Below are 131,211 nucleotides of genomic sequence, written 5' to 3' on the forward strand. Positions count from 1 at the left end.
ATGAGTTGGTTCGTGCCCAAAATTAAAACTTAACCTATCATACCTCAATAAATCATGCATAAGGCATCACACGAAATTACAGCTCAACCGGATTTTAAAACAGAACATGATTACACAAACAAGTAATTGTAGAAATAAATCATAAAGTATTAATTAATTTATATTATGACGTGAATTTCCTAAATTTCCAGTTCATATGTGAAATTAAAGTTACAAAAGAACTTATTGTAGAAATTTCAGCTCAATTAGTCCTCAGTTTAAGTTTCAACATATGAGGATTATTTTGTAAAATCTTGTTCATTTGAGAGTAAAAAGGCTAAAAACAGACTTTGGGAACTTAAAAAAGGCAATTTGAAATAAGTTTCCTCAAATCTAAACCCTATTGATTGATCATTTTCTCGAGGGATCGATTCTTATAGCAGAGATCATATTTTCATTCAATAGTTAAGGGATCGGTCTTTCCCTCAAGAGTTTGATCTTTTAACTGGTATAATTAATTGAGATTGATCATACATAATTGGGACATCAATTCAACTCATTATTTCTATATCTAAGGATCATACATTAACATACTCGAGACATCAAAAACATTCCAATTCATTCATGCTTCATAGATCAAAATCAACAAACAATCATACTTTAAAAATAAAATAAAAATACATATTAGGTCATAATGGTCAATTTTAGGCATTTCGATCACTTTGGAGTTATGAGATTTTCTTATTACTCTTGAGAATTGGCTTAGGATCTTGTATTTTTAAAACATGTCCTTTAACAAAAAAAAAAAGAGAAAGATATTGGAGTAAGGGGAGCATTTTCCAAGAAATTGGGAAAAATGTTTTTAAAAAGGTTTGTTATATAAAAAAATTGAGAGTGCTGAATAATTGATTTGATGATTTTGATATACCAAAATATGAAATCATCTTAAGGTCAATTACACTAATAGTCATTAATGTTTGTATAAGTTTTCATTTTTCTTACTTAAATACAAAAGTAACAAATTGGTAACTAACGAGACGATGTCATGACTAACGATTGCTGATGTGGCATGACACACCAAAATGACATTGTTTTGGTGCGATTGTTTTGATGCCTAAAATGACGTCGTTTTAGACGCTAAATTTTTGGGGTATATAGATTTTGCCACTGAAATTTTAAATATATTTCTTTTTTACCACTACACTTTCTGGTCGCCACCGACAACCAAGCATCGTCTTTTACTGGTCATATGTCACGACAAGGTCAGTTCCAAAATATTCGTATTTCACTCCTATTTATTCTCCTAGGATTGAGTTTCCTTAAAACTCACTCAAAATCGACAGAAATCCATGTAAATGTTTAATGTATTAATACTCTGATCTCTTTCAATAACCGCCAGATGAGGTTATTTTGAGGGATGATATTCGTCTTCTTGAAATAATGTCTTTTCACTGTTCATGTTTTTGAACAAACACCCCAAATCTCATAAATCTAATAAAGTCTTTAAACATTTAAAATATGGTAGCTTTTTGTGTTTAAATTTATCGTTTTTGAGTGGATTTCATAGAAAACTAATCATATGAGAAGAATGACGAGTTAAATGTGAACATTTTGATACCAATTTTTCCGTGATGACGAGCGATGATTAGTTGTTGGTGGCGCTCGAAAAATGTAGTGTTAAAAAAATTGTTTAAAAGTTCAATAACAAAATCGATACACCTCTAAAGTTTAGTTTCTAAAACGACGTTGTTTAAGGCACCAGAATAGATGCACCAAAACGACATCGTTTTGGTGTGGCATATCACGCCAACAACCATTAGCCTTCATCTCGTTAGTGACTTAACAACGAAGTGACATAATTAAATGTAAAACTAAAGTTCAATGTTATAGTTGACAAAATTAAAAGTTCAGTGATATAAACGAGTTAACGGATAAATTTAAGTGGTATCTTAAGTAGTTTTCCTTCTAATTAATTAAAAATCAGTTATCCTTTAATTAAAAAACATGCCGTATCATATCATATCTTCATGTGTTATACATGACAATTAGACCTGTGATGAATTTTAACTGACCCGAAACTTTTTTTGATCTAAAACAGCAAGTGTTTTATAATTTGATTTAAAAGATAAAATTGATGATTAAATCTGATTTGAACCGGAATCCGAAAATGTCAAATTATATGGAATGGTGATAAGATTATGGTCTTTATGCTGTTTTTGTAGCATTGACGATATCTACTTTGGTTTGAGTTAGTGTCCTTATTATTCTTATTGTGGAGGAATTTTTTTTAAACAAATATATATTATCGTCCTTGAAATTTTATAAATTAATTATTCTTACAATCGTAAAAGTTTACTCCAACATAAAAATTTACGTGTATCCATGATCCAAATGCTCTGTTTCGCTTGAGGAGTAAGTATTAATTTTATGAATAATATTCTTTGTCCTACAATTAAAAATTGCCAAGTCAATTCCTAGCCATAGGTGTCCTTGTAGAAAAATGAACTTGGACTATGAAATGAATAAAATAAATAACAAATAAAAAATAATTTTTTATTATCATGATTTTGCATTGTCTTAATAAACGTCTGTATACGTGTAATTGATATTTTATTTTAAATAATTTACTTTTAGATTTTTAATTAATTTATAATTATACGTTGAGTCCTTTAAAATTTAAAAAAATTATAAATTAAATCAATAATGCTCATTATTAGTAGAACTTAACGGTGCTCGTCGAGCATCGTAGAATTTTCCTTTTAAATAACCTAATTAATCTTCTTGACTCCTCAGTATATATACATCCTCCATCAGGGTTGATTCTGACTATTTTTTTGCTTGGGGTGAAATAAAAGAAATGGACTCATAATTTTAAAAATTATAAAAAAAATATATAGTATAAAATTGATATTAATTTTTTATTAAAATAAATAAATAGTAATTAATTATCATCTCAAAAATGTCAAAAAATATTAAAGCACACAAAAATTTATAGAAAAACATTGTCTTTGAGTATTTTTTGATACAAAATCATAGTGTTAACATTAATATTTTCCAACATATTTTTTCCATTACATAAGATAGCTAGCCCATTAAACATTTCTTGTGACATTGTTAACCTTAAGTAATTTTCAACAATTTCAGCTTAGATAAGCTTCTCTTAATTTATTATGAGAAAAAAATAATCTCTAACTTATGAGAAAAAATAATCTTTAACTTAGAAAAACCCTTTTATTTTAGAAAAAAAAAATCCAACTTTATCAACATCCGACAAATTATCATGAGAAAAAATAATCTTAAAATTATTACAATATTCTCTTAATTTATTATCATCAAGTGACTTCAATCTTATAAAATCAATTAAAAATCCAAAAAAAGTTTCAAAAATCTTTAACTAACGTTTTTGTTTTTAAATTTAAAAAGGTAAAATTAAAAAATGATTAATAAAAATTGAAAAAAAAATGAACAGTTATAATAAATTTCAAAAAATTTATAATCAAATCGAATTCTGCAAAGAAATGAACAATCATAATAAATTTCCAAAATGAAATGAACGGTTATTCGTACAATAACTAACGTTTTTATTTTAAATTTAAAAATGGTTAATAAAAATTAAAAAATAATTAACGTCTATTGGACTTTCCAAAAAAATTATTATAATTGACATTTATTGCATTTAATTTAAGAAAAAAATTAATAAATTTGTGGGGCCCTATCTAACTGGTGAAACCTTTCTTTATGCATTGAAAAATAAAATTTTTATGGGCCCTGGGCGGGCGCCCCTTCTGCCCCGGCCCAGGGCCGGCCCTGTCCTCCATCCCTTTTTCTCTCATCGTGCTACCAGTATTACTACTGCACTTGATATTATTCACCTTATATCAAGCAGTGTCCCTTCCAAAAACACGAGAAAACACTTCATGATGCCTGGGACTACAAGGGTCGCCTTGTCCAGCGTTCCAAGTCCGGTGGTTGAACCAGCGCCGGCATGATTCTAGGTCTTTTATTATCCTCTCTTCAATTATATTTTTTGGAAAACAGTTTCTCAAAATCATATTTAAGTGTTTAAATGATGTTGTGTAAACTATTTTTCACTAATTAATAAATTTTATTTGTGTATATGACAGGTGTTGAAGCATGTGAGAGGCTAACAACGTTAGGTATCGCTGTTAATTTGGTGACTTATTTAACGGGCACCATGCATTAGGCAGTGCTACCTCAGCCACCACCGTGACCAACTTCCTTGGCACATCTTTCATGCTCTGTCTTCTCGGTGGTTTTGTCGCCGACACGTTCCTCGGCAGGTTTGGTCCATGCTCCACCTCCCATGCGCTGCTCTCACTCAAGTTACTAACAATTTTCCTCTTGTTCAATAAATTCACAGGTATCTCACAATTGGAATCTTTGCCACAGTTCAAGCAACTGCAAGATTCATCTCCTTTGTCATCTTAATTGAAAATAACATATACTTAATTTTCTTTTTGATTCTGTTGTCAAGCAGGGCGTCACCATTTTGACAATCTCGACAGTCATTCCAAGCCTAAGGCCTCCAAAATGTAGCAGGGACAGCAACACTACATGCACCCCAGCTACCAGCAAACAACTCAATGTTCTCTACTTAGCCCTTTACCTGACTGCCCTTGGCACCGGCGATCCCAAATCGAGCGTCTCAGGGTTCGGCTCTGACCAGTTCGATGACTCGGACCCAGAAGAGAGATCCCGAATGACAAACTTCTTCAACTGGTTCTTTTTCTTCATAAAAATAGGTTCACTTGGCTCAGTCACCATTTTGGTATACATACAGGATAACTTAGGGCGTGAATGGGGCTACGGATTGTGTGCATGTGCTATTGTGATATGGTTGGTGGTGTTTCTATCGGGTACAAGGCTTTACCGTTTCAAGAAACTGGTTGGGAGCCCATTGACACAAATCGCCGCAGTGTTTGTAGCTGCCTGCAAAAAAAGGAGTTCGGGATTTCCATCTGATTCATCCTTGTTTTTCGACATTGCGATGTAGCTGAGGGATTCAATAAGAAGAAGAAGAAACACAAGTTGCCCCACAGCAAGGAGTTTCGGTCAGTGTTCTTATTTAACAACCAATCTGCTTTCCACGAGTAAATAACGGATGATTCGATACATGCAAAAAAAAGTAAGAAGGCATCACGGATTTAAACTGTGGTTACGATCGTGTTTTCTGTTATATTGCGTTTATCATGATTGTGGCAATAGCGTATGTTATATAGTCAAATTCTTAGATGGCATCTTTTTCCAGTGGACCTCGATAAATGCATGCAACCAAAGAGTAAAGTTATTGAATCGGTAACACCTCACTGTTTTTTGCCTTTGTTCTCTCTTGCTTTTGGGTACATCAGTTTCATTTCATGTCCTGAGTTCTTGTTTGGTTTTCCTTTTCTTATTGCCAATTTGCAACCGAAAGTTTTCCCTTTAGAAATAAAGACAACTTGTGTTAGCAAACAGAGATTTGGTTTCCTCTAGTCTGGACCATAAAATATATGTGTGGTTAAGGTAGAAACGAGACCACATGCCACATTGCCAGCAGGGACTTGTGCAGATTGCTGGTTATTTTGTTAACCAGCTTTAAACTGTGTGCAGATTCTTGGACAGGGCGGCGATCAAGAATCCATCTCGTCCTGAGCCAATAAATAAGTGGAATTTAGCTACGTTAACAGATGTGGAAGAAGTGAAACTGGTGCTAAGGATGCTACCTATTTGGGCAAGCACCATCATATTCTGGACCGTCTATGCCCAGATGACGACATTCTCAGTGTCTCAGGCCACCACCATGGACTGTCACATCGGAAAATTCCAAATCCCACCAGCATCGCTCACAGTTTTCTTCGTGGCCAGCATTCTCTTAACCGTCCCAGTTTACGACAGGCTTATCGTTCCCGTTTCAAGAAAAGTTGTGAAAACCCCACAGGGTTTAACCCCATTGCAAAGGATCGCTGTTGGTTTAGTTTTATCCATTATTGCAATGATAGCTGCAGCACTGACAGAAATAAAACGACTGAGAACGGCAAACTCACATGGTCTCACAGATAGCCCTACGTCTCAAATCCCATTAAGCGTCTTCTGGCTGGTGCCTCAGTTTTTGTTTGTGGGTGCAGGGGAGGCCTTCACATATATAGGGCAGCTTGACTTTTTCCTAAGGGAATGCCCTAAAGGGATGAAAACGATTAGTACTGGTTTGTTTTTTAGTACCCTTTCATTAGGATTCTTCGTTAGTTCTTTGTTGGTCATTATAGTTCACAAGGTTACCGGGAACAAGAAACCATGGCTACCAGACAATCTGAACCAAGGGAGACTCTAGAAATTCTATTGGCTTTTGATGATTTTGAGTTGATTCAATCTGGCAATTTACTTGGTTTTTTCTAAATGGTATGTTTACAAAGACAAGAGGCTTGCAGATGAAGGGGTTGAATTAGAAGAAGATGAACCTACCTTCCATTAAAAGAAGGGTAAATTATAAATGGGTAAATTATAAATTTGGTAACTAAATTTTACTCTTCATCCTATTTCACTCATTATACTTTAAATCTTTTCAATTTTCTCACGGAACTTAATATATTGAGTTTTTTTTGTCACTCAGCATTTAAATAGTTAACGGCGTTAAAATGAAATGTTATATAGATGCAAAACAACGTCGTTTTGGTCAAATTTATTTTTCAAAATGGTGTCTTTTTTAACGCCGTAACTATTTAACAACGGAGTGATCAAAATAAAAAGAGAGTAAAGTTCAATGACAAAAAAACCCAATGCATTAAGTTTAGTAAGTAAATTAAAAACTTTTAAAGTTCAGTGTGCAAAATATGAGAGAGTAAAGTTCAGTGATGAAATTTATAATTTACCTATTATAAATTTAATAACTAAAATTTATTTTCTCCTATTTTACTTATTGTACTTTTAATTTTTTTAATTAACTCACTCAACTTTATACATTTGTCTTTTTTGATCACTCCACTATTAAGTTTTAACGGCGTTATTACGTGGATTAAATAAACACCATAAATGAGTTTATGTGCTGAATAAAGAAGTGAAGTGATCTAATCTATTTTTTTTTCACAAATCAATTTCCATGTGAGTGTTGGAGAAGAGCTTTTTTCACTTCCATTATTAAGAACCAAGACAACCTAATTTTACCAGAAAAACAGCAGCAACAGCAAAACAAAGACACCAAAACCCCAAGATTTAGCTCAAAGTTTGAATTTTTCTCTACCAAAATTGCAATCTCACCCCGTTTCAAACTATGTAGAATTTGACATCTATAAATTATAGGGTTTAAAGGACCTTAATGATTCCCATGTAGAATTTGATGATCGTTGGATCTTTAACAAATTCAACTAAAGATTTTCTTCAAACAAAATGATAAAAGAGGAGAGAGTATCCAATGTAACATGCTTGTTAGTGTTGAAGAATCAAGCAACCCCATGATCATATTTGCCAAAACCACCACATTTTGTTATGGATTGAGCTGTTGTGTTACTGATTGTCTGAGAATATGTGGATGACTTGGTTTGCAAACAGAGCTTTGGGATGCAAAGCTGGGGTTATCCATCTATTCGGTTGGATCCGCATTATGGGATTCCAGCAGTGGACCTTTTCTGATCCTCTTACGGTCTGATCGCATCGATCCATCAAGGAGGGTAAGCAATTTCCTGAATCCATTTACTGTATGCCGAGCCATAAGGCTAACTTCTTGATTGCTTCTGTTTTTACTTCCATCAGAAATGCAACTAAAGAACTGACTGGTGAGTCTGAAACTGCTTTGAACAACTTCATGAACTTTGAAATCCCATCTTGGGTTCATTGAAACACAAAGCACACTTGGAGCTTCTGTCATAATTTTACAACTCACTTCAATATGGACTAATAAGAAAGGAATGCATCTGAAGCTAGCTGATATCTCTAAATCAATGAATAGGCTTAAAGATGATTCCTAGTTACACTGATATCGGATTAAACAATACATATATGTTAAAAATCTGAACAAGTTTCGAACATTCACTTGAATATCATCTAAAAGTTTTTCTTCCAACATAATTGAGTCTTGACAGTCTGCTTCTCACCGGTTTGCACCAGCTCTCTCCATTAGCCATCTTAGCTCGCATTTTCTTGTACTCCCTTGATCTTAAAACTCCCTCAAGAATGTTTATATCTTCACTAATTTCATGTCTAGAAAGAGATGCCAGACCCGGAAGTATGTCCTTTGAAAATCCTTCAGTCTCCTTCCTCTTCTCAACTTAGTACCAAAGTCTTTTGTCAGCCCATCGCTCCATTCAAACGGCTTCGATGATACAGAAAAATCAACAGCACTGTTTTCTGCCTGTTTCAAAGTCATTAACTCAAATGAATCATAGGAACATTGTGATTGCTCCTTGTCCTCATTCTCTAGCTCATTGGATGCTGTCTGGGTTGAAGATTTCTGATAGCAAGCTGAGTTCTTAAGAGAGATAAGTGATTCAGCTGCTATTTGGATAAAATTATCCACTTCAGCTGATTTGACTATGTTATCGTAACATTCGTGTTTTATTCCATTACTACCAGAAGATGTTTGATCCTGCTCACCTGATAGAGTTTCTGCAACTTTAGATCTCCCATGGGTTCCTGAAAACTGATCAGAATCAACAAGATTGAATTATAAGGTTGAATTCCAGATTCTATAATCCTCACAGGATTAGAATCATCATCGGAAATGCAGCTCGACTTCCCTGAAGGAGAAGACCCATTGGGATGTACATCTTCAACGGTAATTTGGATTTTATCAGAACATAACACATTGTCCCCTTCTCCAGTCTTCTCACAACCTGACAGTATAGCAACTACACATTTAGCGCCCATAACGTGAACATGACCATTTTGTGGTTTAAGAATCAACGCATCCTCTCCATTCTTTAAGTTTCCATCGTGCTGCCACTGTCCTCTCCATTCCTTGAACTGTTAACAAAACTTTTGACTTAACTTTTCTTCCCCAGTCTTGATTATTGGAACTCAAGTGACGAACCAGTATGGCATCATCTGAGTGACAAGACAAATCATCAAGCTGAACTTCATTAAGGTCCACACATCCCACTCCACGTGAAGCCAGCTGCTGCTTTCCGGTCAAAAGTTTTTCATGCGACATATTTTCATTGTGTTTCAATCCTGCAAATGGGACAAATGAAGATAAGATAAATACAAAACATGTTCTTTAACTGAACAAGAAACAAGAATAGAATCCCTATGAAAATGCAGCTTCTAATGGTAAAGCAAATTACCAGTACTTTGAACAGAATAGCTCCGCTCTTGCGAGTTGCTATCTCCAACAAAGGAGCTAGTCATTGCTATCTCATGAGATAAATCATTTTCATGCATCCTGAAGAGATTGGATCAGAAATTATTGAAACTTGTGAATCGTGGTTTCTTCCAGAATAAGTAACTTCAGCAGCATCAAAAGATGAATGTTTTTCATCCTCATTTGTGGTCTGCTTAGTAGATTCTTCCAAATCAATGGCAATTCTAGAGCAGGCATTAGTTTTCTTGTCATACCCACTTCTGTCTTTATCTTCCTTTTTTCCTTTGGCCACTCCAAGGCTTAGAGAAAGCCTCAACTCCAGTGGATCTGAGAAATGATCACCATGGAGAGAATTTACATCCATGTGTTCCTTTAAGTGATCCCCAACCTTTACCCTTTGGAAGATTATTATCCCCAGGAGTCATAAACTGATCAGGTGTAAGTTGAAGATTGAAAGGCCTTGGCTGAAATTTATAGCTATTGCCCTGCCAACCGTCCGATAACTCCAGACTAGAAGACACTCTCGAGTCCAGCTGGACAAAATCTCACAGAGAAAAGGTATTAGATCAATTAACTCATCCTGTACAAAAGAACAGAAACTTTCCAGAAGATGAAAGTCATGATACTGCATGCAAAAGAAAAGAACTTTCAAGTAGATTTTTCTTATGATAAAATAAGTTTCACCAAATCTTCATGATTACACCACATCATATTTCTAACCTTAAAAAGCTTTAAGATTTATGGCATTTTTTTCACAACACTCAAGGAAGAGGAAAACTGATAAGTGAACCAAAAACTACTCAAGCATCCATGAAGTTCAACTTTTTTTCTTTATTGGATGGTTGGAATTCTATTCCAAAAGCCAAAAGCGGCAGGAAGAAACCTCCTACAGTAAGTAATTTATGGGTAAAGCCTAACGAATTTAACTAACATGTCTTATGCCCTGCTGTATACAAAAAGATAGATTTACAACATTGTTCGAAAGATTACGAACAACACAAAAACAACCTTTTAAAGCAGCAACAATATTAGAGGACAACTTCTAACATCTCAGATAGTAGCTTCAATTACCATGTGAACTGAATTTGTTGGGAGTCCAGTTTCTTGAGGAAATGATTGTGCATTTGATTTCCATGAATTGTACGTTTCAAGCTCCAGGGATGTCTGATGATCCCTCATTAGAGTTTTCTGAACACTATATAAACGATGGAGCTCATGAACCTGAAAACAGACATCTAGAGTATAAGCATCGAGAGTAGGGATAGATATATGCAACAAATTTGGGCATCCATGGCCTCACATTCCGCCTTATCATAAAAACAATGAGTTGAAATATAATTTTAAATCACAATAACTCATTTCATTTGAAAGGAACAAAACCGGCAAGAACAAAATTTTCAAGCCAAAACCTTCCTCACAAAGGCGGCTAAAGACGACCTATGAAAGGGAAATTATTCATAGGCAATGAATCCAAAGCATCTCTTATGTCATTTTTTAACATAAATATATGGAAAACTACATGCAAAGAGTCACAAAGGATATCCTTGTACCTGTTTTTTGAACGATTTCCTGATCAAGCATTGTCTGCTTGAAAATATCTTTAGGCGAATCAGTGGCTGGTGGCATTGAATTCATATCAAAATCTTCTGCTAACATTTTTTACTCATAAAAATTGAACAAATACATCAATTGATATCAGATCTGGCATCCTCAAATAACTAAGTCTTGAAATGATGTTTTACACAGTCCTTTGCTCTCCATCTCTGCAGTTTCCATTGAGAAAGTATGATTATAAGATAGTGCAGTACCACTAATAATAATCAACAAGGATGTGAAATTGCGAAACCGACTGCCATTAAGTAAGCCAACTTTGGGAAGATGCCTTCCGCGACATCAAACACGTGTCTAGAAATTCCTGTTTTAATAACTACGAGATATGCGTTGAAAAAGTTTCATCAATTTCATGGCATGCAAATAGGTCAACTCCTTGCTGACAATTATTTCCATTTGAAACAACAAATTTAAATAGAAATACCAAATTGATAATATTCACTGCAAGATGTTTACGGTAATTCTACTATCTACTTGCATACTTTTGCCATAGAACAGTTTAAAACATCATTAATATTTCGAACGTGTAAACTTGCTGAATCGGTATGAATTGTAATAAGTAGCCAGATAGTATTATTCATTATGATGAAAAATACAGATGATTTGGTCCTACGAAGCAAAGAGTCTGAAGGCACAGTGAAAGATCTGAACATATAAATCAAAGAATATATAACTAAATATAGCATCACAAATAAAGATTGCATTTTCTCAACAATTTCGGATTGAACAGTACTGTATGTAGGACATGTTATCTCATAATATGGTGTAAAGGAATCCCCCAGAATGATAACGTTTAACGTTGAAATGATATATTCTAATAGATAAAATATAAGGTTCAACTAAACTTCATCCATAAGATAACTTTTCCTAGGAAAAAGATAAAAGGAAGGATGCTACGAGGTATTTAAATTGCAGCTGCGGTCGTGTTTATTGTGATTGCGGTCGCAGTTATGAAATAACGGTTACAACGAAACCTTTACCGCTATATAACGTCCGCTATTCGGATTGCGTACTGCTATTTAAATCCCTGACTCTGAGAGTTTAATACACGATTAGATAAGAGCCATTGAACTCAGGTAGCTTAAGGGATGTGCAGGGAAAAAGTTCTTTCATTCCTTCATCTAGAAAAAAATATTTTTTCCCTTATCTGGCGCGTGATTACACCATGGAGATGAATGATAGTAAAATTAAAGGGAAAGTTTTAGCAGAAGCCATGGAAACCACATTGTCTTCAGTTTTTATAAGCATAGAGAAAAGAGAGAAAATCACTGATTATAAATACATAGAAACAGAATCAACCCAGCAAACAGAACTTCAAGTCAAAATCCAATAATTGTAAGCACATCAACATTTACGAAAACAAATTCAACATAAAAATGCAACCCATGAAGCATTAAACAAAGAAGGCATAAAAAACAAAATGTGAAGGGAGAAAGAAACAAAATGTGAAGACATAAAAAACAAAAGAAACAACCGAACCCCAAAATGTAAAGGGAGAAAGAACTCACCAGGAACAAATAAACTATAAAAGCATTCCACCATGGGATACATACAAATAAAATAAAAATCTAAACTTTGCACTTGTTTCTCCCCCCAAATAATCTAACTGTATAAACCAGATCACGTTGAAGATGATATTAAAAACAAAAGAATCCCAAGAGAAGATGTATTAGACAAAAGAGATGAAAACAAATAGATTATCACTTTGGGTTTGGAGATAAGACAAGAAAAACAAAGAGGAGAGAAAGGAATTTAATGGATGGAATGGAACTGTTAGTGAAGATTTTTATGTTTTGGTTTTTGGCACTCTCTTTCTGTTCCTCAACGAGGAGAGAAAGCTGATTAGTGGTTTGTGTGGACATCATTCTTTTTCTACTATTTCTATTCACTTTCTTTCTATATTTTCTCTCTCATATTCTTCGGATTCTTTTCCTTTTGCTTATATTATTATTATTAAACCTCTCGGACGCTTTTCATTTTTGTTATTGAATTTTTAAAATTTATATTGCACTCGTTAAATTTTATTGGTTTTTATTATGTTAATATCGTTAGTCGTTGTTAAAGATGACTATTTAACTCGAAATCATATCAAATTTTGATCTGATTTGATTTGTTTCAAAAAAGAAATTAAGTTCGGATCGAGTTCGAGTAGATGGTAAAAAACTTCGACATAACTCGAGGGCAATAGTATAATTTTTTTAAACAAATATATGGATTATTTTATATTGGGTCGGGTTTGTAATTAAAAATTTAGGTAGAGTTGAAATCAGATGAGGGATATATATTTTTCAGATCGAATCAGACCGAGTGAAGTATATATTTTTCAGGTTAGATCGGATTCAAGTGAAGTGCATATAATTTTTGGATCGAATCGAGTTAACCAAAAAACCCGAATCCTTTACCATCCCTAATTGTTATTAAAAAAATATGGAAGTTACACGTTAAATTCTTCTTTCCATAGAAAACCCTAATTTTCTAAATTAGAAACTATTGTAAAAGCCCAAAATTTTGATGAATTGATTGGTTACCGATCATCCCAATGGTAAAAATGTTACATTTGGCTAAAAGATTAACATATCTTATTTTCAAGTTTTAATTTTTACTATTTATTAGATCATCGCCTCTTGTCATTTCTATCACAATTTTCCTCATCATCTTCTTCTCTTCTTCCCCCTTTGATTTAAACTTGTTAGATAACCTTCTAACCTCTTCAAATCCTAATCAAAACTAAAAAGTTAAAATTTTTAATCCACCATTATGAACCGTCAAATCAATTTACAATCGAACTATATTAATCTTATGGCTAAAGGAAGACCGTTGATCAATCCCAACGACCACTCCGTTCATAAAAAAATTGGTCTTTTATGGTGATTACAAATTTAAAACCTTAAGATTGTTTTAGGAAAGAAAACGTGATTGGTGCCTTCATAAGTGACTTATAACTTGTATCTTCCTTCGTGTTGGTACATCTGAACAACTAACGACGGTGAATAGAAATTTTGAAACGTCAACTTCATCTCTTTTATTGTGATGTATGGACCATGAATGAATACTCTCTACATTTCGAAACCTATAGCTTTAATAAATAATATCATCCTTTATCCACTATCTTAGCATTTTTCAATTCATTAATGGTTTGTTACATTGGACAAGGCATAACCCTACAATCCCTATCATTTTGAATAGTGAATATCATATTAACTTACTTCCATAAGACTTTGTACCCCAAAAATCTAAAGATTCACTTTCAAAGCAATAGAGATTTGTGGAAGAACTTGAACCTCTAGTAGGTTAAACAATATAATTTTGGGGCAAAATAAATTATCTTGAAACTATGACATCTAATAAATACCGATACCAACATCCACAAACCCTTCTCTTATTGTGATTACACCAAAACAGAGGAATCTCCCAGATCTTTAACTTACACAACATATGGAGTTTATTCATCAATCACAAAATTACACCAAATTAACTATATCCCTGTAATGCTCTTATTCGGTTTCTCAAAGATTGGATATAAATTTCTAAGATTCAAACTTCTGGTATGCAAAAAATTTCTAGAGGTCAACACGGTAATCAAGTGAAAGTTTTGTGATTTCAGATTGTGTGTGCCAACTAGGGTATTTGCAATTCCTCATAATCATCCACAACAACCTGCTTCATAAATTTCAAGTTGGTCAATCCCATTTATCCAACATAATTTTGGGTTAGGCGAATAAGAAAGTGTGATTGGTTCGTATTACCTCATATCTCTTGCCATGGTAAGTGTACTCAACATGTAATTGCTTAGGTTCCCCAGGGCAAGGGTCGCAGAAGCCCATAATGCCCGACTTCTTTATTCCACCATGAAGCTGCATCAAAACATAAACTCTAGTCATGTTAATGGAATCCATCAACTGTTGATTTTTCAGATGCATATATGCAGAAATTCTCGAAACATAGGGAATTATCACAGCGAAACTGGTGACATAAGATCATAGAGTCGACAAATCGTATCTAACAGAAACAAACCTTAAGCTGCCCTGAATCGTTAACGAGGAAATTAAGAGGTAATGTTACATCCAACACTTGCAAGGCTAATTCATCGTCTGTTTCCGTGAGTTCATCCCCTTTCTTTAAAGCTTTACGACTTCCATAAATTGCCTTATTAATGACTAGTCCACCTGTTTCCTGTTGCTTATTTCTTTTCCTGTTGGCCACATTCTCCAACAACTGCTGAGCTTTTGAGGCTGTTTTCCTAGCCTCTCGTACCTTTATACACATCAAGTAAAATATATTCTCAAATTGTTTGAACAAGACAACTCAAATGCTTATAAAAGTAGGTGCAACGTCAATGTTTAATCTCAAAATTATTAAAGGTCATCACCTCTCTGGTGAAACATTAAGAAATTCATTCACCAAAGCATGACTTTGAAAATTAGGGCGAAATACTACATGGAAATAAAATCTCGGGTGAGATTTTTTGTGTGTGTGTGTGTGTGTGCGCCTTGAGTGCATCTAGTGCCCTTGACAACACTGGAAATAAAACATAAGCACAACAGCAGAGGATTTCAAGCATCTTGATGAAGTACCAAAGAGGCTAAAGGGCATATAAAATAAGGAACACCTAACACATTCGTGTAAACATACCTCGCTGGCAGTCCTTTCCATATTCTCTAAGGTCTTCTGCTTTTCCCTCTTAAGGTAATATGGTTTAAAAAAATATTTCTGCACGTGTATATAAAAAGGTAGCCATTTACATATAAATAAATACAATTATAAACAGAAAAGGAAAATGTAGACACATCCATTTTATCCTATGCAGATGATATTTAGCTTGAACTGGGTACAAAATAACTTAAGTAATAGGTTTTGTTTAAAGAACTAAAGAGTATGAATGCAGCTAACATCCAAAAAATCCAGTTTAATTTATCTAACCTGAAATGGGAAGAGGTTACCTTGAGTATAAAGTAAATTGATGTTGGAACTATGAAAGCACCGGTAGCTAATGCATAATTAAAATGACTGGAAAGCAAAACCTGCATATAACACACATAAGCAACAGATTAAATGCAGGAACTGTAATCAATATGAGAGACCAATATCTATTTAAAAATTCCCAACAGGAAAAAAATAAATTCCTAAATGTCTTCCTGCATTAAGTATACAATTTCTTTTCCTAACACCATGCTTACAGGCAAACATCATATAGCTAACGGTTATTACACTTCAATACATGGATCTAAAAGTTCAACCGTATGCACTTTTTTGGTGTATAACACAGATATGATTTCCCAGTGACAATTATGATATATTCAAGTGTATACCATTCAAATCTAATTCAACATGAAGAAAACTAAATGCCATATGCACTTGTAATGTATCTTTTAGTTTCTACAAAAAGTTGGGATAATTCTACTGTGCGGTGGTCTAACCTAAGGCTAATTTGCGACAGAATTTAACCTAAAATGCTACCGTATCCAACCTAAAAAGTTATACAATTGGTAATAATTTTGGTCGAGAATGTTACATTGCGGCGGGTTTTAACCTAAAATTTTACATGTCTACTGAAAATAGTTACACAATTGGTAATAATTTCAGGTACAACCGAGAATGACTTGACAATACCTTTTTAGGTTACAACAGGAATAGTTATGCAATTTATATGATTTGTTATGGAGAACGTAATATTTTCGGTTTCAACCTAAAATGTTACCCAGATTACTCAAAAAAGTTATGCTCTTGGCAACTTTTTCGGTTACTACAGAATTCTGCCATTTTTTAGCCTTATATTAGCCGATTGTATTTTAGACTCATCCCAAAAGTTGACAACCGGAGAGTTTTCTAAATTATAATATCATGATAAGTTTTACAGTGTGTTTCATGGTGCACTTTTCAAACATTCCATTTCTGAGAACTGACAATTATGCAAGGATAGACAATTTTATCCTATATCAAATTCTACACAAGCATGAATCCCGTTCTTGTCAAAACTCCTAAAAATAAGCAGTAGAACAAGGAAGTACCACACGTCAAAATGTCAAATGAAAAAACAAAACATATATAAAAGGCAAATCCATGCCTAAAATATAAATAACCTTGGAAACAAGTCAGAGATTATGATATTCTTACAGGAATAATTAACTTTTGGCTTCCACGGTGCAATTCAAATCTCCAAAAGATACCCTGGGCAACAAAAGAAAAGATTCAAAGGCCCATTTTATTTTTACCCTATGTGACAATATCACCATCTTCATACATAAAAACATAACCTAAACATGTCAATATAACACGATAGGGACAACAAAATGGTAACCCTTGGTTGGTTGCAGGAGCACAACATTCCAAATAGCTATATTTACGAATAAATGAGATTTTAGCAAAATATGGCGTTACTTGTGCAAAACACATGTAATTACCCGAATTCCAATTGTATAAAGCATGTGAACAGTACTAAAATCTGACACTTTCCTCCCACCACCAACTTCAACCTCAAGAGCAGTGCTGGAAAAGAAAAAATAGTAGTCAGTGCAGACCATAAGCTTAGTAGCCACTGTTCAAGCTAACCAAAAATAGTTACTCAATTTAAGAAGTAAATTTGATATTTTGATTTCTTCCAAGGTGCCACAGCTACATGAGAGCACTAAACAACCTCATACAAAGAGTAGAGAAACATTCCATCCTAAACATTGCACAAGATTTTTATCTAAAAAGGTACAATATCTTTCATTTATCAGCATAAACAGCAAAGAAGAATAAACATTAACTTGCCTCACTTATTCATCATCCATATTGGTTATGCAAACATACCTTCCAAATCTGCCTACAATACGACCTTGAGATTTTGAGGAAAAACGACGGGTATAACGAGCAGAGACCCCAAAAGAATGTGTGCCAAACTGCAGTTCTCAACATGAACGAAAGTATTAAAAAAACAAGTGGCATCATGCTGGCAAAAAGAAATAAACAAAACGTAAGGTTTTGAATAGAAGGTGTTGAAAGAAAGGCAAGAATGCTGCTTTACAAGTACAGTACAATGATATGTATCAATAGAATTTGCTAAAGACATAATTTGTCTGATCTCCATAAGAGGCTGAAAAAGGCAAGAATGCTGCTTTACAAGTACAGTACAATGATATGTATCAATAGAATTCGCTAAAGACAGTTCATTTGTCTTATCTCCATAAGAGGCTGAAACAGCAAATTATAATAGCTGAATCAATCTGCCCACTGATTATAGCTCCAAATTCCATCAGCTTTTGCATAAAAATTCAAAGTTATATCCATTCAAACTCAAGCTCTAGTGCACAAATGGACCAAAGATCACAACATTTCACTAGAAATTCAGGGATGCTTATTGATTATTTTGAGCCAAAAGTGTAAAAAACTAATGTAGCTTTAAGGGTCTACCCTAGACCATGAACGGAACAAATTAAGTAATATAATTGCACAAGTCTTTTGGTGTATCAAAGGTAGGTTCTAAATCCATCAGGATATCATTTTTGTTAGTTATTCTGCCATAAATTTGGAAACTTAAATAGTGAAAATTGACTTACCTTCACATCTCCACCAGCAGACATATTTTCGTCTTTCATTTTCCATCCAACCCCAATAGATGATTCTGGACCTAGAACAAGTTCTATCTGTAGAAGTGATGAAGAGCAAAAACAAAGTGAGTGAGATTAGAAGCCTCAAACAGAGCAGAAAAAACTAAGAGTTAGCATTTCACAATGAAGAATGATCAACCAGATTAAATTAAAAATAAAAGTAGCATACATTTCCACTTGCTGTATTAGAGAGTTGCCGAGTCCAGGAATTTGAAAGATTAATCGAGCCATCATGTAAAGACTTTGCAATTGCCATTGTAGCGGTTGAGTGTAATGATAACTGACTGGAAGGGAAAAAAGGAGAGATGATATACAGAGTAAAACTACTAAATGAGTAAACAAACACAGGTAAACTCCAAATGCCTACCGTGTTGTCTGCACACCTATAAGACTACGTAAGCCAAGTGATCCTATAAGCTCTACGGAAGAATCTGAAGAAATCTGATGCCTAAATACACCCGAGGCAACCCCACCACCGGAATTTTCTTTGACTCCCAAATTTCCACCAATTGAAATAGTATTCCGTTTTGATAACTGAGACTGAACTTCACTAGTCATAGCCATTCTGAAATAGTAAGAAAAAAAAATACTCAACATGCTATATTAATGTAATGACAATATAAAGGGCTAACAAACATTCAACCAAATCAATCAAAATTAAGAATAACACAAAAACGGGGGCAATACCCTCCCATAATGCCATCACCGTCTAGATACTGAGGCAGAGACAAATTAGCAACAATTGTACCCGAAGGTAGAAAATGGGACATCTTTTGTTGTTCCTTCATGCGTCTTAACTTCTCGAGCTGTTCTTTTATCTCTTCCACTTTATTCAACTTCGGGCCAAGCTCTAATCCGGAATTTAAACCTTCCATACCATAAATATCGTATATTTGCCTCTTGTTTTCATCAGATAATATTTCATATGCTTCACATATCCTTTGGAAATTCTCCGTAGCAATTTCCTTCATCTAAAATAGAAAAACGAAGCTAATTCTTCAAGTAAAACTTCGAATTAAAAAGTTAATTTAAAAAAATATTTGTTGAATGAGAAAGACTTACATGAGGAGCTTGGTATTTATCAGGGTGATAAACTTGAGCCCATTGCCGATAAGCTCTTCGGATTTCTTCATCGGAGGCGTCCGGCGATAGGTGTAACAGTGCGTATAGTTCTCTATTTGGAGGTCCGCTGGCGTCGTCTTCCCTCATTTCCTTTTTCACTTTAATTTTGATGTCAGCAGATAGAAGCTTATTAGGGATCTATTCTATTTTAAATGATTATTATGGAGGTTTTAGGGGTTTTTGGATTATGGTAGGAGAAGCGGTGTGGGTGTGGGCTTTATAAATTGCGCACGCCGCAAGGTTTGCTCTTAGGTTTGGAAAATTTTACCCAACATCCTATTACCAATTAGGGTTGTATGTCGAAAATTCTAAAATATAATTTATTAATATTAATTAAAAAATTGTAGAAATTGATTGTGATTGAAAATTTTTATCAGTAATATATTTTTTTTAGGTTGAAATCGAAAATATTAAAATCTTAATAACATTTTTCGTTGTAACAAAAAATATTATACATTTGTATAATTTTTTTGGGTATAAATCTTAAATCTGCAACGCAACTTTTCGATTGCATAAAAAATATACAAATTTATATAACTTTTTAGATTGAAAAAAATAATATTTTAAGTTGAAAACTATCTTAAATTAAGTTATTGTATAGCAGAATTACCCTATATATGTTGGCAATTTTATGGAATAATATTTAATTTTCTAAGAGTAAATAACATTATTTTATTTCAAAGTAACAATTTTATTAATCACATAAGTTGGAGGGGTTGCCAGCTAAAATTATATTTGATCTACGTGGCCAAGATATCGGAAGGTTTTTCCACTCTACATTACTTTGAAGTTTTGAATGATCTAAAATTACAAGTTTGAGGACTAATTTTGAATAAGAGTCATAGTTTGAGGATGAATTTGGAATGTTAAAAAATTTGGGGACAACTTTAGAACGAGAGTCATAGTTTAGGGATGAAATGAATATATTCAAAAGTTTATGTACCAACTTAGAATAAGTCATAGTTTGAGGATGTATGTTGCAATTAACTCTATTTATTTTGACAATACTTTATATTTATCATATCACTTTGCCTAAATTCCTCCTTTCCCAACACTATAATAAATTATATGAACAATCGAGAAATGAGCAGATAGATATGAAGCACTTACTAGGTTTTGATTGACCCACCAGTGGCAATATGGCATACTCATGCTCATGAATCATCAACAAACAGGTACTATTAATAATCATACATAAGCTTTAACAAGAAACTAGGTTCCAAATATTAAGAATGTCGTTTCTTTGAAGGGTCAGATAACTTACAAGTGAAGGTAAATATAATTTATTAAACTCAAAAGAATATCTATTAAATAGAGAAGGAAAACAGTCTTGAACATGATATTGCCTCACATTATACAACAGTTTTGCTGTGAATTGAGCATCTCAGGAGATCTGCAACAGTAAATGTGCTTGTTAGCTATGAATGTTACAAAAGTTCTTACGTCAAAACAACAACCAAAAACAAAAGTCCAGAAATTTGGGGCACTCCAAATTCCTTAAGTATATATCGCAAACAGATGGTTGGTTAAGATTGTGGAAAACAGTAGAGCACTTACAGTTGGCCAAGATTGGATAAATCAAATTCAGGAGCAAGCTCTTGCACAATATCATTCGGAGGCTGACCGCACTCTTGCATTTTTTGCATGAGGTCAACAATCCTGGTAAAGTTATTAGGATCGTTTTCATAAACACCATTAAGCTCCTTTATCAGTTCATATTGATGGGAGTAACGTTCATATTCTTCTTTGCTCAAATTAGCTTTATTCTCTTCTAACCACTGCGGGTATCTTTCTCCAATTTCCTTCATAGGTTCATGAAGGATCTCCTTAGATAAAAGTTGTTGCATCATAGTCTCTACAATCGATTCCATGTCCTGGTCAAAACAAAGGAATAATATTCATCCCTTAGCATATGCTGCTAGTGAAACCTAAAAAATTTGATAACACATACAGGAACATTGATCAAATATATGATAGGACATGCTTAAGAATAAAAGTATGCCCTCGATTGTTTATAGTAATACATGTCCATATGTATGTATGTCTTTGGTATGTGCACATACATGCAAGAACGCATACAACAATCAGTAACTTACAATTCTATTACTAGATGACTCAATCGGATATATGACTCAAACAAATTTAGAACTTTCAGATGCAACTCAACTAGGATGTGTTAACATATGAAAACCTATCTATTTCGGGCATATGATGCCAGGCTTGCGAGCCCTGAGAAGTGTGATGAGCGCTAAAACACAATTACCTCCTTAAAGCCAACATTTTCCTTAGGCTTTTCCCACTGCCTCCTCTTGCAACAAATGGACAATCATTTATGCACCCAAAGCCCTCAGACTGAATATAATTATCAACAAAAGTTTCCCTTTTCTTTCAGGAAATGTTTTTAAGCAGGTGAGAGGTGGGTTCAGAGGGGGCTGGAGAAGGTTAGTTTCAAAGACTCATGAGCTTGAGGTACTTTATTTTGAGCAGATATAAAGGACATTACCGTACTCCTACATATGAAGGATATAATGTACATTTCTCAAATGCAAAGAACCCGTTCCATGCCCCCTCTCCACACCAACAATAGGAAGCAGTCTTGATTATCAACATACAACTGGACAACAGTATATCCAGAGCTGACAATTAATGTTCAAGCCAAGTAAATCTCACCCAAATAATTGAATTATGTTCTAATATATAATAGCAATAGTTGAACTCCAACTTCAGAAATAAGAATCAAGGATCAAGAATAATCCAATTCATTCTCAGGTTTTAAAGTTAATGAGCCAAATTTACAACTACAGCAAAAACCAAACTGAGGTATGCAATACCTACTACACTCTCTAAAATAGCAAACAATTACAAAGATAGATAAACAAAGCATTAAAAGGAACAAGATCACATTGAAGCAAATATACCTGAGACCCAGCAAGCTCCTCAAACTGCTTGACCCAATCCTCCATCATTGCATCTTTACCAAAATCATCTGCACCAGGTTTCGACATAGATTCCAATCCTTTTACAGTCTCTCTGGTCTGTTCTCTGAGTTTATCAAGAGCCTCAGTGACATGGGATTCCTTTAAAACCTTTTGCTTTCCCTTTTTCTTGCTCTTCAAGTCAGGCAATCCCATTCCTAACCCTTGAACCCCACTAGGTAAAGAACCAGATTCTTGCTTCTTTGCTTCACCATCTCCTCCACCTGACCTATTAACCAAATATAAAGCTAAACAAAACTAAACCTCGGGCAATGCACCAGAATATTATCCAAGACATCTAATAAAAAATCTAACTTTTGAGGGGAAGAAAAAGCTAGAAAGGGAATTTTTAGCTTGGGGCCAAAAATTTAAACCTAGAAACAAAGGGATATTGGGGGACAAAAATATAAAAATTCACAAGAGAAAGACGATACCTGTGAGGAGGAGAGGTGAGATTGAGATTCTGGAAATCATCCAAAGCACCTGAAATAATAATTGGAAAAAAAGGTCAATTCAGAAGTTTTAAGAAACTAAATTGGAAGGAAAAAAATAAACAGAGAGACTTTTAGATACAGAAACATACTATCAAGAAGTTGATCTAAATCATCAGAGTGCTCAGCCATTTTTGCTTTCAGAAACCTATACTTCTCTGTTTCGCTGTCTGTATATATATATATATATAGGTAATGTCAAAGTACTGATTTTTGTTTTGGTTTTTGGGGAATCTGGGTTGAGCTGAATTGGAAAATGGAAGAGCAATCAGGCGGTGCAACGGATATGGGCGGAGTGAGTATCAAGATCCAACGGTGGAGATTGTTCGAGGGATTGACTATTTTTGACAAATAATGTCTCAGTCACAGGCTGGACCTTTGGCTGCTCATTTCCCCGATTTCCCCGATATATCACCGTTTACCATTTTTTTTTATCAGACACCGTTTAGATTATATATTTTGATTTAACACCCATTGTAAAAAGACGCATCACTGCAGCGCGTTTAACATTGATTTGACACCACGTAGGGTAAGATGCGCCCCTTGAGGCGCGTCTTATGCTGACATGGGATACACGTGTGTATAGCGTAGCCCCTGGGGCGCGCTTTAGGCTACGTAGGGTATAGCACGGGGCAGAGGCCGCGCCTTACCTGTGAATCTGCCACGCGTCAGTAAGGCGCGCCGCATGATGCGCCTTAAGTATAATTACTCACCTATCCCGACATTTCACACCCTAATCCCTCCCTATAAATACCCTCATCCTGAATCACTTTCATCACACCAAATTCTCTCAAATTCTCTCAACTTCTCTCAAATACTCTTATAATCTTTGTCTAAGGTATATTTTATTATATTTTTAATATTTTTTATTTAAGTATTTAATTTATTTAATATTTTACTTAATTAATTTTTTTGCATATATAAAATGGAAGATGGTCTACTTCGCTTGGATCGAAATAATATATCTCGACACCTTGCTAATACGGTAATATTTTAACGTTTTAATTTAATTAAAATTATTAGTAATAATTTATTGATTTATTTAATGCATGACTATTAGATTAAGAATTAATTTTTGTAATTATTTAATTTTAGGAGAATGACCGTGTATTAGATCCTTTTATTGGGAATCTTAAGTTAGTGATACCTAGCTATGTCTTGCCGTATTTAGTAGAGGTTGGATTCGGTTACATAGGTAGATATCAGAGTCACTGTAAGATAGAACCAGACCTTATTTATGCTTTAGTAGAGCGGTGGAGTCCGGAGACCCACACATTCCATCTTCCATGCGAAGAGTGCACGATTACACTTGAGGATGTTTCTATGCACCTGGGGCTTCCGGTGGATGGAGATGTGATATCGGGGATCACGCAGGGTTCCTGGACTGCTTTGTGTCGGGATAATCTAGGACGTGTCCCGGAAAGTTTTAACGGTGGTCGGATACCGTTAAATTGGTTAGATGCCAATTTTCGAGAGTTGAGCGAGGACGCGTCAGATGATGAAGTTAAAATATATGCACGGGCATGCATACTGCAGCTGATAGGAGGGTTGTTGATGCCAGACAAATCGCGCAACCAAGTTCACTGTATGTGGTTGCGACATCTTGTCGACTTTCATCTAGTCGGATCACTTAGTTGGGGCTCAGCAGTTTTGGCTTTCCTGTACAGGGAGATGTGTCGAGCCACTGACTACAGGCGTAATGCTATCGGCGGATATCTCCTGCTGCTGCAGTCTTGGGCATGGTATCGATTGCCCTTTTTATGTCCCGTTGTGAAGAATTCATTCGTATTTCTGTTACTCTTGATGTAATTATAAAACTGATTTCATATATTAATCATTTTATACCGTGTATAATAATTTTGTTTCCTTTAATAAGTGGTCTACTGAAAAATCATCAGGAGCTACCTGATGATTTAGAAAAAATTAGGGTGCTAATTGATCAGAAGACTGTCACACATGTATGAATTTTAATGTTTAAAAATCGATTTTAGATTTTAGATTATAGTTATATAATTAGATTATTATTTTGATAAAAAATTATATATATTTGTTTTAGTTTGAATGAGTGTCATATTCTAATGATGATGTGAGGATGGTGATCCCACCTGAGTTGAGGGGCCCATCAGATGTTTGGATAGCGATGGTCTATTTGATCTGTTATGCGATCGTCGAGTGGCACTCTACTGATTGTGTGCTCCGACAATTTGGTTGTTTTCAACCAATTCCGGAAGTACCTCACAATATGGACGAGTTGCATAGCACAGATAGACGCGGCAAGACCGATACAGATTGACTGGTGAGGCATCATGAGTGGGTCGTGTTGTGGGAGAATCGACATCGGTGCCTTCCCCGTATGTTGATGACTTGACGGTTGGTGATGATTATTATGAGTGGTTCAACAGAAACGGGAAACTGTTTCTGCTTCCCGAGGATGCACAAGGGCGGACCTTTCCACGACGTCGACAAAGGCCTTCACCGATACAGCACCATCGTCCCCCGACTCGTGGACGGAGAGCAGGTGCTTCCGGTTCATCCTCAGCTGCACCAGCAGGACCTTCACAGCAGCCACCGTCTGCAGCGACTTACATACCACAGTCATATATGATACCGTCATCGCCTTTCCATTACCAGATGCTGCTACCGCCGCTGCTGCCTTCATCTAGTTTTATCCGTCGCCGCCACCTTCACAGAGGTTTATGACCCCTCCTGGAGACTATTATGAGTCTATGTTTGCAGATCCGACTTGGGGTTCATATGCTGGATATTTGGCGGTTCATCCTCATCACCCATGGCCGCAGCACAGACACATCCTGTACAGTTTTCACACTCAGCAATGTCTGGGTTTTATGAGTTTTCCCAGTTTTCGCAGGCCGGTGGGATAGTCAGTCATACACCTCCAGGGTCCTTATTTTATGGAGGTTCTTCATCGCCATCAGCTCCTCATCAACAAAATTTAGCTGCTCAGGACGAGGACGATAATGATGACAGCGAGGAGCCACAACCAGTGATTCGAAGAAATCCTCCTCGATACCGACAGCTACCGCCCTGCGGAACACATTCGCGTCGCAGGCATCGATAGATTTTATTTTTTTATTATATTTTATTTAGTACTTTTTATTGTAGTTGTTTATTGGACTTTTTTATTGTAATTTTTTATTATTTATCATTTAATACTTACTTTAATTCGTTAATATGGTTGGATATATTTTAATTTATTTTGTTAAATTTGTTGGACTTTTTGTTAATTTATTTTGCTTAATTTTGTTTATTACCATTTAATATTAGTTATTGTAATTTGGTTATCATTTACCATTTAATACTTATTGTATCGTTAATACCAATTATTCGTTAATATAACTCCAACGTCCAATCTCGTATAATTGTATTGTTTTTTTAATCTTCATCAACGGTTATCGAATAACATTAACTTGAAGTAAATGCAAATTAAAGTACAATAATTATTAATTGATAAACAACTACATCATTTCCTCATCAATTGTTACTTGATTACAACAAAAGTGGACATGTTTTTCTAGTGTGTCATGGTTTCTACAATGCCCACATCTTCTGTCTTGTCTAGATCTTTCTCGAATATCCATATCGCAATTAATTCGATTGGATTTTGGACGACCACGCTCCCTCAATAAAATCAGATTTGGTACAATCGGAAGCCAATCTTGAACCCCATCAGGGTCTTTGTCATTACCTATAGGGAAAACTCAAATTTGTATACCTTAAAAACTTCAGATAGTAGTATACGTGATCCACAAAATGGTTATAGTCTTGACGTGTATGCGAGCAAGCTGCTATCACATGAGAGCATGGATATTTCAGAGCTTGAAAAAACCTGCAGTCACACGTTCTATCCCTTAGATTTACTCTTAACGATACAACTTCAATCCCTTGAAGAGGTCGAGGCAACTCTGTGACACGAAACATTTCATGCCTTCTAGAGAAGCTTGTTACAAACATCCCATTTGATGCAACAATTTTTTTCTGTAGATCTGCAACTAATCTAGGGTGATAGACATGACCGCCTTGCATCCAGGTTTGAGTTTGTCCCCCGAGCTTCGCAAAAAGTGCCCCCAAACGAAAATATATAGTCTTTACCAAAGCCGCTACAGGTAAGGGACGTGCACCTTTAAGGTTGAATTGATTGCCTCTGCCAAGTTGGTCGTGTGTCCATATCGATATCCACCATCATATGCGTTCATCCACATTTCTTTATCAATGAGGCTGATGTAATCGTATCCTTCCTCGTTCTTCGCCTGTAATTCTTGAAGCATTGATTCAAACGTTCGAGGAAGAAGTTCATAATCTGATCAAAAAATGTATAACGTACTAACCATATCAAAAGGATCGAAAGAAAACAAACTACATCAGTTTCACTTACCCATGCGCACAAGTAATTGACGCTCATCATTCTTCTTGTATCTTCCATGGTAGTTCGCAGCAATGTGTCGGAGACAATACCTATGTTGTACAAAGGGTGGTTGCCACATTGAACCCAAAGGCTCCATTGCTGCTTTGATCTCAGCTCTACGATCTGAAATGACACATATTTTTTCCCTCGTGATAACATGTGCACATAAATTTCAGAGGAAAAAACCCCAAGAATTTGTATATTCTCCTTCGACAAGAGCAAAAGAAACTGGAAGAATGTTGCGATTGTCATCTTGGACAACTGCCAATAATAAAACTTGCTTGTATTTTCCATACAAGAAAGTCTCGTCGATCTGGACCACAGGTTTGCAGTATTTGACAACATTAACGCACTGTGGGTAATCCAAAAAACCCGGTAGAATTGACATCGATCGCGGATAACTCGATCATTATGGTATGCATAGGAGGTTTTGAAATCCACAATTGTCCCAGAATTCAACCTCCGTACCAGCCCAAACCAGCCTGGAAGTTCGTTGTAAGATGCATCCCATTCGCTATGAAGTTTGACAATGGCATTTTGTTTTGCCAACCAAGCTTTTTTATAGGAGACAGTGTACTCATACTGCGATTGTATAGCTGAAATCAACACAGCAACAGCTATATGAGAGCTTGCTTTTACCATGGGCATGATGGCTTGACATATCACTTCCGAGTCCAAGTTGGGATGATCTTAGTTGACCCCTCCAACACAGCATGTGTGAAGACCGTTATATACTGTTAGTTCCCATCTTTTGTTTTATCTCTTCCTCTTTGATACGCGAACCATCTAATTACATCCGTTTTCGCGTCGGGCACAGTAGCATACAGATTTTTCTGTCGTGGAGCGGACGACTCTCGATTGAACAGAATTACGGATATTATAATTTTTTATAGCCATCATTGCTTCTTCTTTACTTGAAAACTCCATGCCTAAATATAACTCATTATTATTTATTGATGAGTAATATCTATAGTCACCGAGATGAGGCATATCCGCAAATTCTGGCGCATACATTACACCATAATCAGCTTCATACATGTGTGCTGGAGGGTCAGTTTGTGCCACATTTGCTGAAACTTCATCCACATCATCATCATCATCGGAGTTGAATTACGGTGATTCTGGGTGAATGAATAGTCCAGTCTCAGCACCATCTGCACCAGGCTCACTAAGCGGTTCTTCTGGTGGAGATGATGGTTCCTCTATGCTCTCTACATTTAGGTCGAAGCGCCTACTACTTGCACGCCTTCCCCTTGAACTGGAAGGCATATCGACATTCAGATCGAAAAAGCTAGCAGTCAAATGCCTCCCCCTGGAGCTTGAAGCCATCGTGTCAAATGAAAACTGCACAGATTATTACGTTGATGGAATCTCCATATTAAGGTCAAAGGGATTTGCAGATGAATGTCTTCCCCTTGAACTGGACGCGATGTTGCCATACAGATTGTTCGTCGACCCACCTCGGTACATATTGTAAGGAGTTACGGATGAATGTCTCCTCATTATGGCATTAAAATCATTACACATTACAACATTAAAATCATTACACATTACTGTCGTCGGGCTGTCAACTTGATCAACTTGTTCAGCCAGCCCATAGTGGGAGCTTAATGATTGACCCCGAACAGCACACACTTGAACAAACTTTGCATACATCTCAATATCGTCGTCTGAATAATTACTTTGAGAATCAGTCATTATTTCAACATCATAATTGTTCGATAGTTCGAACGCTGTATAAGTTAATGGCAACAATGATGTTGGAAATCTGTACTGCAACGACGACATTCTTCTACTACTTCTAACATGAATCTTCCTTGAAATATTCGTTAACAGCTCCTCAAGAGTTATGCTTCTCTTCAATAATATTTTAACATGCTCAGTTGATACGAAAACAACGTCGGTTTCATCTTGTCTAATTTCACCATCATAATAAACAATAGTTGAAAGTCGCGCCATTCTTTGAGTTTAAAAGTGTGGCATTATTATATCTGCAAAAAAACAATTAAAACAAAACTGATTAAGTAAATAATATATAAACGAAAAATATAACACAATAAAATTTTTACACATAAACGTAAATAATTTAAATAATATAATTTTATATTATTATATGTACCGCAAAACTATTTCGACGTATGCTCCCGCTTTCTAATTTTACAAACACAGAAATTAATTGACAACAATTAGTATAATATTTTTCAAATAATCATAATAAACAATAAGTATAATAAAAAAATTATCACAAAATTACTTAATAACGAAAAATCGCACGAACTTCTGAATCAAATATGAAAAGATTGTCGGATTGTTGTATTAATTTTTTTATAACCGAGAGGAGATGTGAGGAGTTACCGGGGGAAAAGAGTATTTATAGCCATGAAAAGCTACAAGACACGGTACCTTCACAGCGCATTACATAATTATATTCGCGCCTAACATAATTGTGTTAAAGGTAAGGCGCGGTCCATACCCCGCGCTATACTCTATGTGGCCGAAAGCGAGCCCCAGGGGCCGCGCTATACACACGTGTATCCCATGTCAGCATAAGGCGTACCCCAAGGGGCATCAAATCAACGTTAAACGCGCTGCAGGGGGTGCGCCTTTCTACAAAGGGTGTTAGATCAAGAAATATAGTCTGAACGGTGCCTAATCGAGAAAAAAAATGGTGTACGATGATATATTGGGAAAATCGCCGCTCATTTATTCTTTCTTTATGCTTTTATATATATATATATTTGAATGAAGCTTTTATAATTTTAAGATAGAAGGAAAACAATATAATATTTCTCAAAAGAAATTAACAAGTAATAATATATTGTTAAGCTTAATTAATTATTATACACATTAATTATTTTTAATAATATAAAATTCAATTATTATGAATATTTTTTATACATATGTTTACTATGAATAGCATACTATACATTGAATATAACTTTAGTGTATCTTATTATCATAATTTTATTATATGCTAAAATTAAAATTTTATTTGATATCTACTCTTTTTGTTTATAGATATAAAATTTAGAGAAAAAAATTATATATAATTGATTTTGAAAAAATATTTTAAAATTTTCTATTTAATTTGCCTATCTTCATTATTTTTAATAATATAAAATAATAAGTAATTGTTATAAATAATTGTTTATTATATATATTAGATATTGATTGAAATCTTATATATTGGCCTTTAATAATACTATTATATATTATTGATCGTATATTTTTTATTGGGTGATTTAAAAAAGTTAATTCTTTATGATATAATATTATTTCATATTAATGAATTAATCAATGCATCGATGGTAGATAAATTATTACATGTATTTTTTTAGTAAACTACACGGTGACCATTCAACTATTATCTATTTTCATTTTGACCACATATACTTTTATTTAATCAATCAAATCATTAAACTATTTAAATATTTCAATCAAACTATTGGCCTATTAATATTTAACGAGGGGATGATGTGGTTGTTAAAATAATTTTTATAATTATTCTTTTAATCATCAATATTTACACATTCTATTAATTTAATAATTATTTCAATTTATTCAATAAATTTTTATGTTTTATTAATTTTTAATTTATTTAATTCAATTGATTTTTTTCTCTTATCATACGGTGACACATGTCATTATATCCAACATTATATATATACAACATATATGAAATTATGCCAGGAAAAGAAAGAAATATAAACAGTTTGGGGAAGCACTTGAATCATTGGACCAAATATAAAAAATTAATTCAAATTGGATAGATTTTAATATATATATACTTTAAACTGTAATTAGTATAAGGTTAAAAATAAAAATAAATTTAAGAATTATATTTAAAAACAAAATTTAATATTTTCTAAAGTTAATCATTCGATATTTATGTATGATAATTTACTATTTAATTGTTTATATGTGATAATTTGTAGTCGTATAAATATCAAATGATTAAATTTTTTAAACTATAATTTTAATTAAAATAAAAGATTAATAAATTTTAAATTATTTATTTAAAGGTTTTTTTAAAACAATAAATTATCACGTATAAATCGGAAACGTTAAAAATTAAACTTGATTTTAAAATTAAAAAAAAAACTTAATTTCATTTTTATTTTTAAATAAATTATATATATATATATATATATATATATTAAAATTTGTTATTTTGTAATTAATTTTATGGCTTGGTTAGGAGGTTTAGGTGCTTTTAAACTCTTTTTAGATGGCCTTAGCTCGAATCCTCCAAACTATTTTTATTTCTTTCTTTTCCAGGTGTAACTTAATACGAGTTCTATGTAAAATGTTAGAATCAAACTAACATATTTGTGGTTTGGCCCAGTGGTAATGTCGCTTATCTCCATTCAAGGGGACACAGATAAGTTCCCCCATGCTCAGTTTATGTTGTTTAATTTTCTTGACATGTCATCGTATGATTGGAAGAGAAATCATTTCGATGAAATATATTAAAATTAATATAAAAAATAATTAGATGGTGACATATGTCATTACCTGATTGGAGGATTAAATTTATTAAATAAATTAAAAGTAGTGTTAAATAATAGAATGTGTAAATATTGAGAACAAAAAAAAATTATACCATTGTTTTAACAGCTACATCATATCTTCCGTTAAATATTAATTGAAACATTTAAATAGTTGGTTGGTTTGATTGACTAAATCGAAACATCGGTGGTAAAAATGAAAATGGATAATAGTTGAGTGGTCACCCATGTAGTTTACCCTTCTTTTTTTATTATTAATCTTGATAAGTATAAGATAATATATATTCAAATATAACTCTTAACCATTTGACATTAAACGCTCTAACCTCCGGCATTCACGGTGCTTGAACCCAAGACTTCAAAGCATATCAACAATTCTTTTACTATCAAGGTGATTTAGTTCATGCTATTCCATGTATTTCATATACATGTCGTGCCTTCAATGCACAATGCTTCGTTGCTCATAATATCAGACGAAAGATTTATAATAAATCCTTGATTATTTCATAAATATTTGATATGATCTTTCAACAATATGCTGTTTATATTTAAGTATTTTTAATGACACGTGATTGAATTATAAGTTTAAATTAGATTATTATTCTTTTTATTGAATTTATTTATCAATTTATACTATATGCTTTTTGTTCAGAATTAGGAATCACTATTTATTTTTATGATTTTATAGATAAAAGTTTGCATGTTTAAGTTTATTAGATAATTTATTGGAATTTTTTAATCTCCTCCTACACTAATTAATATTTTATTATGCTTATTTCACGAGTTTCTAATTTATTTGATTAATATAATCAAAGAATAGAAATTGTTGTTATCCATGATTAAATGATGTGGTTATTCATTATAGTACGTAACTTCAGGGTATTGGGTTTCAAAATTCAATTTTGATAGCCAAATTTTAGTAGGATTCAAAATCGACATACTCAGATTGGTAAAAGTTATATTTTAGTCCATAAATTGAGGTGTAATTGTATAATTGAACGTCACATGCTTGTTATATGTGACATTTAGTCCTAAATTTGATATTTGGTGATTGTTTGAAGGCTTGATTGTTTGATTTAGTTCTGATTCGATTTGATAAAGTTCTGATAAATAACTATAGCATCTTCTGTTGGATTTCTAGTTAAACTAAGTTGGGGTGTTTCAAATCTTTGGTGTCTAGCTGGTGATTTTGATATCATAGTCAACATTGAAGAGAGCTCGAACCCTTTTAGAAAAAAAAATCAACTTTTAGTGGATATGGATGAACTCCAATACTGTATTGGTGATTTGAGCTTAAGGGATCATTTTTTTGCCCCTCCTCATACTTGAACTTAATATGCAAGTTGAAGGGATTTTATTAAGAAAGTTTGATCAAATTATGGTGAATGAGATATGACTAATTCTCGAATAAGAATAACCGAAAGCGTTGTTAATAACTCATTCTTTTTTGTTCAGATATATCGTTCATTTTGAGGCATACAAAAATTCAACTCTCCTAACTTTTTACAATTATTTCAACTCTCTTTGATTTAACGCTCAAGATTTTGTCAATGTCTTCTTCTTCAATGTTCTCTATCTTAGTCTATATGTTGAAACCCAAAATCGAATCTAAACCTTTTATTTGCTAGTGTGACGATATGTATAGATTCATTTGATGGCATGATTTGGAATTTAGGATTTAATACAAGATTTGGGGTTTAGGATATGGCACAATATTTTGAAGGGCAAAACTTTCGAGATAATGTTATGAAAGAAATTAATTCACGAGCTAATGCACTCCCAAGATTAATTGCTCAAATAGAGTGAAATCCACAGTGTTGGCCGTAGGTCGCCATTCCTTCCAGGCGACCTTGTAGGTCGCCATGCACTCCGGGCGACCTACCCTTGCTCAAACAGAGAGAATGAACGTGTTGCATGGCACATGCATGTCCCAACACATAGGTCGACATGCCCTCCGGGCGACCTTGTAGGTCGCCATGCACTCCGGACGACCTACCCTCACTCGGCTGCCCTCGGATTCCCTCGCATAGCTCGCTCGGCTGCCATCGCATAGCTCGTTCGGATGGCCTCGGATGCTGTCGGATAGCCTCGGTCGGATGGCCTCGGATGCCCAGCGTGTTGGGACGTGCATGGCACATGCTATCTCTTGTAGCTCGCCGAGAAGACATGGCGACCTAGTAGGTCGCCCGGAAGGCAAATAGGCAAAACTTTCGAGATAATGTTCTGGAAAAAATTAATTCACGAGATAAAGCACTCCCAAGATTAATTGCTCAAATAAGGTGAAATCCACAGTGTTGGCCGTAGGTCGCCATGCCTTCCGGGTGACCTACTAGGTCACCATGTCTTCCCGGCGAGCTACAAGAGATAGCATGTGCCATGCACGTCCCAACACGCTGGGCATCCGAGGCCATCCGACCGAGGCTATCCGAGAGCATCCGAGGCCATCCGAGCGAGCTATGCGAGGGCAGCCGAGCGAGCTATGCGAGGGAATCCGAGGGCAGCCGAGCGAGGGTAGGTCGCCCGGAGTGCATGCGACCTACAAGGTCTCCCGGAGGGCATGGCGACCTATGTGTTGGGACGTGCATGTGCCATGCAACACGTTCATTCTCTCTGTTTGAGAAATGGTAGGTCGCCCGGAGTGCATGGCGACCTACAAGGTCGTCCGGAGTGTATGGCGACCTTGTAGGTCGCCCGGAAGGCATGGCGACCTACAGCCAACACTGTGGATTTCACTCTATTTGAGCAATTAATCTTGGGAGTGCATTAGCTCGTGAATTAATTTCTTTCATAACATTATCTCGAAAGTTTTGCCAAATGAATTGTGGGTCAGCAGCAATGAAGATCAAGGAAAGATCACCAGCCAAAAGAAAGAATTCATGATTCATCCATGAATGAAAGAAATATTACAAACTACGACGAAAGAAAAAAAAGAAGAATGCAGGGGAAAATACATTGGAAGTATTCCTCCAAGTATTCGATTTTTATGCATCTGATACCACACTAAACTTATCATCTTCCAATGGAGCTGGCAAGTTTAGATCTATGAAATTGTTGTCAAATTTGCCTGAATTTGCAGCAGTGTTTGATGAAGAAGCTGAAGCGGGCAAATGAGATTTCTTGTGACCGCCAAGTGCTTGTCCCGACCCGAACACTCTGCAACAAAATGGGCACTCAAATCTCTTGCTGTCATTGCCGATAACGGCGGCAGCAACTTTGCCGGTTATTTTAGTTTCAGGACACACCCTTTTATGTTCATCCAATGTACCATAAGATCCAAATGCCTTGCTGCATTTCCCACATTGATGTTTCCCGTTGATCTTCTTCTTGCTTAACTCACTTTTCTTGTTGCTCAACTCGATGTGCTCCAATTCTTCCAACGACTCAACTGATTTTTGTGATTTCCGCTCCACATTGTTCCTTTTCCAAGCATCTCTTGACAGCAACACAAGGCACATAGCAACATGTTCTTCGAGGGAAGTATCGGAAACTGAACTCATCGCTTCCGGCTCGGTCGGTGGTGAGTCGATCAAACTGGGTAGACTCGACAGCTTAAGTTTCTTGATTCCGTCGGTTGTCGCATTATTATTAACAGTACCCATCTTGGGTTTTCTCTTGGATTGTCTTCGAGATGGGTTTCTTGATTCGGTCTCGCTCTCTCTGTCTTGGACGACGGACCCAGAATCAGGTGCAAATGAGAATCCAGGATCAGCAAACCTGAAACTCTTCTTGGGATTCTCTCTTAACCCATAAGCCAAAGACTCGGTTCCATTGCTTTTCTCTCGCTCTTCTCCTGATGAAGACGAAGAAGAAGAATCTGAGTCAGTACGGTTACTGAGTTTGCGGGGCAGTGGATGGTTTGCTAAGTGACCTTTCATGTGACCTCCTAAAGCTCTGCCATTGGAGAACCTTCGAGCACAGAGTTTGCATTTGTGCTTCTCCATTGTCACGAAACACAAGCAAAGATCAAAGCTTTATGTTTATCTCTCTCTCTAAATTCCTATCTTTCTTTGTAAAAAGCATGAGAAAGTGATGGAAAGAAAGATTTGGAGCTTCAAAAGGAGTATGTGACGAGAAAAAAAAAAACACTTAGGTTACATTTGGTTCGGAATGTAAGATTACCGATGAGAATAAAAAATTATCAGAGAATATGATTACTGAGAATATTGTATTTTGTGTTTGGTTGGTTTAGAAGGAATGTAAGATTACCGTCTTTGGTTAAATAAATAAAAGATTATTGGAATATATATTTAACCAAATTGTCCTTATTATATATTTATTTTTTTAAGAAGTTGAATTCTACTATAATATTACTATAATTAATTTATATATTTTCTTTAAAAATTTAAATTCATAAAATTTATATAATTTTTTTTACAAAATTTAAAAGATAAATAGGTTTAATAAAAGGGTAAAATTTTATTTTAACCTTAAATTTCATATAAATTTTAATTATAGATTTTTTTTGTAAATCTAAAATAGTTTAAGGATAAATTTGTAATTTAACCTTCGTAGAATTTTTATTATTCAACGACAGAAGAAGAATATTTTTGAAATATATTTTTTAAGGGTATTTTAGTCCAAAATGTCGGTAATCCAACAATACCTAAAAGAAGGGAGGTAATCACATTCTCAGTAATATACCCTAAAAAAATCCACTGTTGGTAATAAAAGATTACCGAGAATGAGATTACCAGCCAACCAAACGGGGGAACGAGTATTTCATTCCCCCGGTAATACAACATTCCTTGAACCAAACAGGGCTAGAGTGCGTTTGGTTCACGGAATGTAAGATTAACAGTGGAAATAAAAAATTACCAAGGAATATGATTACTGGGAATGTTGTATTTTGTGTTTGGTTGGTTTAGCATGAATGTAAGATTACCGTGTTTGGTTAAATGAATAAAAGATTATTGGAATGTATATTTGACCAAATTGTCCTTATTATATATTTATTTTTTTAACAAGTTGAATTCTACTATAATATCACTATAATTAATTTATATATTTTCTTTAAAAAATTTAGATTCATAAAATTTATATAATTTTTTTACAAAATTGAAAAGATAAAAAGGTTTAATGAAAGGATAAAATTTTATTTTAGCCCCTGAACTTCATATAAAATTTTAATTATAAACTTTTTTTTGTAAATCTAAAATAGTTTAAGGATAAATTTGTAATTTAACTTTCGTAGAATTTTTATTATTCAATGACAGAAGAATGATATTTTTGAAAGAATTTTTTAAAGGGCATTTTAGTCCAAAACGTCGGTAATCCAACAATATCTAAGGGAAGGGAGGTAATCACATTCCCGATAATAAACCCCAAAAAATTCACTGTTGGTAATAAAAGATTATTGGGAATGAGATTACCGGCCAACCAAACGGGGGAATGAGGATTTCATTCCCCCTGTAATACAACATTCCTTGAACCAAACGGGGCCTTACAACTCAACCCAACCCAAAATCATAATTTTTTATTTACTTAATGATCTATTAAAATAATGCAAATATTTTTTTTAATATTATAATAAAATATATAAATATTACCATTATATTTCTTTAGGTTTGGAAAATAATATCAAAATAAAAAAAATTTACTATCATGAGTGAGATTAAAAAAGTACGAGTAAATTGGCACTGGGGTAAAATATACAAATCATTACTCAACTATCTTATCTCTTTTATTTTGGTCACTCAGTTTTTAAAATTTTCAATTTAATCACTCAACTTTGAACATTGAATTTTTTTGATCACTACTTTTTTTTCTGTAACTTTATGGTGACATGACATTTTTATTAATTTTAAAACTGCTACATAGGTAATTGATAAATATTTTATTAATATTAAATTTTATATTTTTTCTCTGCCGTCTATTGTCGTGTTTGTTTTGCATGGGAGGGAGTTGGAAGATGAACGAGGCAAGCTATAGAGGTAGCTTCTGCTTGCTTGGGTGAAGCTCTAAAGAAGTGCAGGATGATGCGATCCTTTCTTTTCAAGTGGCCCGTAGTCCTTTTCTGTATTTAGGGTTGATAACCTATTATCAATTGCTAAAAAAATGTTGCTTTAGATGTTTATGTTAGTTTACTTGCTATGCGAAGTTCATATTCTTCTTATTGTAAGTTCCAAATTCTCTGCTTCTCTTTAACTTTTTGGTTTTAGATTTAAATTCTTTTGACAGTAATCAATAAATTGTTTTGTTGTGGGGTTAGCAAAGGTGCATTACAGTATGGTACCCATATTTCTATTAGTAGTTGATAATGTTGAAATGGATAAGTCGTTAATACATTCAACAGTTAATCTTGACTACAATGTTTAGCTATGTTTATTATGTATAAGGAGATAATTAGTGTTGATTTTCAAGATTAAAACTAAAATATGGATGGTTTCTCCCAGTAGTGGAATCAGATGGAATTAACTCATTCTGAGCTCTGATGCTACATTTTCATTTTAGCATAAGCTTTTCAGTACTTGATGTCCTGTACCATCATTTTACCTTAGAAAAGAATGCATTCTCATTTTTCATTGAAGTTTCACCAAACCAATCTCTTATGTTAGTTGAGTCTTCCTTTATGTCAGATGCTGTTCGTGAGAGATCATCAAATGGTTATTTGCTTATTGGAGCAAGTGGAGGACTGAATCAACAAAGAACAGGAGTAAGTTGAAACATGCAGTATGTTATATTTTTGGGTAAATATTCTAATGGAAAATCTTGTAATTTCACCAATTAAAAATGTAATTCATCTAAGTGCCAGCAAACTTTTATTGCTTTAATTGATTTGAACTAATTGAGTTCCGGTGTGCCTCTAAGACTCGGGCATCCTATAAAAATTATTATTTCCACTGATCACGGTGTGTTCTATTTCTTTGGAAATAATAATTTGCTTATGGTATGCAGATATCAGATGCTGTAGCTGTTGCACGGATCCTGAATGCAACCCTAGTGGTACCTGAATTGGATCATAATTCATACTGGAAGGATGATAGGTAAGTTGAACCAGCTTATTAGAATTTGAGCAAAATTGATAATTTCCTTCTCTTCAGTTACCTTGTTAAGTGTTCCTCTATCCTGATATGCAGCGACTTCGTTGACATTTTTGATGTCAACTGGTTCATTTCTTACCTTGCAAAAGATGTTACCATTGTCAAAAGAGTTCCTGACAAATTCATGCGATCAATGGAAAAACCTCCTTACACTATGCGTGTCCCAAGGAAATCCCCTCCTGAATATTATCTAGATCAAGTTCTGCCAATACTTCAAAGAAGATCAGTAAGATCACTTTCAGATACTATATCATAGATGCTATTTTGGTTGATTGTAGAAATAATTTCTATGATTGAACTTCATGTTTCTAGTTCGCTCCCTCAATTGTTTATATAAATCCATAAATTAAATGCAATTAATTCCATTTTTTTTGGCCTCTATAGATTGGAGTCGTGCAAATAGTTTATTTTAGTAGTAGTCAGTAGCAGATGTACTCTAAGTCTTATCTCATCTTAGCGTAATAGTCGTATCTTTTCTGAAGTAAAAATATAGGATTAATAGATAGGTTTTAGTCCTCGTAGGTATCTCTGTACTTTGCTTATTAATAGGCTTCTTTCTGTACGTTTTTAATCAGAAAATTAAGAGAACAGAAACAAATTTATCTTTACCAAAAGTTCTTATTTTCTACATAGTATCATATTAGGTTTTCGATATAAAAACCTACCTCAATGAATCCATCTTTCTCATCAGAAATCAGTTTCGGGTATGACCAAAATACCGTCATTAGTACCTCAGCAATACCTATCACCTGCTACAAGCTTAATGACCACGACTACCTTCTTTATCTGCACTTAGTTAGGATAAGATTTAGAGTAATACTAAACTAACAAGAGATAAATACAAAATAAACATTAATCTATAACTAATAATCCACAGGTCTACAATCTACACTCCCCTTCAATCTGACGAGTATATACTGTAGAGTCCTAGCTTGGATGCTATCTTATCCAAGCTATCTCTTGGTAGTGCCTTGGTAAGAACATCAGCTAAATGGTCTCTGGTAGGAACAAAAAATAAACATTAATCAATAACTATAATCCACAAGTCTACAATCTGCAAAATATTTTATTATATATTGTCTAGGATATCATGATTTTCATGTAGGAGTGCAGCAGTTAACACTGAAAATCTTGTACGTCCTGCAACTGATCACAGACTGGCCAGCAAATTGATGACGAGCTGCAAAAGTTGTGTTGCCGACTAATTATTAGGCCTGTAAACGAATTGAACACGTACTAACGGAGGTATGTTCATGTTCGTTCATTTAATAAATAAACGAACATAAACGAACACGAACATAAACGAATAAATTTTTTTATTCATGTTCGTTCATTAAATAATATAGCTTATTCATGTTCGTTTATTCAAATGATAAACGAATATAAACGAACACAAACGAACGGAAATAAATGAACATAAACGAACACAATAAACAAACAACATAAACACAAAAACAAACTTATTCAAACACAACAAATAAATGTAAAAAAAATAAACAACACAAATAACAACTTAAAATTCATTAATATAATCTGTAACTTTAGAGTTAATTTTTTTTAATACGATAAAAACATACATAAATCATAAATAAGTTATATGAACATAATAAAGTCTTAAAGTTAATTGTTCAACAAAACAATCTTCTTGAAATTCAAACAACTTCAATAATCTTTGTAGAACATTCAACTTGCCCTCTGTTCGAACATAAATGAACGAACATAAGCAATCATATAATCGAACGTTCACGAACGTAAATGAACGAACGATCCCTTTGTTCGTGTTCGTTCATTTAATTAAACAAACGTAAAATCTTGTTTATGTTCGCTCATTTAATAAATAAACGAACTTCACGTCGCACGGTTCATGAACAGTTCACTGAACGTTCAGTTCATTTACTCGCCTACTAATTATCATGCTTTAAGATTTACTGAACCTATTCAAGAACTTGGACAGAAACTTGTAACGAGAATGCGTGCAATGGCAAAACGTTTTATTGCATTCCATTTGAGGTTTGTTCCAAATTCTAGAAAAGGTAGAATTTAACTATTCAAAGTTATGAGCATATCAAAAGGAACTTTGAACAGTATCAGCTGACGAGATGTGCAGTATGATTCCTCGTACTTTAGAATTAGCACGATTACACTTGTTTTAAGGTCCCTTTACTTTCAGGTGGTTATCTCTATGACTTCAAGCCAGATAGGCCAGTGATAGTATAGAATGCCTTGCACTTAATTGCCAAATCCTTAAAATTTTGGAAATGCATCATAGTTTCAGTGAGATTATACATCCATTGTGCTATTAGGTTTGACTTTGTACCCAATTACTTTCTGCATCAACGACTCCGGCACTTCAAATCTGAGTGTTTATTCAATTACAGGACATTGGCGAATCTGCATATGCATAGAGAAGCATTCTGAAGTATGATTTTGAACTCTGTGAAGACCTATTTTCCCGATCGAACTCGTCTAATTACAGATTTGAACCGGATATGCTAGCTTTATCTGGTTGTTACTTTGGCGGTGGGGATAAGGAGAGGTACAAGCTTGGAGAGATACGAAAGCGATGGGAAACATTGACAGTGAGATATCGTCTTTTTTGACATATACTCTAGTTGTCTCTTTAATATACAGCTCAATGCATGATTTTAGAATGGGTTCTAATGTCCTTTCTTTTCTTTTGCATCCTGCAATCTAGTAAAGTTGCACTTATCCTTGTATTCTTGCAGGATGTCGATGCTGATGGGGAGAGGAGGCGAGGTATATGTCCGCTTACTCCTCAAGAAGTAGGATTGATGTTAAGACACTTGGTTTTGCAAATGAATCATACATCTATGTCGCATCTGGAGAATATATATGGTGGAGAAGAGAGACTTCGAGCACTAAGAGATCTCTTTCCAAATTTCTATACAAAAGAGATGCTTGCTGAAGAAGAGCTAAAACCTTTTCTTCCATTCTCTTCTCGCCTGGCTGCCATAGACTACATTGTTTCCGATGAAAGTGATGTTTTCGTCACCAATAATAATGGAAATATGGCCAAGATTCTTGCAGGTCGAAGGTGAGAAATCTAGATATTCCTTGAAGTATGCCGATTTCTGCTAGTCCCGTATCTTCCATATAGTGCTAACTTTTGAAAGTTAATCTAAAAACTAAACTGTTGAATTAGTTTTAATGAAGAGGTCAAATTTGGACCAGGCTCCAAAGATGCCAAACATGAGCTATGAAAACGGTCTTAACATGTCCATGTGTTAATCGGAACACCTTCAACATTGGTGTGCGGCTTTTGATGTCTAATATTTACCACATGTGTTAGCTTAGATGATTAAAGTTACATGAGAGAATGTATAAAGCATGAACTTTTATGAACATCTTCAGTATTTATTGCATATTTAGCATAGCGATGTTTCTCTCTGGACTTAATTATCATGATTGGATATTGGGATTCAAAGGAGGTACATGGGGTACAAGAGGACAATATGACCAAACACCAAGAAGCTTGGTCCTTTGATGATGGAAAGAGATCAGATGGATTGGGATACCTTCGCCAGAAAGGAGAAGGCATTTCAAAAAGGATTCATGGGAGAGCCAGACGAGATGAGACCGGACGTTGTGAATTTCACGAATATCCGTATTCTTGTGTCTGACAAAGGCCCCTAGGTGATTTTGTAGACTACAAGAGCGAAGATCCTCGGTCTGAACAAGGAAATCAAGGATTGAGAGAGAGAAACAAGGAAGAAGAGCCAGTTTTAGGAGCCAAGGAAGCCTAATCTTATGACCAGAAGTTTATTTTTTCTATTGATCGACAGTGATCTATCCAACCTGCCAACTTTTGTTATGCCTGACACGGCCAAAACATGGTAAGGGAGGCTTCCCTTGTTTCTTCTCATTTTCTCTGTTTGAATCCATGAAAAAGGGGGGAATTGTGTACAGGGAAAGGGAAGATTCTTTTCTGGAGCATGGTAATGGTAAAATTTTAAGAAAATGCAACTTTTAATATATATATATATATATATATATTTGTTATGTAAAATAGTAAATAGTGTAGTTATTTATCTGTTATGAAGAAAGTACGACAATAGTGGAGCTTGTTCTGCTTGCTGGGCTATATTTATTTAAGTGTAATGTTGTCTCTTTGCTCCCTCCCAAGATAAATAGCCCCCGTCTCATACCATGATACTGTCCAGTCAAACCAACCCAGTTCAGTTCGAAAACAATCCCAACACAAACGAGATAAATGAGGGAAATTATGCCCTGTGGTAGTCTAATTTAAGACGATTTCAACCTAAAAACTTAAATAAATTTATAACATTTTCGATTGCAACTGAAAAATTATCTTGCAACCGATTTAGCCTTAAAAGTTATATAAATGCGTGATTTAGGGTTTACAACAAAAAATATTACTCTGTCAAACTTAAAATGTTACTCTCCATGCCGCGATGGATAGTCCCTTCTCGCAAGTTCGTATGATTTCTTCTCTCCTTTGTTAGGCTTGGCATGTTGATTTTCAACTGATCAAGCGGGAATCTAATAGTACAGCAGATTTCATGGCCAAGACTACAACTAGCCACGATGGCTCCTTTTCTCTCTTCAGTTCTCCTTCTGAAGGACTCGGTCCTATCTTACAAAGGGACATTTACGGCCTTCCCTTTTTAGGACTTCATTGATGTAATTTCTCTAGCTTTTGCTTCATTTTAAAAAAAAGTTACGCTCCTGCTAAGATTTTCAATTACAATCGATTTTTGTCATTTTTTAACTTTACATTTACAAGTTGTATTTTAGAATTTTCTTATAAATATGTCATTTTTACCATTAAAAAAATATTTAACCGATTCTTTAACCTATAAATTGCATTTTACCACAATAGCAAAGCCAGGGTTTATTTACATTTTGCCACATTACTTAAAAGAATCCAATTAATGTTCACCTCTACTACTTCTGCTTTGAATTCTGAGATTTCTGTCGAGGAGCAACGACATTTGTAGGCCTTCCAACAGCTGTGGATAAGGGTGTTCACTTCTAAAAATTAACCAATCAAATCGAATTAATTTGGTTAAAACAGTTGGCTACTGAATTATTTGAGTAGGGGAATGGTTATTTTTTTTTTCAATATTCAGTTAACGGTGCGTTACATGATATATTTAATTTGTACATTGCCATCAAATGAACAAGTGTGCGGAACCCAGGAAGATTGGGACATCCAAGAAGCATTACGTCCAACAATATTTCTTATAGGTGGAGGACACAAAGGAGAAAGCGCCTGCTTATAATCCATAAATGCACTTCTCGGAATACCACTAGGTTGACAGGAAGGTGTTGGAATACTCCAAAGTGGTGGTGTAAGAATTACAAGAAAATAATTCAACGTCAAGATAGATACCTAAATGAGTTTCAGGCCTAGCAAGATGAGAATGAACCATGTCTATACATGCTCGCCATACATTTTTTGATATACTTCTTCCACCATTTGCATAAAAATAAATGTGACTGTAGATTACATATTTGTTAAATTTTTTGAATTGATTTTTGGATCATTTGAGTGATCAATGTGACCTTTAAGATTCGGCCATAACCTCTAGGCCGAGTCTAAGGGATTACATAGATAGTGGGAGCAAATATATCATTCCAAAACACAATTTAAAACTATTTAAGACAGAATTAAATAGAACTAAATATATATTATAATTTGAGCATTAACAACGGACCAATCCATACATGAAAGAGAATGTTATGGATTAAGGGGAAATAGAGAAGAAATAGTGATTGTAGATGACGAGAGAATTTAGAGAATTTAGAGAAAAGGAAAGTTCATCATTCATTTCATAACCATTTTCCATTACATTGATGTTTTATTTACATACAAGCAAATAGAGAATCTGTTATGCCAGCTGGCCTGCCCTTGCTAACCAATTTTGTTATCTCCACAAGACTTGGACTTTACTGGGCCACCCGTGTTTCACCTGGATCTCCTGGACCAAGCATCTGAATTTGCTGGATCGACTGGTTTGGTGTTTTAATAACTCCTGTGCGCCTCACGTGCTCCTCTCTCAGGTAATTGCTTCCCAAATCAATCTCAATCCCTAACCCTTGTTGCTTCATTTCCCCCAATTCTCCCAATTCTTCTTCGATACCCCTCTCTCGTCCTTCGTCTTCTCCCTCTAGCCTCCCTTCTCCAACTGTGACAATACCCGCCCCATGAGTCGATCCTTGCCCCCAAGGATCAAACAACGAAAACTATCCTCGAAGCACTGAATAATCTTCCAGGTGTCGTGCGTCTCGTCTAGGTTAGTCCAGCGAACCAATAACTGTGTAACTGGTTTATTCTGTCGATTAATAATCCTTCTGCCTAATATTCTGCTGGGTTCGATTTTGAACTGACCTTCATCATCAATAACAAGAGGATCGGTTGAAGTTGCTCCTATGTCTCCAACATGCTTCTTCAATAGGCTAACATGAAAGACTGGGTGCAAACGCGAAGTATCTTGTAAGTCTAATTTGTAGGCTACTTCTCCAATTTTTTTAATAATTTTATAAGGACCATAAAACCTTGCTGCCAATTTCAAATGTTTTCGCATGGCAAGAGAAGATTGTCGATAAGGTTGCAACTTTAGGTAAACTAAATCTCCAACTTGAAAAATTCGTTCTGACCTGTTTTTGTCTGCTATCTGTTTCATTCTATTATTGGCTTGCTCTAACTGGACTTTGACCAATTGTTTGATTTCTTCCCTACTATGCATTAATTCTGCTACTGCATGTACATTAGTCTCTGTATGCCAAACCATTGTAGGAGCCTTGTAGCCATAGAGAGCCTGAAAAGGTGTTAACTTTAAGGCAGTGTGGTAGGTGGTATTGTACCACCACTCAGCATGTGGCAACCATTTAGCCCATTACTTGGGTTGATAAAAACAAAGATCCCTTAGGTACTGTTCTAAGCACTGGTTCACCCTCTCTGTCTGTCCATCAGTTTTAGGATGGTAGGCAGTGCTAAATAGGGTCTTAGTTCCTAAGAGTTTCATTAGTTCTCTCTAAAAGAGACTAGTGAAAGTCTTATCTCTGTCTGAAATGGCCATTTTAGGCTGTCCATGAAGCTTATAAATATGGTCCAAATATAATCTAGCCACCTCAGCTGCTGAGTAAGGATGTGACAGAGCCAAAAAATGACTATACTTAGTAAACTTATCAACTACTACTAAAATATAGTTTTTCCTCAATGATGTAGGCAGCCCTTCTATAAAATCCATAGTGATGACCTCCCAAGCTTGTTGAGGAATAGGTAGTGGTTGTAGTAGTCCTGGTTTAGCAACATGTTCCACCTTAGTTTGTTGACAAACTGCACAAGCTCTGACATAGGTTGCCACCATAGCCTTAAGTCTAGGCCAATAAAAATAGGATCTAATTCTCTGATAAGTGGCTTGACTTCCAGAATGACCACCATAAGGTGAATCATGTAATGTCTGAAGAATTTGTAGTCTTAAGGTTCCAGCAGTTCCAATATAAACTCTATCCTTAAATCTAAGGATGCCCTTTGAATATCTCCAATTAATATCAACAGTAGGATTCACAGTTAACTTAGAAATCCAATCAGTAGCCAACAGATCTTCTTTATAACTAGCCTCCACATCTTGAACCCATCTAGGAATGATTACAGTTGTACCCATAACAAAACACTGACCCTGATCCTCCCATTGCCTAGATAAGGCATCTGCCACAACATTGGATCTTCCCTTTCTATACTGAATAGTATAATCCAAACCCAAAAGCTTAGTCAGTCATTTCTTTTGGATTGTAGTAGTTAACTTCTGTTCCAAGAGATACTTTAGAGGTTCATGGTCAGTTTTAATGACAAAAGGATTTCCCTCTAAGTAATGTCTTCATTTAGAAACTGCCAGTAGAATAACAAGATACTTTCTTTCATAAATAGAGACTACAATTTCTAGGACTAAGAGACTTGCTTAAATAAGCAATAGGTCTGCCATTTTGAGATAAGACAGCACCTATACCACCTGAACTTGCATCTGTTTCCAAGCAAAAATTCTTGGAAAAATCTGGGAGAGCTAAAACTGGAGCACTGCTCATAGCTCTTTTAAGTTCTTCAAAGGCAGTCACAGCTGCACTAGTCCACTTAAAGTTGTCTGTTTTAAGCATTTGTGTCAGTGGCTTGCTGATAGCACCATAGTCTTTAATAAATATTTTGTAATAGCCTGTTAATCCTAAAAATCCCCTCAAAGATTTTAAAGATTTAGGAAGAGGCCAATTCTGCATTGCTTCCACTTTACTAGGATCAGTAGCAACTCCTGCAGCTGAAATAATATGTCCCAAGTATTCCACTTGGGTTTGTCCAAAAAAACATTTGGAGAACTTTGCAAATAATTGATTAGCCTGTAACACCTCCAAAACTTTCTGTAAATGAGCAATATGAGTTGCCATAGAACTGCTGTAGACTAAAATGTCATGAAAAAACACCAACACAAATTTTCTAAGGAATGAACTAAATAATTCATTCATTAATGTCTGAAAAGTAGTAGGGGCATTAGTAAGGCCAAAAGGCATTACCTTAAATTCATAGTGGCCTTGATGAGTTCTGAATGCAGTTTTGTGTATGTCTGCATTTTTAATTCTGATTTGTCAATACCCTGATCTGAGGTCAATCTTTGAAAAATAAACAGCACCAAAAGTTGAGCATTAACAACGGAATTTTTGGATCACTTGAGTGATCAATGTGACCTTCAAGATTCGGCCATAACCTCCAGGCCGGGTCTAAGGGATTACATAGATAGTGGGAGCAGATATATCATTCCAAAACACAATTTAAAACTATTTAAAATATAATTAAATAGAACTAAATATATATTATATTTTGAGCATTAACAACGGACCAATCCATACATGAAAGAGAATTGCATGAGCTGAAAGAATAAGTATCACTCCCGTTTGTGAATATCAATGATTTTAATATACATATATGGCAGAAACCTTAATTTTGCTAGGTCGCATGCATGTCGGGAAATATATATAAACAATGTTAACGTTGTACTCATGTTATTAATTAAATCAAGTAGTCGGACATTGTGATTTTAGACGTGGGAGATTTTAAATTATTATATATGATTGCCAAGAAAACAAATATTCCAAGATCCAAATTTTACAGTTAATCTTAGTTGGTGGTTCTCATTTTCTAGTTGTACAAGAGCTTAATTAAAAGTTGAGCTATAAAAACTCTTAGCTCACTTCACCATCACCAATATCATCGCAGTTTGAGATTTCTTACATGAAATCCTTTTGATTTGGGAAATGGCTTCAAAGCACCTACTGCTCTATTTCTTTCCCTCAACCTTGTTTTATTTGCTTCGGTAAACTCTCAAACTGTTGTTAATAATTTAAAAGGTTCTTGTGGCACACACCCTGTTGTTGATGGCGTCTGTATGAATGATCAGGGTCAACCCCCCGAACCTCGGTGTGTGTCTTGATAATGTGCCAACAAAACCATGTTGTAGCCTAATCCAAGGTTTGGCTGATCCTCAAGCTGCGGTTTGCCTTTGCACAGCAAGAGTCTTAGGCATTAACATCAACCTCGTTGAGCCTTGTTCTAAATAATTGTGGACCAAGTGTTGCTACATTTGCACCCTTCAATAGTCCAATGTTTGATTTCATTGTGTTTTGAGGTTGCAATTCTTTATTTCTTGTATTTTCTAATTCCTTTCCCACTATGTCTTTGCTCCCTGATTCCCAAGGCTTTTCAACCTCCTCATTCATTCTTATTCTAAATAAATGTCAACTTCTACTTTCCCACATTAGATAAAAAAAAATCATTCTTCATTAGAATTGAAAAAAAAAGTTGAGTGACCAAAATGGAATAAAAGTGATCGTTAATGTATTAAATGTGTAGTTTACCCAAATATTTATTTCAAAAAAGAATTATTTCCAGCAACTGAAAGAGATACGGCTGAACAATATTATTCAATTCATTTTTTTAAAGAGAGAAAACTTAACGGAATCTTTTCTTTGGGCTAAATTTACGAAAGATACTCTTAATTATGCATATGTGCGCTTAATTGCACCAGTCTTAAGAAACCGTCCCCTCTTAACCAGGACTAATGCCGTGCTTTATGTTCTTTAATCTATACATCTTTGATTATATTATTATGTAAACTTTGGGCTTTCCAAGTTTATATTTTGATCAGGAATTTAAACACCGGTTCGCTACTTTTAATAGCGTATGTTATATAACGGTAGTAGTATCGTTCGAAACCGTTATTACATGATCGTGATATCCGCAATCATTGTGATAATATTCGTTATGTCTATAATCACGATAAACACAACGCGATCACAATCGCAACTTAAATTCCAGGTTTTGACTACCAATCCCAGTCTCTGTCGGTACTCGGTAAAAAAAACTAAAAGGATTCGAAGCACAAGATTTTGATATCTGTTCCTGCTTAATTATGGTGAAGGTAGGGACCCCTTGAACATTGTCCACACACCATTTAATTATAACTTTGCTCCGACAAGACACTGCGTTTTCTTCTTAATCAACAACCTTTCTGGTTTCAAAACACAATTATTTTCTTCCTCTTCACATGTTTTCTTTCATTTAAGCATTGAAGGAAAACGAGAGGAGATTACCATTTGAATTCCGAGATAGAAATGGAAACTGGGTTTGATTCGGATTGGGAAACCGGTTGTTTGTTGGGATTAGAGAATGTAGAAGAAGATGGAGAGCTTGAAGCAGAATGGTGTTTGCCATCAATTCCTCAGCCACAAACACCCATGGAGCCAATGGAGTTTTTATCTAGATCATGGTCTTTATCCGCATCAGAACTTTCTAAAGCACTTTCTCTGAAACACAAACAGTTTGAGCTCCATCTTAATCCAACTTCATTTCCGGACACCATTGTTGCACCCCAAATTGTGAGTAATGACCTTATGTTCTTTCTCACCTCCAGATCCTTGAGTTTCCATATAGATCAAACTTCAATTGTTTGATCCTTTTCTTGGTAGATTGCATTGCATATTTTGGGTATATGGTTTACTGTTTTCTGCTTATATACGTAGGCTGGGAAAGTCTTGAATTCGATTCAAGCTCGAAAAAATGGATCGATTGGGAAATGGTTTAATCACCAGAAGGAGTTAGGCGGTAACACAGTGAAGAAGAAAGATAAGATACGTGCGGAAAATGCTCGGTTGCACACGGCTGTTTCGGTTGCTGGGCTAGCCGCAGGTTTGGCTGCTATAGCCACAGGTGGAAACTCCAATGACACAGCTACAGGCTCAAAGATGAGCATCGCATTGGCGTCTGCAACTCAACTTTTGGCATCACATTGCATTGAATTAGCTCAAGTAGCCGGGGTTGATCATCACCATGTTGCTTCCGTTGTTAAATCAGCAGTCGAGATTCAATATGCTGGTGATCTCATGACTCTCACAGCAGCTGCTGCAACAGGTAATATTCAAAACCAGATCCATTTGTATCAATCCCACCAATCTCCATTTAGTTTAGTTTGTAATTTTTATGGAATGGGACTGAAACATAAGCAGCTTTGAGAGGAGAAGCAGCTCTAAAAACCAGATTGCCAAAAGAAGCAAGGAAAAATGCAGCCATAAGCCCTTACGAGAGGACCATGACTGAAGCTCGTTGGGCTGCAGATTTTCTTACTCCTTGTGAGGGTGAACTATTACAGCATATACGAAAAGGTAGTCATTTCAGATCAAAACTCAGTTTCTTAAACTCTCTGAAATCACCTGTTAATTCCTAATCTCAGGTGTATTGAGATGGAAGCGCGTCAGTGTATACATCAATAAGAAACCTCAGGTAACAAAATCAAACTTGATGGTACAAATACAAAAAAGCGTCTTCACTTTTTAATCTCTTACAAACGCTCCTTTGTTAGGTCATGATTAAGCTAAAAAGCAAACACGTTGGAGGAGCATTCTCCAACAATAATAAATGTAAGCATCCTATTGTATTGCATTACTCTACCCGCTAATTTCGCAATTAATCTCATGAATTTTCCTTTTCATCTAGTTTCTCTCTTTTTATTTAGCATAATGTTACTATTTATTAAAATGGTTATTTTGGCCCCTAATATTTTATTTCAAGGCAAAAAGACCCATTTATAGATGAAAACCGATAGTTAACACACATTTAACATTTTAAAATATGAGTCTTTTTACCTTAAAATGAAACATTGAGGGCTTAAATGCTCCAAAATAAAGATCAAAGTGACTATTATATCAAATGTCATGGGCCTTTTTGCCCTATAATTAAACATTGAGAGCCAAAATACTAAAAAAGGGGTCAAAATGACTATTTTAATAAACATTTAGGGTAATTTTGACATTGTACCCTTTTATTTTGACTATCATAGCTTCAGGAAAACAACTTTTTGGAACATAACACTGCTGCCACCCACGTTAACTCTATAATGATTGAACATCATATCCATACACTCAACTATTATTACTAGCTAGCTTTCCATCTTAAACCCACCATCATTTATACCAGGCATTGTTTATGGCGTTTGCGATGAGACTTGTGCATGGCCATACAGAAAAGAGAGGGAAACATGTGGGGAACTCTATTTCGGTCTCAAGACAGGGCAAGGACTTCTAGAGTTCAAGTGTGAAAGCAAGAATCATAAGCAGAAATGGATTGATGGGATTCAAAATCTTCTCCGGCAAGTCAGCCATGCCGAAGCAGCTGAGCTTTCAATCGAACCTTTGCGTATCGACGACACCATAAAGGAAATGGTATAGTTTGTGCAGCACACAGTGAATATGTCATATATATTTCCATATGTAAGCTATGCTACCAGTTCTTACAATGCATGTTAAGGGAGATCTTTATACGGTTTCTTTTCTCTCTTTTTTATTTTGACACTTTGACCATATTCATCATGCATGCAAAGAAGTAAAACTAATAACAATGATCACAACAAAACTGGAAGACAAAAAGATCGTAATGTTCAAATTTAAGATTCCAATTTTTTCAGGTTGTTGGAATGGGGGATAGAGCAGGAAAGATAAACGACAATATTGAAATAGTGCAAGTGGATGACAGGTTGTGGGGAAATACAAACAAAAATATGTCATATCACTCCCATACTATCACAATGATTGCATCCTAACTAATAGAAATGATGCACAATGCTAGTTTTCATTTATTTATTAAAAGAAACCCCACAATCACTATGAAAAAACTGCAATTTCGATAACGTGGTACCTGCTCAGAGCTTGCTCAACCACTTGATTAGCTTGATATTTGATTATTGATATGGCACACTAACTAGATAAAACTCACTAAGCAAATAATCCTGTATCAGGAAGTTAACTGCACCAAATTTTCCTCTTATTTGGAAAAAGGCAGAGGAAGATGAATTAGATCCCCCATATTGAAAAAAACCATCTCTTTGCAGGACTTTGGACTGTTCTCATATGCATTTAGAGATGCATGGAGGAGAATCGCTTTTCTAGGCAATCTAAATGACTAATGTCAGGTGCATAATACCCCAACCTCGTCCTTTAGCACTGCTTTATCTTCTGATTTTCACTCTTAAAATACAACAGTCCTGTTTTCCTCATATGGTAGCACTCGCAGCTCACAGTATGATCCAATAGCCTTTGCAAGGCATTGCCTCTCAAGGTTCTCTGATTTTTGCACAAAACTCAGCAAATTGTCTCTGTGAGAAACTCTTTCAACCTGTCAGACAGCAAAATTGAGGGCAGCACATTACGGAAGGCCATAAAACAATAAAGTATGAATACCAAACTTACTTTATAGGTTATGCAGCATCAAATTATGATTGTAACAAACATCATTGGAGAACAATTGAAAAAAATTGTGAAAATAGATAAATGATAAGAACCCAAATTTAGTTCAAATTGGATGCTGCTGCAACAGTAGCTAAAGAAGTTAGCAATAATGACTTTAGTAACTATGTTTTCAGCACCTTCTCCTGCTAAGAAAGTTTCGCAGATCAAATTAACTTGTCATGACTTCCTGAAAATTTTTCCATAACATTGGAATCAACCATCAAACTGGCTGTCTGACAACCAGAAAAATTTTGAAGAGTGAAAATTTTATCGTAACACATGGTCAAACAGCAAGAAACTGCATTCTCAACTATTACTTAAAGTTCCAGAAATCGAGCTAAGGTAGTTCAAGCTGATCACTTCTTTGAACAGAAAATAGTAGAGGCGAATAATCACCATAATGCAATTATTGCAAGAAGAATAGTAACACTGTTTAGAGCATCACTACACAAATAGAAAAATACCATTTGCTCAATAATAGGTCCCGAATCAAGTTCTTCAGTCACAAAGTGACTTGTCGCACCAATCAATTTCACGCCTGCATCAAAAGCCTGCCAACATAATCTAGAAAATTTAACATGCATCTAGAGTTAGAGAGGAAGCACGAAGTGTTCAATTCAATAAGAAAGAGCAGTCACCTGTTTAGATGGATTCCCACCCTTAAATGATGGCAAAAGGCCATGGTGAATGTTAATTACATCCTTCCCATATGTCCTCAAAAAATGACCAGATAAAATCTGCTAAAGTAAATAATTATTTTCCAGCTTTGAAACATAGTATTAGTTGATTCAACCAATTTCAAAACACCTGACATCGGTATAATATACATAATTGTTTAACCAAACACAGTGAATATACCAACAAAAGCAGACACTGAATGGTTTTGCTAAATATTCAACATAGGTAAGCACTATCTTGAGTCATTTGTGAAAGAAAATATGTTAAGCCTATTCTTCCCCTTAATATTGTAGAATTCTATATTAAAATGTTTTCCATATAAATATTGTACAAGTCTATATTAATATTGTTGAAAATCTTACAACCATATTTACCTGCATATACCTGGCAAGTACTAGAAAGTCGGTATCTAGAACTAACTCTAAGATCTCCCCTTCTCTTTTATTCTCTTTTGTAGTATGCAAATAATGATATGGAATTTTATTCCTTTGGAGAAAGCGCAAGACATGGGTGTTTAGACCTCTTTCATGATTACTGCCATCAAATGAAAACCACAATCAAAATTTTGAAACAAAATGCAAATTGGACTAAAGAATTTTAAAGAAAAAAATGATAACAGCAAAAATCACCGAAAGGAATGACAGTCTAAACATCACCTTATCACACAAGTAATATCAACTGGAAGCCTACCCTCCTGCCATCTATATAGCAAATCAACCAGGCAATGGTCCTGAAGCAAGATAAATGATTCAATCATGCAGAGACTCAAATCAACATAAGGAGAAAAGGAAAATGTTATACCATTTTTGAAGCAAGGATGCCAATTTTAAACTTGGGATCGAGGTCAGGGACCCTAACAACAGATCTCGTAGCACTGAACACTTTCGAAAGATTTAGGAAATCTTCATCCATTTGCTCCCGAGGCCATTTAAAAGGGTCAAAAACAAACTCACTGCAATTTCCCACAGATAAACATCCAGGTCTAATTATGGTTCACTCAATCACCTTTCAACCACAAGGTACAGTCACCATAGGACATATAACTGTTTGCTCAGACCAAACATCATTCTACAACATTGCAAAACACGGAAAAGAAGCTGTCCACAATCAAACCTACTTCCGATTGGTGCTGATACAGATTAATAAGAAGCAACTTAGAACAAAAAAATTAATAGTATCTCTTCTTGATTCCAGTAACTCTCGTTTATAATAAAACCAATGTGCACAGCTTAGTTCCATGGTTCGAACTTCAGCCAAAAGGAAAACCATCCAATAGCAACAACACAACTGTTCAATAGTTCTTAGTTGCAACAATAACTTGCTTTATGGATCCAACATTGATTCTTTGGGATCATGTTTTATTAGGACAAGCCAAGTTTATAACGCTTTGGAATAAATTGAGGGCAATGAAGACTCAAAACATGTCTTATGCATTCATCAATGAAAGACAATTAGCATATAATCATGAAATTTTAGACCATTAAAAGTACCTTACCTTCTGGAATAAAAGACGTTCTTTTTTTCGGGGACAAAGATATCAGCCCCAAGTATGTTTCCTCCCCTAGAAGCTATACATTCTGATAGCTTTGCAACTATCCCAACTTGATCCTAACACCAAAAAACAAAGTCAGATTCAATTTAAAAAAATTAACAAAGCCATTAATTTTAATTGGGAAAAAATTCATTTATTTATTTTTGTCAGGAATGAAAACTTAAAGATGTAAATCCAATTCAACAATGGCAATCAAGAAATGGGTAAAGAGTAAAGGGAGAGGGGGAATACGGGGCAGTGGAAGACGTGGATGCCATGGGTGAGAGAGGAAGAAGAGGATCGATATCCCTGTAATCTGTAAGATTTGAAAGAGCTCTTTAAAAACCCAGCAAAATGGGATGAGACTCGCCTCGTGAGTGTCATTTCTTCACTTCTTCCCCACAACAGCTGGGCATTTGCGTTACCGGCCTCCTCCTTTTGGCCGCACAAAGAAGATGATACGACACCGTCCGATAATGGCTTCAATCTTGAAATCTACTAACCAAATATAACGCCAAATACACGGTTCAGTTCTAAGATTTCTGTATTATACAGCGTGGATTTAATTCTTATGTTATAATTTAATTATATTAAGTATTATATTTTCTAAAATTAAAATATTTTGTTTTAATCAAATTTATGAATTGTGACTCTTTATTTTTTTATTAATCTAGAGTAAATATATTGTAGTATCTGTTTAAAGATAATTTTTAACTTTTAGATATTGAAGACTCACACTCCTAGCATTTATGATGCTCAAACTTGGATCATCAAGAAATAACAACAATTATTTTATCACTGAGGTCATTGGGTTCGTGCTGAATTATGACACTTAATTCAATTAGTTTAGATTTTTACAATTTGATTATATTGTTTTATATTATCTAAGTTTTTCTAATAATATTATTTGAGTTAAAATTATTTTTTATAAATCTAGTACGAATTCAAAATGATATTTGTTGAAAGACTCTCAACGGCTTGACAATGAACGTTTATATCACTGCATATATGGTACTTGAACCCGATACCACAAGAGATAATAACAAATCTTTTAACCACTAAGGTCATTTAATTCATGAAAGTTAACATCAAATTTTTAAAATTTTAAAAAATATAAAAGTTAAATTTAATTTGAGTATAAGAATTAAATCTATAACATACATATAATACACAAATTAATTATAAAAATTAACTTTTTATTCTTTTTTTTAAAATTTTATTATATTAAACTAAAATTTAAATTCGTAAAATTAATTTGATCAACTTAAATTTAAAAATTAATTCAATTCGAATTCATCTTAAAACCCAATAATATAAATATCTTATATTTGGATATAAAGTGAGCCAAACTCATACAAATCTGATTGAATCCAAAATAATATAAATTTGTAATAATTTAATATGATAAATTTAAAAATAAAATACACTTTAAATCATTCAATTATATCTTCGATAATAAATAATCTTGAAAATTATAAACAAATCATTTAGTTGAAAATATTATTATAAATATATTATTATATTAAGTATTGGATAAAATAATAATATAATTAAATATAATAATAACTTTAATTCTTAAAACTTATATTACCGAATAATTTCATCATAATTAAAAATAATTTAATAAATTTAAAAATTTTATCACCACCAACACTTAGGTGATGTTTGTTTTTGCAGAGGTAAAAGGTCGGCAGTATGCGGACCACATATGCAGACATCTGCAACAGAAGAGGTGGACTAAAAGTCTGCAGTCTGCAATAAGAAGACTGTTTGTTTTTTAACGTCTGCAGACTGCTAAAATGAACTGAAATATAAATAAACTGATTTTTTAAACTTATAAGAGTTTTGTAATACTGAGATTTAAATAATTTTAGTTTTACAATACTGAAATTTAAATAATTCATACAACTACAATAATAAATTATTTAAAATAAATCAATCCATATTTTAAAATAAATCAATCCATATTTTAAAATAAATCAATTCATACTAATAAATTATCTAAAATAAATCAATATATACAACTACAATAATAAATCAATCCATATTTTAAAATAAATCAATTCATACTAATAAATTATTTAAAATAAATCAATCCATATTTTAAAATAAATCAATATATACTAATAAATTATTTAAAATAAATAAATCAATCAATACAACTACAATAATAAATCAATTTATATTTTAAAATAAATCAATTTATATTTTAAAATAAATCAATCCATACTAATAAATTATTTAAAATAAATCAATCTATAGAAAATAACCTCAGTGACCAAAAATGCCTTATAATATACGATTTTAACTAATTTTTTTTGGATTTACCAAAATGACCAACTAAATCGCAATGCGATCGATAATTCGCAACGCGATCTCCGGTATCGCAAATCAGTTTCCAGATTCGCAACGCGAACATCGACTATCGCATTGCGATTTACATATTCGCATTGCGATAGTCGAAGTTCGCGTTGCGATAGTCGAAGTTCGCGTTGCGATTTTCCAAATTCATTGCGATAGTCCAAGTTCGCGTTGTAATTTATTCCAAATTTCTTGCGATAGTCCTAGTTCGCGTTGCGATTTATTAAAAATTCGTTGCGATAGTCCAAGTTCGTTGCGATAGTCCAAGTTCGCGTTGCGATTTATTCCAAATTCGTTGCGATAGTCCAAAAATCATGCACCTTAAATAAGGAAGTGAGAAAGCCAAGCCTTAAATATCATTTTCAATAGTGTTTCCAATAGTATGTGGGATTGAGCATTACCAACACTTGTTTCCAATACTATGTGATTATTCAGGAAACAATTAACAATTATGCACCTTAAAACAACTGAATCAGCAACCAATTGCATTAGTATTATACGATTAAATATGTCATAATTAAAAGTCAATCTACAATCAATCGCGATTATTACAATTTTAAGCAAAACATTCAAAAAAAAATTACATCACTCGCGAGAATAAAAAAAATTGTTATCGTGACGATTGATATCTTGACGATTGATTTGAGGTTATGATTGTGTGCGGTACAGTTGAAAATAATGATAGAGGTGGAACCGCCAAGCCCGTTAAGATACACAATCGGAGCGGCAATCATGATGATCGGAGTGGTTTTGCCCCAAGGATACATGGTGTTCCGTAACAAACGCGCTCCTTCGTCGTCTTCTTACTCCAAACAGACGTAGGTGGGCCTTACCATAAATGATTTATTTCTCCTTCCTTCAATATAAAAATAATAAAATAAAAGAGATGCTCCTTTCCTTAATTTCAAGCGCATTCTACCAAATTAGGTCAAGAGTCAATTGAGATTCTTTTCTTAATCTTTCAGGTAGGAAGATGTTTAACAGAAATTGAGTCAAAGCACGCTTGAATGAACTGAAATTGACAAATTAATATTTGTGTTTTTCGTCTGCAATTCAGGAACAAAGTTCTGATATAGAGATACTGAAGGCAGAGGGATTTAAAAAAAGAGTCAAGATCGATGGGGTTACATTTGAGGGATGACAATGAAGGATTGGAAAAAGGCAGTAAAAAGGTAAATCAACTCTAGAACATTTGCATCATTGTTTGGATTTGCTCAGTTAATGCATTTTTATGAGGTTACTAAATGAGCATCATATTGTTGTATCGATTCTATGAAACTACTGGTTTTGGATACTAATGATTTGAGTCTCGTCTTTCATATTGTTTGATGGAACTCTCCGTAGTTTCTTTCTTCCCTACGGCGTTTTAATCGATTCAAATGGCATTTTAATGGAGCCTCTTTGTTTTTGGTAGAATGAGATGATTTCCACTTGATATCTATTCAAAATCTTTCTTAATCATTCGTAATATACGTACCCTAAACCATTAGATGAATTCAATTGAGGGTTTTTTTTTGGTGGAGAATGCGTCCTCGTCATAACCACCACTTGTGCCTTGGTCACACTTCAAATTTAAAAATTTAGAATATTTTAATATTGCAATTACAAACAAATTGAAAGCTTTTTAACTTACTTTTACAAATAGTAACCTAAAATAATAAGATAAACTGCATATCTAATCACTTAATTATTCTTGAGATTTCAATTTATCACCTAATTATTTTTTTTGAAATCATAATTGAAGCTATATTTTTATTTTAATCATTCGTCGTTAAAATATTAATAATGATACTAATATATCATTATAAGATAATATCATATCATTATTGAAAAATAAAAAAAAAAGTCACAAAAACAGTTCAATTTATTTTTTAACGAGTGAATAAAAACACATCTATTAAAATGATAGATAATTAACTAGGTAAATCTTAATGATTCAACATCCAGAGAGTAAACACTATGAATCGATTTGTAGCTAAAAAAAATGAGATTGAAGGAGTAGCCATTATGGAGTTGCGTAGAGAGAGACTAGGGATTTTGCTTAATGAAGGAAAGAACCGAGACTGCGGTAAATAACGAGGACGAGCCTGATTGGACACTCTAAATCTGGGCCGTACCTTTTCATTAATATGCTCAGCCTGCCTCAATATTTAAAGGCTTAATACAAAAAATATGTGACTAAATTTTGTCTTAAAAAATATTTTAGTGTTTAAAATTTTTAAAAAATAATTATATAATATTTTTTCGTTAAATTTTTATGTGTTGACTGTTATATTTTTTAATTTTCTAAATTTTTAAAATAAAAATATTGTTTTTAAAGAAAAAATTAAAAAAGTTCAATTTATTTATAAAAAAACCCCAATTTTTTTTTAAAATTGCAAAATAACTCCAAATCTCCCAAAAAAATCTAAAATTTAGATACTTATTTTTATATTAAGTCATATTCAAATATTGGCCTCTTTTATAACAATCAAGTATTTAAATATTGGCCTATTTTATAACAATCAAGTAGGCCAAGTTCAGAGGCCTAACTGTGTCTTTTATATTATATCGGCAATCATAATTTACTCCAAATTTTATTTAATTGCAGCAAGCAAGGGCACTCCAGTCGACCTTTTCGACTGCTTCAGTCACCTTGGTCTCGACTTCATCAACAACCTCATCCCAGGCATCACGCTATATTAACTCCCCTGTGCACACCCTTAAGATAAATGTCGACGGTGCCTATCCGATTGCTGCAGGAAACTCCGCTATTGGCCTCCTGGCTCGGGATAACCGTGGATTGGTAGTGGCAGGCCACACTATTTTGATTTGCAGCCTTTGCAATGCTGGTGTCGTAGAGGCGAATGCCCTCACTCACGATATTCAATCAGCGATCGAATTGGATTATCCTCATGATATTAAATGTGGTTCGACAACTGGTGTCTCCTCACATTGACATGTCTCTGTGCTTGTCTTCCATCTTGTTGAGGCACGTATCTTCATGAGCATCGTTACATTCGTGTCCACTGCATCTGACGATCCACCAATGTTGTTGCCCATGACCTTACGCACTACGCCTTAGGTTCTTCTAGGCCATTATATTATACGTATGATTATCCTTCTTTTATTTCAAAAAAAGAGTTATTTAAAATATGAATTTCAAAAAAGAATTTAATAATTTATTCGAAGCAATAACTTTAAAACATATAATTGGTGATCTGATCGTAAGAATATTTTTAGATTATATCATAGTTTCTAATATAATTTATATTAATGTTGTACGGTTTTATATACATATCAAACTTTGTTTCCACGAGTCATAACCCAAAAAAAATATAGAACCACAATAATTCTAGAATTATGGACTGTAAAAGGCAGGGCAAGCAAAGAGCCTTTATATTATAATCATTGTACGCTTATAACGTAACATAATGCTCCAAAGTAGCTTTCAATAGCCTCAGAGCGATCGCCATAGCTTTCGAGCATCCACAGCGATACAAACTCTATTACTACCTCCTATCTCTGTTTATTATAGCTGCTACGCTCTCGTTCATTGGATCTTCTCGAGTGTGAATACCTTGAGGGCTTCCTTTCAAAATGTCTATCATCATCACTAGTTTCCTAATCTACAGCATCGCTACGATTGTTCTTCCTACCACCGCTGCTAGTACCAGAAATTGCCTTGGTGTCTGATAAACTAGTCTTGTAGTCATCATAGTATCCGTTGGAATTTGACTTGTGATGGCCGGAAGATGCAGGTGCATCTGAAGGTAGTCTGCGCTTCTTGCTTTGTTCTTCCACAAAGCTAATGTGAGAAAACACACTTGATTTTTGGCTCTTATCCGTTGCTTCTGTAGCTGTCGTGGATGTGGTGCCAAGCTTGGAAGATTCAAATCTATGGTGATCACGTTGATGATGTTGCTCAGGTTTTCTCTTTTCAAGGCGGGGAGGTGCTTCATGGTCCCGAAAGGAAAGTTGGTCACTACCAAACATTTGTGAGGTAGGTTTCTGCAGCAAGCAATCATGATTGGAATGATCAAGTTAAATCTGTCTCATTGCACCAAACAAATTGAGCAACTAAAAGAACTTAAGAATTCTTTTTGACTTGCTATCCACCCTGACTCGAGACTGAGACCATTTTATTTTTCCCATGTCATTGACACTGGACATGAGCATGACTGGTAATAGTAGGACGATAGAATCTTATAGTAGAATTTCATGAATAGCGACCAGAAGCATATTTCTCGTGTTCATTTTGAGTATAGAAATAGAACAGCAAAACGTAAGAGCAATGGTAGATGAAAAGCCTAGAGGAGCTTGAGAATAGCAGATGGAAAGTACAGAATAATTACAAATTAATTTTGGAAATACCAGCAAGGGACAAACAAACAGGATGAACTAGAAGGGAACTTCAGCTAGCAACTTAAAAGGACAAGTCTGCGCTTTACGTTTTTCATTTTGCAGAGGAGGTATACTTCAAACCCCAATAAGATTTGGCACAATTAACAGAAGACCTCAGGATGGCTTCGAGGTTTAAAGTATATCACTTCTACTTCATTAAAAACTCGACAAACAGCATAAATTGTCTTAAAGAAACAGAGAATAAAGCACATATATAGTAGCATAGATACTATGGTATCAGAAGGCAGCAAAATGACACCAATACAATGCTTAAACCGTGCAACCCTCAACTACTCCATGTTCTTATCCTTTTCCAATGTAAATCACCATAAAACTTTGCAGGAAAAAGAAGAAAGAATAAATTCCGGTAGAAATGTTAAGTTTTATAATATTCTTTTGTCTTCCCAATGTCAATAAGTGGAAGCATATGTGTAAAACCAGAAATAGGAAGTAGGGAAATAGTGGATACATACAGGTTTTGATTTTAATAAAAAAAAATCACTGCTTCTACTCACTTCTCCACTGAATTCCCGACCTCTGGATAAATCCCTGCAACAATTTTAGAAAATAGTTAATAAGCCATTTAAGCGTGCAAAATCCATATTTGAAAATAACAAGAAACATATTATTCCCACGTTAGTTGAAAGTTGTAAGTGAACAATTAGTGTACATGGTAACCTTAGAATGAGAGCATGTTCAGTACCTTTCACTTCCTCTCTGATTTTCAAGCTGCCTCCGCAAATCAGCTTGTTGAGCTCAAATTCCTTTCTACTCATATTTGGTGTGTATACATTCATACCCATTCCAAATACAGCAAGATCTCTATTAAACATTCAGACCAAAGCTTGTCGGACCATAAATGGATGTCCCTTTTTTCCCATATGTATGGGGTAAGGGAGAGGTAAGATAGTAGGCTGCCCCCAACACCAGGTTGAGAGCAGCTTCCGTAGGAGACCTCCGAATTATGAAATGCCCTCCGTGGGACTCGGACCATAGATGTCAAAATAGTATCAAATTGCTTATGAAGTTAAAACAGATATATTCCATGCATACACCCAAGCAATAAACTTGCAACCGGTATAAACAAACAGGCTACTTAACAAATATTACTCCATACCTTTGAAGTGGGACAGGAGGAAACATGTACCCCTGAGCACCAAAAGGATCTGGAGGCATGACACCTCCAAATGGCATGTCCATTGGACCTAGTCCATAGCCCCCCATATAATGCATCCCACCAGCATAGGGACCCATAAACCCATCAATTCCTGGATGCATACCAGTCCAGTAAGAGTTATAGGCCGAAGGACCCATAGACACCATATAGTTCTCAGCAGCAAGATCCTGATGGGGTTTCCAATGCAAGCCTATAGGGCAAAAAGAATCAGATTCCGGTTAAACATTCTTGATGATTTTATAAATCTCACATGCAACATAAAATATGAAAAAAGGGCTGTAGACCTACCATTAGATAGCAAACGGACCTTCTTTTTCTTTCCTGGAGAAGCAAAGCATCAAAATTAAAACTCAATCCATTTATTGCCTCATTCCCACTATAGAAGGAAAACTAATCTCTATTATACACACCAACATCCATCCAACTACGTGTGCAAGATGAAACATGAAAGACCACATAAAAAGTTACTACCTGAAGAATGCATGTTAATATAACCACCAGAATATTCTTTTCAAAAAAGGCAACCTAGCCACAATCTTTCAAGAAGAGGAATGGTACTAAGGCAGCCGCGGAGCAGAATAGCCCCACTTCATCTAATCCTATGTTTTAAGGGCAAGGAAAGTAAGAACCTTTCCCTTCTTTGGACATTATTATTATTATTATTTAATCAAGAGAAAGTGAAGGGAGTCGAATATCCCTTGCTTTCCCTTAGAACACTGGATTTTTATTTACCCCAATCTGGGGGAAAGCTAGGGAAATGAAAGTAATATATAACATATTAAGATGTAAAATACCTTTTAATCCATTTAATCTTTTACTTAAATTATTTTATAGAAAATGGCATAATTGGGAAAAAGTCATTATTTGAATAATTTTCTTTCTACCATTTAACCCAACAAAGGTAGTGAATATTCCTGTACTTTGTTTTCTTACCAATTTCTAGAGGAGATTAGTACCAATATTCTTAAATATTTTCTTTCAAACCAACAAAACAAACATAATCAATAAATTAAGAAACAAATAATTATTACCTGCCTCTCCAGACGCCACCTTCTGTTGCAATTCTTCCTCCGCAAGCGGGGCAATCCCTTGTGATGCATGTTTCTTCACACTCATTGATTCCAGCGTAGCCTCAGATGCATCAGCAGGTTTAACAAACTTAACTTTCTCCAGGGCCTGCTGTGGAGGAATAGCTACCTTCACGTCATTAGCTTTTTCATTCACATCCGGGCATTCTTCCTTAGCAGATAATGGCTTCTTCTCCCTCTTGTTCTCTATCACTCAATAAGGAAGTGAGAAAGCCAAGCCTTAAATACCATTCCCAATAGTGTTTCCAATACTATGTGGGATTGAGCATTACCAACACTTGTTTCTAATACTATGTGATTATTCAGGAAACAATTAACAATCATGCACCTTAAAACAACTAAATCAACAACCAATTGCATTAGTATTATACGATTAAATATGTCATAATTAAAAGTCAATCTACAATCAATCGCGATTATTGCAATTTTAAGCAAAACATTCAAAAAAAAATTGCATCACTCGTGAGAATAAAAAAAATTATTATCGTGCAATTACAATCAATTGAAAATAAATTAGAATTGCATGAAAAAATTGCATCACTCGCGAGTGATTGTAATTGCACGATAACAGAAATTAGCACTCCTCTCACCGCTGCCAGACCAAGGAAGGAGTATTAATTAAAGCCTTAATCATGTTTTCTTCGTCAGCTTTATTAGTGGGGAGAGCATTATGAACTGGATTGCTGGACTGCACTGGCAGCACTTCAGGGGTTGAATATAAATCATTTCCGAATTCATCCCATTCAGTGTCTTCAGGCTATAAGTAAAAAAAAATCAAGGTTGATATTAGATTTCTAATGTTTTCCCTTTGCTGATAGTAGAATATTCCTCAAATACACAACAGTAAACACTAGTAGCATGAAAAACCAATTTTCCTCGAGGAAAATATGTTAGGGAAAAAGCTTACATATTTTGGAACGGATGACTCGGCAACCAGAAAGTTAATCTTTTCAGGTTGAGCATTTTCAGCCTGATTATCCACCTTAGGCCTGTGAAGCATGACAAATCCTTAACTCAGACATATAATCAAGTTCCATCTTTCAATAGAAGGCAGTACATGCCAGAGCAGATCCAAGCACACAACATATCAAGTTCATGCAGTAAATTGAACCTTCTACACCAGCCTTTTAACAACTTTAGTAAAGTTAAGTATTTGACAGGTTAGGTATCTAAAAGACCGAGATAATACTCTTGAACAGCAACAATGGCCATGCGAGGCCTTCCGGGAACCCGGCGAATCAATTCAAAGTACTTTGTGGGATTAACATTGCTTCATCAAGATATTCTGAAATTGAAAGGAGAGAACAAGTATATAAAACACTACAAACAGACTAATCCAATGAGGACAAACAATTTAATTATCTATTCAAGAAACGAAGTCAGCCAACATAAAGACAGATTTGACTATACTCTGAACTGGCAGTTTTATGCTAAATTTAATTAAAAACCAGAATCCCCTCCCTGAAAAACACAATTCTTTACATTGGCTTGGTTCCGAAGTAGCCAATTGGCTGACTTTTACATTTAAAACCCGCTTCTACACTCAAACGACAGAAAACTAGCCATGGTTAGAACAACCCATACAAGAGAAGGTATGGCCATGATAAAAATCTATCTGACATTGAGGCAATCCTGTTGAAGATATATAACAATCAATTAGAAAGTTTAAACACCAAAAGAGAAGATCCTTAATATTAAGTAGTTAAGTACATGGTACTAAATGCAATATTTGCTCCCAAAAAAATTAGTTAAACCAATAAACATTTAATTGAAAATAGCTACCAAAGGGCAAAGACCACAACCTTCATTAGTTTGGGCATTACTGACGAGGAGGTCGAAGTCTGTACCACTTCCCAAGTGCTTTGATTCAAATATTTTTTGTTTGAAAGTACCAACGCTTATAAACGGAGCAGCCATGGCAATTGAATCAAAATCTCTTGCACTCTTAAACTTGTAATAAACTGCCATTTTTCTTTCTTTCTTTTCTTAATAGAAAAAAAAATAACAATGATGATGGTTAACTAAAAAATTCTAATCAAATTATTTATTGCCCTTAAAAAATAATTTCTCCAGGATTTTAGCAAAAAATAGAACCAAACTCGTGATTCTTCGGCGATGCAAAATCCGAAGCTCTCTCTACGACAAATCTATTCTGACAAATTCTCCAGGATTTTAGCAAAGAATAGCCGAATATTCCCAATTTGTAAACTATTCCAGAGGTTTCGAAATATATGAGGGCAAATCACAAGGAATTATGTAAAATCAACTTGATTATTGACAATTGTCAAATTCACACGATCTATTGGATTGTTTACTAAGAAAAATGACTCCGATTTGATCAATTCTCCGCTGATTCAAATCTTCTAAAACTCAAACCAAAAGTAGTCTTCCACAGACAATCCAACAGCGATCGATCTTCAAAGAAACACGCAGCAGTTCGAAGGCGGCGATTCTGAAATGCCGATATTGAAAAGGGAATATTAAAATATTGTAGAACCTCGATCAAAGATTGGAGATACTGAAAGGAATAGCGATCATCATCATGAATATTTACGGCGTAGGGTTTGTGGAGGGCTTCAACTTTCAAAGAGACAAATCAATGGGAATTCGGTCAGAGTATACGCAGAAAATCCGGGCCTCCCAAAATATGAGTATTATTTATATAATATGGATGGACTGCCATAAGCCCCGCTCGTGCGGCCCACGTGCTGGTTTAAAACTTAGATGTCTTTATTACTTAAACTATTTGTTTTGATCTATTTTTATATCAAATTTTCATTTAAAAAATCATATTCATTTAAAAAAATAATACATAATTTTTTTTTTATTTTAGTACCTAACCATTAAAAACTTAACGGGCGGGATGAAGTGGCATAGCTTCGGTGGACAGACGACACATTTAAACGGTGGACCAAGAGAGAATTACGAGTCGACCAACATAGTATAGTTTCAGGCCCATCGGACGGTGGACCATGGATATCGAATGACAAAGAAATCGAAGATTCTATCATCTATTTGGGGGGAGATTAAGGCGTTTTCCATTAAAATGGTGGCCGAAATCGCGGTTAGGAGATCAAATAGATGCGGATTCAAAAGTTTGGGCTTCATCAGCCGACGGATGCGACAGTCGATGAATGTAGACGCGGTGACCGATGAGTTCGTCCATGAAGTTTTTAACGGTGAGGTGCTAAAATGGACCAAAACTGATAGTTTAGGTACTAAAATCGTAGTTTATCCTAAAACTTACACAAATATAAAATTTTGTTAAATACACAAAAAGTCGACTGGCATAGTCCAGTTTCAAGCCCATCAAACGATAGAACATGAAGATCGAAGGATGAAGAAATCAAAGAGTCCGTCGTCAATTAGGGAGATTGAGGGCTTTTTCTGTTGAAATGGAGGTCGAAATCGCGTTTAGGTGGTCAAAAAGGTGTGGGCTGAAAAGTTTGGGTTTTGTCGACCGACTGATGCAATGATCGACGACTGTAGACATGGTGGTTAACAAGCTCATCAGTGAAATTTTTAACGGTGAGGTACTAAAATAAAACAAAAACTAAATGTTAGGTATGATTTTAAAAAATGAAAGGTAGTAAAACGAACCAAAACATATGGTTTAGGTACTAAACGTGTAGTTTACCATAAAACTTATACTAATATAAAATTTGGTAAAATATACAAATGGTCCCCCAACTATAGCATGCTACTTTGTTAAGTCCTTTAACTATTAAAAATTACAAAATAATCCCTCAACTATTGGGTACTATTTGGTTGAGTCACTAGACAATTAAAAGTTACAAAATGGTCACCTAAATATTCATATATTCCAAACTAGTCCTTTTTTGTTGAATAATTAACAGTCATCTAAGCTAGATGTTAACATGATGACTAAGATGTAATAAAATTATATTTTAATTATGTTTACTGGCATTGTCGTTGCTTTCAAGCACTGACATTGTCGTTGCTTTAAAACATTGTCTCAATGACATAATGTAAACGTAGAGTCGATCTATAAAATACAACTCAAACGGTTTTGGGATCATATTTTATCATATCCCAATCAAAATGTGAATGTTTAGCTCACACGACCGTCATTTTTTAACGAAAAAAAAAACGAGTTAGAACATATGAATAGTCGGATAGTCATTTAGTAACTTTTAATAGTCAAGGGACTCAACAAACAGTGTCATATAGTCGAGAGACCATTTTGTAAATTTTAATAGTAGAAAGACTCAACAAAATAACACCCTATAATCGAGATACCATTTGTATACTTTACCCTATAAAATTAAGCGAGTTTTACACACCTACATAAAATTTTCTTCAATTGATATTTTAAGATTCAATTGTTGAATTTCATATCTTATTTATGTAGATTATTTATGTCAAATTTTGAATAGATTGAAAATATCTAATTATTTATTTTATATAAAAATGTAATCAGTAAATATATTAATAAATATAGTATTTTAAATTAACATGATAGAGATTAAATTGACTGAAATTTTTACATGGGCAATTAAATAAATTTGTTTGTTAACGTAATTGTCAATATATTCAAATGTTATTTGGATAAGAGTTTATTTGTACAAACACATTTTTTATTTACGAAATTTATAATTATTTTTGAGATCGGGAGAGGGTGTAATCAAGATTTTGGGTATAAAATTTGGGAGAATTATTAAGGTGACACATTGTTTTTAAAGTTGAGCAAATCTCGTGAATTTGAGAAATACTTAGTGTGAATAGTTAATATAGTATATATAACTTGGTTTAGAAGTTGAATCACTTTAAATTATAGTGTAATTTTTTTATTGCTTCCACCACAAAACTTTTAAAATTCAGTTCAGTCCCTCTTGACATATTTTAGCTTATAGATAGCCACAATATTTTAGATTAAAATGTGCTCCAAATCCTTGTATTCTTTGTATGTTTCAAATTAGTCCTCTTAATTTTATTTTAAGAAATTTAATTTTCTTACTCTTTAAATTTAAAACTTTAAGTTGAATTTATAAATATTTTATTTTAAGATACTTCTGTTAAATAAATTGATGTGATATTTTAAAATAAAAAATATTAATTTAAATGACATTATAATGTAGCTAAATTTAACAGTAGAGTTTTAAAGATGTTAACATAATGTTCTATTAAACAATAATATTTTAACAGGGATTTAAATTTTTAATTAAAAAAGAATAGAGGGGCTAAATTCCAAATGCACAAATACTAGGTGGACTTGTAGCACATTTTAACCATTATCCAAATAAGATAAATAATTTAAAAAAAGAAAAGAAAAGAAAGTAAAGACATATCTATACATAGCATTAGCAAACTACCAAGACAGTTACCGTTTCTCTCGCTGTCTCCCTGCATTGAAACCTTCCTGTCTTGTCTCTTCCTTTTTTTCTCTTACAAACTTTCCAATATTTTCTCTTCTTTATTCACAATCCATCAAGCCAGAATAATTTCTCTCTTCGTTCAGGTAAATAATCTTATTTTCTCGTTGTCCTCGCCCTTTCTTTCTTGCATACATGCATTCATACATACATACAAAGAGATAGATCGACGTAGGACGGGTGGAGGCAATCGTCCTTCGTAACGTAATATTCTACGTTGATAATCATGTTTGGACGCTTTCACGTTTCATATATGCATTTCATCTTGTCTTGTCAGCTGTTTTATAACAAGCATTCATTTCTACTGTGAATTAATCAGCAAATGGCTGAAAACTAAGCAAGTTTTTTGACTTTGATTTGCTGAAAATTTTGACAAATAAGTTGCTTTAATACAAATGGTCTGAGTTTTGGCCATTGCCAAAACACAGCCTGTACCGTTAACTCACGCCATAAGACTAGCTCATAGCATATTGCTAACAGGAGAGGGCAGTGATTTCATCCTTAAAGTTTAGTCTTGGGTATTTTTTCTTTGGCATAACGACACAATTACTCTCAATGTTTGTACAATTAGACGCTTAGTTTATATTCTCTATTTTCTGAGTATTTTACCTTAACATTTCAGTTTTTTATCAAAATAAACTTTGTTGGATGAAAATATTTAATTGACTAATAATCATCGCATGTTATTAACACGACATTTTTACATATAATCTATTGTTGGCGTGACATATTTCATGTCACCGAAAATGGTGATGTGGCATGTGTCAGACATTCAAAGCGAATATATGGCATTTTCCACATCAGTAATTGAACACATATGAAAATGACATGCCAACAACATGTGTTAATGGTTAGTCAACTATCTGTTTTCTTTCAACATTATCTGTTTTGAAAAGAAAAATAGAAACATTGAGGTAAAATTACTCAAAATAAAAAGAAAAAGAAAAGAATTGGAGACATGTTACTCAATTAACCGTTTCCATCCAACAATGTCTTTTTTTCTTCTTTTTATCGATGTTGGAACGATAACTTCAATAGTGGAAGTTGAAAAATATGATAAACTACACATTTAATTCCTCAATTATCACTTTTATTTTATTTTGGTCACCAATTATTTTTTTCCAAAATCATACTAACGTTTAGTTTAGTTTTGATTTTATTTTGATCATCCGTCATTAATAAATTAACAATGATCTTAATTGTTATCATATCATCATTGAAAAAAAATATACCACCTTATCGATTATGTTAATTTTTTTAACGGTAGGTGACCAAAATGAAACCAAAACATAACATTAGGTATGAGTGACCAAAACAGAACAAAAATAATAGTTGAAGTATTAAATATGTAGTTTACCCTAAAAAAATCAGGTGAGGTCATAACTCACATTAACCAAAGTGATGGCGTAGATGAAGTTGGCAAATCAAAGGCATCAGACGAGACAGGAACTAAGTCGAGGTCTGATCCATCACATTCCAATGCTGTAATATTTACAAGCAAGTGCTTCTCATGGTATCAAATCTTGAAAACCTATTTTGTTAAGGCCAAGTGATCAGGTTTGAAGAAGATCATCATACACAATGAGATGGGGAAGAAACGATTGAAACATGTTTCCATTGCTGTGATTAAAGAAGTGATCAGGTGTTTCACATGGCGCAAAATTGACTTGACAAAGTTGTTTCTTGCCGGAGCAGTAATGTCAATAGCTGGTATACTACTTCCAACCTTTTTACTTGCTTATCGCAGTAACATCCGCTTCGGTCGTTCTCCTATCGATAACTTATCACACCGATCGTTGAATGGTTTCATGCATTCGAGAAAAAACTCTACTCAACTTGTCCCAAGTGCTCCATTTGATTCACTGAACTCATCTATTAAAGCTAAAGAAAGACCTAGACGCGTTCGTAGGAGGCAGAATGTTGATACGCTAAAGGTTGTACCCCCTCCTCCTCGTACACCTGTATCCCGTAGCTTACAGGTGAAGATATTAGAGCCGTTTTCGTTTCATATTCCGATGAATGTATGATCAGCAGATGGTAATAATAATCTAACTACAACATCATGACGTCTGATTCAGAGATATCTTAGGTCATTGTCATCTCATGAGGCTCTTCTGTATGCTAAAAGAGAAATCGAGCATGCACCATTAGTCGATAACAATGGCAATGGTTCTTATCTCTATGCTCCGTTATTTCGAAACGTTTCGATTTTCCAAAGGTATGGTGTATTCACTTTCATAACCGCAACTGTCTTAGCTTGTGGTGATAATACATTAACATTCCTTGTCTGAAGGAGCTATGAATTGATGGAAATGATACTTAAAGTTTACATTTACCCTGATGGAAAGAAGCCCATTTTTCACCATCCCCATTTAGTAGGCATCTACGCTTCTGAAGGATGGTTTATGAGGTTAATGGAGGCAAACAGGGAATTTGTTACAAAAGACCCAGAAAAGGCTCATCTGTTTTATCTTCCATATAGTTCACGCAAGCTAGGGCTGGCACTTTATAAGCCCAACTCGCACAATCTAAAGCCACTTACAATCTTCCTAAGGGACTATGTCAACATGATAGCCTCAAACTATCCCTTTTGGAACCGTACACATGGATCAGATCATTTTCTTGTTGCTTGCCATGATTGGGTAAACTTGTCTTCTTTCTGTTTCAAAGATGAAATGCCATTTTGATTACTGTTGAGGTTTCGTGAACACGGTAACTGTTTCGGTGGTCAGAGTGCGAACGGAGCACTTCGATCATCTGACAGTAACAACCTTCACTTGATCCCAACATATAGACTCTACTTTCATATATGTATATAATATACATGTGAAGTCATTTTCTCTGAACTGTATTTTAACCATTTGCAGGGTCCTTACATAACTACAGGGCATATGGAGCTAAGAGATAACACCATAAAAGCTCTATGCAATGCTGACCTGAAAGAGAATTTCATTGCTGGAAGGGATGTGTCTTTACCGGAAACTGCCATAAGAAATGTGCGTAGACCTCTTAGAAACATAGGTGGCGGGATCCGGGTTTCGCAACGTCCAATCCTTGCTTTCTTTGCTGGAAGGATGCATGGAAGGGTCCGTCCTAGACTTGTCAAGCATTGGCGAAACAAGGATGAAGACATGAAAATCTACGGTCCTTTGCCGGTTCGAGTTGCTAGAAACATGAGTTATATACGGCATATGAAATCGAGTAAATATTGCATATGCCCTATGGGATATGAAGTGAACAGCCCAAGGATCATAGAGGCTATATATTACGAGTGTGTGCCGGTGATTATTGCAGATAACTTTGTCCTACCTTTGAGTGAAGTCCTAGAGTGGAATGCATTTTCTGTGACAGTGGCTGAAATCGATATTCCGAGACTAAAGGAGATTCTATTGGCTATTCCATTGAAAAGGTACCTCAAAATGTTAATGAATGTGAAGATGGTGCAGAAGCATTTTCTTTGGAATCCCAGTCCTATGAGATATGATATGTTCCACATGATACTCCATTCCATATGGTACAACAGGCTAAACCAGATCCAAATTTCTCAGTCCTAGCTGGCATTGATAAATGGGAACACTTTCTCAAAAATTTTCCACATAACAGGTGCTATTGCGGGGGTATCGTAGTTGTGCAATGACAGTTTCAAACGGCACTAAAGAATAACGGCCACTCATTTAACCAATCTAGGGTTCATGCCAAAAATGCATTCGATGTAATAAATAACACATTTACCAATATGACTATACATGAGTAAATTCATATATGTAATCAATTATATCAACCACAAACAATCATTTGTTCACCTGCACATTGACCACATCACGGTTTAATGACCTGAAAATTTAAAAAAAAAAGATCGACAAGGAATCATTTCTTTTTAGAAAATTCCAAAGCAAATAAGAAAATAAAATTAAGGAATCAACCTTATTAATAACTTCAAAGAAAATAATGGAGATTATCAATCAATTAATTGATCAAGACATGTTCTTTTTTCACTTTTTCGCAAAGCCCTGTCCTAATGAGACCACAACAATTGCAACTAAATTATACAAGAGAAACAACGTACCATGAGTTTCTTCTCTTATCAGCACAATTATCACAAAACAACGTTAATCATTAATGTCTAATAGTGCTACTCGATTTGATACTTAAATAATATATACATGATTAATTAATTTTATAAAAACAACACATTTTTATAAAAACTCAAATATTAACAAATAAAATTTTATTAATATTTAAACTCGTCAAGTGGCTTCAGTGGTTAAAGGGAGTGTATTCTCCCTTTAGATTCTGGGTTCGAGCAGCTACGTGTGTGCGTTGTCAATTATTAAGAAAGATATTGAACACATACTATTCTTGTAATCACCCCTTAAACTCATCGAGCTATCTCAGTAGTAAAAGGGAGTGTTGTTCTCTCTAGAGGTCTCAAATTTGATTTACTATTTTGAATCCTAATAATTTGATTTACAAAATTTCATTCCTTCCTTATTTCCATTCTTTCTATCAAACAAAGCCAAACAGATCAATACAAAATAAGCACTACCAAAGTAATTTGGGATCAATAATACTACACCAATAGGATTTTTTTAGGAAAAAAAAACTTTTAAATATTTGTTGATTAATTACATAAGACATATCTAATCTTAGTCTATATTCTAAATTAATCCAAAATTTAAAACATTAAAAATGATTCATAAAATATCAGCATTGTATCAAACAGATCATTCTATCAACCTGGACATAAGATTAGGCGCTAAAAATTAACTCAAATTTGGTGCGGGCTATGTTTAAAGTATGTGAATAAACATTTAAACACGTTCATGCATGTTACATTGATAGCTTGGATTTAACATGTTAGAAAAATAAATAGTTCTCCTAAATTTTAGCGACAGTTTTTTTTATATATATCAAATCCAAATTATTCATATTGGTATACATATATTCTAAGTTTTATTTACATGAACCCATTGAGTGGTCTCAATTGTTAAGCGGAGGAGTTGTTCTCTAATCTCTATTGCGATTCTGGGTTTGAGTAGTTACGTCTGTATAGTGTGTGTATTGTCAATAGTTAAAAAATATTATGCACAAATACCATCTAGTAATCATCCTAGACTATTTAAAAAATAAAAAATGCCATTTAAAACCTAAGCCGATGATAGGATGTTAGAAGGACTCATTTGATACGATACATATACTCTGAGGACTCAACTAAATTATTTGAAAATTTAAGAACTAATTTAGAATCTGGATCATAGTTAGGGATGTATGGTGGATTTAAACTTTTCTTCTCAAAACGTTGAGAAGAAAGACAAAAAGATGGGTTGTCAATGGCCAACTTGGGCCATGCCTTTTCCATGTTGATTGGGGCATTTTGTCTCTCTTGTACGGACACCCAAAACACTTGGACAAATTATAATGCATTATAATCAATGCCATTTGGAGACTTCTCATCCCTTCTTCGAGTAAATTCTATACCTCAAACATATGAGCTTAATATATATATATATATATATTGGTAAAGTACATAAATAGTTCCTCAATTGTTTTTATTGAATCATCTTACTATTAAAAGTTATAAAATTATTTCTTAACTATAAAATGATGCTTTGTTGAATCTCATGACTATTAAAAGTTTTATTCATATGTTCCAAAATCATCTTTTTTTTTGTTAAAAACTTGACGACTTTCTGAACTAAACATAAATATGTTGATTGTGATATGATAAAATATGACTCCATAATCATTTGAGATGTATTTTATGAATAAACTCTTTATTTACATAATGTCGTCAAGCTAGTGCTTGAAATATTATGATGTCGAGCCATTGTTTGAAAGAAATGATAATGTCAATAAATATCATTAAAATTTGATTTTATCATTTTCCTAGTTAGCAGGTTAACATCCAGCTCATACGACCGTTAATTGTTTAAAGAAAATGATAAATTTAGACCATATAAATAGTTGAGTGATCATTTTGTAAATTTTAATAGTAATGAGACTCAACAAAATAATGTCCTAAATAATCAAGAAATTCAATAAAATAACACTCTATAGTCGAGGGACCATTTGTATACTTTACTCTTAAAAATATTTAATATTTATGTATAAAATACATGTATCAAAGGATTGAATTTTCCAAATAAATAATAATTAAGTAATCGACATTTAATTATGTTACTTAGACTTTTAGAACATTGGATTCTCCGGTCACACGATAGCTAGTCCCTTTCTCTTGAGCATTTGAGGTTTCAATTTTCTCAACAATACCTATAAAAATATAAAGTATTTTCCTACGATGTTTGCTAGGAATAATTTAGATATTTTGTATGCTATATAATTTTTTTTTACCGTTTTAAGTCAATTTTCTCAACAATACCTATAAAAATATAAAGTATTTTCCTAAGTCGAGTTTGCATATTGTTTAGCTCAACTTGACTCGAAAAGTTTAAAATTGAGCTCGACTTGACTCGAAAAGTTTAAAATTGAGTTTGACTCGACTTTAAAACTCGTGAGTTTAAAATTATCAAGCTCAACTTGAATTCGAAATAAAAAATTGAAGCTCGACTCGAGCTCGGAAAAACTTAAACTCGAAACATTCTCAAACTTAGTTCAATTGAAACTTGAACTCAAGCTTAAACTTGAACATTAAGTGCATGAAAAAATTTATATTGCATTTAAAAAACATATAAATATTAATATTATTAATAATTTAATTTAAAACTTAAAAACTTAAAATATTATTTTTTCGAGTTTGATATCATGTAGTTCGCTTCGACTTGTTAAGAACTCGAGTTGAGGCTATTTGACTCAATTGTTGATCTAGTTTTAATTAAATCAAACTTGAGTAGCTCGTGATTTGTTCCGTCTCGTTTACGGTCGTAATAATTATATTCAAGAGAAATTATAAATAATTTATGTACTATAAATTGTTTGAGTGATCAAAGATGTTCATATTATCTTGTCTTATGTGGGTTTGAATTCCAACATTTATTTTTATAATGTAATATCTCTATTTAATAAAAACAATCAAAGCAAAAACCAGTGTAGATATCCCCCCCAAATACAGATTTAGATATGATTATAAATTTGAAGGTCCCCTAAAGTAATTGTCATGGTTATTGTCAATACTCCACAATCAAATAAATGGTAGTGGTCCATGGATGATGATATTTTAGATGAGGCCATTAAAGACATTTGAATTATCTTCAACTGAATATATGTATGAAACATGTTTCTTTTTTCATTTTAATTTCACAAATAAAATGCGATAAGACTTCAACGATTTTGGAATCGGTGAGATAATTCTTTTCCTTGATTATTTTGATTAACCCATTTTAAGAGATGGTGATTTTACTCGATCTCTCATGTTGCTATTGGACAAGAGCAAGCCCTTGGATGGGCAGATGCTGATGGAGAAGTGACCTATGAGGCTATGACTACGAGTTCAAAGCAAAGACGATAAATATGGGGCAGATGTTTGATGGAGAAGTGACGTATGACTACGAGTTCAAGCAAAGAGAATAAATACAGCGATGGAGGTATGATTTTATGTTAATAGTAAATTTTTATAATTTTGAAACAATATAAATTTATAAAATTTTAGAAAAAATAAAATAAATTAATAATAAAAAATCTATAATATTTGATAATTTAAAATTTTGGGATGCAATGGTAGAATTCAATGGGGATCACAACCCCAAAATTTTTTAAAATTATATTTTGAACCTTTAAAATTTTCAAAATATTTAATTTAGCCCCACAAAAAATTTAGAAATTTATATTAATCTTTAATTTTTTTTGAACATTCTTAATTAAACTCCTTCCATATTTTTTTAAAATTTCTCATTAAGCCTCTCAATTTTTAAAAAATTTAAGTTAGACTCCAATTTTTTTTTTTCAAAAAATTACTCTGAACCCTTCAAAATTTTTAAATTTTAATTTAAACCTCTAAATCTTTTAAAATTTTAAATTGACTTTCCAAACTCTATCACTAAGTTTCGTCACCGTTAGGGTGACTCCTGACCTTCCTCGGTCCATCCCTCACTTAGCCATGTTGGGACAGCTAATTCCCCTTCATGGGTCATAGTTGTTTATGTATTCCAATCAAATAAAAGAAAAAAATTTATCAAGTCTAATATTAAAATGGTGGGGGACTAAAGTTAATGTTGATGTCAAAGACAATAAAAATGCAGACACTTGTTTAAAACTTATTTCCTTGTATAAAAGTTAAAATTGCGCATTTCAAATGAAACAATCAATTTCTAAAAAGCAAGATTTCATGTTTTGTGTTAGATTTTTTTTCTATGTATGGCAAATGTGAAGCTTTTTCCTGACCTTTTTAGCCCTTCAAATTTACAAAAACACATGTTCCAATTGTAGTATGTTTTCAATTCCATTAGTCAGGTGTTTGTTTTCTTTACTCATATATCACTTTTTGAAAGTTAAATAATAAAATATATTTATTATCAATTATTTATTAAAATAAATTCGTTTAAATTATTGAATTTTATATTGGTTACATATTATTTTTTTTCAGATATTTTAAATATAAATTTTTAAATAAAAACTATTAAACATGTTTTTTCTTTTTGAATAAAGCTTATTTAATTTTTTTTTTATATCTAAAACTTTCACATCAAAGCTTTTAAAGAGCTCGCACCCTTCGAACACTGAGTCAACTATATTATATAGATATAATCTTTTATAGATTCACGTGATCTATCAGAACGAAATTCAAGATTTAATGATTAGATTTATCTTGTTGGTTGTCCTACGAATAATCATAATGATCTTATGTTTGACATTATCAAACTAGAGTCACTATAAATATCCCTCAATATGACACAGAGAGGGGCTAGAACCTCCACTACTTCTATTCACTCATCTTCTTCATTCTCGTGACCCACTTTTTTTCTTATTACAACAACATTAACCAACGGTCGTTTACTCTCAGGAGATAATTCTCTGTCCAAACTAAAAGGCATGAACAGTCAACTATAGAAAAAATTAATTTATTCCCACAACACTCTTGAGTATATTATTTTTATATTTTAATCCTTCAATGCACCCTTTTAATGTAGACAAAGACATATCATATTGAACATATTTTATAAAAATGAATAAATAATTAACAATAAATATTATTTTAATATTTAATATTTTAGGATGATATATGGGTAAAAAATCAAATGTTCCTGCCAGGTAAGTTGGTTTTAAGAATAAGATATTATATTTAATTAAAAGAAAAAAATAACATAACAAAAGAATTCATCAGCAAATGATGGGATTCTCTGACCCTGTCATACTTGTTGCTAAGTTTAGCAAATTTGATGAACAATTATGTGCTCACATGGCATCAAATCTCAGGAGAATTCTCCTAGAAGCTTGGTGCTCCACAAAACAAAAACAGCAAGTACAATAGTGTAAGAACTCCGACCTTAGATGTACCTTGCTCCAGCAAATTTATGCAGACTTTTGTTAAAGATACAACATCACCTGAAAGCTGGTAAAAAGTCATAATTCAATAGAAAAAGAAATAACTTTTGGCCACCTATTTTTGTTATTTGATCATATTTACAATGTTCATTTGAGAAAGCTCTCCTGTTATCATGAACAGTGACTTGCAGTGACCTCTCAGTATATCAAAAGAATTCCATGTTGGGATTTTTGGGTAAACAACAATTTTGAGCCAAACCTACAAATATTCCATCTTTCTCTTGCTTGGGGGTCGAATTTTGAAGAAAAAAAAATGAACTTGCTAGCAATATTCCCAAAGGCGAGGCTCCTCGTATTCAAGCCCACTTTCAACAGCATCATCTGTTGCAGCAGCGAGTTTCCATGAGACTGAGCTCCACAACTCATCCATTTGAAGATTCATGTCCAGCAAGAGATCTGGGAGGTCAATGAATGCTTCATCATTATTGATTAGAGATGACTGGTGAGTGCCCTGAGATGTCACAGTCGTTGCCGGAGACGGAGCTTCAACTTCACGGCTCTTCATGCAACTGAGGGAGGCAGCTTTAGCAGCAGCAGCTTGGATATCCTTGGGTGATGCACTAGCTGGACGGGGAAGCTGATGGGCTATATCAGGGAAATTTAGATAAGCTGACTTGCCTTTAATCGCAAGAGCTGCTACATCATGTGCTCGAGCTGCCATTTCGGCTGTACGAAATGTTCCTAGCCAAATTCTCGACTTCTTCCTCGGTTCACGAATCTCAGACACCCATTTGCCCCATTGACGCATTCTAACTCCCCTATACGTTGGATGTTTCCCATCATTTTCAACCTTTCTCTTGCTTTCATTAGCATTTTTCGCTCTGCGGGACTTAAGTCCGGTCGACTCCGGAGGGGATGATGAAGAAGAAGAATAAACAGAGGCAGAGGATTGAATCTTCAACTCTGCATCAAATGGCACTTCCATGGTGGATAGTGTCTTGGAGTTGGAAGTGAAAATGTGAGGGGCATCGTTTGAAGAAGTGGAGCTAAGCTAGCTTCTTATAATTGCTTGACACGTTATAAAGTTAAAAAGAGTGTTGTCAATGCATTGGGGACCAAGTCATAAAAGATGGATGTACTGTTTGGTTACTTTGTCACCCCGATCATTCCCGGAATAATGCATGCTTAATATTTATCTAGCCCTTTTGTTTTTACCTTTGGCTAAAGCATTTTTAGTTTCTCATTTGCTCATTTCAGTCTCAAGTATTGACATTTCATCATATTGTTTAGAGGATAATCTTGGTAATAGAATTATTCATGTAGGGTTGTTCCCATAAATTTTATTTGTTTGTTGAGAACATATTTTTATTTATATATATTTTTGTTAATGGGAATAGATGAGTTACAATGATTAGAGGTCGTTCATCTCTTCTAGTTTGAACGGAGAGTCTTGGAATTTTTTAATGTCACTTTCTTCTATGAAAGAAAGAAAATACCTAACCCTGACTTTCCAGTAATACAAAGATGTGATCGAATAAAACTATAGCCTAGGGAGCCAGAATTGGGACAGGCTTGTGTAGAAGATTACAGGGATCCACTGGAATTCTAATACAAATGATCAAGTAGAACTGTTTTGGAATTGTATACAATACAAGCCTACCAACCAGGAAATATTCAAGGATGCACATACGCTCAGGGAGGTAAGGGCGTGAGGTGAAGATATTGCCTAGGGGTCTATAGTCGACATGTTGAAACACCCATAGACTTATGAAGAGACTATAGACATTGAGATGGTAATGGAAAGTTTGAACTCAACGCCATCACTAATGACTCAACTGGGGCATTCTCTTTGTAAGGAATTCGTCTATCTCCTCTCGGATACTCTTTGAAAAGTTGTATTGTTGAGGAACTTCCTGTGCATTTCATGCATATCTAAGATTAATGTACATTAATAACATTGTTACTTTTGCTCGAAAATAATATGGATCCTTTTGTAAGGATACACTGTTATTGGTGTTTCTTTTAATGAAATGATGTATTTTTCTTAATTTTTCCATGACAAATATTCAATTTATTCTTTATAGATTGTATTATAACTATTCTAGCCCTAGCCCGAATATACTTCTTTCTCTTTGAATATCAATTATTCAAGTAACAATATTTTCAAATCGAAGATCACTCTAAAAATGATATGTTTTTAAAGAAATTTGAGGGTTATTAAATGAAATAAATGAAAATTGAACATTCATTGAACTAATACAATAGGTGATTAAATGCATAATTGGCAAGCAAAGTTTGTGACAATAGTATTGGTAGTATGCTTTATTTGTTATAAGTCAATTTTGTCCTTCCTCTATGGCGAGGCACGTATATACGAGCCCACAAATGCTTACGGTTGACCAAGAATTTGGCTTTTGGTTGGCCATTCAAAACCATGGGTATGACCAACGAAGAAGTGAAGACAATACGTCCGAACTGAGGTTCCTGCCCTGGATGACCAACGTGTTCAATCACAACATCTGCCACCACTTCTCCCCAGTTCCTGCAATGCAAAACCCAACCACCTTAAACCAGTTCCTGCAACACCTCTTAATTACTTTAATTACATACCAAGAAAGAAGTGAATGATTTCTTCCCGGCTTAAGGGTGACCTTTGGAGAATGTTAGGAACATCGTCCTCGCATCTTCCGGTGTTTGTCCCGGACGAAACTCATCCGCACCCGGATTCAAACTCGACACCTTGTGTGCTGTCTCACCAGGGGTGGATCCCTCTCCAAGAGGTCTAGCAACCGGCTTTAAACCAGATTCATCAACTTCAACAGCAGCATTCTGGCCGAATATTTTGTCACAAACAGTCTCCATAATGTGGACGTACCGCTTGTACATAAACTCCCGATTGTAGTAAAAGAATCTGGAGTTCATAGGCTCATCCACAAGGCTGAGAAAAACAGGGGTGTCATGTGATTCATGAGTTGGTGGAGAAGCATTCGGCTGAATGAACTCCAAGCATTGCAATGCCTCGTTGAATAAAGCCTCGATGGTGTCGTCGTCGTACGAATGGATGATTCGAATGAGTTCATGGTATCCGATTTCTTCAAGCATGAGCCACAGTGCCATTGCAGACTTAACCTGCTGGGAGTTTTTGCCCATTGCCATCACCATTCTATTGAAAAGGACTCTTTCTAAGGTATAGAAAAGCAACAGGTCTACTAGAGTGCCTATTCGAGGCATATTCACTATAATGGAGACTGAAACAAAGATTACCAGAAAAGTTCAACACCAAAAATCAAAATGTTGCTGAATACAATCCTAGATTTATTGTATTAAATAAATGGGAAATGCATTAAATTTGACGCTTTGGGACGGAGAAATTCTTTTGTGACTCCTTGGTTCAAGAAAATGCATTTACTCAATTATTGCTGAAATGGAAATGCAGTTGAAAATTCATGAACATACCAAGCTTTGTGGCGTGCCTTCTTTGCTGATTCACTTTAGATCTCATTATTTTAATTATTATTTCTTAGTATGATATGAAAATAAATGTAATACATTTAACAAAAATATATTATCATAAAGACAATCTCAAATTCTTTTTCCTGATATAATCACCGATGTCAAATTTATTAATCGATTAATCAAGCTAAATTTTTTTTTTTTAAAGAAAGAAAAAAGAAAAAAAAATCCAAGATGTTATTGACTGCTTTTTTTAAGGGAGACCATATATGCCATCAAAATCATGATACAAACAACATCAAGAGTAAAGTACACCTATGATCCTTAACTATTGATTTTATTTATTTATTTTGACTATCAATTTTTTAAGTTTATTAATAAATCATCTAATGATTTGATTATTATCAATCAAGTCATTGGCCATTAACTATTAATGGAGTGACATGATTGTTAAAAAAATTGGTATGATTACATATTTGAACCTTAATATTTACACAACCTATCAATTTGGCCATAATTTTAATCCAGTTTAATAGATTTTATCTATCAATTAGATAGTAACACGTGTAAATATTTATTGAATTAAATTAAAACCAGGATTAAGCTGATAGGATGTGTAAATATTAAGGATCAAATGTATATTAATTTTGTTAATTGTCATGTCAATATTTATGTTAAATGTTAACTGTAGAAGACTTGATTAACATCATTTAAATAATTAAATGGTCTGATTGACAAAATTAAAAGATTAATTATCAAAATAAGAAAAGAATAATTAAATGGCCATATGTGTAGTTGACCTTAAAATTAATCCTAAAAATTTAGCAGCAGCAAATCATAGACTATTCAACACAATATTTGAAAGTTTATATGGGAGATAAAAACGCAATAAAGTGTTGATAAAAAGGCAGTTGTCTACATGTAACATGTATGTGTATAGTAACTCGCAGAGGCAGATGTACTAAATACTCGAGGGAAGTATTTGTATATTGACATAATGTTAAAAATAACCCCAACGTTTATTAAAATATCATTTTGGCCACTATTTTTTTTGGGAGCATTTTGGCCTCCCAACGTTTCATTTTAGGACAAGAAATTTTCTTTATAGATGAAAATCATTAGTTAACACATGATTAACGGTCTAAAATAAGAGTTTTTTAACTTAAAATGAAATGTTGATGGCTAAAATACCTAGAAAAAAAAAAGAATAAAAGGCAAAATGATTATTCTGTCAAATGTTAGACATTTTTCACCCTCATCTGTCTGTTTATTACATTACAGTAGATTTTTACAGAGGGCTGCACTTCTCTGGAGCAGTGAAAGTATTGATTGCAATGTCTACAATTTCTTTAGCAGAAGTGAGCTTGAAATATACATACATAACTTCAACTACAAACCATATGTAAGTCTAAGGCGCTCTTCGAGGTATTCCGAGGATTTTATGGGTGGAAATCTGCATGTAAGAAACATAAATGAAATCTAGAAAAATTAAGCAATTCATAGCATGAAATATAAATGAGCAAGAGAAGGTAGGTCTTATTTTTCTTTCAGTTCTATTTTAACAAACGGCAACCTCTTTTGAGATTTCAGTTAGGATGTGCTCATAAATAGTAAATGAGCTGTGAACTGATAAATGTTCCATTTAATAGGTTGTTTTTAACTATAATCGAATCAAAAACATTGAAAGTGCCGGTTGAATAAATACCTTGGTGGGCAAGCCTCACTGCAACAGCTTTCCAGGCATCCCACAATACAGTCTTTGCTTGGATCCAAGAAGAATGCCACCTGAAATGTTCACAAAAAATAATTATACAAGAGAAAGGCCTCCCTCAAATGAACAAGGATAGAATCAACCAATGACTGGTGATGACATTTCAATCTTTTGCCCCTGTCAAATAATCAGATATGAACAGATCTTGATATGAAGCTTACGAAATTTGAAAGGACATTCAACAAACTGTTCCTAACATAACTGAACTCCCCCCCCCCCCAAAAAATGATGTCGAACTATCTACTTAAACAGGAAAGGGTGAATCATTACAGAGTAGCGTTCTTGTATTGGTGGCAGCACTCTATGCAGTGTTGACCTGCAAATGCATGTCACAGGATTAAAGGAGATACAAAGAAGCTGACATTATTGTTTTACAGACCCTCCGAGAGAGGAATCAAAAACCTTTTAAGATAACAGACAGCTGAAGCCTGAAGTACCTGAACAAACAATTCGTCCACCTCTCCATCATGTCCCCGATATTAACAACGAATGCCCTACAAATTCCGATCCAATGTTCAGAGGCCGATTTGACAAAGGCAATAACTATGTTGTTTACCTTTCCTTTTTTTCTTTGGGACTAGATTGAAATGTAGGAATTAAGCACTGCAAACCAGTACTTTTGTTCGAATGATTACATGAACAATCTGCCGACTGCCATCACTAATGGTACTCACCCAGTCATGCTTGGCACATCCTCCCAAACCTGTGGTCGCTCGGATTTCTCCCTGCAAATCTGTTTTCACAAAGGTGAAACCAAGGTTGGGTTGAAATACAAAATTTAAGGTTTGCGTAACAAGGAACGCACCTGAAGCCCTGGAACACCATCAGTCATCAGAAGAGTGATCATTCCATAATCTGAATGAGCAGAAGCACCATATATTTCTTCACTAGAAGAATCCAAGTCCCCTAACATCAAAATTGAAAGACATATTTTGATATTTTGAAGGTCTTATGGCTCTGAACTTGTAATCATCTCTTCAATCTTCACTCAAATGGGAAGATTTAGATAGAAGTATAATGCAAAAAAGACTAAGGAAGAAAAGGGGTAAGTTCTCCATAAAACCTTGAGAACAATCAACGACTTCAACAAATATAGAGAAGCCAGGTATTGGTACCATACCTGGATAATGTAATAAACGAATAAATGCATATGGTTCAGTAAGGGCGCCCACTTTTTCAAAGAAATCTTCCTCTAACTTCAGGGACATGGCAATTAAAGAAAGTAATTTAGTCCCAGCAGACCTGAGGAAACAAATCTAGCACCATTTAAGTCTTGAAATCATTCTCTTCTACAAGCTGGTATTCTGAAATATTTCTGCTAGTAGAACAATGTCCTATGGACAGAGGCAGCCGAAGTCTCATAATATAAGTTTCCAAGCAAGATAAAGTTGAATTCAGAACTCAAAAGTAAGTTTTCAACCGGGAAAATGACAAGGAAATTTATAAAAAAAGGGTAAGGAAAATTATCAAATTATGTAAGAACCTGTTTGCGAAAAATGAAGTATAAAGAGACCAGACATGTATGAAATCATTTGTAGCATCTAAGCTTGTATTATAACAAAGAATAACTCTAATCTCGGAATAAGAGTTTTATTTCTCATCTGTGAACCATAAATACAAATATGTGAACAAACAGCAGGGACTCACAGCACTTTCTGGTAATAAGTCTCCATTGTGCTTCTCCAAGATGGAAGATCTTCTGCGATTTCCAAGCCAAAAGACATCTGAGTATAACTCAATTAAACTTCTTATATGAAGAAACTATTTTTAAAAGGTGCAAATTAGTACAAGATGTTTGAGATCAAGGTTTTAGATAGCCGTCCGCGACCACGATAGCGCCCGCGAAATAGCGGTAGCGCTGCCTTCCGATATACCCGCTATACTCACAATAGCGTCCGCTATGGCCGCAATCGCGACATGACCAAAAACACGACCGCGATTTGAATCCCTATTTGAGACAACTAGTACAAGATCAAGGATGGACCGAGGGACTGACAGGACTGTCATCTCTTAAAATTTCAATTTCTCATATTATTTAAGTATTTTTTTATTAATAATCTATTTTCATCTCCCAAAATTTTTAAGTTCGTCTCCTAAAATTTAGAAGTTTGCCCTCTAACATAAAATCATTCGTCTGTCCTGTTCAAGATGCTTGCTTTGTATAAGATAATCATACATACCTTCTAAAGGCCATTGATTAAGGTCATCAGCAAGTGGACCAATATAGAAACTTTGTTTAGAGTCACCTGTTTTCCAAGAAGTCAAAAAGTGATCAATCTGATGCTTAAATTACCTTTCACATTAAACCAGAAAGAAATTAATTAAAATAAAATAGAAATACCTTTGGTATTTAAATTAGGATCAAGCTTTTCAGCATAAAGTGGTGTATAACCTCTGTGATTCTCTCTAGCCAACTTCATCTTGGCTTCAATTGGGAGTGAAAAGAAGCTGCTACTCTGCTTAAATACTTTCTTAACCAATTCTTCATCAACCCCATGATTCACAAGGTAAAAGAAACCATGATCAATGCATGCCTGCTCAGAAACAAAATTTATTTTTTGGGGGGAAAAGAGTAACAAATCTTATGCAAAGGAGATTTCTTTGCTAAAAAATCAATAGACTGAAACTGCAACTACCTAAAGATTAATATTGGCAATGCAAATGGATAAAGAAGAAATAAAGATAACACAACCTGACGAATGGAGTTGGCGGTGGAGAAGCGATCTGGTGAGGACAAGTCAATGATGGGAAGTTCAGCCATTCTTTTCCTCTTTCTTTTTCGTGGTTTCTGTTGTTGCTTACTTTATTTTGATTTTTTTTCTAATATTATCAAAAGGTTAAACTATCAAAATAGTCCCTGTATCATACATTCATTTAGGATTTAATCCCTATATTCCAAATTTACTTAAATAATACTATTGGTCCACATGAATGTTTATGAATATATCTTGCGTATATGAAAATAAAAACTTAAAATACCTGTAATCAAGGTTTTACCTTTTTTATTATTCGAGATCTCAAAGAATAACAACAATTCATTCACTATCGAGACCGCTTGCTTCATGCCAAAATATAAAAATTAAACCTTCACTCTTTCTTATTTCTTTGAAACTTTTATTATGTGGGTGATGTTGGCACTAGACTTTGGAGGGCTAATTAATTTATGAATAAACTACAAGTTTAATATTTAAATTATTACTTTTTTTCGTTTTGATACTTAAATTTTATTTTTAAAAAATCATACTTAACATTTAGTTTAAATTTTATTTTGGTACCCTGCCATTAAAAACGTAATGAAATTATTGTACGTGACATTTTTATGGATAAATTACATCATTCATCACTAAAATTTTAAAAAAATAATTTAATTACTCAAATATCAACTTGTTTCTGTTTTAATCACTAATTTATTTTATCGATATTTTTTGTGACATGACATTTTTATTATTATTTTATTAATATATAATTAAAATAAAAAATAAATTTAAAATTAAAATTATACCCAAATCCAAAAATTATACCACAAACCTTAAATCACAAACCCCTCATATATTAATAAAATAAGTTAGAGTGATTAAAATATGAATAATTTGAAAGTTAAGTGATTAAATTAAAAAAAAACTTCAGTGAACAAAATAGAAGTGATAAGATAGTTGAGGGACGAATAATATAATTTACTCATAAAAAATGTCATGTACGACAATTTTAAGTTTTTAACGGTAAATTACTAAAATGAAACTTATACTAAACATTAAGTATGATTCATTGAAAAGAACTCTTAAGAGGTTGAACAAATTAATATGAATTTGCATATGTTACACAAGGAATAAAAGGGTAATTACTTTCATACCATTCCATTTTTGCAAGTTATTACTAATTTAACAATTGATTTATTATTTTGACCCATCAATTTTGAATTTATTCAAATAAGTCCCTGAATTATTAATTAGTGATATGTAATTTTGTTTTATGAATTTCAAGTCCAATTCGAGTATGAAAGGTCATGAAAAGGGCTTATAAGCTAAATTATTAAACTTGAGGTTAGAATTTTGAAATGAGTGTAATTCCAACTTATTCATATATTATCTTCCATATTCATATCATTAATCTAGATAGTCAAAAGTAATAATTGATGGTTTGTTTGTTTATTGTAATTGATTTTTCAAAAAATATTATATTTATTTTTCGGTGTTTGATCGGACTAATGTAATTCATTTTTCTAATCAACATAATTTCTTTTGTATTTTTTGAAAAATGATTTACGATCTGATACTCCATAAGTCATTTCCAAACTTTTCACTTCAAAGTATGAATACTCAAAATAACATTATTTTTGTATTTAATATTAATATATTATTTATTTCAATAAAAATATTAATTATTAAATTATTTATTAATATTTTATATTATATTTTCAATTTTATAATAAAATATCTAACTATAGTATAATAAAATATAATATTATATTCTTATTTTAATAATATAATAAATTGTATTGTTTATTATAGATATAACATTTTAAAATAATATTATTTATTATATTTAATATTTATAATAAATAATCTCTAAAACATTTACCAACCAATGAAAAATGATTTACACAACATCATCCAAACACCATAAAATAATTTACAGAAATTATACCCATTCATAAACAAGTAAAATCAAATGCGCAATGACCTTACACCAAAATATATACATAAAACAAGCAAACTAGATATATTCTGGTTCTGTTTCTTCTTCTTTTCACTATCATCTGTCTGTTTATTACATATCTTAATGTAATCTGCACGCTGTGAACATGTTGATTTCGATGTTTGCAATTCTTTAGCAAAAATGATCGGTTTGAAACGTAATACGTGAAAATGATGCACAACTTGAACTACAAGTCAAATGAAACTCTAAGACGCTCTTGCATGTAGTCTAAGTACTTTATGGGTGGAAACCTGCATGTAAGAATGAAAAAAATGTTACCTCTCTCCCCCATGATAAACATATATCGAATGTGTAATGCATCGGTTCCTCCTTTTTCTTGAAATATTCATGTTCATGAATAACAAACAACGCCCTCTTATGAGCTGAACATGAATACCATGCCATAACATTGAAAGAACAACCTAAAATCGATACCTTGGGGGACAAGACTCACTGCAACAGCTTTCGAAACATTCAATGAGACAGTCTTTGTTGGGATTCGCGAAGAAAGCCACCTGAAATTTTTGAAAAATAACATGCAATGTGCAACTATTATGCTTAATCACTTGAGATATGTAGACATAAGAAATGACAATAGAAGTAAACATGAAAGGGTGAATCATTACGGAGTAACGTTCTTGTCCTGGTGGCAGCACTTTATGCACTGTTGATCTGCACAGGAAAAATCAAAATATAGAAGCTGACATTATTGTTTTACAAACTCAAAGGGAAGCTATTTAAGATAACAGGCAACTGGGATTTACCTAAACAAACAATTGGTCCACCTCTCCATCACGTCCCCGATGTTAACAATGAACGCCCTACAGGGTCATATACAATGTTCAGTACTTTTGGTCTACTGATTACTTACATGCCATCACTAGTACTCACCCACTCATGCTAGGCACATCCTCCCAAACTTGTGGTTTCTCGTTTTTCTCCCTGCAAATCTGCTTTCACAAAGTTGAAACATATATTGCGTCGAAATTCGAAATACATAATTTGTGTCACATTGAATTCGAGTTGAACTCTGACAACAAGGAACACACCTGAAGCCCTGGAACACCATCAGTGGCCAAAAGAGTGATCATTCCAAAATCTGAATGAGCTGAAGCACCGTGTATATCTTCACTGGAAGAGTCCAGGTCTCCTAATATCAAAATTAATAGGCATATTGTTATATTCTTAAGGGTTTATGACTTGAAAAAAACATGAAGTTAAGTAGTGGTACCATACCTGGATAATGTAATAAACCAATAATCGCCGATGGATCATTAAGCGCACCCAGTTTTTCAAAGAAATCTTCATCTAATATCAAGGATAGCGCAATTAAGGAGAGTAATTTAGTCCCAACAGACCTGAGGAAACAAAGATAGCCTAATTTAAATCCGGCCATTCTACAAGCTGGTATTTTGAAATACCATAGCTGAATCTCAGTATAGTTTGCTTATTTATTCTTCTGTTCTCATCTGTAAACAATTAAGAGCAATCTGTGAAGTAACAGACTGCAGTTTTTGAAAATAAGTCTCCATTGTGCTTCTCCAAGATGGCAGATCTTCTACAATTTCCAAGCCAAAAGAACATCCGATTAGAACTCAATTAAACTTGAAACTATTTATACAAAGTCAGAAAGAAAGATGCAAACGAAGAATGAATCAAGTAATTTGAGACAACTACTGTAAGATGTTTTGTACAAGTACCTTCTAAAGGCCATTGATTGAGGTCATCAGCTAGTGGACCAATATAGAAACCTTCTCTAGAGTCACCTGTTTTATCAAGCAGTCGGAAGTGATCAATCTGAGCTCTTAAATCCCTTTTTACTCTAAACCAGGAAGGAATCGGGAAAGCAAAGTAACTCTGCTGAAATGGGTTCATTGGAAAAATCTTGAATAACCCACCAGTTTCTGGAATTAAACTCTTTTTTTAATGAAAAAGTTAACTCATTAAAGAACAAGTATTTGAGACAGAGAGTAGAGAAAACAAGTGCACTTGGGTCATTGGTGCAAATTTGAGAGATCTTTATGGAGCCATTGATCAATACAAGAAGGTGGTTATTGCCATGAAAAACAATCATAAACCCTCCCTTATAGAAGCATATCAAGCAAGATGATGGGCTGGTGCATTTCCAGTGCTCATTGCTCGACACATGCCGAAGCTGAACATAAGTAAAGTTCGTGCGACATGATAATCTCAGTCTCGGATATTAAGGCTTGCTATTATGGAATCAGTGCTTCTAGAGAGTTTCAATAAGATCAACGAATCAAACTCGTTCATATAGTCATTTAACAGGCAGCTTTGGGAAATAGTAAACAGTCAAAATGAAAAAGGGGAAAGGAAAGGTTAATCAATTAAAAAAAAGAAAAATTACCTTTGGCATTTGAAGAAGAAGGATCAAGTTTTAGAGTATTAAGTCCTACATAACCTCTGTAATTCCTTTGAACCAACTTCATCTTGTGTTCAATTGGGAGTGAAAAGAAGTTGCTACTCTGCTCAAAAACTTTCTTACCAATTCTTCATCAACCCCATGATTCACAAGGTAAAAGAAACCATGGTCAATGCACGCCTGTACAAAAATTCATCAGTTTTGAATACTAGCTAGCAACTCAAAAGGCCGAAGAGGAAATAAAAAGACAACCTGACGGATGGAGTCGGCGGTGGAGAAGCGATCTGGTGAGCACAAGTCAACAACGGGAAGTTGTAGAGCGTCTGGCATTTTTTCTTCTTCTTCTTCTTTATTGGTTTGAGCTGAAACTTTGCGTTAACAAAAAATGATTTATATAAAAATAGCAGCTGCATGTGATTCGCGGAATACTTGGGTATTGCTTGATTTTGAATTAGTATTACAAGTCAGAAAGAAAGAAAATAACATTATTTTCATACATATTTTATAAGAATTAAAACAATATTATTTTCATATCAGTTTGATATTTTCAAAATGAAGTTACTTTGGTTTCATCTTTCATGACATAACGACTAGTAACCAAAATAAGAGTGATTCGAATGTTTAATAATTAAATTAAAATTTTAATGATGAAAATAAAAGTGAGAATAAAGTTGAGTGATAAATTTTAAAATATACTCTTAATATTTTTAGGGTGTCATTTAGGTAATTACCCTGGGTGACCTCACTCTTCCTTTTATATTTAGGCAAGGGTAAACTACATGGTTGACCACTCAATTATTATCCTATTTCATTTTGACTATCGATGTTTTGATTTATCAATCAGACCACCTAATTATTTAAATTGTTCAATCAAGTCACCATCATTAAAATTTAACGGAGATGATGACATAGCAGTTAAATACTTTGGTATAATTACACATTTTGTCTCATTTACTTATATATTCTATCAATTTGGTCTTAATTTTTATAAATTAAAATAAAATTAACCTCTCAAATTAGATGGTGTCATTTGTTCAATCAAACCAGTGTCCCCTGGGCAAGGAAGTAAGCACAAACCATTAAGCCAAGCCTACCTTTTTTATAATATAGAAGTCGCTAATTTTATTAAAATTAGAAAAATATTCAAATTACAATGTTTACAATCGCAATTGTAAACTAAAACATATAATAATAATAATATTTTCTTAGAAATATTAACATAAGAAACTAGTCACTTATGATCACATTGACCATATAAAGAAAATTTTAAAAAACTAACTAAATAAACTCGAATAAAAGGTAGATGCAAATTGATCAGACCACATCGACAAACAAATTACAAAGGGGATTAAACTATTGAAAGATTATCGATAAACTATTAATCAAAAACAAATGATGTAAGAAAAATGTCCACAAACACAAATCACGTATCCAAATCTAATATGAGGCTCCAAAGCATAGAAAATTATCATGATAACAAATTAGCGTCATCTTAATCAGTTGTAGTGATGTCAAATCCAACAATGAGAAAAATGTTAAACGAAAATAACGATCAAATGACCAAAAACATGCTAAAAATGCAAATGAAAACATGTCATAAAAACAGAGTTATTAAAAATTAGAACAAGAAAAAATATAAAGATACGACTTAATAAAATAAAGAAAAAAAATGAATAATGATGGTTGACGACCAACACTAAGGTTGGTGTCATTGTCGATTACAAAGATAATGAAAAAAAAAAAATAATGGCAGGACAAGAAAAATAGAGAAAATAGGGTTAAAAACCCATAAGCTTACCCTTTTTTATTGACTAATCTAGATCGACACGCATCGCACAGTAAGAATTTTCTGCATACATAAGGATTCGAACTCGAGACTTTAATTAAAAGATATCAAGTTGCTTACCACTTGAATCAACATTTGTTGGTCGAAATCCTACTATTTGATATGGAGGAAACAACATGTACTATATATTTTTCTTATTATATAAATATTTTACTTAAATTCATAATATTTTATATATCTTAACTTTTAAAAATATATTTTATTTTTATTTTAACTTATTAAATATATTTTATTCTTATTTTAATTTAAAAAATATTTTTATTCTTATCTTCAATTAAAAATATATTTTATTTTTATTTTAACTTAAAAATATAATTTTTTATTATCTTTAACTTTTAAATTTTAAAAATATGTCTTAAAGAAATATATTCTATTCTTATTTTTATTTTAAAAAATATAGATTATCTTAATTTAAAAATATTCAAATATATATTTAAAAGTCAATATAAGAATTAAATATATTTTTATTTATTTTTAAGTTAATATAAGAATAATATATATATATATATATATATATATAAATTAAAATATATTTTTAATTAATAATAAGAATAAATTATATTTTTAATTGAAGATAACAATCAAAATAAAATCTAAAAGGTTAAGATACATAAAATATTATAAATTTAATTAAAATGTTATTACTATAAGATAAAAATATATAGTACATGTTTATTTTATGTGAATTGGTTGCTTCATTGTTTAGAGGACACTAGTTTGATTCCCCTTACCCTTCATTTGTACGTAATTTGTTAAAAATAAATCTATTAAATTAAAATAGATTTACTTTTTTAATCGAATAATGATACGTTTTATGACACATATTATTATCTAATTTGAGGAATTAAATTTATTAAAATTAAATCTAAATTAATAGAACATATAAATAATATAAATTAAATATATAATTATACCAAAATATCGTCGCGTCATCCTCTTGTTAAAATTTAGGTAAATCGGCATAATGGACTTACGAAAAAACTAAAATTAAAAAAAAAAGTTTATTTTCTTCAACAAACATATTTGATATTTTCTCTTCTCCTTCCTCGGCTGCTCTTCCTTCGCTCCGCCACTTTCTCCGCCGCGTTCTGTTTCCTTTCTGAATTTGTTATCTTTTAAGAAGTATCATCGTTTATGCGTAGTTGTTTTCTTTGTTCGTTTTCGTTTTGCTATTTTCGATGGCTACTACACCAGTAAAGTCGCAGCCTTTACACAACTTCAATTTTCCGTTTCTTAAATGGGGGACCCATGGAGGTGACAGTTCTTCGAGAGGTAGCGCCGAAAACCGCCGTTCTCCCGAATCCGACTCCGACCACCACCATCTTCGTCCGACGCGTGTCGGATCACGCTCCACCCGCATGCACCGCTTATCCTTTCCTTCCCGAGCGAGACCCATTAAACAAATCCCTCGCGAAGAAGAACAACAGCAACAAGAAGAAGAGTTGTTGAAGCCACAAGGAAATAAAGATGAAGAAGAAGAATATGAAGAGGAGGAAGCGGTGCAGAGACCGTGGAAATTGAGGCCTCGGAAGGCGGTGGTGGAGACGTCAACAGAAGTAGTGACATCGGTAGCGGAAAAGTTCGGAGAAACGGCAGCGCCGAAGTCGATGAGATTAAGGGGTTTCGCTGAGAACGGAGGGGTTACAGAAAAGAAAGAGAAAAGGAAGTTTTGGATAGCTTTATCTAAAGAAGAGATTGAAGAAGATATCTTTGTGATAACAGGATCAAGACCTGCTAGAAGGCCCAAGAAAAGGTCTAAGAACATTCAGAAACAGCTTGATGTAAGTATATATATCTGTATAAGTTTTCGTTTTTCATTATTTTCCTCAAACATTTAATCTTTTTCTTCCTTCTGTTTGGATTCTTAGAATGTTTTTCCCGGATTATGGTTGGTTGGTACGACGGCTGATGCTTACCGTATTGCTGATGCTCCCATTAAGGTTTGTTGCTTTACCTAAATTTTCATTTAAACTTGTTTACAATTATGATTTTCTTAGCTCATCATTGGAATTTTCTTACCTGAATTTGCAGAAATGACCTGCATTTGGATGCTTAACAGATTCCCATGTACAAAAGGTTGTATCTAAGCTTCTTTAACTTTGTGCTCTTTAAACTTCTATTGTTGTTTTTATTTTCTTAAGCTTGCTGCTAAAATAGTTTGGCGATAGTGTTTGCAGGGGATGCTTATGGTATTAGTGAATTTGGAAATCATGGAGCTTGGTAGGTATATGAACATTGAGACCTCAATTGTTTTTAGGTATAATGGAAATATGATGGTTGTAAAGGAAGAAAATGAGAAGATATTTAATTTCTTTTTATGTTTTTTTAATGTCGACTGTCGATGCAAAGGGTAAAATAGGGTTAGAGTTGTGGTGGGTTTATAGATTGATGGTAGTTTTTTAAGACATCAAATATGAAGAGAAGAGAATTTCTTTCAAACGCGTTTCATTTCAGTATGCCAAATCATTTTATGGATGTTTTGTCATCGTTTTGTAGTTCTTTCTGATTTGTTGATTGATTACAATGTTTGACAGGCTTCCCTACATCGGTGGGGAGCAGAGTTTCGAGCTCTGTAGTCAATTTCCGATCAGTAAACGGATACTTAAGTTTATTATTGAGGGTACTGCATTCTTTATCTGGAAGAGCTCTTCCTCTGTACTTATCAGCTTCACCAGGGGCACCTGTTAAGGTTATAATTTAGTTTATTGCATTTTTTATTCATCAATCCATATAATAAATAGATCTTAGCATTGGGAAATGTTTTTTGTTGTTGTTTCTGTACAGTTTAGGTTCTTTTCCCTCCATTTTTACAAAATAGTCATTGGGTAACTTATTAGAGCTAATGGTTTCTTCTAAGCCTTAAAATGCAGTTTTTGAACCTTTCTATCTGCCTAATTGCTTTGCTGAAATATCAAGTAGTCAGTGCTGAAAATTTTACCATACCTGAAAAGATTTGTCGTTGAATTGTTGTGTGCAACTTTTTATATCCAAAGCAATACAATTCTGTCATATTTATTCTGTTTTTGTTTGCTGTCTCTGTTTTGATGCCTTAATTGATGCTCAATTACAAGCATATTCATTACTGCCATCTTTGCTCTATTTTTTCTCTTCCATTAAGTGGCAGCATGATGCAATATAGTTGTCAATTATATATGATTTATTTCTTAATCTTTGAATAAAATAATTAAAATATTTTCCTTAAATAAAATGTACATTTTTTAACACGATATCAATATATATCTATAAAACAAACTCTTTATCATTCTACCTATAATCATTTTTTTATAAATATATTTTCATATGAAATGTCTTTTTTCATTCGTATATAATCGGTTTCACAAGCAATTTCCCTCTTTGTAATGAATTGTTTCCTTTTGTCCGAGGGGTTATGTGCTGAACTAGAAGGGGGGGATAGTGGCTAGGTTTTGGTGGTAGAAAAATGATCGGTGGCTTGGGCTTTGGAGGGCTTGCAAAATTCAGCATTGTCTTATTGCAAAGCACCAATCCAAGATCGTTAGGTAGCCGACTTCTTCTAGCCAAATACTTCCCAAATTATGACTTCCTTGAGCGAGTCTTGGTTCGCGTCCTTCAGATATTTGTCGTAGCATTTGGTGTGCAAAGACTTTGCTGGACAGTGTTTTACAATGGGAGGTTGGGGATGGGTCTTCCATCTCGATTCGGAACGATTCTTGGTTATCGAAAGCTTTGCCACTCCTAATGATTTTTGGAACGATTTCTAAATCATCAGTGGCCATTGAATACGGCTTTTCCAGATTTTACCACATGGTTAGATTGGTTGTTTAAAAATACCATAACAACAAAAACATAGCGAAATTATGGTCATTATTTGGATAATTTGAGCATGTTGAATTCGTCTTTTGAGTCATCTATAAAACCTTCGGGCAATATGATTTTAAAGATATTTATGAGAAGAAAAAAATGAGAGTAATTTTCAAAGTTCTTGTTTAATATGCAACCGTTGGAAAATGAGAAAGTGATTTCTAAAATTTCTTATCTAGCAGATTATTTTCAAAATTAGTAAATTCTTCGGGTCATTAATAAACCTTTTGAGCATGATTATCAAATCTTTCAGGTCTTCTATAAGTGCCTTGGGCATGATGCAAAAATCTTTGGATCATTAGCAAAATTTTCGAACAGGATGTTTTAAGGAAGAGATTCGACTTTGAGAGAGTAATATTGTCATCAACCTGACTTTTTCATGAAGAGTAGCCAATCGTTCAAACTGAATTTAATATTTTTAAATGAAAAAAATAAATTGGCAGACACACTAACTAGTGGGAATGATGTCTTTCGCATGGCCTGTGGGTGAGAGTTTCAGGCTTATCTCTCTAAAAACGCTTAGAAACAAATCAATCGTTTGAAAGATGAAGAATAAATTAACTGAAGATCCAAGATGAGTAATGGTGCCAAAAGATGAAGTTGTGGCATGAAGTAAAAGTGCCCAAACTTTGGAAGGAATGTTATTTTTCTTTGGTTCAAACAGTTGTATTTATATACTAGAACGAACGTAAGATTTTATGTTACAAAAGATATTATAAAATATTTATAAATTTAAAAAAAAATAAAATCAGATTATAAATAAAAATTTAGGATGTGGGAAGGATTTGGTTCAAACTTGCAGTTGGGTCAACCTAAATATATAAATACAAGCGAGGAGCAGTAGAGATACGACGGCACCGATCGCTGAGGATTCAAAGGCCAAAATAGAAGTCAACAACATTATAATGGGTTTATAAAATGATGGAACCCCAGAGATCCCGACACACCATTAATTATACGAGATGCGTTTGACAATATATTTAGACTAAATGAGAGGTTTTGTTTATGGTTGCTCCAAAGATCACGCCTCCATCCTATGATTTGGGTACAAAGAAAGTCAGACATAAAAGTTTACGTAAGAAGATAAAATTAAATTTTAGAAAAATATATAAAATATGAAATAATTAAAATTTTCAATAGAACGACGGTTGTCGTTCACTGACTTAATCTATCCTAATTTGGATACTATTCCTTCTAAAACAAATTAGTAATTAGAAGCATGATTAGTGAGTGCAACGACGCATGTATATTCAATGCATCTTGGCCATGTACAAAATATTCATATCAAGAAATGGAGAGTGGACATTTTAGGTTTGTCAAGTCTACTGTTTTACGTTTTCAACGTGAAGCCGAATATTAATTTGCACCGCTCTGGATTTTCGTAATTTCATGCTGAAAAAACAACAAGAAGAAATTTTCCACTTGGATATCACTAGAGAATTTTTCATCCAAATTTGTCACAATTATATTTATTTGGCTTAAATACACAAAAAGTGTCCAACCTATGTCTGTTTTTTTCAGTTTAGTGCCTAACGTTTATTTCGTTCCAGTTTTATGTCTAACGTTTCATTTCGTTACTTAAAATGGATCAAGTCGTAACGAAACGTTTTATTTCATTGTATACCCCGTGAACCCTAGGATGAAAGTCGCAATCCCAAGTGATTTCGACAACCAATCGATGCCAACTACGATGACTTATAACTAGGATGATGATAAGGACTACGTCAGCGGCGGCGGGCGTGGCCAGAAAGGGCAGTGGCGGCGGGTTAGTATTAGGATTTGAGGATTTTAGAGGTTTTGAAGTTTTTTGTAATTTAAAAGAATTAAGGGTTTTTTTATAAATATAATAATATTTTAAATATTTTTTTTAAAAAATTCAAAATTACGAGATTATGACACATGTCACTTAAAGGAGAAAATTAACGGTCCGTCATGACTTGACTCTCTGGTTCATTTTTCTTTTTTTATTTATTGTTCATAAATAAAGTTATGAAAATGGTTTTATGAACTTAAAAATCCTAGAGATCTCACATAGAGATGGCAAACGGGCAGGTCGGGTGCGGATACCCCTTCCCCCATCCCCATACCCACCTAATATTTTTCAATCCACCACCCGCCCACCACCCATGATGGGTACAAATTTTCAAATTCACAACGCCCACGCGGATACATTTTCAAATCCATCCCCACACCCACTACCCACTAGCGACATACCCATCTAGACCCGCCTGACAGCAAACTAATGGGATGTTGGAGTTGGTTCTCAGACAGTTCGTGATGGGGTAGTAGCGCATGCTTCAATTTGTCAGAGGAGTAGCTCTACGAATGTTATGGAGACAGATTGTAGGGAGCATGTAGTCGCAGAGCTGGATTGTTGTGTTGTTTTCGATGTTAATGGTGTAACATCCTCCATGTCGGGTGAGTGATTGATTTGCAAAGTTTCAACATTTGGGGATTAAAGTAGAATGATTATATAGTTTAAAAATAAAGGTTAGTAAATATGAAATGAAGGTAGGGACCAAATGGTCATTGGTAAGGAAAATTTAATTAAAATAAAATGTTATGGGGTATATGAGACCCACGTGTAATATTAGGTTCCAGAACCCTCCCATTTCTTCTTCCTTCTTCCTTATTTTCTTCTCTTCCTTCTCTCAACGTTGGGCTTGCAATTAAAGGTAAGAAACTGAATTTGGTAGTTTCTTTGATGTTTTAAGATTGGAAATGGAAGCTTAGATGTTATATAAGCTAAAGGAAAGCTTATAGGACATTAAAACAACAAGATAAGTGATTTAGAGAAGGATTTGGAAAATGAATTTTTAGATGAAATTTTGATATGGATGAGTTTTTGATGTTTGAATCAGATTTTTGACTTGTCAAGAAGCTAACTAAGAAGTATGAGGTGTTAGAATTCAAATTAGAACATATTGGAATTTGGGTTGGATTCTTAAATGCTATATGGAGAATTAGATTTCTAAGTTTTAGAGGTATTTAATGGATAATAATTAGTTTAAGTAAGTGTATGAGAGCTAAGAGTAGTAAAGGGATTGAAATATGTATGTTTGAGTTGAAATTAGATGATTTTCGGGCTAAAAATAGGATTTCTGGGTTAGGGGAATCGTTACCCATTCAAGGGGAACCGATACCTCCTCAATGAAATGAATTTCCAGAATGCTATAGGGGAATCGGTACCCCCAGGGGGGGAACCGATACCCCCTCATCGTATATGAAATTCCAGATTGCTTGAGGGGAATCGATACCCCTAAGGGGGGGAACCGATTCCCCCATGAGAAAAAGAAGAAGAAAGAAAAGAAAGCAAGACTAAGCTATAAATTCTTTAAATTAGTAAGCTATTAAAGCTTAATTGCAAGACATAGACATCTGATGATCATCTTAAAAAAAATTATGTTTATGTAGATACCGAGCCTACTCGAGTTCGGGAACAATCTACAAGTAGGATCGATCGAGGAAAAGGCAAAGAAGTATAGGTGAGTGCATATGCATAGCATGAATATAGTAGTATATTCAGTTCTAGACTTGTGATAAGTCTAGATTCCATATTTTGACATATGATTACATTCCATATTATGATACATGACATGAATTTGTATTAAATGTATTACATGACATGAATTCATATTGTATGTATTACATGACATGATTATGCAGAAAAGTTATATGCACTATGTGATAAAGGTATGTAAATGATATGCCTATGTGTTAAAGGTATGGAAATACTATGTCTACGCGATATGAACTACGGGAAATGTATAAGCCCATGTTAGGTAGATGAGAACTATAGGTATAGTTGGCATGCCAAGGGTAGAGGGTATACTCGGTTCTTTAGGACATATGTATATCCTTTGGAACCTGTATGAAGTCTTGAAAGACACATACTTGATCCATAGTATATGTATATGATTCTTAAGGAATTCTACGTGGTCCTTATGGACATAATTCTACGGGTACTTCGGTGCAATTCTACGGGCACTTCGGTGCAATTCTACGGGCACTTCGGTGCATTTATACGAGCTGTGGTGACAGCATAGTGCACAACCTCACATTACTCAAATACCTTAGGTTCTCAATATGCTATCATGGGCCAATAAACTTATTAATACAGAATAATGAATGTTACAGTCATCCGCTTACAGGTATGGATATTGATGAAGTATACTACATTAATTAGTTACATGTTTGCATCTCATCTCATATGATCCTGACATTTTCATTACATTACATTGCCTTATTATTGTTGCCTCACTAAGTCGATGACTTAGCGTGTGAGTGTTTCACACGTAGGATCCGAGGAAAATAGAAGAGACAGGTGAAGCAGCTTGACAGTATTACTCCTGCAACCATCAGATCAGAAGCAACTTAATCAGTAGGTCATTTTGCTATGTAAATGATAGTTGGCATGTAATTAAAGGGTTAAGTTGTGTATGCTCTGAATATTTTTGTAAACTCATATTACAGTATGTATATTATTGTATTTTCTTAATATAAGTTCAAAATATTTTACTATTATTTTATTAAGAGTTGTGTTTTAAGTCAATGTAGTATCTCTGACTCATATCCGGGTCGGGTATGGGTTGGGGGTGTTACATTTAATGGTATCAGAGCTATGGTTTAGCCGATTCTAGGCATAAACCAGAGTCTATGGAGTCTGTAAATGGAATACATGCCAACAAATAGCGAGAACTTCTGATCTGGTATAGTATGAGTATGCTGTTTTGCTAATAGAACAATGTGTTTATTCTTATTAGATGTCCGGACATAATAGCTCCCGAAGTGAAGCGGGAGAAGATAGGCATGCTGAAAGCAGTAATTCACCTGCCCTGGCCAGACACGGTGAAGAACAGGCATCTCAAGGAGTGCCTGTGCAAGATCAAGATACGTTCTTCAGAACGTTAGACGCTGTTCTGACGCGTCTTCAACCTCCTGCTCCACTAACTCCAAGAATTAATGTAGCAAAAGAATTGAGAAGTTTAGGAGCTCCCGAATTTAAGGGAGAAGCTGAGGAAGGTCCGGTGTCAGCGGATCTTTGGTTGAATGATTTGAAAATCATGTTAGATGGTCTCCACTGTTCCGAAGTGGAGAAATTAGATGGAGCTGTGTCTTTATTAAGGGGTCAGGCGAGGATATGGTGGACGAATGTCACCATGAGGATGTCAACCGACCAGTTGACTTGGTCTTTGTGTTTAGATGAATTTAAAAGCAAGTATATTGGAGATCAGTTTATCCGCCAAATGAAGCAGGAATTTATGAGTTTGAAGCAGATGAGCCGCTCTGTGTATGAGTACGAATGTGAGTTTAATAAGCTGAGCAGGTTTGCAGCTGAGCTTGTGCCTACTGAAAAAGATGCTTGCGAGTGGTTCGTGGAGGGCTTGCGCCCTAGACTTAAAGAAATGTTGATAGTATTAAACTTGTCCTCGTTCCAGGAGGTGATCAATCGTACAAAAGCTCTTGAAAGGGCTCAGAATGAAAGATTTGGGGACTCGAGAGTTCAGACATCAAAAAGGACGACTACTTATCTGGTTCAACACCAACAAAAAGGGGAAGAGACTCGGGATTTCGATCACAAGCTAGATCAGAATCAGTTGCATCGTCTGCTAGGGGAGCAAGTCAGGCAAGACCTAGACAGACGCAGTCAGTGGAATCTGGTGTTGGGAGATCTACTCCGGGTCAAGGGAGACAGTGTCAGCAGTGTGGGAAAAACCATTATGGAACTTGTCGTATGGCAGCTGGGACTTGTTTTCGATGTGGAGAGGCCGGACATTTTGTCCGTGATTGTCCATTGATTATTGGTGAGCCGGCACCATCTGGAAGAGCTGGTTCTTTCTCACAAAGAGGACGAGGAAGAGGCAGAGGAAGGAACCCGTCTGAATTCTCTGCTCAACCTGAAGTTCGATCCACTGCTCGAGTATACAACCTAAAGACAAGTGAAGACCATGATGACCCTGATATTATATCAGGTACTTTTCAGTTGTATGATAAATTAGTATTGGTACTGATTGATCCGGGTTCTAATTATTCTTATATTACAAGTAAGTTAGTAAAGGAGTTGGGGATTCCCTTAGAAGCTACGAGTAATGAGAATATAGTAACAACTCCGTTAGGCCAGAGTGCCCGGGTGAATAAAGTTTGTAAGGGGTGTCCCATAAAGATTCAGGGAATTGAATTCCCTGCTAATCTGATGGAATTACCCTTTGACGAGTTTGAAGTGATTCTGGGAATGGATTGGTTGTTCCGGTATTATGGAGATGTTAGTTGCAGATTGAAAAAGGTAACTCTGAAAAGTCCAGACGGAATAGAGATAAGTGTGAACAGTGAAAAGTTTAATCCGTTAGCGAATGTAATATCAGTGATGTCTGCCAAGAAATTATTGCTACAAGGATGTCAGGGTTTTCTGGCAAATGTGATTGATTCAAGAGCTCAAGAGAAAAGGTTAGAGGAAATTCCAATAGTTCGAGAGTTCCCTGATGTTTTTCCTGCTGAATTGCCAGGATTACCTCCGGATAGAGAGGTAGAATTCCAAATAGAAATAATGCCGGGAACAGCTCCGATTGCAATGGCACCTTATCGAATGGCTCCGAAAGAATTGCAAGAGTTAAAGAATCAATTACAAGAATTGCTAGAGAAGGGATTTATCCAACCAAGTGTATCGCCTTGGGGAGCTCCGGTGTTATTTGTTAAAAAGAAGGATGGATCAATGCGTCTTTGCATTGACTATCGACAGCTCAATAAGGTGACCATCAAGAACAAGTATCCCCTTCCGCGCATTGATGACTTGTTTGATCAACTAAAAGGAGCTTCGGTATTTTCAAAGATTGATCTACGTTCGGGTTATCATCAATTGAAGATCCAGGAGAAAGATACTCCGAAGACAGCTTTCAGAACGAGATATGGTCATTATGAATTCATCGTAATGCCATTCGGAGTAACGAATGCACCTGCTGCTTTCATGGATCTTATGAACAGGATTTTTCAGCCCTACTTGGACCAGTTTGTTGTTGTCTTTATTGATGACATACTGGTGTACTCGAAATCCCCTGAAGAGCATAGCACATCTGAGGATCGTCTTGCAAATTTTAAGAGATAAAAAGTTGTATGCCAAATTGTCCAAATGTGAGTTCTGGTTAAAGGAAGTAATTTTCCTGGGGCATGTGATCTCGGCAGTTGGGATTAGAGTAGACCCTCAGAAAGTTAAAGCTATAATGGATTGGGAAGTTCCTAAGAATGTGTCTGAAGTTCGGAGTTTTCTTGGACTTGCCGGTTATTATCGAAGATTCGTTAAGAATTTTTCTATGATTGTGCTGCCTTTAACAAAGCTAATGAGAAAGAATGTACCATTTGTTTGGACTTCTGGATGTCAAGAAAGCTTCGAAGTTTTAAAGAGAATTCTGACGGAAACTCCGATATTGGTTCAACCGGAATCTGGCAAGAATTTGTAGTATACAGTGACGCATCCCATAACGGGTTGGGGTGTGTACTAATGCAAGAAGGAAAAGTGGTAGCGTACGCATCGAGACAGTTGAAACCACATGAAAGGAATTACCCCACTCATGATCTAGAAATGGCTGCTGTAGTATTCGCTCTCAGGATTTGGCGTCATTATCTTTATGGGGAGCGTTGTTACTTATATACGGATCATAAGAGCCTGAAGTACCTGATGACTCAAAAAGAATTGAATTTGAGGCAACGTAGATGGGTAGAGTTCTTAAAGGATTACGATGTGATAATTGACTATCATCCCGGAAAGGCTAATGTGGTAGCAGATGCTCTGAGTAGAAAGACGTTTGCAGCTTTACGAGCTATGGATGCAAGATTATCTTTAACGGGAGACGGTGGTCTTTGTGCAGAATTAACCCTTAGACCAACATGGTTGGAACGAATAGGAGAATTGCAAGGTAAAGATGAAATGTGTTTGAAAAGAATTGAGCAAGTAAAGAACAAAGAGATTAAAGACTTTGAGATTAAGTCAGATGGAAATCTTTATTGTAAAGGAAGAATTGTAATACCCGACAATGACGACTTGAAGAAGGAGATATTAACAGAGGCTCATTGCAGTCCGTTAACGATGCACCCGGGTGGAACCAAGATGTATATGGATTTGAAGGATCGATTTTGGTGGTCAGGGATGAAGCGAAGCATCACAGAATTTGTGTCTAAATGTTTGATATGTCAACAAGTCAAAGCCGAGCATCAAGTTCCATCAGGATTATTGCAACCGCTTTTCATTCCTCAATGGAAGTGGGAAAATGTTACGATGGATTTTGTTTCGGGGTTACCTTGACTCCGAACAAAAGAGAATCAATCTGGGTAATTGTTGATCGATTAACTAAGTCAGCGCATTTCCTCCCTGTTAGAACGGATTTCTCTATGGAAAAGTATGCAGAGCTGTATATTAGAGAAGTTATTAGATTGCATGGAGTACCTGTTTCCATAGTCTCTGATCGGGACCCTCGATTCACTTCTAGATTCTGGAAATCTTTGCATGGAGCGTTGGGGACTCGTTTAAACTTTAGTACGGCTTTTCATCCTCAGACTGATGGGCAATCAGAGAGAACTATTCAGATATTGGAAGATATGTTGAGAGCGTGCGTAATGGAATTTAAAGGATCATGGGAAAAGTATTTACCGCTGGCAGAGTTCGCTTACAACAATAGTTATCAGTCTAGTATAAAGATGGCCCCCTATGAAGCATTATATGGAAGAAAATGTCGTACTCCATTAAATTGGTATGAACTCAAAGACCGAAGTGTTCTGGGTCCGGATTTAATTCAAGATGTAGAACAGAAAGTTCGAGAAATTCAGCATAACCTCAAAGTGGCCTCTGATCGGCAAAAGTCCTATTCTGATCTTAAGAGGAAAGAAATTGAATTTCAAGTTGGAGATAAGGTGTTTTTAAAAGTGTCTCCATGGAAGAAGGTGTTGAGATTTGGTCGGAAAGGAAAATTGAGTCCTCGGTTTATTGGACCATATGAGATTGTAAAGAGAGTAGGACCAGTAGCATATCAGCTAATTTTACCACCTGAGATGGAAAAGATACATGATGTTTTTCACGTTTCAATGTTTCGAAGATATAGATCTGACCCTTCTCATATCGTGACACCAGAAGAGATTGAGGTTCGTCCTGACTTGACATATGAGGAAGAACCGATTCAAATCTTAGCACATGAAGTTAAGCAATTGAGGAACAAGACCATTCCTTTGGTCAAAGTGTTGTGGAGAAATCACAGAGTAGAAGAAGCAACGTGGGAGCGTAAAGAGGATATGCGACATCAATACCCTCATTTGTTCGTGCAATGAAAATTCGAGGACGAATTTTCTTAAGGGGGAGAGATTTGTAACATCCTCCATGTCGGGTGAGTGATTGATTTGCAAAGTTTCAACATTTGGGGATTAAAGTAGAATGATTATATAGTTTAAAAATAAAGGTTAGTAATATGAAATGAAGGTAGGGACCAAATGGTCATTGGTAAGGAAAATTTAATTAAAATAAAATGTTATGGGGTATATGAGACCCACGTGTAATATTAGGTTCCAGAACCCTCCCATTTCTTCTTCCTTCTTCCTTATTTTCTTCTCTTCCTTCTCTCAACGTTGGGCTTGCAATTAAAGGTAAGAAACTGAATTTGGTAGTTTCTTTGATGTTTTAAGATTGGAAATGGAAGCTTAGATGTTATATAAGCTAAAGGAAAGCTTATAGGACATTAAAACAACAAGATAAGTGATTTAGAGAAGGATTTGGAAAATGAATTTTTAGATGAAATTTTGATATGGATGAGTTTTTGATGTTTGAATCAGATTTTTGACTTGTCAAGAAGCTAACTAAGAAGTATGAGGTGTTAGAATTCAAATTAGAACATATTGGAATTTGGGTTGGATTCTTAAATGCTATATGGAGAATTAGATTTCTAAGTTTTAGAGGTATTTAATGGATAATAATTAGTTTAAGTAAGTGTATGAGAGCTAAGAGTAGTAAAGGGATTGAAATATGTATGTTTGAGTTGAAATTAGATGATTTTCGGGCTAAAAATAGGATTTCTGGGTTAGGGGAATCGGTACCCATTCAAGGGGAACCGATACCTCCTCAATGAAATGAATTTCCAGAATGCTATAGGGGAATCGGTACCCCCAGGGGGGGGAACCGATACCCCCTCATCGTATATGAAATTCCAGATTGCTTGAGGGGAATCGATACCCCTAAGGGGGGGAACCGATTCCCCCATGAGAAAAAGAAGAAGAAAGAAAAGAAAGCAAGACTAAGCTATAAATTCTTTAAATTAGTAAGCTATTAAAGCTTAATTGCAAGACATAGACATCTGATGATCATCTTAAAAAAAAATTATGTTTATGTAGATACCGAGCCTACTCGAGTTCGGGAACAATCTACAAGTAGGATCGATCGAGGAAAAGGCAAAGAAGTATAGGTGAGTGCATATGCATAGCATGAATATAGTAGTATATTCAGTTCTAGACTTGTGATAAGTCTAGATTCCATATTTTGACATATGATTACATTCCATATTATGATACATGACATGAATTTGTATTAAATGTATTACATGACATGAATTCATATTGTATGTATTACATGACATGATTATGCAGAAAAGTTATATGCACTATGTGATAAAGGTATGTAAATGATATGCCTATGTGTTAAAGGTATGGAAATACTATGTCTACGCGATATGAACTACGGGAAATGTATAAGCCCATGTTAGGTAGATGAGAACTATAGGTATAGTTGGCATGCCAAGGGTAGAGGGTATACTCGGTTCTTTAGGACATATGTATATCCTTTGGAACCTGTATGAAGTCTTGAAAGACACATACTTGATCCATAGTATATGTATATGATTCTTAAGGAATTCTACGTGGTCCTTATGGACATAATTCTACGGGCACTTCGGTGCAATTCTACGGGCACTTCGGTGCAATTCTACGGGCACTTCGGTGCATTTATACGAGCTGTGGTGACAGCATAGTGCACAACCTCACATTACTCAAATACCTTAGGTTCTCAATATGCTATCATGGGCCAATAAACTTATTAATACAGAATAATGAATGTTACAGTCATCCGCTTACAGGTATGGATATTGATGAAGTATACTACATTAATTAGTTACATGTTTGCATCTCATCTCATATGATCCTGACATTTTCATTACATTACATTGCCTTATTATTGTTGCCTCACTAAGTCGATGACTTAGCGTGTGAGTGTTTCACACGTAGGATCCGAGGAAAATAGAAGAGACAGGTGAAGCAGCTTGACAGTATTACTCCTGCAACCATCAGATCAGAAGCAACTTAATCAGTAGGTCATTTTGCTATGTAAATGACAGTTGGCATGTAATTAAAGGGTTAAGTTGTGTATGCTCTGAATATTTTTGTAAACTCATATTACAGTATGTATATTATTGTATTTTCTTAATATAAGTTCAAATATTTTACTATTATTTATTAAGAGTTGTGTTTTAAAGTCAATGTAGTATCTCTGACTCATATCCGGGTCGGGTATGGGTTGGGGGGTGTTACAAATGCTCATAGTGCGCCTAATATGGGTTTTGAGGGGCTAAAGAACATGAAAATTGCTGCTTTTGATATTAATGCTTATAGTACGACTAATTTGTGTGGGCAACATGAGCTAAAGAACATGGAAAGTGACGTGGTTAGTGGGATTATGAGTTTAATCAAAGAGCCGAATATTTCCCTAATTAAAGACCAGATTAAAGACTAAATATCCTTAATATTTGGATAAATTATATGTTATATATTATACAATATTAAAATTTATAAATTAGTCTCTAAAATTACACCTAAATTCATAATGGTCCAAAATTTAATAGATATTTAGCTGGGTGGGCAAATGTGGGGCGGGCGGATGCGGGGCGGGTAATGTCTCAAACCCATTACCCGCCCACCACCCACGACGGGTACCACTTTATAAATCCACACCCGCTCACTACCCGCTAAAATTATATCCATCCCCGCTCCAATTGAAACGGATACGGTGCGGAATCCACGAAACTATACCCATTTTTCATCCCTAATCCCACACACCATTAACTATACTCGTCTCTCTGGTTCCTTTTTATTTTTTTGTTGCCCTTCTAATTTTTTAGGATTTTATCCTAATTAATCTATACTGATCTATGTCATACACTTAATTTTAGTAAATGGATCTTTTGGTTGTCTATGGTTATTTCATTACCAAAAAATTATATAAAGAAATTTTAGAAAACGAGCTATTTATTCATTCAAACTTAGAAACCATTGAAACGACATAGTTTATGGTTGCTCCAAAGATGACGGCTGGATCGTGTTAGTTAATTAATTATTTGGGTAGTTTGGACAGTGGACATTGCGAAGTCTAATGTTTTACATTTTCAACGTTAAGCTGAATATTATCTGTCACACGGTCTGGATTTTCTTAATTCATCCCAACTGTTAGTAACGCTTTAAGGAGAAGTTTTCTTTTATAAGAGCAATATCATTTTTGTCTATTCTAGTTGTTCGTGTCTACAAAATTTTATGATAGTCTTATGGAGCGTTTATCCATTATAACTATTAGACATATATGGACGAATTCTCTTTTAAAGCAGCAATATATCGCGATACGATTATTATCCCCGTCTGATTATTTTATTTTATTTTACAATCAATTCTAACACATCATTTTTCCAGTTATTTTATCAACACCAACTCTCTACTACAATATTTTCGTCCTACACTCCTACTCACCCACGTTAAACAACAAATGTTACACATTTAGAAAATAACCTTCTCTTCTCCCGTCTATAAATTTGTAATGGTAACTAAAAATGACTTTCACACTCATACATTTAGAAATAATGGTAACTAAAAATAACTTTCACCCACTTTTAATGATATAAAATTTTGTGTCTGTTTATAGACAACCATAGTCAATATATGTGAGAATCATAATCAAAGTTTACATCATGATGTATAGTTGAGTGGAGATCCAATCTATACATAATTTATAAATAGAGGTGGTATGAGAAATTATATATATAAATTTATATACGATGAGATTTAAACTTAATGATATTAAAAATATAATTAAAATTTTGAACCCATCAAACAATTTTAGTGGTTAAATGAGTGTTATTATCCCTTAAAGTTTTGGGTTTAAATAGACGTGTCTATAGTGTGTGTATATTGTCAATGATTACGAAAAATTTTGAACATATATTATCCTTATAATCACCCCAAATTATTAAAAAAAATGGAGTTTAAATCTTGTTACAGAGTCCAGACATGTTTGATTTAATTCAAAACTTAAAAATGGAGTAATTTCAAGCTTTTAACATGATAAATATGAATATTATTCGATCTAGCATGATATGGTTTTATTTAAATATAAATTTATGTATACAATATATTTATTTTAAATCTCCAACTCTGTTTAATATTATAAATTAATCATGCATTATTTAATTTAAAAAGTTATAAAAATTAAAAATACTTTTTGATACCAAGAAAAGTAAGAGAATAAGGAATTACATGTTGCTTAACATAAAATTTTAAATTATTTAAATTATACAACTATTCACTTTCAATTTTATTGAGTTTTGAAACAAATAATAGGATATTTTGTTTTAATTTTATATAAAATTATAAAAAAAATTAATATATAATTTATTAGAGTATGTATATAAAATATTTTATTTAGAAAAAATGATTAAATTCATATATTATAGAAATAGAAGATAAATTGGATCAAATCTATGATTATACTCATAATCTTAGTTTCCGGTGGAATGCGATATTATAATTATATATAAAGTATTATACTCTATTTGTATTTTTTTCTTTAAATAATTTTAATTTAAGAGAAAGATGAGGTATTGACTAAGATTATTTAACCAACTGTTTTAGAGATTGTTGATTACAATATCTGTAATTTTAATGTCTTGTAATATTTACAATTCAAGCATCATAATTTAAGATTACTTATAGTAATCTTAGATAAAACGAATCAAACATCACTTAAAAATATTTAAAAATGATTATTCTTAAATCAATTGATATCATAATATAATTACATCTGATAAGAACAAACTAATTCGTAAATTAAAATATACATAAATACATTATCTTTTATTTTAAAGATTTAAATATTTTAGGAAAGATTAATTTTAATATAAAGTATTTGAGAAATATAATTTATTGAAGTAATTGAAATTGAATCCAAATACAGTAATCAAAAGAAAGGAAAATTAATTAAAGAATATATACAGCCCAAAAAATTCGACGTCGCCCAATGCCCTCCACTTCAAACACTCGTGTCATCATATAACCATAATTTGTGAAAAGCCTAACGGCGACATTAGTGGCATGTTAAAAATCTCCTTCATGTCATTGTTCAAATCCCAAAACACAGACCAATTTGACGGCGTCAAAGGCACATCGCCGTTATCTTTCACTTTCGTCACGTTTTCGTTCTCTCTCTTCACCACCTTAGCCCGTCTTTCTTCTCTTACGCCGTTATCTCTGTTACGTTTCCTCTCTCCGTCAATGGCACCTGAATCCAGTTTCCCGGCTTCAAGAGGGAAATTAAGGATTGCTTTTGCGCCACGTAGCTTAAAAGCGGCTCGGTCGTAAGCCTTAGCGGCTTCAATGGCCGTGGAAAAGGTACCTAACCATATCCGGGAACCTCTTCGGGTCGGATCTCGAATCTCCGCCGCGAATTTACCCCACGGCCTTTGTCGAACTCCTCTGTAGTGCTTCTTCTCATCGGAATCCAATTTCTTCGGCTCTGGTTGAGATAAATCCGGTTTATCGAACTGAATCCACTCCACCTTACGAGGCAACGAGATTTTTAGCGACAGCTTTCGAATCTTAGAGTTAGAAGTCGAATAAACTTGAGGTTTCGACTCAAATTCGGAGACACTAGTTCCGTTAGGCTGGAATCCCGGGAAATTGGGAGAAAATTTAAAGAAAGAATCATCATCTTGGAGGCAATGAAAACTAGTTTCTGTGGGATAGGAAGCGGAAGTGGAAGCTTGGGAGTAAAGAGAGGTAGAAACTTGAGGTTTTACCTCATCGGAAAACTCGCCCAATCCCACAGGAGAAAGCTCATCGAGTAAATAATGCTCGATATATTGAAGCGCGCTGGACACTTGACTGCTTGTTTCCATGACCAACGAATTGAAAGAATGAATAAAATTTCAGAGAAAATAAGAAATAAGCGAAGGGATTGAATTGAAGAAGAGAGGATTTTCAGGTATTTATAAGGTACAAGTGAAGACTCGTCAAACATTTCAACGGAGTTCCCACGATGCAAGAAGCTTCAAGGAACCTATAAGATGTGTGTGTGTGTTTTTTTTGGGTTTAATGTAAAAGAAGTATTCAAACTCTATATATATATATTTATTTATATGTCTAAATATTTTCGATTAAGATGTTTAACGTTATAAATATTATCATTTTAAGTATCTCGACCATGGTCGTTACAAAATTCCGTTAAATGACACATCTCGTATTTATATAATTTTAAATAAATTATTTTAAATAAAAAAACTTAAAATTATATTTTAAAAAAACCTAAAATATTTTAAATCTAAAAAAACCAAAACATTAAAAATCTTAATTCCAAATCTCAAACACCGTCGTCGCTGTTATGATCGTTACCATCAACAGACAATCACTCCGACAATTATCTCTCATCCAGTTATCAATCGTCGTCTCAATCTTCTAAATTTCTAAACTTAAATTTCTAAAATCACAAATATTCACATCTTAATTCACATCTTAAAAAATCTCTTAAATCCCTTTAATCAATAATTTGAAACAATAACGACAGTGACAGTCAGCCGCTTGATCGTTCGAAGCAGATTGCAATTTGAGAAAATAGCAACGAGATGATGACGCAGGGGGAGAGGGCATGATGAAGGGGTGGGGTGGGATTTAGTTTTTTTTAATGTTTTTAATAATATTTTTATTCTTTTCAAAAAATAAAAATTTTAAAATTATATAAATATCATACGTTTCATTTAACGAAAATTTTTAACAACAGTTACGGTCAAAATCTTTAAAATGATAACGTTAGATACCTAAATTGATAAAAAAAAATATTTAAATACCTTATTTGGAAAATAAGTATAGTTTAAGTATTTTTTTTATTAAGCCTTTTTTCAATGTACAAAAGGTGATTGTACTAAGTTGAATATTTCACTATTTGATTAATTGAAAAAGTAAGTCAAATCGAGGATCGGACGGCTAATATCTTATTTGCTATATTTTCAGTTTTTATCTCAACTGTTGGTTGCATTTCTCGGATGAAAATGTTTATGACATAATTACGAATGATTTTATTTATTCTTATAGCAAGTTTTTTTTATAAATTATAATATTTTATGTTTTTATAATATATTTTTTACTTATGATTGGTTTTATAGCATATCTCTGAATCCAAATAACTTTTATTTAATTATCTGATATGTTAATCTCTATTTTTGGATTTTCGGACTTGATATCGATATTCATTTATAGTCACCTAAGATAGATCTCGATTGAGCTATAATAATATTATTTTATAAATGAATTATCATTATTATATGTATTTTAATGTTATTGTTAATGGTGTTATCCTTGATCGTTGACAATAGTATTTATTTATATCTATAATTTATTTGAGTTATTTGGTTGTGTTTTTAACTCTTTTATTACTGACCATTTTTTATTCTTAGATGATTAGTTTGTACATTTCAATAGTTTAGATGAAAATGTCTTATTTATGCGATTAATTTATTGTTATTTTAATTAGTTTAAGGAAAATGTTTAGCTTATATGATTAGTTTATTATTATTTTTGTGAATTTTTCTTATAATTTTAAATATTTTCTTATAATTTAATAAAACTGACCATTATTATTATTTAAAAGATAAAATAAAAAGTGTGATGATAGATATTTCTAGGATAATTGCTATTTAACTTAGAAGCAAAGAAATAGGGTTTTACAAGGTCATTGTAAATGGAATCGTTCTCCTTTTACCTTATATAATCCAATTTAGATTTGGAAATGGTGTGTGAACTTAACTTTATTTACAGATTATCTTGCGGTTAAATGCCTGGTATGTCGGAATTCAAACAAACCCTAATTTTAAAGGAATTGTTCATTTTCTTGACTTTCATGTATTCTTGTTTCATTATGGGTAGGTCTGAAATGAAATAATTTTATATTACGAAAGGTAAATTTATAAAACTTCAGAAATTTTGGAGGATGGTAAATTTATAAAATTTTAAATAAATTATCGATAATAAATATAAAAAATTAAAAATTTTAATAAGACATCATCTCCACCGTGTAGATCCCCGGATACATCAATGCTTGATTCGGTGAGAAGTAGTCAATTTGCAGTGTTGTATTACTGGTTCCATCTCTCATGTCAACCTGTCCTATCCTTTTATAAAGTGCCCTCATTTTCAAACCAAACCACTTTTGAATTAACTATTTATATTTTAATTAACTCTTGTGGATTTGAAATATAAAATCTTAATATAAAAATAAGTATTCGAATTATATATATTTTTAAGTGACGTTTAAACTCTTTTCCGTCAATTCATGTGTTTAATATTATAAATATTATCACTTTAAGTTCCTCGACCGTAACAATTATTATTTTTTTTAAAATATTATATTTATAAAAAAACTCTAATTTATCTAAAATTATAAAAAAAACAAAACCATGAAAATCTCAAATCCTAATCATAACCTTACCTCCCTTGCCGACCACGACTGACGATGTCCTTGATATCTCTAGTCGGATGATGTTATCATTGTTGTCAAATTGGTCGTCGAGGCCATGTGGAGTCGCGATTTAGGGTGATGGACTTTCACGATTTAGTTGCGATTTAGGCCTCGTGGAGTCGAGATGGTCGTCCTTGTTGTTGGGTAACCGATCGTTGGTGGAGGCGCGACTGGGTTGAGGTTCGATTAACGAAAATGGTGGCGGTCGACGTGGATATAGATATCATATTTAGGTTTTTCAAAATTTGGGAGAGATTTTTAAAATTTTCAAAAATTGTGGGTCTTTTTTTACAGAAAAAAATATATAATTTGAAGTTTTTTATTTTAAATAAAATTTTCAAAATGACTAGAACGTGATACACGTCACTCAACGGTTGAATATATTGTATGAATACTTTAAAAAAACATATATTATATAAATGTTATTAAAAAAACATTATTATATCAATGTCTACATTTTGGACTATATCTTTATTAGTCGACCTTTCCGTTCTTAATTCATTAAACCAAATTACAATTCATAATGTGATTTTAATGATAAAATAAAATATTATCCTTTTTAAAGGTTTTAGACTCGAACAGTTACATCTGTAGAATGTGTATTATCAATTGATTAAATTTTTTAAATAAATATTATCTTATAATCATCATATACTATTTAAAAACACACATAAAAAACAAATTGATGCCCTCGTAAACATGTACATGCAAATAGATCATCAATATTTTGAAAGTTTGAAACTTTTATTTTTGATAAATCTGGAGTGAATATAAGATAATATTTGTTCAAAGATTGTCAACCATTTAACAATAAACATTTATACTCTTATATACACAATATTCAATTCTGGAACTTCAAGGGATAACGGTAAATCTCATTGAAATTATTTGGTTCGTGCTAAAAGTTTAAACCTTTGAATACATTACAGATAAGTTATATACATTAAAAGATTAGCAGACAAATTCTTTAGTTTTATTTTATATATAAATATACCTTTTGAAATTTGAATCCCGTGCACTGCTCATTGCTTTTCTTTTCATTTATTCGTTGCAAAATATAAAACAATTTGAAAAGTTCAACGTCTCTAGGCCGCAAAATTTGAGAACATAGATTCCCTACAGGTGCTTTAAGCCTTAATTATTGTAAAGTTAAATTCTTAATCAATAGAAACGTAATGCATTCAATCTTCAAATTTGAAGGTTGATGACATCGTTGACTGTTTTTTTTTTTATAGATGACACGTTTCAGGATTTCGGTATATTGACCACGTTGTTTCATGTGATCGTGTTCTGTATGACATAATCAAAACAATATGATACATGAATATCAAAACTCAAAATTTAATCGTATTAAATTATCAATAATAACATACAATATTTATTGAAACATATCTAAATTTATTGATAAAGATAATCTTGAATGTTGTTGTGATCTTCTAGTAAGATAAAAAAAATATTGTCATAAAAATTCTTTAACGTAGATAAGAGTAATACAATTTAATCAATTTTTAGGGAATCACTATCTATATATTAAATCATATTATAAGTATTTATAATTAGATCCCTCATCAAATTCTAAATACAACTTATGGTATCTACATGTTTATTTACATGACACTTTAATACCTATGACACACGTAACATAATTGATCATTTGATTTTGTGTCATACTTTATAATAACATCATATGTGTCCACAATTACGAATTTTAATCTAACAATCTCTCACTTGGACAAAATATATTTCTTGACAAATCTAACATGTCTATTTCCAATTGATCCTCTTTAAACGTTAGTGAGGACACTTTTCTTACAATGACCAGAGTGGATAAAACAAAATAAATTTTATTTCTACAAAAAATAACCTTAAAATAAATATTTTTATACCAAAATAATTGAAATTGTGTCTATAACAAACATGTATTTTAAAATTAAAAAATCTCACTAAAATTAAATATCCTTAAATGATATCATACCCACAAGAGTAGTGTGCTCATGAAAAACCTAGGGTGAAAATCCCTTAGTAAGCGCGCAATTATGAGTTTGTACCAATATGCTTTATAAACATTTAGTCACTCTGAATTTTCTTTAACAACAAAAAATTTAATATCTATATGCTTAGACATTGAGTTATTCGTGTTGTATACGGAATATAAGACTATAAATTTGTTATCACAAAAGAACTTAAGTGATCTTTTTATTCAATTCATAATTAGCAGTTCATGCAACAAAATTTTATATCCATGCTCTAATAAAAGCAGAAGTATATATTTTTGTTGATATCTTACTTATCAGACTTCCTATATGTGAGCATGTAATGTTTTGTCTCTAAAGATATCTTATGAATCATTTGACTGTTATTCCACGATCCATACCTAAATTATTTAAATATTTGCTTAATATCATAAAGTCATATGTTATGAATGAATGATTACAAACCTAAATATACATGAAATTCTTTTTTTTTTGGAAGCACAAAAGACCTTTTTACATAACGACACTTATTTTTTTAATACCGTTGAGTATGTTCTTTTAGAATATTTATAAGGATGATTGAAGTTTTTTTCGCCAAAATAAAACTTTGTTGATATTTTTGGTTGAGGAAAGTGTTTATAAGGATGATCAAATGTGTCATAAAAGGCTAGGAATAACTCATAATATGTTGGGTTACTCACGTTTTGATGCAATCCTTCATAATAAATAGGTTTGGGGATGATTGTTTTGAGGGGTTTGTTGTGACTAATTCTTTTATGAAGGTCATTTGTTTGATCCACTCTCATTGTACCAAATTTTTTTAGAGAACAAATGGGTTATGACTACTATAGACGATTTAACCCTTATAGAAAAGAAAATGTTGTTCTATTTGTATAAATTTGCAATTCGGTTAAATTATTTCAGTTTAAAATTTATTATTTTTAATTTCTTTAAATTTTATAAAATATATTTAAAAAAATAAGACTTTTTTTATATTTTTATTTTCAAAATTTATTTTAAATATTTTAATCAAACACATTTTATTTGTAATTTTTCATTTATAAATAATAAAATAAAAGTAACTTTTCATTTCTGGAATGAAATGCAACTTTAATTTTCAAATCTCTTACAAATTGCAAAAGATTAAGTAATAATAACTTTATTTCAACTTGATGATTAAAAAAAACTCTAAGACCAAAAAAACTTATTAAAATTCGATTCAAAATGAATGAGTTTAATGCATGTGCTGAAAAACTCGAGTCTTTTTTGTTATGTTCTGGAGGAGAAAAAAGGATGCTGATGTTGTCGTGTTATAGACAAATTAGGAGACATTGCGGTGGAAAGTAGACAGGCGCACGTGGAGATGGCCGGATACACTGCTCTGAACTTTGTTATTTTATGTCCAAAAATAGCAGCCCGACATTTTCTTCTATGAATGGTGAATATTATTACCAAACTTTGGTCAATTTCAATGGCCGTTGTTGGAGGACGTGGGCGTGTGGATGGCCGTTCCAAGCTTCAAAGTAACAAAAATATGAAGGTTAGACTAATCTGTCCCTCTATAACGGTTATCTCTCGATTTTGTTCAACATCAAAGGAATCTTAATGCTTTAATTCTTAGGATAGAGATAGGGATATAGGGTTCCTATTGAATCGTGAACGGATATATTATTTCTAGAGGATATTTCCGGAGATACAACACTTGCACTCGAATGATAGAGACTCTTCACTACAGTAAAATGGGTTTATAGCGGCATTTTTAGCGGTATTTTTTGAACAAACGCCATAAAATAACAAATTTTGTGGCTTTTTAAGAAAAAATACCGCTAAATACTCGTACTTTAGTGGCGTTTTTATACAAACATCGTAATATGACAAATATATAATTGCGTTTTTGAAAAAGCGTTATAAGAGATTCATACAAACGTCGCTAAAGACTCATACTTTAGTGGCGTTTTTATACAAATGTTGTTATAGACTCTTACTTAGTGGCATTTCTATACAAATGTCTCTATAGACTCGTATTTTAGTGACGTTTTTATACAAACGTTGCTATAGACTTGTACTTTAGTGTTTACAATTTCTTAGTCCCACACCCCTTTAACCCTTTTTCATTTTTTCCCCTCACCTATTTTTTATTCCCACCGTTTACCCAAACCCATTTGTTGCTTCTTCGTCGACCTCACTTTCTCTTTGCCGAAGTTGTTCAAGGCCAGGTCTCCATCTTAGTATATATGGTCTATACATTCCTTTACTTATGTCCGGTTTTATGGCTTGCTGAGTTTATTTTAATTTGTGTACTTTTATTGATGAGCACTGGATAATTCATTGATACGAAAGTGCTTACCAGATCTTAGTTTCCTCTTATTTTCAGTGATTCTAGATAACTGGATTTTGCAATATAGCTCCAACCTTATCTTCTTATTTAAGAGTTAGGTTTTTAAACTTTAATTCATTGTTTATTTTGCAGGGATATTTACGAGCTTATTTGATAAGAAAAGGAGCATTGCAACCAATAATAGCTCTGCGGCTTGCACTAGATATTGCAAGGTTTGTTACGGTATTATTGTCGTTTGGACTTGATAAACTATTGCTTTAGTAAGCCATATTGAACGATGTATATTTTCTTTTTCATAAATGGGTAGTTTGATTTTAACTTTGATTTGAGAGTAACTTATAATTTTAAACGAGTAGGTACTTTGTTACATGGTCTCTATCTTTTCAGGAATATCTATAGGCATATCTAAAATCCAAAATTATGATAGCTTAGTAACATATAATTTCATTCTTGTTTTCTTTCAGTGTCTGGACTTACCAGAACGGCGGAAACTGCTCAAGGCCAGGTCTCCGTTGGAATGTGGCTATTGGCTAGGTCCACCGTTATGCTTCTCACGGTGATATGGGGATCCTGTGTTTTGTCGGCATGTGTGATCTCCGTGATTCATCATGTTAGAATATTAAGCTGTGAATGTATGTATGTATGTATGTATGTATGAATGAGAGTGTGAGTGCATGCATGAGACAATTAGAGTGGTTAGCAGGCTGTTAAGGTGTTGTTAGAAATTGGTTAAGGTTGTTATAACTACTGTGTAGTTATAAGCCAGCTAAGAAGTACAAGTTTGTATAAATGGTCAGTTGATACATTGTAAATGCAATATATGTTTTCTGTTCAATCATAATTAAACTTGAATCTCAACATTATATCTTTCGCTAGACGATTCGGGCAGTCTTCTCGTGTTCTCGCTATTTAACAAGAAAAAGAAGAAGGATTCATCATGAATGTTGATCGGTTATCTTCTTCAATGGAGAATATGTCGAGGAATGCAAAGACGTTCTCCAATAAAAAGGTTAATGTCATTCTTGATGAGGCAAATTTTATGCTATGGAAGCAGAAAGTATTGCTCAGTGTTCGTAGCCAAAGATTGGAAAGGCTACTCACAGGCTCGATGTCTGTTCCATCACAGACAGTGCTCAATGAAGATGGTGAAGATGTACCGAATGAATTGTATGAAGAGTTCGTTGCGCAGGATAATGCTCTAGCATCCTGGTTGTTGTCAACAATTAGTCCTCAATTGTTGCCTCAATTTGTGGGTATTGAAACTGTCTCAGCAGTCTGGAGCACGGTGCTCCAGTTCTTCTCAAATCGATCCACGACGACTGTCATTAGTTTACATTACAAGCTCCAGTCACTAAAAAAGGGAGATGAATCAATGCGAGTGTACCTTACTAGAGTTAAAGAGGTTTGTAATGCTCTAGCATCGTGTGGCAGTGTTGTATCTCAGGCAGTACAAGTACCAGTATCTTAAAGGGATTGCCTCGCGAATATCAACCTTTTGTGGCTGTCATAACTACAATGCGAGAATCAATATCACTTGATGCTATTTACACCATGTTGTTGGATGCTGAGACTCAACTAGCTGGGTTTTGTGATCCACTTGAGTCGCTTCCTATGAGTTCTCATGTTGCTCAAGGACAAATATCAAGTAAAGCTGTCGATCAATCTGAGCATTCTGCAGCATCTCGTCAGGCGTATACGCGTGGTCGATCAACTGGTCGAGGACGGTGTAGAGCTTGGTTGCAGTGCCAATTGTGTGGGAAAACTAGCTATCTGGTTGATCAATGTTAGCATCGTTTCAATGAAGACTTTCCTGGAGTTACTGCTAATAGTAATTCTTACTCCAAGAATGAGTCAAGTACTGCTTATTATGCTGCCAATAATAATAGTAAGGATGTTGGTTGTGATTATGGTGCTAGTCAAAAGTCCAGTTTTCATAAAATCACAAGCAACTCGTGAGCACTGGATTGTGGACTCGGGAGCCACTTATCATTTCACTTCTGATGGCATGAATATCTCTCAACCTATGGATTTCAACAATCCAGGTAAATTAACTGTTGGTGATGGTGTTGCATTAGATGTTAAATCTGTTGGGCAATCTCCTTTGTATACACCCACTCGCGTGTTGTTACTAACTAATTTACTGCATGTACCAAGAATAACAAAAAATTTACTCTAGGTGTAAAAGCTTGCTAGGGATAACAACATTTTCTTTGAATTCCATGCACATGAGTGTTGTGTTCGTGATAAGAGGATTGGTGCTGTGTTACTTCGAGGGAATGAAGATGGTGGTTTATACTCTTTTGCAGTTGATTCATCAATTTCAGATAGTTCTAAGATAACAGCTTATGCAACACAATTGTCTACAACTGTGTATGATTTGTGGCATCAGCGTTTGGGACACCCTTCGCATGATAGCCTAGTAAAAGTGTGTAAGGAATTGAATGTAATATTGCGTTCAAGTATTAATAAAACATGTGTTGCCTGTCATCTAGGAAAAAGCCATAAATTACCTTTTTCTGCATCTACAACTGTGTATGAAACTCCTTTCCAGTTAGTATTTACAAATCTTTGGGGACCTTCACATGTTGTCTCGAATGACTACAAGTACTATGTGACATTTGTTGATGCGTGTACCAGGCATTCATGGTTGTATTTGTTAACAGACAAGGCTCAAGCAGTTAATGCATTCGAGATGTTTCAGCAGATGGTCATGGTTCAGTTTGATTTTCCTATAAAGGCTGTTCAAAGTGATTGGGGAGGGGAGTATTGCAGGCTGTCGAACCATTTGTTGAGAAAGGCATCACACATAGGCTTACATGTCCACATACCTCGGAGCAAAATGGAGTGGTCGAACGTAAGCATCGACATATGATAGAACTTGCTCTACTTCTACTTGTCCAAGCATCAATGCCTGTTAAGTTTTGAGCATATGCAGTGGTTACTGCAGTACACTTGATAAACAGGCTTCCTACAAGAGTGTTGTAAGGAGTTTCACCATTCGAGAAACTCTTTCATAAGAAACCTGATTATGGGCAGTTGAAAGTGTTTGGGTGTCTTTGCTTTCCTCATTTGAGACCCTATTTGAAACACAAGTTGGATTTCAGGTCAAAGCCTTGCACGTTCTTAGGCTACAGTATGCAACACAAAGGGTTTTAATGTCTTCCTGAAGATGGCAAAGTCTACACAATGAGACATGTGGTGTTCGATGAAATGCAATTTCCCTTTGCAGGAAAGAACGGTCATGTGGCTGCCACATCTAACATAAGGAGTTGTCCCAATTCCCTACAAGTTGTGACTGATGTAAGTAAGTTGCTTAGTGAAAGAGGAGTTGAAGAAGCTGGTCATAATTCAATGGTCAGCAGTAGTGGCAGCTCTAGTAGTTCACCTGGTAATTTGTCTGGAGTCAATTATGGATCTGTAATGATAGAGAATGCAGGTGGTGTGCCTGATATTGAGCATCAAAAACCAGGTGAAGTTTCGCATACTTATCAAGATACTAGTGATTGTGAGCAATATCATGTTGTTAGCACTCAGGGTAATGATCAAGGCTTAAATCAATGGAATAATACTATTGATACAAGAAATATGATTGATGCTCAAGTAAACAGACATCCAATGTTGACAAGAAGTAAGTGCGGCATATTCAAGCCAAAAGCTTATATGACTGCAACTGCTAATGAAGTTCCAGGTGACATTTATGAAGCAATCAAAATTTCTAGCTGGAAAGAAACTGTTCAAGCTGAAATTGTTGCACTGCAAAGGAATAATACATGGTCACTTGTCAAACTGCCTGCAGAGCGTGAGGTTGTTGGTTGCAGGTGGTTGTTTAGAGTTAAAAAGAATCCTGATGGATCTATTGAGAGATACAAAGCTCGTATTGTTGCTAAAGGATATTCCCAAGTTCCTGATGTGATTTTAAAGAAACTTACAGTCCTGTTGTTAAGTTTCCAACGTTGAATGCAGTGCTTTCAATTGTAGTTGTAAAGAACTGGCCTTTGAGACAAATTGATGTGAACAATGCATTTTTAAATAGTGATTTGAGCGAGTACGTGTTCATGCAGCAGCCACATGGATTCGAGGAGTATGCTGATGATGGTAGTTTGCTTGTATGCAAACTTAATAAAGCGTTGTATGGATTGAGACAAGCATCAAGAAATTGGCATGACAAACTAAAAACTAGTTTAATTCGGTTGGTCTTTAGTGAATCTCGATCTGATGTGTCACTTTTTGTTAAAAATGATGTAGGTTGTTGTACATACATGTTTGTTTACGTGGATGATATAATCCTTACGGGTGGTTCATCTCGTGTCATTGATGGTGTGGTACAGTCTTTGAACCAGGAGTTTTCCATGAAGGATTTAGGGGAATTGTCCTTGAAGGATTTAGGGGAATTGTCTTACTTTTTGGGTATTGAAGTCAAACGCAGTAAGGAATATTTGGTGTTGTCTCAGAAGAAATACATAATTGAACTTTTAGAGAGGACAAATTTGTTGCATGCCACACCCACAGCTACCCAGATGGTAGGATCACCAAAGTTAACTGAGGAAGCTGGAGAATTGTTGGCAAATGCACGAGAGTATCGAAGTATTGTTGTTGTTTTGTTATATGTCTGTCACACACGACCAGATGTGGCATTTAGTATAAACAAGGCAACTCAGTATATGAATGCTCCAAGTGAGTTACATCTGGCTGCAATAAAGATGATACTTCGATACCTAGCAGGAACGTTGAACTATGGCCTTTCATTTTCTGGTACTGGCAATAAATCACTTGAAGTAGTGGCGTTTGGTGATGCTGATTGGGGTGGCAACCTAGATGACAGAAGGTCTATATCTGGCGATGTGGTGTCTCTTGGTGTATGCCTTTTAGTTTAGTGTTCGAGGAAACATAAAACTGTCTCCAGGTCTACAATGGAGGCTGAGTATCGAAGTATTACTGAGGCTGCTGCTGAAGTTACATGGGTGAGTTCATTATTGGGTGAGTTAGGAGTAAACAGTAGAAATACTCCTATTATTTGGTATGATAACACAAGTGTTGTTGCTTTAAGTACAAATCTAGTATATCATGCGCTGTCAAAATATGTAGACATGGATGTGCATTTCATTCATGAGAAAGTTGCAGCTAAGTAACTTCAGGTGAACTACGTTCCAGCGTGTCATCAAGTGGCAGACGGGTTCACCAAGCCATTGACAAAATGAGCTTTTGAAGTATTCAGAGATCAAGTGCGTGTTCTACCTTGTCAATGAAGGAAGAATGAGTTGAAGAAATGGAGAGAATGTTAGAATATTAAGCTGTGAATGTATGTATGTATGAATGAGAGTGTGAGTCCATGCATGAAACGGTTAGAGTGGTTCACAGGGTATTAAGGTGTTGTTAGAAATTGGTTAAGGTTGTTATAACTACTGTGTAGTTATAAGCCAGCTAAGAAGTACAAGTTTGTATAAATGGTCAGTTGATACATTGCAAATGCAATATACGTTTTCTGTTCAATCATAATTAAACTTGAATCTCAACACATTCGCAGTCAATGGAACGAATATAAAAGGGTTTAGCTTAACATGTACACAGCTTTACTTAACATTGTTCTTTGTTAGTTGGTGTTGTAAGTGGTTGAGGGTTGTGTTACCATGCATTATGTCCTAAAATGGCCAAAAACATGTGGCTCAAGTAGTCTGAGGGCTTAAATTTCTATAACCGAAACTGGAAGTTTATTTTTCATTTTCCATATACTCAGTTCTAGGAAATTAGTCATTTAAGTTCAGAATTCTGAGGGCTTAATATCCTCAAGTAAATTATTCTTTTAGGCTGGAAGATCTCACAAGATATTCTTTTTTTTTCTTTGTAAAATTTTTCCTACTTTTAGGAGCTGAGTTAATAGTTTTACATTTTTTTTTAAAGTCATTTAGTCTTCCCCTATTTTTTAAAGTATGTTTGGAGTGAACTGAGTAAAGGGAAGGGAAGGGTTTGTGATATCAGAATCAATTGTTTGGTTATGGGATGAAATGGAAAGGAAAGGAAATGAGAGAATGGATAATGATGTAATGAGCGATTCATCAGAAAGTCTTCTTTGATCGATAGGGTCTTTTCTTTTTTGTGATTTCTACTACAAGAACCTATGATTAACTATATATGAAACTCGTCAAAGGGAACTCCTTAGACTCGTTAGGAAGAGTCTTTAACGCTCAACTTGGAATAAAACAATGCCTTTTAATGAATAGGAAAAGTTGTTCTCATAAATAGAGGTGTACAATTTTTAAACTAAGAAATTATGTAAAATAAAAACAACTATGAATTCATAGGAATGTTACTAATTTCTAGGGATTTTGTAAAGAATAATCCTTATATAATTAATATTCTATTTAAGCTATGCCAAATTTAAACCCCAACTCGTACCCGACCCGAATACGAGTCTGAAATGTCACATTGACTTTTAAAAATGATATTCTTACAAAATATCAAAACATTTGAACTCATTTTAAGAAAATACCACAATATTCTATTAAAATATGTTTCGTATAAAATTTTGAGTCAAAAACGTATTTATGAACAATATCATGAACCGTAATGAACAGTTACGTGAACAGTACCCTGCTACAGTACCAAATGCTAAAATTTTCCAGATTATCAGAGGGGAACCGATTCCCCTGCTACAGGGAACCGATGCCCTGCTGCAGTACTGCTACAGTACTTCTGTAAAAATATATATAAACTCTTAAAATTTAAAACGTTTATCTCTATACATTTACCCTTTACAAAAAAATACGTTTAAACATTACAAAACTTATTCAGAACATATTAGATTCAAATCTTTTATATTATATGCAAACTAAATTCTATATAACCAAATACATGTAATTCAACTACATTTCTGATCTGATCTTCGATAAGGAGAATTGACATGTCTTGTTCCTCTTTACTTCTCTTTTTGCTTTCCAAACCTACGTGTGAAACAATCACACGCTAAGTTGATGACTTAGTGAGGCATGTAAACATATAATGGAAACCATAAAACATTTCATATAACATGTATACATGTACATATACCATCATTATCATGATCTCTATCATAATCATTAACCCATTTATCATATGATCTTGTACTTATCATTTCTGTATATCATGTAACACATATATCATTAAAAAAAACACATATAACATCATATAATAATAATGCAAACACTTTTGATATATTTTATAGGCCCATGTAAATTACTAAGAACTTAAGGTATTTGAGTAAATTGAGGTTGTGCACTTATGTTGTCACCACAGCTCGTATAAGTCCCACTGAGTGGCATATGAAATTTTTCCCGAATGACCTATGTATATCCCGAAGGATCACTGTATCTGTCCCGAAGAACCGCGTAGACCCTCGACTCTTGGTATGCCAACTATACCTATAGCTCTCGTATCATATACCATGGGCATTATTCTTATGTTTCATATGTTCATATACTCATGTCATTTGTCTTGTGATCACATATACCTTTTCTTCTATCACATACCACATGTATGTGTAAACATCTGTGTCATTTCATATAACATGTATCACATGTGCATGTAATCGCATAAATCGTATCATATAACTTATATCATTTCTCATGGGTTCATGTAAACATGTATATCATATCTTATTTACATATGTTCATATATACATCACATAGCACATAGAATAACATATAAACTTGTACATGTATTCATGTATATACTTTCATCTAACCCGTATATCAAAGCCCTATAACTTATCTCATAATTCTACATAGCTTGTCACATAGGTATATATTTTCATATATTAGATTCACATATCTTATATTACATGTTCCTATAGTCACTTATACATGTATACTTATAATTTCTTATCATATCATATGGTTTATATCTTCCTAACACATCATGTATTCACATCAATTATATAAACACATATACTCATTTTCATGTATTCATGCACACATAAGAATTCCATCAATCACAAATCAAATAATATTTTAGGAGTCACTTTTTACCATAGTAACTCCGTCACTGGCTCATCACAAGCCAATGTTTGTTCGATAGCATAAGTACAATTAAATTACACTCACCTTAGCCTTGCTTGCTTTGACTTGATCCTAATTATTTGATTGTTCCGGAACTTGTTTAGGCTTAATATCTACATAAACATAATTTCCGAAATGATTATCAGAAGCCTAAACCTTAAACTTGATGTTAATAACTTAAGCTAGTTTAATGAACCAAAATTCCATTTTTCCTTTAGGGGGAAATCGAGACCCCCCATAGGGTATATGTTCCCTCTGCATAATCTGTAAATTTTTACCCATAAATTATTGTTCATACACGAAAATTCACTATTTCAACTTCAATTCTTCATGTTTCATTCCCTTTCATATTCTTAACTCAAATATACATACTTAAACTAATTTCTACTCATTTATCACATTTCAAACCTCAAAATATTCTCCTCTTTATGAACTTCAAAAATCATACTCAATTTTCAATATGTTCTAAATTCAATTCTAACATTTCATACTTCTTAATTTCACTTATGACAAGTCAAATTTGACTTCCACTTCTAATAATGAACTCTTCCAAGATTTCATTCAAGAACTCAAAATCTTTAATCACTCCTATACCTTTCATCTTGTTATTTTAGAACAAATTAAGATTTCCCTAAGCTTAATCATCATCTAATGGTCATAACCCAACCTTTAAATCAAAAAAATAACCAAGAAATCATAAACTTACCTTTGAGCTTGAAGATACGGGAGGAAGAGGAAGAGGAAGAAGAACAAGAAGAAGGAAGAGAAAGAGTTTTAAGATAACTCTTCCCCCACCCCACGTGAATCATATTTATTAAGGAAAGAAAATATCTTTCCTGTGAAATGACCATTTTCCCTTTAATTCCTTGGATAATTACTAACAACTTTCCAGAAATATTCCCAAATAAATCATTGAACTATTCAACTATTCTACTTTAATCACAAATTCTGAAATTTTACAATTTAGTCACTAACCCGTAATTTGGGATGCTACACCAAAAGCGTCCACAACAGTACTCCTTCTTGAAAAAGAAGCTTGTTGTCAAGCTAGTTCTGTAACTTGTACTTGAATGGGTGGATTTGGTTTGCATTCAATTTACGGATAAGTATCCTCTTGTATTGGTGTTGTGGCACACTCATAATTCATCATAATTATAAGACTGCTAGAATTAGTTGAATTGTATTTGAAATTTAGTCTTATACCTTGGAAGTTTCTAGTTTCTCTGCATTTAAATTTTTGATATATTGGTTGTGAGTTTTAGTTTGTTGTGATATGTTCTCAATTGTGAAATTAAATGTAATGATTATGTTTAGTTACTTACTTTCTCTATATTATTAGCAATTAACATTTGAAATTGATAATCCAAAAATACGAAATGAATAAGAGTTGGATGGATTTGTCAAGGGTAAGCGACGAATATCAAAATGGAGTTGAAAGCAAGGGAAGCAGAGAGAGAAGCAACATATCAGAAAAAATGTGAAGACTTTCAAAATCAACTTCAAGCTATGATGCAGATGATACGATAAAATCAACCCCAGAGTCCACCATCTTAGGTGTTATTATTGTTCATCATAGTTAACAATTTTGAATTACATTATATTTTACGTTAATGTAAACTTTGATTTATTATTATGGATTTCAAGTTTCTTGTTATGGATGTCACGTTTATTGGATAATGCTACAGGTTAAATTTGTGTAACAAAAGAGTAGAAAATAAAATTTGAAAAATTAGTTTTAATTCGCGGCGTTTGTATACAAAAACACCACTAAATACATAGTCAATACCGACATTTTTGAAAAATGCCACTAAAGTTCTATATCTTTTGTGGCGTTTTACATTCACAAATGCCACTATATGACATAACATTTAGCGACGTTTTTGGGAAAAACACCACTATATGTCAAAACATTTAGCGGTGTTTTTGGGACAAAACACCACAAAAGAAAAGATAAATAGAGGCGTTTAAAAAAATGTTCGCTAAATATCATTACCTTTAGTGGCATTTATGAACGAAAAATGCCGCTACCTTTTGCGGCTTTTGTTTTTGTGCCACAAAGGATTCTAGCAGCGCTTAAAAAGGCCACTATGTTGAGTTAATCGATCGACAGAATCGGCCAAGAGGGGGGTGAATTGGCAATTAAAAATTCGGTGGAAGCTTTTGTAGAAAATTGAAAAGATTTGCACAGCGATTTAGAGTGGTTCGACTTTCTCAATCAAAGTCTACGTCCACTACCTTAGCTATCCACACTAAGGATTTTCCAACAAATTCACTAATTTGTTCTTTCTTTTGAGGCCAAAGAGATAACCTTACAACACCTTCAAGAATATACCACAATTCTTGAGAACACTCTTTTCCCAAAGAGAAGATTACAAATTTGCAAACTTACAAGGAAAACCTCACAAGGTAAGATGTTTGCACAATTCTAGAACAAGAAAAGAACACTCAAAGATAATTACAAATGAGCACAAATGGTGTTCTTGAAAGCAAAATGAATATTGAAAGGAAAATTGGCTTGATTTGCACAAACTTGATGTTTGATGCTTTCTCTCTTGTTTCTCTATGATTTCTTATTGATCAAGGGCTTCAGAACTTGTTTAAATACACCTTGAATCTCTTCTGAACGTTGGGGATGATTAGTGAAGATCATATAGCCATTTTAGTCTGAAAACAATTAATAAAACAGTTTGGAGCGTGGGGGGAATCAGTTCCCCTCATAGGAAATCGGTTCCCTAAGTGTAAAATTCAAATATTTAGACCGTTGAACAAGGGGGAATCGGTACCCCCTATGGGAGAATCGGTTCCCTCCGAGCATTCTGGAAATCTCGGAGCCAAACCATTCAGGGAGGAATCTGTACCCCCTTGGGGGGGAATCGGTTCCCTCTGAGCAATCTGGAATTTTTGGCTTTGAAATGGTTCGAAATACTTTGAAAGATTATTTTGAAATTGTTTTAAGATTAAAACTTAATTTTACACTTAAGTAAGGATTAAAAATGATTTTTGAAATATTTTGAGTAATGTTTTGATATTCGAATAATTATATCGAATATACTTAGAAAATCATTTTGGAAAATTTTAAAATTCATTTAACTTAATTTGTTATATCGAAATATCAAAATGTTTTCAACAATCTCCCCCTTTTTGATATATCAAAACATTTTAGTAATTTTAAGATTTTGAAATCAAGTTTTGAAATTACTCCCCCTTACTTTAACACTTCTCCCATTTATCATTTTAAAAACACACTTAAAACACACTTCTCCCCCTTTTTGTTAAATCAAAAAGATTCAAATAAACGTGAAAAATATGTAGCCAATTGATTAGGTATATGTATGCATAAACTGCTAAGATCACAATCAAGAGAACCGTTAGCCATTAGTTCCATAATCAATATTCATAAACAATGTGATATGGTAAAATTGGTCATATTGCTAATAATGATATAAATGATGCAATAATGAATAAATCACACCAAACATATAAGTTCACACCATCCATAAATTCAGACATTCCAAAATATTCAAAATGTTAAAACAATAAGTTTGGAAAACAAAGTAAAACATTTAATCACATATCTGGATCAAGAGGAGGAAAACGAGCTCGCATAGCGGCCATTTCGTTAGTGAGGTCATTAATACGTGCGTTGGTTGCTTCATTATTTGCACGCATTTCCCGAAGAATTTCTCATTGTTGAGCTCCCATTGTGGATAAATGGGACTCTATAGAATTAAAGCGCGAATCCATGGTCGCATATCGGTAATCAAATGTCTCCATAAAAGATTAAAAATATGGAGGCATTTGAGTCGATTGATGTACTTGCTCTTCGGGCTGCTCAGGTTCATCTTCAGCTTCATCGATGTCTCGCATTAATTGCTCAAGCTCGAGATCTTTGTCAGCTTCGGGTGGAGCTTGTGAAGAACTAGCTCCCGGAGTAGTTGCAGAAGATCGAACCCATTCCCCGGTTTCCTTATCCTTAATCCATCCCGCTCTCGTTAAGGAAAGAAGGTTAATTTGTTTCTTAAGAGGAAAAACGGCATCTAGACTGACTCTAAGCCCAGCTTTGGAAAACAGATTACTCAAAATACAACCGTAAACAAGAGATGAACAAAGTTTTTTATTAGGAACAAGATTTACGGTTTCAACAATTTCAGCAAAAATAATCTGAGGTAGGTTGATTTTAATATTGTTTTCGAAACAATGTAACCACCAAAG

At 33.8% G+C, this 131,211-nt stretch overlaps 11 protein-coding genes and 5 pseudogenes across 14 annotated transcripts; 6 read left to right on the forward strand and 10 right to left on the reverse strand.

Annotated features, from left to right (window-relative positions):
- The first annotated feature begins 4,233 nt into the window (after positions 1-4,233).
- On the forward strand, positions 4,234-6,448 carry LOC120162725 (annotated as a pseudogene).
- Positions 6,449-7,395: 947 nt separating this feature from the next.
- Positions 7,396-9,315, reverse strand: LOC120162726 (annotated as a pseudogene).
- Positions 9,316-14,242: 4,927 nt separating this feature from the next.
- Positions 14,243-19,756, reverse strand: LOC120162646 (chaperone protein dnaJ 13-like). Its single transcript, XM_039172757.1, has 13 exons — positions 19,531-19,756; positions 19,156-19,439; positions 18,836-19,033; positions 18,638-18,752; positions 18,418-18,504; positions 17,672-17,760; positions 17,281-17,365; positions 16,994-17,047; positions 15,820-15,900; positions 15,512-15,589; positions 14,894-15,133; positions 14,626-14,733; positions 14,243-14,536 (listed from the first exon to the last, which is right to left on the reverse strand). The coding sequence occupies exons 1-13, from the start codon at positions 19,675-19,677 to the stop codon at positions 14,498-14,500; spliced, it is 1,605 nt and encodes a 534-aa protein (XP_039028688.1). The 5' UTR covers positions 19,678-19,756; the 3' UTR covers positions 14,243-14,497.
- A 1,116-nt stretch (positions 19,757-20,872) lies between these two features.
- LOC120162610 (peroxisome biogenesis protein 19-2-like) lies at positions 20,873-23,222 on the reverse strand. Of its 2 annotated transcripts, none has more exons than XM_039172718.1 (5): positions 23,149-23,222; positions 23,000-23,048; positions 22,509-22,794; positions 21,148-21,464; positions 20,873-20,983 (listed from the first exon to the last, which is right to left on the reverse strand). In XM_039172718.1, the coding sequence occupies exons 1-5, from the start codon at positions 23,186-23,188 to the stop codon at positions 20,938-20,940; spliced, it is 738 nt and encodes a 245-aa protein (XP_039028649.1). In that variant the 5' UTR covers positions 23,189-23,222; the 3' UTR covers positions 20,873-20,937. The 2 variants fall into 2 exon arrangements, with proteins under 2 accessions (XP_039028649.1, XP_039028650.1); XM_039172719.1 differs by having other exon boundaries at positions 22,509-22,783; positions 23,149-23,203.
- Positions 23,223-34,961: 11,739 nt separating this feature from the next.
- On the reverse strand, positions 34,962-35,969 carry LOC120162621 (zinc finger protein ZAT9-like). Its single transcript, XM_039172728.1, has one exon. It carries the CDS (start codon positions 35,926-35,928, stop codon positions 34,969-34,971), a length of 960 nt encoding a protein of 319 aa, XP_039028659.1. The 5' UTR covers positions 35,929-35,969; the 3' UTR covers positions 34,962-34,968.
- A 2,579-nt stretch (positions 35,970-38,548) lies between these two features.
- On the forward strand, positions 38,549-42,813 carry LOC120162622 (annotated as a pseudogene).
- Positions 42,814-49,534: 6,721 nt separating this feature from the next.
- LOC120162647 (VAN3-binding protein-like) lies at positions 49,535-51,861 on the forward strand. Its single transcript, XM_039172758.1, has 6 exons — positions 49,535-49,932; positions 50,077-50,464; positions 50,560-50,715; positions 50,784-50,833; positions 50,913-50,970; positions 51,527-51,861. The coding sequence occupies exons 1-6, from the start codon at positions 49,669-49,671 to the stop codon at positions 51,775-51,777; spliced, it is 1,167 nt and encodes a 388-aa protein (XP_039028689.1). The 5' UTR covers positions 49,535-49,668; the 3' UTR covers positions 51,778-51,861.
- A 317-nt stretch (positions 51,862-52,178) lies between these two features.
- LOC120162605 (formyltetrahydrofolate deformylase 1, mitochondrial-like) lies at positions 52,179-55,445 on the reverse strand. Its single transcript, XM_039172712.1, has 8 exons — positions 55,295-55,445; positions 55,007-55,119; positions 54,316-54,463; positions 54,168-54,244; positions 53,886-54,045; positions 53,472-53,570; positions 53,298-53,384; positions 52,179-52,720 (listed from the first exon to the last, which is right to left on the reverse strand). Exons 1-8 carry the CDS (start codon positions 55,424-55,426, stop codon positions 52,574-52,576), a joined length of 963 nt encoding a protein of 320 aa, XP_039028643.1. The 5' UTR covers positions 55,427-55,445; the 3' UTR covers positions 52,179-52,573.
- Positions 55,446-56,026: 581 nt separating this feature from the next.
- Positions 56,027-58,571, forward strand: LOC120162728. The gene is made up of 3 exons (XM_039172815.1): positions 56,027-56,053; positions 58,073-58,221; positions 58,461-58,571. The coding sequence occupies exons 1-3, from the start codon at positions 56,027-56,029 to the stop codon at positions 58,477-58,479; spliced, it is 195 nt and encodes a 64-aa protein (XP_039028746.1). The 3' UTR covers positions 58,480-58,571.
- Positions 58,572-60,804: 2,233 nt separating this feature from the next.
- Positions 60,805-66,019, reverse strand: LOC120162729 (annotated as a pseudogene).
- A 4,985-nt stretch (positions 66,020-71,004) lies between these two features.
- On the forward strand, positions 71,005-73,026 carry LOC120162658 (probable glycosyltransferase At5g03795). The gene is made up of 4 exons (XM_039172765.1): positions 71,005-71,423; positions 71,523-71,662; positions 71,738-72,086; positions 72,312-73,026. The coding sequence occupies exons 1-4, from the start codon at positions 71,031-71,033 to the stop codon at positions 72,996-72,998; spliced, it is 1,569 nt and encodes a 522-aa protein (XP_039028696.1). The 5' UTR covers positions 71,005-71,030; the 3' UTR covers positions 72,999-73,026.
- A 6,135-nt stretch (positions 73,027-79,161) lies between these two features.
- On the reverse strand, positions 79,162-79,921 carry LOC120162613 (ethylene-responsive transcription factor ERF038-like). Its single transcript, XM_039172721.1, has one exon. It carries the CDS (start codon positions 79,865-79,867, stop codon positions 79,205-79,207), a length of 663 nt encoding a protein of 220 aa, XP_039028652.1. The 5' UTR covers positions 79,868-79,921; the 3' UTR covers positions 79,162-79,204.
- Positions 79,922-83,579: 3,658 nt separating this feature from the next.
- Positions 83,580-86,902, reverse strand: LOC120162684 (2-oxoglutarate-Fe(II) type oxidoreductase hxnY-like). Its single transcript, XM_039172790.1, has 11 exons — positions 86,799-86,902; positions 86,448-86,640; positions 86,287-86,352; positions 85,754-85,805; positions 85,227-85,348; positions 84,912-85,012; positions 84,781-84,839; positions 84,544-84,600; positions 84,377-84,422; positions 84,041-84,120; positions 83,580-83,788 (listed from the first exon to the last, which is right to left on the reverse strand). The coding sequence occupies exons 1-11, from the start codon at positions 86,865-86,867 to the stop codon at positions 83,725-83,727; spliced, it is 909 nt and encodes a 302-aa protein (XP_039028721.1). The 5' UTR covers positions 86,868-86,902; the 3' UTR covers positions 83,580-83,724.
- A 2,053-nt stretch (positions 86,903-88,955) lies between these two features.
- Positions 88,956-91,514, reverse strand: LOC120162687 (annotated as a pseudogene).
- Positions 91,515-94,017: 2,503 nt separating this feature from the next.
- LOC120162685 lies at positions 94,018-105,962 on the forward strand. Of its 3 annotated transcripts, XM_039172792.1 has the most exons (4): positions 94,018-94,811; positions 94,899-94,970; positions 95,062-95,106; positions 95,208-95,272. In XM_039172792.1, the coding sequence occupies exons 1-3, from the start codon at positions 94,209-94,211 to the stop codon at positions 95,065-95,067; spliced, it is 681 nt and encodes a 226-aa protein (XP_039028723.1). In that variant the 5' UTR covers positions 94,018-94,208; the 3' UTR covers positions 95,068-95,106; positions 95,208-95,272. The 3 variants fall into 3 exon arrangements, with proteins under 3 accessions (XP_039028723.1, XP_039028724.1, XP_039028722.1); XM_039172793.1 differs by lacking the exons at positions 95,062-95,106; positions 95,208-95,272 and adding an exon at positions 105,951-105,962; XM_039172791.1 differs by having other exon boundaries at positions 95,062-95,354.
- A 5,171-nt stretch (positions 105,963-111,133) lies between these two features.
- LOC120162607 (ethylene-responsive transcription factor 5-like) lies at positions 111,134-112,091 on the reverse strand. The gene has a single exon (XM_039172713.1). It carries the CDS (start codon positions 112,044-112,046, stop codon positions 111,198-111,200), a length of 849 nt encoding a protein of 282 aa, XP_039028644.1. The 5' UTR covers positions 112,047-112,091; the 3' UTR covers positions 111,134-111,197.
- Between the last annotated feature and the right edge of the window lie 19,120 nt (positions 112,092-131,211).

The sequence above is a fragment of the Hibiscus syriacus genome, unplaced genomic scaffold, assembly GCF_006381635.1.
Source record: "Hibiscus syriacus cultivar Baekdansim isolate YM2019G1 unplaced genomic scaffold, ASM638163v2 tig00111403_pilon, whole genome shotgun sequence".
NCBI lineage: Eukaryota > Viridiplantae > Streptophyta > Magnoliopsida > Malvales > Malvaceae > Hibiscus > Hibiscus syriacus.

What these genes read in the sequence shown, in the direction of transcription:
- LOC120162646 (XM_039172757.1), bottom strand. Translation starts at nt 19,677, where the DNA reads ATGAGGGAAGACGACGCCAGCGGACCTCCAAATAGAGAACTATACGCA. An exon ending in GGTGATGGCATTATGGGAGG is followed by an intron (nt 19,034 to 19,155) that starts GTATTGCCCCCG and finishes TTACTATTTCAG; the next exon opens with AATGGCTATGACTAGTGAAG. An exon ending in ATAGGTGTGCAGACAACACG is followed by an intron (nt 18,753 to 18,835) that starts GTAGGCATTTGG and finishes TTTCCCTTCCAG; the next exon opens with TCAGTTATCATTACACTCAA.
- LOC120162610 (XM_039172718.1), bottom strand. Translation starts at nt 23,188, where the DNA reads ATGGCTGAGCACTCTGATGATTTAGATCAACTTCTTGATA. An exon ending in TTTAGATCAACTTCTTGATA is followed by an intron (nt 23,049 to 23,148) that starts GTATGTTTCTGT and finishes TTATTATTTCAG; the next exon opens with GTGCTTTGGATGATTTCCAG. An exon ending in TTATCCAATCTTGGCCAACT is followed by an intron (nt 20,984 to 21,147) that starts GTAAGTGCTCTA and finishes TTACTGTTGCAG; the next exon opens with ATCTCCTGAGATGCTCAATT.
- LOC120162621 (XM_039172728.1), bottom strand. Translation starts at nt 35,928, where the DNA reads ATGGAGAAGCACAAATGCAAACTCTGTGCTCGAAGGTTCTCCAATGGC.
- LOC120162647 (XM_039172758.1), top strand. Translation starts at nt 49,669, where the DNA reads ATGGAAACTGGGTTTGATTCGGATTGGGAAACCGGTTGTTTGTTGGGA. An exon ending in ACATCAATAAGAAACCTCAG is followed by an intron (nt 50,834 to 50,912) that starts GTAACAAAATCA and finishes CTCCTTTGTTAG; the next exon opens with GTCATGATTAAGCTAAAAAG. An exon ending in ATTCTCCAACAATAATAAAT is followed by an intron (nt 50,971 to 51,526) that starts GTAAGCATCCTA and finishes CATTTATACCAG; the next exon opens with GCATTGTTTATGGCGTTTGC.
- LOC120162605 (XM_039172712.1), bottom strand. Translation starts at nt 55,426, where the DNA reads ATGACACTCACGAGGCGAGTCTCATCCCATTTTGCTGGGTTTTTAAAG. An exon ending in TCCACGTCTTCCACTGCCCC is followed by an intron (nt 55,120 to 55,294) that starts GTATTCCCCCTC and finishes TTTTGGTGTTAG; the next exon opens with GATCAAGTTGGGATAGTTGC. An exon ending in TACTTGCCAGGTATATGCAG is followed by an intron (nt 53,571 to 53,885) that starts GTAAATATGGTT and finishes TTACTTTAGCAG; the next exon opens with ATTTTATCTGGTCATTTTTT.
- LOC120162728 (XM_039172815.1), top strand. Translation starts at nt 56,027, where the DNA reads ATGAACGTTTATATCACTGCATATATG. An exon ending in TTTATATCACTGCATATATG is followed by an intron (nt 56,054 to 58,072) that starts GTACTTGAACCC and finishes TGTGCGGTACAG; the next exon opens with TTGAAAATAATGATAGAGGT.
- LOC120162658 (XM_039172765.1), top strand. Translation starts at nt 71,031, where the DNA reads ATGGGGAAGAAACGATTGAAACATGTTTCCATTGCTGTGATTAAAGAA. An exon ending in CTGTATCCCGTAGCTTACAG is followed by an intron (nt 71,424 to 71,522) that starts GTGAAGATATTA and finishes CGTCTGATTCAG; the next exon opens with AGATATCTTAGGTCATTGTC. An exon ending in AACGTTTCGATTTTCCAAAG is followed by an intron (nt 71,663 to 71,737) that starts GTATGGTGTATT and finishes CCTTGTCTGAAG; the next exon opens with GAGCTATGAATTGATGGAAA.
- LOC120162613 (XM_039172721.1), bottom strand. Translation starts at nt 79,867, where the DNA reads ATGGAAGTGCCATTTGATGCAGAGTTGAAGATTCAATCCTCTGCCTCT.
- LOC120162684 (XM_039172790.1), bottom strand. Translation starts at nt 86,867, where the DNA reads ATGGCTGAACTTCCCATCATTGACTTGTCCTCACCAGATCGCTTCTCC. An exon ending in TAATCAATGGCCTTTAGAAG is followed by an intron (nt 85,806 to 86,286) that starts GTATGTATGATT and finishes TGGAAATCGCAG; the next exon opens with AAGATCTTCCATCTTGGAGA. An exon ending in TCGTTTATTACATTATCCAG is followed by an intron (nt 85,013 to 85,226) that starts GTATGGTACCAA and finishes TTTTGATGTTAG; the next exon opens with GGGACTTGGATTCTTCTAGT.
- LOC120162685 (XM_039172793.1), top strand. Translation starts at nt 94,209, where the DNA reads ATGGCTACTACACCAGTAAAGTCGCAGCCTTTACACAACTTCAATTTT. An exon ending in ACATTCAGAAACAGCTTGAT is followed by an intron (nt 94,812 to 94,898) that starts GTAAGTATATAT and finishes TTGGATTCTTAG; the next exon opens with AATGTTTTTCCCGGATTATG.
- LOC120162607 (XM_039172713.1), bottom strand. Translation starts at nt 112,046, where the DNA reads ATGGAAACAAGCAGTCAAGTGTCCAGCGCGCTTCAATATATCGAGCAT.